The 121,896-nt window shown below is 49.1% G+C and overlaps 3 protein-coding genes across 3 annotated transcripts; 2 read left to right on the forward strand and 1 right to left on the reverse strand.

Annotated features, from left to right (window-relative positions):
* The first annotated feature begins 10,708 nt into the window (after positions 1-10,708).
* Positions 10,709-17,834, forward strand: NKX3-1 (NK3 homeobox 1). The gene is made up of 2 exons (XM_058042305.1): positions 10,709-10,937; positions 17,452-17,834. The coding sequence occupies exons 1-2, from the start codon at positions 10,709-10,711 to the stop codon at positions 17,832-17,834; spliced, it is 612 nt and encodes a 203-aa protein (XP_057898288.1).
* A 33,464-nt stretch (positions 17,835-51,298) lies between these two features.
* Positions 51,299-73,316, reverse strand: SLC25A37 (solute carrier family 25 member 37). The gene is given in 5 exon segments (XM_058042497.1): positions 51,299-51,953; positions 54,785-54,841; positions 59,472-59,700; positions 73,114-73,235; positions 73,238-73,316. Coding segments are annotated over 5 exon segments (1,002 nt in total). The 3' UTR covers positions 51,299-51,438.
* Positions 73,317-92,507: 19,191 nt separating this feature from the next.
* Positions 92,508-119,629, forward strand: ENTPD4 (ectonucleoside triphosphate diphosphohydrolase 4). The gene is given in 13 exon segments (XM_058042307.1): positions 92,508-92,515; positions 93,441-93,457; positions 93,460-93,625; positions 94,842-95,047; positions 96,522-96,672; positions 98,390-98,493; positions 100,786-100,845; positions 102,261-102,385; positions 107,212-107,378; positions 108,854-109,166; positions 112,905-112,990; positions 116,239-116,400; positions 118,379-119,629. Coding segments are annotated over 13 exon segments (1,791 nt in total). The 3' UTR covers positions 118,605-119,629.
* Positions 119,630-121,896: the final 2,267 nt, after the last annotated feature.

Below are 121,896 nucleotides of genomic sequence, written 5' to 3' on the forward strand. Positions count from 1 at the left end.
GGGTTTTTTAGGGTTTTTTTGGGGTTTGGGGTTTTTTTTGTTTTGTATTGTTGGTTTTTCTGTGGGTTTGGTTTGTTTTGTTTTATTTGTTTTGTTTTTTGGGTTTTTTAGGGTTTTTTTGGGGTTTGGGTTTTTTTTTGTTTTGTATTGTTGGTTTTCTTGTGGGTTTGTTTTGTTTTGTTTTGTTTTGTTTTGGGGGTTTTGTTTTGTTTTGTTTTTTAGGGTTTTTTAGGGTTTTTTGGGGGTTTGGGGGGTTTTTTGTTTTGTATTGTTGGTTTTTCTGTGGGTTTGGGGTTTTTTTTGTTTTGCTTTGTTTGATTTTGGGGTTTTGTTTTGTTTTTTGGGTTTTTTGGGGTTTTTTTTATTTTTAGGGTCTTTTTTGTTTTGTTTGGAGTTTTTGTGGGTTTGTTTTTTGTTGTTTGCTTTGGTTGTGGGGTTTTGGTTTGGTTTAGTTTTGGGTTTTTGGTTTTTTTTGTTTTTTGGGTTTTTTTATATTGTTGGTTTTTTTGTGGGTTTGTTTTGTTTTGCTTTGTTTTGTTTTCGTTTGGTTTTGGGGGGGGTTTTGTTTGGGGTTTTTTGGTGTTTTGGGGGTTTTTGGGGTTTTTATTTTGTTTTCCGTTGTTGGTTTTTTTGTGGGTTTGTTTTGTTTTGTTTTGTTTGTTTTTGGGGTTTTGTTTTGGTTTTGGGGGATTTGGGGTTTTTTTGGGGGGGGGGTTTGTTTTGTTTTGTTTGGAGTTTTTGTGAGTTTGTTTTGTTTTGTTGGGGTGTTTTGGGGTTTTGTTTTGGTTTGGTTTTTTGGGTTTTTTGGGATTTTTTTTGTTTTTTTGGTTTTTTGGGGTTTTTTGGGGGTTTTTTTTTTTGTTTGTTTTGTTTTTGTTTTGTTTTTTTTTTTTTTTTGTTTGTTTGGTTGGTTTGGTTTGTTGGGTTTTTTTTCCCGGGAGATCTTTATCCCTGTTTTTTTGTTGTTGTTGGTTTGTTTTTTTTTCCTTTTTTTGTTGGTTTTTTTTCCACTCGTCTTGTGCCACCTGCTGACCACAGCTCGGTGTCCCCGCAGCCCCGGAGCCTCCCCGCTCCCTTTCCAGCATCTCCCGGTTTTTTCCTTCCCACACCCCTCTCCCACCGCCAGAATTATCCACGATGCTTCACCAAAAAAATCCCGTTAAAAACAACTCCGAGCACTTTGAACCCGGCTGGATTTTTTTTTTCCCCCGTGACACCGCAAAGCCCCAAAAATCAACAATTCCCCCTCGCTGCTTTTATCGGGGGCTGGAGGAGCACAGGGGGATTTTCCCACCTTTCCAACCCTCGATTTTGGGGATTTGGAGGAGCAGCAAAGCTGCAGATCCCGGCTGGCCACGCAGAGGGCACTGCTGGCTCACGATTCCAGCCCGGGCTCTGCTCTTCGGGCCCATCCCAAAGTCCTGGCACAGAAATCCTGTGGGATCTCAGCACCTCAGGACTGATGTGCAGAGTGGCCGAGACCACCCTTGGAGGGCTCGGAGGTCCTGGGATGTTGCCAGAAGTGTCTGGTGTCTGGACTTTGATCCTGCACGGGAGACGACACCTGTATGAGGATGGGAGGATCTCATTGGGGTGAATGGTGAAGGGATGGGTTAATTAGAGTGTGAAACACAGGGTTTAGAATTTCTGTACAGGGGGGTCTGGAGAAGTAAGATGGAGGAATTGGGGCGTGTCCTGTCCTTCTTCTTCTTCTTCTTGGCCTCCATCTTCTGTGGTGATGTTGGCACTTTGGGATTGGTTATTACTAGAAGTGCACCGGTTAATAAGGGTAGAAGGTATTGGGGAAAAATGATAAATATTGTATACGTAACTTCGGGTATAAAGATAAGTGACCACCCCGGGGGCTCTCAGTGTGCTCATGGCTGGCTGCTGTGCAGACCTCTGTTGGGCTGAAAGAAAATCTTGTAGATAAACAACTAATAAACACCGAGACCGAGAAAAGATCAGAAGTCTCTCCTCGTCCTTTGGAGCGCCAGACTGTCCAAGGCCACCCTGGGCCTTTCCAGGCCACCTAAACAGCCGAGAAACCGACAAAATCCCAGGAGCAGCAGCTGAGAAACCAAACCTGTGTCCCCTTCATCGCCCTGATTCCAACAGGTCCTAAAAAATCCAGGAATAATAAGTTCAAAAGTGGGAATAACACCCAGTCGAACAGAGCAGTGATGGAGAGCACTGGGCAAGTGCTGAAAATAGGAAAATTGGGGGGGAAAAGAGATTAAATGGGCACAGGAGATGAGAGCCTGGCCCAGTTTGGGGTTCATCGGGACGTCCTGACACCCAGCTCCACCCCAGAGCCACAGAGCGGGTTCCTCACAAAAATCCACTAAACTTTCCTATTTTTATCCCATGGATTCTGAAACATAAGATTTTTTTCTTCTTTTCCCTGCTGATGTTTATTAGAAATCCCTGGGGAGGGAATCTCCTCCCCTCATCCCCCTGCAGCTCCTTCTCACTCCCATCCCCATCCTCTCCACTTTTCCTTTGATTTTGCTGATGGAAAAGGACGGAAAGCAGCCGGGAGGAAGACGAGGATGCAGAAAACCTTTTCAAGTTGGATTTCAGCTGTACCAGAGCATCCCCAAACCCCTCGGAGGTCCCCACAGTCCCCTGTGCGCCACCTCATTACTCCATTTATTCATTCCTAATATTCCCAGTGTCAACATTCCCATTTTTCCCTCACTCCTGACCACTCCAAACCCCAAATGCTGCAGGGCTGAAGCTCTGGGCGGGGGGGGGGGGGGTGTTGGCTGTTCTGAGAGGCAGGTTCAGGTTTCCAGCGCTTCGGATGCTCCCGCAGCTCCCGATGCATCCCAGATATCTCCGAAATCCGATACGCCGGGGACCGCGGTGCTGCGGCTGCCATGGAAACGCGCCGGTGCCATCCCAGAATGGTTTTCTCCCTGTTTCACCTAACCTGGTTAGAGAGAGGAGTAATGGCCCTGGGGAGCCGTAACCGGATCGGCCCCGCGCCGGAGGGAGCCGGGATGGAGGGGAGCCGGCCGTGGATCCTGCAGGGATTCGAGATGGATCCTGCAGGGAGTTCGAGATGGATCCTGCCGGGAGTTCGAGATGGATCCTGTCAGGAATCTGAGATGGATCCTGCAGGGATTTGAGATGGATCCTGCCGGGAATCTGAGATGGATCCTGTCAGGAACCTGAGATGGATCCTGCAGGGATTCGAGATGGATCCTGTCGGGATTCCAGATGGATCCAGCCGGGAGTTTGAGATGGATCCTGCAGGGATTCGAGATGGATCCTGCAGGGAGTTTGAGATGGATCCTGCAGGGATTCGAAATGGATCCTGCAGAGAATTCGAGATGGATCCTGCCGGGAATCTGAGATGGATCCTGCAGGGATTCCAGATGGATCCTGTCAGGAATCTGAGATGGATCCTGCAGGGAATCTGAGATGGATCCTGCAGGGATTCGAGATGGATCCTGCAGGGAGTTTGAGATGGATCCTGCCGGGAATCTGAGATGGATCCTGCAGGGATTCGAGATGGATCCTGCAGGGAGTTTGAGATGGATCCTGCCGGGAGTTCGAGATGGATCCTGCCGGGAGTTCGAGATGGATCCTGCAGGGAGTTCGAGATGGATCCTGCCGGGAATCTGAGATGGATCCTGCAGGGATTCGAGATGGATCCTGCCGGGAATCTGAGATGGATCCTGCCGGGAATCTGAGATGGATCCTGCAGGGAGTTCGAGATGGATCCTGCCGGGAGTTCGAGATGGATCCTGTCAGGAATCTGAGATGGATCCTGCAGGGATTTGAGATGGATCCTGCCGGGAATCTGAGATGGATCCTGCCGGGAATCTGAGATGGATCCTGTCAGGAACCTGAGATGGATCCTGCAGGGATTCCAGATGGATCCTGTCAGGAATCTGAGATGGATCCTGCAGGGATTCGAGATGGATCCTGTCAGGAATCTGAGATGGATCCTGCCGGGATTCGAGATGGATCCTGCAGGGAATCTGAGATGGATCCTGCCAGGAATCTGAGATGGATCCTGCCAGGAATCTGAGATGGATCCTGCAGGGAATCTGAGATGGATCCTGCCGGGATTCGAGATGGATCCTGTCAGGAATCTGAGATGGATCCTGTCGGGAATCTGAGATGGATCCTGCCGGGATTCGAGATGGATCCTGTCAGGAATCTGAGATGGATCCTGCCAGGCTCTCACAGGAACTCCCCGGGGACATCCCTGTCCAGCCCAGAGCTTTGGGAAGCGCTTGGGAAGGCTCTGATCCCCCCTGGATTGCACTTGGGAATGAACTGAGCCCCCTGGGGAGGGCACAATTCCCCCAGATGGCACTTGGGAATGTTCTGTTCCCTCCTGGTGACCCTTGGAAAGGTCTGGTCCCCCTGTGAAGGGTCTGATCCCTCCTGGATGGCACTTGGGAATGGCCTGAGACCCCTAGAAGTGATTTGAACCCCTTGGGAAGGGCATGATCCATCCTGGATGGCACTTGGGAATGCTCTGGTCCTCCCGGGGAAGGGTCTGATCCCTCCTGAACAGCGCCTGGGAAAAGCCTGAGATTCCTGGGAATAGCATGAGCCATTTGGGAAGGGCCTGAGCCCCTTGGGAGAGCATGATCCATCCTGGGTGGCACTTGGGAATGTTCTGATCCTCCCTGGATGGCACTTGGGAAGGACCTGAGACCCCTGGGAAGGGGATGATCCCCCCTGGATGGCACTTGGGAAGGGTCTGGTGTCCCTGGGAATGTTCTGATCCCTCCTGGATGACACTTGGGAAGAGTCTGAGACCCCTGGGAATGGTCTGAGCCCCCCTTGGGAGAGCATGATCCATCCTGGATGCACTTGGGAATGGTCTGATCCCCCTTGGGAAGGGTCTGGTGCCCATGGGAAGGGTCTGATCCTCCAGCCCCAGACAAAGCGGCCGGAGCCGGCCATGGATCCCCAGGCACCGGGAAAGGGCTGGGGAGGCATTGGGAGCAGGGAAACTGAGGCAGGGCTGGCACCGCGGGGAGGATTCAGTCTGAGGAGGGGCTGGGGCAGGGAGCTGCAGCCTCGTTCTTCTGTGGGAATGGGAGTTTTGGGGCTGGGCTGCCGGTATAATGACAAAAAAAAAAGGCAAAAAATGGCACAAAATTTACCAAAAATGGCAACAAAACAAAAAAAGGGAAGGGAAGGGAAGGGAAGGGAAGGGAAGGGAAGGGAAGGGAAGGGAAGGGAAGAGAGGAGAGGAGAGGAGAGGAGAGGAAAAAGGAAAAAGAAAGGAGAGAGGAAAGGAAAGGAAAGGAAAGGAAAGGAAAGGAAAGGAAAGGAAAGGAAAGGAAAGGAAAGGAAAGGAAAGGAAAGGAAAGGAAAGGAAAGGAAAGGAAAGGAAAGGAAAGGAAAAAGGAAAAGGAAAGGAAAAGGGAAAGGAAAGGGAAAAGGAAAGGGAAAAGGAAAGGGAAAAGGAATCTCAGAGGAGAGTGTAAGAGGAAAGAAATCACTGAGCAGGGCCTGGGCTTCCCCCACCAGAGGGGTGCAGGAGATGCTGAGCCCTGAGCCTGGGAAGCTGGGGAGGTGAGCTCGGTGATTCCCGTGGTGTGTCCAGCCAAAATTCCCACTTTAGACTGGAAAATGGGAATGGTGGAATCTCAGAAAGGCCGGGAAATCCCTCGGACAGGACCCCATGAGCAGGGATGTGAAAGCACCCGCAGCCAAATCCAGGGCTGGGAACGAGCCCGGGATCAGAGCGGGCCCGTGGGGGGCTCCGAGCGCTTTTCTCCCCCATCCCCCGGATTTATTTTCCCTCCTGCCGCAGCCTCTCCCTTCCCTGCCCGCTCGGGGCCGTTCATTTCTCCACCCTCCCCTCGGGGCCGCTCTCCCTGGGGCGGGGGCTCTGTCAGGGCTATCAGCGCACACCCGCCCCGAGCCCGGCTGGAATTTTAATTGCAATCGCCGCTCCCTGGGCTCAGATAAGGCGCAGCGTCACCCCCGGCCCGAGGGGACCCCCTCGCTGTCCCACGGGGCACCAGACCCGATTCCATGGAGGCACCCTGACCCCTGTCCATGCTCTGCCGGTGGGACAAACTGGGACAAACTGGGAGGAGCTGGGGCTGCCCCACATCCCTGTGGCAGCGTCCCCTCCCCTCCCGCAGGAGCTTGGTGGTCTGCGCTCCTTATCAGCGCTTATCTGCCGCAGCCGCTCGCTAATGTGACCTTAATGGAGCTCAAATGGACTCGATTTGTTTGATTGCGGCTCAGCCCAGAGCCCGGCACCCCCTGCCCCCCTCCCTCCCTCGGCTGCCTTGGTTTGGAAACACGAAGGGAAGGGAAGGGAAGGGAAGGGAAGGGAAGGGAAGGGAAGGGAAGGGAAGGGAAGGGAAGGGGCTGCTCCTTCCTCGGGCTCAGGGGGCAGCCGGAGCCCCCCGGATGGCAGGGAGAGGAGACCCCCGGCACTGTCCCTGCTGCACCTGATCCTTCTCCTTGCTCTCCTTCTCCTGCTCCTCCTGCGCCCCCGAGCGGGGCTGGCAGTGCCCGGTGCCCCCCCCCCCGTGCCCGGAGATGCTGCCCACGCCCTTCTCGGTGCGGGACATCCTCAAGCTGGATCGCTGGCTCCCGGCGATCCCCGAGCGGCGCAGGACGAGCCGCGACCGCCTGAGTGCTCCGGGACCCCGCAGGACGGGACGGGGAAGCGCCGGGGGGACTCCGCGGAGCCGCTTCCCTTTATCCTCCCTTTTCCCTTTATTCCCCTGTTTTTTACCCCCTGGGTTTTTTGGTGGTTTTTTTTGGTTTCTTTTTTTTGGGGGGGGGGGGGGGGGTTGGGGTTTTTTTTGTTTGTTTTTTGGGGTTTTTTTTGGGTTTTTTTGTTTGGTTTTTTTTTTGGGGGGGGTTGTTTTTGTTTTGGTTTTTTTTGTTTTGTTTTGTTTTATGGGGTTTTTTTGTTTGTTTTTTTGTTTGTTTGTTTATTGTTGGTTCGGTTTGGTTTTTTGGTTTGGGTTTTTTTTTGTTTTTTTAGGGTTTTTTTTTTTTTTACGGTTTTTTTATGGCATTTTCCGGCATCCCGGCGCGCCCTCCGCATATCCCCCCGCGCATCCCCGCAGCTCCCTCAGGGAAACGGGACGGTCCGGCGGTGGATGGAGCTTGGGGTTGGGGCTGGATTTGGGATTTTCAGGGGTTTTTTCCTGCCCGATGTCACCCCCGTGTCGCGCTCCGTGAGTTGGTCCCGCTGGGGACACGCCCGGCCCGGGAGCGCAGAGCATCCCCGAGAGGGATCGGGGCTGTCCCGCTTCTCCCCGCAGCTAAAACCCCAAAAATCCCAAAATTTCCTCTGCTCAGGAGGGGGGCCCGGGAAGGATTCTGTCCCCTCCACACCTTCCAGAGCTTTCCAGCACCCCCTGGAAATCCCAAATTCTGATCCCAGAGCATCCCGGCCGGAGCTGGACCTGATCCCGGCCGCTCCTCTGCCGCACAAATTCCTAAAAAAAATCAGAAATCCCCCCAAAACAGCATCTCCTCTCAGATTTAAGGATTTTTTCTCTCCTCCGCTCCCAGCTCCTTCGGGGGGTTTTGTTTTGCCGAAATTGGGAGAAATGTGGGATTTTCCTTTGCTGGACCGGGTGCAGGGATTGCACAGCGGGATGTGGGAAAGGGGATTTGGGGTCGAACCTGTGCTGTGCCCCCTTAATAAAAAAATGTAAAAAACAAAAAAAAAAGGGAGGGGGAAAAATTAGGAAATTTTATCTAGAATTCGTGTAACACCTTAATAAAATATAATAAAAAAAATTTAAAAGGGAGGGGGGAATTTTATTGAGTTCTCAATGAATATCAAGGGGAAATTCATATTAAATTTACCAAACAGCTTAATAAAAAAAAAATTAAAAATAGAAAAAGGGGGGGGGGAATTAGGAAATTTTATCTAGAATTCGTGTAACACCTTAAAAAATATAATAAAAAATTTTAAAAGGGAGGGGGGAATTTTATTGAGTTCTCAATGAATATCAAGGGAAAATTCATATTAAATTTACCAACTGAATTTACCAATAGAAAAAGGGGGTGGGGGGGAAATTAGGAAATTTTATCCAGAATTCGTGTAACACCTTAATAAAATATAATAAAAAATTTTAAAAGGGAGGGGGGAATTTTATCGAGTTCTCAATAAATATTAAGTTCATATTAAAATTCATATTAAATTTATGAAAATTCACAGGAAAATTCATATTAAATTTACCAACTAAATTTACCAAACAGGAAAATTCATATTAAATTTACCAACTAAATTTACCAAACCGCTTAATAAAAAAAAAATTTAAAAAAAAAAAGGAGGAGGAAAAATTAGGAAATTTTATCTAGAATCCGTGTAACACCTTAATAAAAAATAAAAATCATTTTAAAATTTTAAAAGGGGAAGGGGGAATTTTATCGAGTTCTCAATGAATATCAAGGGAAAATTCCTTTTCCCTGAATTCCACAAGATCTTTTTCCCTGCAGCTCCACACGGAATTCCATTTTCCCCGCAGTTCCACATCGAATTCCATTTTCCCTGAATTCCACAAGATCTTTTTCCCTGCAATCCCACAGGGAATTCCCTTTTCCCTGCCCTGGGAGAAGCCCCTGGCTCGCAGCGCACGGGGCTCACCCGAAATCCCCAACAACACCGGGATTTTCCTTGGAGCTCCAGCCACAAATCCCAGGAATCTCCCCCAGATAAAGGCAGAAATAAGGAAGGAATTATTTTCTTTTTTTTTCCCCCAGGAATAAAAGCCTGGAATTGGGAATGGTGAGAGCTCCGGGCAAAGCCCCCAGGGACGGGCTGGGATTTTTGGGGTCGCCCAGGGCACGATTTGGACTCGATAATGATCCCGTGGGTCCCTCCCAGCTCAGGATATTCCCAATTCCTCCATAATTCTGCCCAAAATTCCCTTTCTCTGCCCAAGCCCAGGCTCAGCCGTTGCAGCCCCTGAGCTTTCCCAAGCTTGGGGGATAATTCCCAAACCAGAGGCTGCAGAAGGGGGGAAAAAAGGGCTGGAAAAGCCAAGTTTGGGGCACGTTTGCACAAACCGGCGGCTGTAACCAAACACCTCCTGTAAAATCAACAAAGCCCGTGGGGGATTTGAGGGAAATCTTTTGTTTCCCTTTTTAAGGGTAAAAAAAAACACCAGGCCGGGATGAAGGGGATGGGTTTTGGGAATTAAAGGAGGCGTCAGGGCTGATATTCCAGCAGGAAAAGGGGTCTGGAGACAGCAGAGGTGGAGGAGTCACTGATAAATTCGTATTTAGAGATTTATTGAAATAGAAACTGCCCGCAATTCTCAGGGATTCTGCTCGTGAGCATCCCCAGGAGATGGATTTGCCTTGGGATGGCACCAGGTGAGTTTTTATTCCCTTTTTTTCCCACACCCGGGGGATCCCGAGGCTGCTGGGGTTGTTTTCCTACAACCGCAAATAAATCAGATCCTCAGGACAGGATCTGCTCCAGCAGGCGGCTCCCTTTGTGTGTTTTTCTTGGATTTTGCTCCTTTTGGGTGGCCAAGACTTTGTTGTTAAAGGTGTTGAGGCTTCTTAAATGAACCCAGGGATTGGTCTGAGGTTCAGACTTGAACTTTCAGCCTTTTCCATGCCAGGATTTGTCTCTGGAGCTGCTCTCCCTGGCTTTTAAATCATCCCCAGGCAGCTTCGCAAAGCTTTGACATTTCCCCGTTTTCCCGAGACGCTCGGAGTCCATCAAAGGGGATGCCTTTGAGGAAAACCCACAAAATAAATTTAAAACCCACCTAACCCTTTTATTTCTCTGCTTTTCCCTGTGGAAGCAGCGTTTTCCCAAAGAGCTCAGGGGTGGAAATCATTCCCATTTGAGGAAAACCCTCAAAATAAATTTTAAAACCACCCAACAATTTTATTTCCGTGCTTTTCCCTGTGGAAGCAGCATTTCCCTGAAGAGCTCAGGAATGGAAACCATTCCCATCACAAATTTAAAAACCACCCAACCCTTTTATTTCTCTGCTTCTCCCCTGGAAGCAGATTTTTCCTAAAGAGCTCAGGGGTGGAAATCATTCCCATTTGAGGAAAACCCTCAAAATAAATTTTAAAACCACTTAACCCTTTTATTTCTCTGCTTCTGCCCTGGAAGCAGCATTTCCCTGAAGAGCTCAGGAATGGAAACCATTCCCATCACAAATTTAAAAACCACCAAATCCTTTTCTTTCTCTGCTTCTCCCCTGGAAGCAGATTTTTCCCGAAGAGCTCAGAGGTGGAAATCATTCCCATTTGAGGAAAACCCTCAAAATAAATTTTAAAACCACCCAACCGTTTATTTCTCTGCTTTCCCCCTGGAAGCAGGGTTTTCCCGAAGAGCTCAGGGGTGGAAACTCTCGTGGGAGCGTTTTCCCAAACAGCTCCCGTGAGCGAGGGGAGCAGAGCCGGGACTGGGCGATGGATGCAGAACCTCCTCCAAGGATGCTCTTCCAGAAAATCCCAGTCTGGACGCATTTGACCCCAAATCCACGTGCTCGTCTTCAGGCCCGGGGGGGATTTGTGAGCAGGGAGAGCGGAGGAGGCGCAGAGGGGCGCCCCAAATCCACGGGAGGGACGCCGGGCGCGGGATGGGGAAGGCAGCGCCCCAAAGCCGAGCCCCGGGCAAGGGCGGGACCGTGCCGGGCGCTCCAATCAGCCCCGGGGGGTTTGGCCCGGGCCGGATAAATGCGGGCAGGGCCGGGCGGGGACGCAGTGAGCCCCGGGCATGAGCTCGGCCCGCACCCCCCCGGCCATGAGCGGCTCCCCCGGGCCCGGCCCCGCACGGCCCCGCAGCTCCTTCCTCATCCAGGACATCCTGCGGGAGCCCGAGCGAGCCCCGGGCAGCGGGAACGAGGAGCGGGGAGCGGCCGGCGAGGGGAGCGCGGCCACGGGAGCGCCCCCCGAGCGTCCCCAGCCCAGCGGAGCCCCCGGGACAGCGCGGGGAGCAGAGCCGGGTAAGCCGGGGGAACGGGAACGGAACGGGAACGGGAACGGGAATGGGAATGGAACGGGAACGGCCGTGCTGGGGCGGGAGGGAGCGGGAATCCATCGGGGATGGAGCGGGAATTGATCGGGAATCGATCGGGGATGGAGCGGGGATGGCTGTGCTTGGGACAGGGAATGGATTGGCAATTGATCGGGAATCGATTGGGGATGGATCGGGAATTGATCGGGAATCGATCGGGGATGGAGCGGGGATGGATTGGGAATGGATCAGGAATGGCTGTGCTTGGGACAGGGAATGGATCGGGAGTGGATCAGAAATGGATCAGGAATGGATAGGGAATGGATCGGGAATGGATCAGGGATGGATCAGGGAATGGATCAGGGATGGATCAGGAATGGATCAGGGGTGGATCAGGAATTGATCAGGGATGGATACGGGGTGGATCAGAAACGGATCAGGGGTGGATCAGGAATGGATCAGGAATGGATAGGGAATGGATCAGGGATGGATCAGGAATGGATCAGAAACGGATCAGGGGTGGACTGGGGATGAATCGGGAATGGATCAGGACATCTGTGCTTGGGACAGGGAATGGATCAGGGATGGAGCAGGAATGGATTGGGAATGGATCAGGAGTGGATTTGGGATGGATCGGGAATGGCTGTGCTTGGGACAGGGAATGGACTGGGAATTGATCTGGAATGGATCAGGAATGGATCAGAGATTGATCAGGAATGGATCAGGGAATGGCTCAGGAATGCTGTGCTTGGGACAGGGAATGGATCAGCAATGGACTGGGAATGGATCAGGAATGGCTGTGCTTGGATCAGGGATGGATCAGGGAATGGATCGGGAATGGATCAGGAATAGATCAGGACAGTCTGTGCTTCGAGGGTGGATTTGGAAAGGATCGTGATTGGATCAGGAATGTCTGAGTCTGGGATAAGGAATGGATCAGGACAGCCTGCGCTTCGGTTGGGGATGGGTTGGGAATTGATCAAGAATTGTCTGAGTCTGGGATAAGGAATGGATTGGGCATGGATTGGGCATGGATCAGGAATGGCTGTGCTTGGATCAGGGATTGATCAGGGATTGATCAGGGATTGATCAGGAATGTCTGAGCATGGATCAGGAATGGATCAGGGGTGTCTGAGCATGGATCAGGAATGGATCAGGGGAGTCGTGGCTGTGCTTGTTGAATCAGGGAATGAATCAGGGATCGATCAGGAATGGATCAGGAATGGATCAGGGATGGATCAGGAATGGATCAGGGATTGATCAGGAATGGATCAGGGATTGATCAGGGATGGATCAGGGGTGTATGAGCACGGATCAGGAATGGATCAGGGATTGATCAGGGATGGATCAGGGGTGTCTGAGCATGGATCAGGAATGGATCAGGGATTGATCAGGAATGGATCAGGGATTGATCAGGGATGGATCAGGGGTGTCTGAGCATGGATCAGGGATTGATCAGGAATGGATCAGGGATTGATCAGGGATGGATCAGGGGTGTCTGAGCATGGATCAGGAATGGATCAGGGATTGATCAGGAATGGATCAGGGATTGATCAGGGATGGATCAGGGGTGTCTGAGCACGGATCAGGAATGGATCAGGATCCAGACCCAGTTGATGAAGCCACTCCTGGATTAAACTCCAGGAATGTCTGAGCTGGAGCGGAGGAGAATAAGGAATTCAGAGACTGAGTGAGAACCTTTCCCCAGTGCCCCAAAGGGCTCCAAGCTCAGAATCTGCCTAAAACCTTGCTTCTAAACCCAGTTTGATGCACTTCTACAAAAGCTTGGGAAAAAAAAATTCCCTTTAATCAGATCCCAGAAAAGGCACCTTGGGAAGGGGCTGCCCAGAGGGGGAGAAGCAGCGTCCCAAAATCCCAGTGGGACACAGGAATTTGGGACAAGATTTTTGGAGAGGGGACTCAGCCTTTCCCTGCCCAAACAGCCCCAAATCCCTTTGGAATTCTCCAGCTCTGGCTCCGACAGCCCTGCTAGGGGAATTTTGGCTTTGCAGCCCAATTCTGTTAACAGGAATTCCTACGTAAAAGCTCTGGGATTCCAGGGACAACCAGGATTCACAAATCGGGAATTCAATCCCTTGGGTTTTTTCTCGAGCTTCTGTTCACGCCTTAAGAAAATAAACGGAGAAATGGCCAAAAGCCAAAAGAATTGGCTGATTTCCATTTGGATAATGCTCAAAAAGGGATTAACTCCGGAAATAAATTTATCTGAGGGGTTTTAGCTGTTGTGGGTGAGATTTCCCTGGAGCTCAGCACCTTTGAATCTGGTGATCCATTGGGAATTTGTTGGAGACCCAAGGCCAGGTGTGAAGTTTGAGATGTAAAGGGTTAAAACTGCCCTAAAATCTCTTGGCATTGCCTTGGAGTTATGGGATGGGATTTATGGCAGGAATTTGTTCCCTGTTCCTACCCCTAACCCTGGGGATTTTATTCCATTCTGTCCTATCCCATTTAATTTGAGGATATTATTCCATCCTCACCTATTTTATCGGGGGATATTGCTCCTATCCCTATCCCTGTTGGCTATTCCTATTCCAGCACTGGAAAATATCCCTTTTTGGGGATTTTATTCTACCCTATCCCTATTTCCACCCCTTGAACACCTGTTCCTAGAGAATTCTGGAAGTTATTAATTAAAACCTGTGATTTAGGAAGACAAAACTCCCCTATATGACTCTCACACCATTAAATTAAAACAAAGGGAATATGGAAAATAGGAATAAAAAAAATAGGAATTATTTTCCTCTCTGTAAGGAGGAAATCCAGGTGATTTTGGTGGGATTTTGTTTCCAAGTGGGGATTTTGTTTCCTGGTGGGATTTTCTGTCCAAGTGGGAATTTTTATCCAAGTGGGAATTTCTGACCAGATGGGGATTTGTGTCCAAGTGGGGATTTTTGTCCAAGTGGGATTTTTCCTGAATGGGAATTTTTGTCCAGGTGTGAATTTTTATCCAAGTGGGAATTTTTTTCAGGTGGGGATATTTATCCAAGTGGGAACTTTATTCCGAGTGGGAATTTTTGTCCAGGTGGAAATTTTTGTCCAAGTGAGAATATTGTGTCCAAGTGGGAAAATCTTATCCACATGGGAATTTTTGTCCAATTGGGATTTTTTTTTTTTCCAAGTGGGAACTTATTTCCGAATGGGAATTTGTGTCCAAGTGGGGATTTTTGTCCAAGTCAGGATTTTTGCCCGGTTGGGAATTTTTATCCAAGTGGGAATTTTTATCCAGGTGGGGATTTGTCCAAGTGGAAATTTTTACCCAAGTGGGAATTTTTTTACTGAATGGGAATTTTCATCCAGGTGGGGATTTTTGTCCAAGTGGGGATCTGTGTCCAAGAGGGGATTTTTGTCCAAGTGAGAATTTTTGTCCAAGTGGGAATTTTTGTCCAAGTGGGGATTGTGTCCAAGTGGAAACTTTTTTCCAAGTGGGAACATTTTTCTGAATGGGAATATTTTGTCCAGCTGGGAATTTTTACCCAGGTGAGATTTTGTGTCCAGGCAGGAATTTGTGTCCAAGTGGGGATTTTTGTCAGGTGGGAATTTGTGTCCAAGTGGGGATTTTCATCCAGGTGGGATTTTTCCTCATGGGAATTCTTGTCCAAGTGAGAATTTTTGTCTAAGTGGGAATTTTTGTCCAAGTGGAAATTTATATCCAACTGGGAATTTTTGTCCAGATGTCCTATCCTATCCCACCCCAGGTGGGAATTTCTCTCCCAGTGGGAATTTTTGTCCAAGTGGAATTTTTATCCGAGTGGGAACTTTTGTCCAGGTGAGAACTTTTGTCCAATTGGCAACTTTTGTCCAAGTGGGAATTTTTGTCCAAGTGGGGATTGTGTCCAAGTGGAAATTTTTATCCAAGTGGGAATTTTTTTACTGAATGGGAATATTTTGTCCAGGTGGGAATTTTTACCCAGGTGAGAATTTGTGTCCAGGTGGGAATTTGTGTCCAAGTGGGGATTTTCATCCAGGTGGGATTTTTCTACATGGGAATTTTTGTCCAAGTGAGAACTTTTGTCCAGGAGGGGAATTTTGTCCAAGTGGGGGTTTGTGTCCAAGTGGAAATTTTTGTCCAGGTGGAAACTTTTGTCCAAGTGGGGATTTTTATCCAAGCGGGGATTTTTGTCCAAGAGGGAACTTTCATCCAAGCCGAAATTTATGAACAAGGGGGAATTTCTGCCCAAGCGGGAATTTCTGTCCAGGTGGGGCTTTGTGTCCAAGTGGGAATTTTTGTCCAGATGTCCTGTCCTGTCCTATCATATCCTATCCTAAGTGGGAATTTCTCTCCCAGTGGGAATTTTTGTCCAGGTGAGAATTTGTGTCCAAGTGAGAATATTTTCTCCAAGTGGAGATTTGTGTCCAAGCGGGAACGTTTTGTCCAGGTGAGGAGTTTTTGTCCAGGTGGGGATTTTGTCCAAGTAGGAATTTCTGTCCAGGTGGGGATTTTTATCCAGGTGGGAACTTTTGTCCAAGTGGGAATTTTGTCCAAGTCAGGATTTGTGTGCAAGTGGGAATTTGTTTCCAAGTGGAATATTTTGTCCAAGTGAGAATTTTTGTCCAAGTTCGGATTTTTGTGCAGGTGGGAATTTTGTGTCCAAGTAGGAATTTTTGTCCAGTTGGGATTTTTATCCAAGCGAGGATTTTTGTCCAAGAGGGAACTTTCATCCAAGAGAGAATTTGTGTCCAAGTGGGAATTTTATCCAAGTGGGAATTTTTGTCCAGATGTCCCATCCTATCCTATCCCAGGTGGGAATTTCTGTCCCAATGGGAATTTGTGTCCAGGTGGGAATTTTTATCCGAGTGGGAATTTTGTGCAAGTTGGGATTTTTGCCCAAGTGGGAATTTTTTTCAGGTGGGGTTTTTTTATCCAAGTGGGAACTTTTTCCTGAATGGGAATATTTTGTCCAGGTGGGAATTTTTACCCAAGTGAGAATTTGTGTCCAGGTGGGGATTTTTGTCAGGTGGGAATATTTGGACAAGTGGGGATTTTCATCCAGGTGGGATTTTTCCGCATGGGAATTTTTGTCCAAGTGAGAACTTTTGTCCAGGAGGGGATTTTTGTCCAAGCAGAAATTTATATCCAACTGGGAATTTTTGTCCAGATGTCCAATCCTATCCCAGGTGGGAATTTCTCTCCCAGTGGGAATTTGTGTCCAAGTGGGAATTTGTGTCCAAGCGGGAACATTTTGTCCAGGTGAGGATTTTTTTCCCAGTTGTGAATTTTGTCCAAGTAGGAATTTTTGTCCAAGTGGGGATTTTTATCCAGGTGGGAACTTTAGTCCAAGTGAGAATTTTTGTCCAAGTGAGAATTTTTGTCCAAGTGTGGATTTTTGTCAGGTGGGAATTTGTGTACAAGTGGGGATTTTTGTCAGGTGGGATTTTTATCCAAACGAGGATTTTTGTCCAAGAGGGAACTTTCGCCCAAGAGAGAATTTGTGTCCAAGTGGGAATTTTTGTCCAGATGTCCTATCCTATCCTATCCCAGGTGGGAATTTCTGTCCCAATGGGAATTTGTGTCCAGGTGGGAATTTTTATCCTAGTGGGAATTTTTGTGCAAGTTGGGATTTTTGCCCAAGTGGGAATTTTTTTCAGGTGGGGTTTTTTGATCCAAGTGGGAACTTTTTTCTGAATTGGAATATTTTGTCCACGTGGGAATTTTTACCCAAGTGAGAATTTGTGTCCAGGTGGGAATTTGTGTCCAAGTGGGGATTTTTGTCAGGTGGGAATTTCTGTCCAAGTGGGGATTTTCGTCCAGGTGGGATTTTTCTGCATGGGAATTTTTGTCCAAGTGAGAACTTTTGCCCAGGAGGGGATTTTTGTCCAAGTGGAAATTTATATCCAACTGGGAATTTTTGTCCAGATGTCCAATCCTATCCCAGGTGGGAATTTCTCTCCCAGTGGGAATTTGTGTCCAAGCGGGAACATTTTGTCCAGGTGAGGATTTTTTTCCAGTTGTGAATTTTGTCCAAGTAGGAATTTCTGTCCAAGTGGGGATTTTTATCCAGGTGGGAACTTTAGTCCAAGTGAGAATTTTTGTCCAGGTGGGAATTTGTGTCCAAGTGGGGATTTTTGTCAGGTGGGAATTTGTGTCCAAGTGGAGATTTTCGTCCAGGTGTGAATTTTTGCCCAAGTAGGAATTTTTTGTCCAGGTGGGATTTTTATCCAAGCGAGGATTTGTGTCCAAGTGGGAATTTGTGTCCAAGTGGGAATTTGTGTCCAAGAGAGACTTTGTGTCCAAGTGGGAATTTTAGTCCAAGTGGGAATTTTAGTCCAAGTGGGAATTTTAGTCCAAGTGGGAATTTGTGTCCAAGTGGGAATTTTATCTAAGTGAGACTTTGTGTCCAAGTGGGAATTTTTATCCCAGTTTTATCCAAGAGAGAATTTTTGTCCCAGTGGGAATTTTATCCCAGTGGGAATTTTTCTCCCAGTGGGAATCTTTCCCCAATGGGGATTTTCCCAAGCATTTCTTCCCCGTTTTTCCCTTCCAGAAGCGCCTCCAGGGCCGTTCCTGCCCGAGCGCGGCCCCTCCGCGGCCCCAGCGCCCCCCAGGCCGGGCAAACGCTCCCGCGCCGCCTTCTCGCACAGCCAGGTGATCGAGCTGGAGCGCAAATTCAGCCACCAGAAATACCTGTCGGCCCCCGAGAGAGCGCACCTGGCCCGGCACCTGCAGCTCACCGAGACCCAGGTGAAGATCTGGTTCCAGAACAGGAGGTACAAGACCAAGAGGAAACAGCTGGTGGCCGGCATGAGCCGCTCGGACTCGCGCCAGGAAGCGCCAGAATTCCCGGGAATGTCGCTGCTGGCGCTCAGGGGCGCCTGGCCCTACCTGCCCTGCCTCTACTACGTCAACTCCTGGAGCCCCTCCTGGTAGAAATGGCTTTTGTAGGTGGGAAGGGTCTGGTTTTCCATAAATCCAGAGAGGAAGGATTGCAGTGACAGCGTTTTGTAGGGGCAGCGTGAAATTGTCTCATCACTAACACTGAAATAATTGAGAAAGAGCCCCAAATTTTCATTGCAGTGCTCTGGGAATTCCCAGGGCAACCCATCCCTGGAAGTGCCCAAATCCAGGCTGGATGAGGTTTGGAGCTCAGGGGCACCTGGCCCTACCTGCCCTGCCTGTTCTGCGTCAACTCCTGGAGCCCCTCCTGGTAGAAATGGCTTTTGAAGGTGGGAAAGGTCTGGTTTTTCATAAATCCAGAGAGGAAGGATTGCAGTGACAACGTTTTGTAGTGGCAGCGTGAAAATGTCTCATCACTAACACTGAAATAATTGAAAAAGAGCCCAAAATCTTCATTGCAGTGCTCTGGGAATTCCCACGGCAGGCCATCCCTGGAAGTGCCCAAATCCAGGCTGGAGCTGAGGGCACCTGGCCCTACCTGCCCTGCCTGTATTGCATCAACTCCTGGAGCCCCTCCTGGTAGAAATGGCTTCTGTAGGTGGGAAAGGTCTGGTTTTCCATGAACCCAGAGAGGAAGGATTGCAGTGACAGCGTTCAGTAGTGGCAGCGTGAAAATTGTCTCATCACTAACACTGAAATAACCAAAGAAACTTTTATATCAGTGTTTGATTGCAGTGCCCTGGGAATTCCCAGGGAATCCGTGGCTGCTCCATCCCTGGAGGTGCCCAAATCCAGGCTGGAGCTGAGGGCATCTGGCCCTACCTGCCCTGATCCTACTACACCAATTCCTGGAGCCCCTCCTGGTAGAAATGGCTTTTTTTAGGTGGAAAATATAATTTTCTCCCTAAATTTGGCGTGTTTTAACTCTGTGTTGCCCCTCCTAGAGCAGGTTAGGGGTGGGATTTTCTGTGGCAGCACTGAAACCTCTCTGGTCACTAACACTGAAATAACCAAAACCAGCCCAAAATGTTGATATCAATTAATTCAGTGTTTGATTGCAGTGCTCTGGGAATTGCCAGGGAATCCGTGGCTGCTCCATCCCTGGAAGTGCCCAAATCTGCCCTGGATGGAGCTTGGAGCCCCTCCTGGTAAAAACTGCATTTTTAGGTGGAAAATGTAAATTTTTTTTTCCCTAAATTTGGGGTGTTCTAACTCTGTGTTGATCAGATTAGGGGGTGGGATTTTCAGTCCCAGCGCAAACCGCCGACACTGAAATAACCAAAGAAATTTTAATTGCATTTAATTCAGCAATTAATTCAGTTTGATTGCAGCGCTCTGGGAATTCCCAGGGCACCCGCGGCTGCCCCGTCCCTGCCCCTGGAGGTGCCCAAATCCCTTCCCCAGCCGGAGGTGCCCCGGGTGCCACCCTGGCGGGGACAATGGGACAATGACAGACGAGCTTTGCATATCCGGGTGTTGGCCCTGCGAGCGCTCCGGGACCTGCAGAGCAGCAGATCCCCGCTGAAAATGCAATTTCGGGGCGGCACTTGTGGCTTTCCAGCCCCAAATCACCCCGGGATTCCACGGACCTGCCCAAATCCCAGCGCTGGGGCACCACAACAGCGACGGGACGATCCCCACACGTCGTTTTTAGGGGGAAATTTCCCGTTTGCACTCAGAGAACAGCAAAAAATTCCAAATTTCAAAAATTAATTATACTTAAAATCTCATCGATTCCACGAGAAAAGGAGATTTCCTTTATCGCTTCCTTTTGTAGATGGAAAACATCCTTAACGTTGGACATTAAGGAATATTTCCTTAAATATTTTCTGAATACTTCCTTGAATGAATTTTAATGGATTTTCTCAGCTGGAAATGCATTTTCTCAGCTGGACTAACTCTGCTGGAGCAGATTTCATCTCCTGCAATTAAAATCCACCGAGGTTTCCTCCCTGGGAAGCTCCAGGAGCGTTCCTGTGATTCCTGCTCTTCCCATGAAAATGAAAATTCCCAAAGTCAACAAAGAAGGGGAAGGAACTGCCCGGGTTTTCCCCTTTTCCACAGGAATTTTTGGGATTTCTCTTTCATCTGCTGAATCCTCTGAGGTCCCAGGCAGAGGAGGCGAAAATTCCGTGGCAAAACTGCGGGGAAGGGAGGGCAGGGAGTGGAGGACACCGAGCTCGGAGCTGGGAATTTTTCCCTCGCTATCAGAATTTCTGTGCGCTGGAGGCCGAGCCGCGCCTGTGGGATTGGTGCTTTCAGGACAAGAATTTCTCAGAAAAGTAACTTTTCCTCTATCTCCAGCTCCGTTCTTGTGCCAGGGCCGGGCAGCCCCCGAGGATCCCGGATTGCCGAGGGAAGGACGGAGGAAAATGTTGCAAAATGTTCCCATCCCTGCTCTCATCCGCTGGCAGCAACAAAAATCCCTTTATTCACCTCAGGAAAAAAAAAATAAAAATCCCTCTGTGCCCCCCCGAGGGCACCGAACCCGCGGGGCCGCTGGAATCCAGCATGGACCGGGCTTAAGCTAAAACCGGCTCGGACACCGAGCTTAAACTAAAACGTGCACGGACACCGAGCTTAAGCTAAAACCAGCTCTGACAAGCACGGACACTGAGTTTAAACTAAAACTGGCTTGGACACCGAGCTTAAGCTAAAACCAGCTCGGACAGGCACAGATACCGAGCTTAAACTAAAACCAGCTCTGACAAGCACGGACACTGAGTTTAAACTAAAACTGGCTTGGACACCGGGCTTAAACTAAAACCAGCTCTGACAAGCACGGACACCGAGTTTAAGCTAAAACCAGCATGGGCAGGCACGGGCCTGTCTTAAGCTGGAACCGGCTTGGAGAACGAGCCTAAATTAAAACCGGCTCGGACACAGAGCTTAAACTAAAACGTGCACGGACACCGAGTTTAAGCTAAAACCAGCTCTGACAAGCACAGACACTGAGTTTAAACTAAACCCATCTCGGACAGGCACGGACACCAAGCTTAAGCTAAAACCAGCTCGGAGGCCGAGTTTAAGCTAAAACCGGCTCGGACACTGAGCTTAAACTAAAACCAGCTCGGACAGGCACGGACACCGAGTTTAAACTAAAACCGGCTCCGACACCGAGCTCAAACTAAAACCAGCTCATGGAACGAGCTTAAACTAAAACCAGCTCGGACAGGCCCCAACACCAAGTCTGAACTAAAACCGGCACGGACACAGAATTTAAACTAAACCCGGCACGGACACAGAGTTTAAGCTAAAACCGGCTCAGACAGGCACAGACACCGAGCTTACATTAAAACCAGCTCTGACAAGCACGGACACTGAGTTTAAGCTAAAACCGGCTCGGACACAGAGTTGAAACTAAAACCAGCACGGACAAGCACGGACTTGGCTTAAGCTAAAACCTGCTCGGACACCGAGTTTAAACTAAAACCAGCGCGGACAGAGTTTAAACTAAAACCGGCACGGATCCCGAGCTTAAGCTAAAACCGGCTCGGATGGACACTGAGTTTAAGCTAAAACCAGCTCGGACACTGAGCTTAAACTAAAACCGGCTCCCACAGGCGCGGACACCGAGTTTAAGCTAAAACCAGCTCGGACAGGCACGGACCCTGAATTTAAACTAAAACCAGCTGGGACACCGAGTTTAAGCTAAAACCGGCTCGGAGCATCCCGCACGATGGGATGGGAACGTTAAACTGGGAGGGACTGGGATGGGAAAAGGGGATTAAACTGGGAATGAAACTGAACTGGAAAATGAATCTAAACTGTAAGTTAAACTGGAATTTAAATCTAAACTGGAAGTGAGACCTAAACTGTAAAATGAGATCTAAACTGGAAAAGAGATCAAAAAATAAAGTTTAGATTTAAACTGAAAATGAAATTGAAACTCAAAATGAAATCTAAACTCGAAATGAAATCTAAACGGAAATTGAGATCTAAACTCAAACGAGATCTGAACCGGAAATGGAAAATAAATCTAAACTGAAAATTAAGTCTAAACTAGGAATGAGATCTGAAGTGAAAATTAGAACTAAGCTGGAAATGAGAGCTAAAATAAAAATGAGGTCTAGATTGAAAAATTCTAAGCTGAAAATCAAATCTAAAATAAAATTGAGATCTAAATTGGAAATGAGACCTAAACTAAAAATGAGATCTAAACCGAAAATAAAATCTGAACTGGAAATAAAATCTGAACTAAAAATGAGACCTGAACTAAAAATGAGACCTGAACTAAAAATGAGATCGAAACTGAAACTGAGACCTGAACTGAGATGAGCTCTGACCTGGATTTATTTGCTGGGTGCTTTTTGGGCAATGTTTCTGTCCCAGCTGATTTTGCTCCTGCTCGGGGTCTCCAAGCCCAAATCTCCTGGTGGTGCTGCAGACCCCAAAAGCTCTGCCCAGACCCCACAGTTCTGGTTTTATCTCGGGTTTATCTCTGGTTTTATCTCTGGTTTATCTCTGGTTTATCCCTGATTTTATCCCTGATTTTATCTCTGGTTTATCTCTGGTTTTATCTCTGGTTTTATCCCTGATTTTATCCCTGATTTTATCTCTGGTTTATCTCTGGTTTTATCCCTGATTTTATCTCTGGTTTTATCTCTGGTTTATCTTTGATTTTATCCCTGATTTTATCTCTGGTTTATCTCTGTTTTTATCCCTGTTTTTATCTCTGGTTTATCTCTGGTTTATCTCTGGTTTTATCCCTGATTTTATCTCTGTTTTTATCTCTGTTTTTATCTCTGGTTTATCTCTGGTTTTATCCCTGATTTTATCTCTGGTTTATCTCTGTTTTTATCCCTGATTTTATCTCTGGTTTATCTCTGGTTTTATCCCTGATTTTATCTCTGGTTTATCTCTGTTTTTATCCTTGTTTTTATCTCTGGTTTATCTCTGATTTTATCCCTGATTTTATCTCTGGTTTTATCCCTGATTTTATCTTGGGTTTTATCTCTGGTTTTATCTCTGGTTTTGGCCCCATTCCTGCCGCTCTGGGACCCTCTGGAATAAAACTGCAGGAGCTGGGCCAGGAACGAGCAGAACCTGCCGAGGGTTTCTGTCCTGCCTTTGGGGTTTTTATCCCAGGTTTGGAAATTTTGTCCTGGGTTTGGGGCTTTAATCCTGTGTTTGGGGCTTTTCTCCTGAATTTGGGGTTTTTATCCTGGGTTTGGAATTTTTATCCCAGGTTTGGAAGTTTTGTCCTGGGTTTGGGGATTTTTGTCCCGGGTTTGGAGGTTTTATCCCAAGGTTGGTTGTTTTTATCCTGGGTTTGGGGTTTTTATCCTGAGGCTAGGGTTTTAGCCCAGGGTTCAGGTTTTTCTGCTGTGTTTGGGGCTTTTCTCCTGAATTTGGGGTTTTTATCCCAGGTTTGGAAATTTTGTCCTGGGTCTGGGGATTTTTATCCTGGGTTTGGGGGTTTTTGTCCCAGGTTTGGGGTTTTTGTCCCGGGTTTGGGGTTTTTGTCCTGTGTTTGTGGCTTTAATCCTGTGTTTGGGGCTTTTGTCCTGAGTTTGGAGTTTTTATTCTGGGTTTGGGGTTTTTATCCTGCCTTCGGGGGTTTTATCATGGATTTGGGGTTTTTATCCCACGTTTGGGAGTTTTATCCCAGGTTTGGGGTTTTATCACAGATTTGGGGGTTTTTATCCTGGGTTTGGGGTTTTTATCCTGGGTTTGGGGGTTTTTATCATGCTTTTGAGGTCTTTATTTTAGGTTTGAAGGCTTTTATCCTGGGTTTGGGGTTTTCATCCCAGCTTTGGGATTTTTATTTCATGTTCGGGATTCTTTCCATCCCTGTTTCTGCTGAGAGTGACCCCGAGTGTCCCAGCAGCACCAAAAACTGGGACACAACTCCGTGGAGTGAGGTTTGAGCGAGGAATCACCCCAAAATCTTCACCCATCCCCATTTCAGGTGCTCAGCACCCAATCCTGCCCCATCCCTCCTCCAGCCAGGCCAAAATCATCCCTGAGCACCCCCGATCCCATTTCCAGCTGATTATTCCCCAAAAGTTGGAATTTATAAGTGAAATCATTTCCTCATCACCCCAAAACCCCACAATTTCAGCACAACATCCCTGATCACCCCCGATCCAATTTCCAGCTAATTATTCCCCAAAATTCAGAGTTTTCAAGTGAAATTATTTCCTCATCACCCCCAAACCCCACAATTTCAGCACAACATCCCCAAGCACTTGCGATCCTATTTCCAGCTGATTATTCCCCAAAATTCAGAGTTTCTAAGTGAAATCTTTTCCTCATCACCCCCAAACCCCACAATTTCAGCACAACATCCCCAAGCACCCCTGATCCCATTTCCAGCTAATTATTCCCCAAAATTCAGAGTTTCTAAGTGAAATCTTTTCCTTATCACCCCAAAATCCATAACTTCAGCACAACATCCCTGATCACCCCCAATCCCATTTCCAGCTAATTATTCCCCAAAATTCAGAGTTTTCAAGTGAAATTCTTTCCTTATCACCCCCAAACCCCACAATTTCAGCACCATCCGGATTTTGGAAGCCCCATCCTGGTTATTTCTGCTCCTGCTTTCCACAGTCCTGGAATCCCAGGCAGGGCCAGGTTTAGGGGTTTTTTTAGGACCAAAAAATTCAGGGATTTGTGCTGGGAATTCCCATTTGTCCTGGCAATTCTCGCTGTGTGTGTGTTCCCCCTCGGAGGGTGGGGAGGGACTGATTTCAATCCCAGTTCTCTCCACGCTCCCCTCCCTCATTCCCAGATGGAAAATCAGCCCCAATCCCTTCCTTATTGCCAAGTTCAATTTCTATCCTGGTAAATAAAAAAAAAAAAAAAAAATAAAAAAAAAAAAAAAAAAAAAAAAATTACCAAAAAACCCAAAATCGGGAATGAAATGGGAAAAAGGAGCTTGGGATGGAGCCCAGCCCAGCAGATCCCATCAGGGGATGGGAAAAGCTCCTCTCCAAGGGATGGTTTATCCCAAAACACCCACAGCCAGCCTGGATTTGGGATTTCCTGCTGGGATAACCCTGCTGGGCACCCCCTGCTCCCTAACCCAGCCCCATCCCAAATTTTCCTGCCAAACAGCCAAATCCAGGTGGGCTCCTGCCAAAATCTTCTGGGATGGAGCAGGGACGAGGCAGCAGCTCCAGATCCAGCCCAGCTCTGTTGGGAGAAGCCCCTCGGGCAGCTCAGCCCTGCCCTCCCCGCTCCCCTCCCGTCCCGTTGGGGTTTTATGGACATTAATCACACTTCCAGCCAGTTTTCCCTTTATTTTCCAAGCACACAACAGCAGGGCAAACAATAAAAAGGGGCCGAGCTGTTTGAGAAGGAAATCCCTGGGGAGTGTGAAGGCATCAATCATCCCCAGGGATAAATATCCCACTGATTAATGGGAACTGGGAAAATCCCACACCTGACCCCGGAGCCAGGGGGTTCCTCCAGCCCCTGGGGGAGCAGAATTCCTGTTTGTGCCCGAGGGAAGGGAAATATCCTTTAAATCCCTCCTGATCCATGGGATTGTCCCAGGGCTGGCGCTGGCACAACGCTGCCCCTGCTCGGGGCCAAGGGCCCTGCTGCCATCCCGCTCTGTGCCAGCCCGGCTGTGGCATTGGTGGCACCGCTGTCCCCTCGGGGCCGGGCATGGCTGGGCCCTGGCAGCTCACGGGACATTGGGAACCAGAACAAATCCACGGGTAAACATCCTTGGAAGGGTTTTTATGGGTTTTGTTCATCCCAGACACCCCAGCAGCTCCTTGGAGCCACAGGATTGCCCAGGGAAGGTCGGGGAGGGGCAGAATTCCTTGAGGGAGGGTCGGGGAGGGGCAGAATTCCCTGAGGGAGGGTCCGGGAGGGGCAGAATTCCCTGAGGGAAGGTCTGGGAGGGGCAGAATTCCATGAGGGAGGGGCAGAATTCCCTGAGGGAGGGGCAGAATTCCCTGAGGGAGGGTCCGGGAGGGGCAGAATTCCTTGAGGGAGGGTCCGGGAGGGGCAGAATTCCCTGAGGGAGGGTCGGGGAGGGGCAGAATTCCATGAGGGAGGGTCGGGGAGGGGCAGAATTCCCTGAGGGAGGGGCAGAATTCCCTGAGGGAGGGTCTGGGAGGGGCAGAATTCCTTGAGGGAGGGTCCGGGAGGGGCAGAATTCCCTGAGGGAGGGGCAGAATTCCCTGAGGGAGGGTCGGGGAGGGGCAGAATTCCCTGAGGGAGGGGCAGAATTCCCTGAGGGAGGGTCGGGGAGGGGCAGAATTCCCTGAGGGAGGGGCAGAATTCCCTGAGGGAGGGTCCAGGAGGGGCAGAATTCCATGAGGGAGGGTCTGGGAAGGGCAGAATTCCCTGAGGGAAGGTCGGGGAGGGGCAGAATTCCCCAGGGCTGCTTCTCCTGTGGGGCTGGAGGGAAACAAGAGGGGAAAATGAAATAATGGCTGAAAGAACTCCAGGCTTGAGGGGTGGATAAAAAACTCCCAAAAAAACACAAGAGGGAGGGAGGGAGGAGGCTCCTGCGGATAATGGAGCTGCTGAGGAACATTTGCATGGCCTGAACCACATCGCTGGCAGAAACCCAGGGATTGCAGCCAAGGAAAGGCCGGGCTGGAGGGGTGGCAGGGCAGGGAACGGGTTTGGAGCTGGGGAGAGGGAGGGTGGGAAGGGCAGGGACAGCCCTGGGGCTGCAGGGAGGCAGGGAAAGCTCCTGGGAATGGGAATAAATCCTCTGGGATGCGGGGATATTCCAGGGGAGAGAGGGAATCTGTCAGGAATGGGGATGTGTCCTTTGGGATGTGGAGGTGTCTCCCAGGAGAAGAAGTGGGAAAACTCTCAGGAATGGGAATGGATCCTTTGGGATGTGGGGATGCTCCAGGGGAGGGAGAGAGAGAAAGCTCTTGGGAATGGGAATGGATCCTTTGGGATGTGGGGAACCTCCAAAAGAGAGAGGGAAATCTCTTGGGAATGGAATGAATCCTTTGGGATGTGGGGGTGTTTCCCCAGAAGAGCAGGAAAGCCCTTGGGGATGAAGATGAATCTGTTGGGATGTGGGGATGTTCTCCCAGGAGAAGAGTGGGAAAGCTCTTGGGAATGGGAATAAATCTTTTGGAATGTGAGGGTGTTTTCCCAGGAGAAGAGCAGCAAAGCTTTCAGGAATGAGGAGGAATCCTTTGGGGTTTTTTTCCCCGGAGAAGAGCAGGAAATCTCTTGGCAATGGGAATGAATCCTCTGGGATGTGGGGATGTTCTCCCAGGAGAGGAGAGGGAAAGCTCTTGGGAATAGGAATGAATCCTTTGGGATGCGGGAATATTTTCCCAGCAGAGCAGGAACAGTCTCAGGAATGAAGAGGAATCCTTTAGGATTTTTTTCCCTGGAGAAGAGCAGGAAAGCCCTCGGGAATGGATCCTTTGGGATGTGGGGAACCTCCAAAGGAGAGAGGGAAATCTCTTGGGAATGGGAATGGATCCTTTGGGATGTGGGGATGTTCTCCAGAAGAGCAGGAAAGCTCTTGGGAATGAGGCGGGAACGTTTGGGATGTGGGGATGTTCTCCCAGGAGAAGAGAGGGAAAGCTCTCAGGAATGGGAATGAATCCTCTGGGATGCAGGAATGTTTTCCCAGCAGAGCAGGAACAGTCTCAGGAATGAAGAGGAGTCCTTTGGGATTTTTTTTTTCCCCGGAGAAGAGCAGGAAAGCTCTCAGGAATGGATCCTTTGGGATGTGGGGAACCTCCAAAGGAGAGAGGGAAATCTCTTGGGAATGGAATGGATCCTTTGGGGATGTGGGGATGTTCTCCAGAAGGGCAGGAAAGCTCTTGGGAATGAGGAGGAATCGTTTGGGATGTGGGGATGTTCTCCCAGGAGAAGAGTGGGAAAGCTCTTGGGAATGGGAATAAATCGTTTGGGATGTGAGGGTGTTTTCCCAGGAGAAGAGCAGCAAAGCTTTCAGGAATGAGGAGGAATCCTTTGGGATTTTTTTCCCTGGAGAAGAGCAGGAAATCTCTTGGCAATGGGAATGAATCCTCTGGGATGTGGGGATGTTCTCCCAGGAGAGGAGAGGGAAAGCTCTCAGGAATGGGAATGAATCCTCTGGGATGCAGGAATGTTTTCCCAGAAGAGCAGGAACAGTCTCAGGAATGAGGAGGAATCCTTTGGGATTTTTTTTTCCCCAGAGAAGAGCAGGAAAGCTCTCAGGAATGGATCCTTTGGGATGTGGGGAACCTCCAAAGGAGAGAGGGAAATCTCTTGGGAATGGGAATGGATCCTTTGGGATGTGGGGAACCTCCAAAGGAGAGAGGGAAATCTCTTGGGAATGGGAATGGATCCTTTGGGATGTGGGGGTGTTTCCCCAGAAGGGCAGGAAAGCCCTTGGGGGTGAAGATGAATCCTTTGGGATGTGGGGATGTTCTCCCAGGAGAAGAGTGGGGAAGATCTCAGGAATGAGGAGGAATCTTTGGGATGTGGGGATGTTCTCCTAGGAGAGCAGGAAAGCTTTCAGGAATGGGAATTCAAGGGAAAGTGGTGGAAATCAGGGAGAGAGGGTGAAAATTAAGGAAAAATTTGGGGAATTAAGGGAAAGGGGTGGAAATTAAGGAAAAAGGGTGGAAATCAAGGAAAGAGGGTGGAAATGAAGGAAAATTGTGGAAATTAAGAAAGAGGGACAGAAATCAAGGGAAAGGGGTGAAAATCCAGGAAAGGGGGTGGAAATTAGGGAAAGAGGTAGAAATAAAGGAAAAGGGTTGAAAATAAGGGGAAAATTTCAGAAATTGAAGAAAAATTGTGGGAATTAAGGAAAAGGGACAGAAATCAAGGGAGAAGGGTGGAAATTAAGGAAAGGGGATGGAAATGAAGGAAAAGGGGTGTAAATGAAGGAAAAGGGGTAGAAATGAAGGAAAAGGGATGGAAATGAAGGAAAGGGGGTGGAAATCAAGGAAAAGGGGTGGAAATGAAGGAAAAGGGATGGAAATGAAGGAAAGGGGGTGGAAATCAAGGAAAAGGGGATGGAAATGAAGAAAAAGGGAGGAAATGAAGGAAAAGGGATGGAAATCAAGGAAAAAGGGTGGAAATTAAGGAAAGGGGATGGAAATGAAGGAAAAGGGGATGGAAATGAAGGAAAAGGGATGGAAATGAAGGAAAAGGGATGGAAATCAAGGAAAAAGGGTGGAAATTAAGGAAAGGGATGGAAATGAAGGAAAAGGGGTGGAAATGAAGGAAAAGGGACACAAATCAAGAAAAAGGTATGAAAATCCAGGAAAATGGAAAGAAATGAAGGAAAAGGGGCAGAAATCAAGGAAAAGGGGTGGAAATGAAGGAAAAGGGGTGGAAATGAAGGAAAAGGGGTGGAAATTAAGGAAGAGTGGTGGGAACCAAGGATGGGACCCAGGCCCTGCCTCCACCACAAACCCCCTGAGCACCAGGGACGTTTCCCAGCCGGATCCCAACCATCCCCTCCGTGCTGGGCATTCCCAACCCAAACACTGCAGCAGAAATTCCCATTTTCCCCCTCTGGAGCCGCCCCGGGCTCCCTTTGCCAGCCAGAGTCGGCTGGTCCCGGGGGAGTTGGGGACAGCAAGGACAGAGCCAGGACACCAAGGACACCGGGGAGGAGTTGGGGACACCAAGGACAGAGCCAGGACACCAAGGACACCGGGGAGGAGTTGGGGACACCAAGGACAGGCCAGGACACCAAGGACACCGGGGAGGTTCCGGGAGTTTCCCGCTGGAGGCGCGGGAGGATCCTCCCGCTCCCGTTCCCACCGAGGGCTTTTCCCAGGGCTGATTCCAGGGTTTCCAAGAGAAGAAAACCCCAGGAATTTGGCCCCACAACCGGGGCTGGATTTGGGGTTTCCTGCCGGGATAATCCTGCCGAGCATCCCCTGCTCCCCAATCCTGCTGCACCCCAAATTTTGCTGCCAAACAGCAAAGGGCAGCCGGGTTGGGTTGTGGCTGTTCCAAAAAAAAACTCATCCAGGGGGTTTGAGACAGATAGATTTAAAAAATAAAGGTGGACAGATAGATTTAAAAATAAAGATTTTAAAACTTCAGAGAGTTTGGGGATTGGCATTCCCTCCAGCCCTGGTTTCCCACGTGGAGATTCCAAAGGGATATTCCCAGATTTTCCAGCACAGTTTGGTTGGCCATGAAGGGTTTGAATGTCCCAGAATTCCTGAGGCTGGAGCAGGAGCTCAGAGGAGGAGAAAAGGGAAAGGAATCCTTTCCAGGGAATGGGATCCAACCCTGGGAATGGGATCCTGTCATAGGAATATGGGATCCTGTCCAGGGAAAAGGAACCTGGCCCTGGGAATGGGTTCTGGTCCCAGGAAAAGGGATCCTGTTCTGGGAATGGGATTCTGTTTGGAGAATGGGATCCTGTCCTGTGTCGGTTTCTTGGCTGTTTCAATGACATGGAAAGGCCCGGGGTGGCCTTGGACAGCCCGCGCTCCAAAGGACGAGAAGAGGCTTCAGGTTTTTTCTCGGTCTTCAGTGTTTATTAATTGTTTATCTAAAAGATTTTCTCTCGGCCCCACAGAGGTCTGCACAGCAGCCAGCCATGAGCACACTGAGAGCCCCCGGGGCGGTCACTTATCTTTATACCCAAAATTACGTATACAATATTTATCAATTTTCCCCAATACCTTTCACCCTTATTGACCAGTGTACTTTTAGTAAGAACCAATCCCAAAGTGCCAACATCACCACAGAAGATGGAGGCCAAGAAGAAGAAGAAGAACAGGACACGCCCCAATTCCTCCATCTTACTTCTCCAGACCCCCCTGTACAGAAATCCTAAACCCTGTGTTTCACACTCTAATTAACCCATCCCTTCACCATTCACCCAGTGAGATCCTCCCATCCTCATACAGGTGTCGTCTCCCGTGCAGGATCAAAGTCCAGCCACCAGACACTTCTGGCAACATCCCAGGACCCCCGAGCCCCGCAAGGGTGATCTCGGTCACTCTGCACATCAGTCCTGAGCTGCTGAGATCCCACAGTCCTGGGAATGAGATCCCATCCTGGAAAAGGGATCTTGCCCTGGGAATGGGATCCTGTCCTGCAGAGCCTGTGGTGCTGTAGGGGTAAAATCAGGGATCTTCCATTCCCAGATTCCAAGATTTCTCTTTCCACCCCTCAAGTCTGAAGTTCTGACAGCCATTATTTCATTTTCCCCTCTTGTTTCCCTCCAGCCCCACAGGAGAAGCAGCCCTGGGGAATTCTGCCCCTCCTGGACCCTCCCTCAGGGAATTCTGCCCCTCCCGGACCCTCCCTCATGGAATTCTGCCCCTCCCTCAGGGAATTCTGCCCCTCCCCGACCTTCCCTGGGCAATCCTGTGGCTCCAAGGAGCTGCTGGGGTGTCTGGGATGAACAAACCCCATAAAAACCCTTCCAAGGATGTTTACCCATGGATTTGTTCTGGTTCCCAATGTCCCGTGAGCTGCCAGGGCCCAGCCATGCCCGGCCCCGAGGGGACAGCGGTGCCACCAACGCCACAGCCGGGCTGGCACAGAGCGGGATGGCAGCAGGGCCCTTCTCCCAGTAAGGGATCCCATTCCCAGTAAGGGATCCCATTCCCAGAACAGGATCCTATTCCCAGGGCCAGATCCCATTACCAGGGCTGGATCCCTTTCTCCAGAGAGGGTTCAATTCTCAGGACAGGATCTCATTCCCCTGACAGGATCCCATTGCCAGGACCAGACCCCATTCCATGGCCTGGATCCCTTTCCCCGACCAGATCCCTTCCCCAGGCCTGGATGCCATTCCCATGACAGGATCCCATTCTCGTGGCAGGATCCCATTCCCTGGGTTGGATCCCATTGCCAGGACAGGATACTTTTCACATGACAGGATCCCATTCCCAGATCAGGATCCCATTCCCAGGACATGATCCCACTCCCGGACAGGATCCCTTTCTCCAGAGAGGGTTCAATTCCCAGGACAGGATCCCATTCCCTGGGTTGGATCCCATTCCCAGGGCTGGATCCCATTCCCCTGACACGATCACATTCCCAGGACAGAATCCCATTCCCAGGGCTGGATCCCATTCCCAGAACAGGATCGCATTCCCAGGACAAGATCCCATTCCAAAGACCAGATCCTTTTCCCAGGACAGGATCCCATTCACCTGACATGATCCCATTCCCAGGACAGGATCCCATTCCTGGGGTTAGATCCCATTCCCAGAACAGGATCCCATTTCCCTGACCAGATCCCATTCCCAGAACAGGATCCCATTCCCAGGACAGGATCCCATTCCTGGGGTTAGATCCCATTCCCAGAACAGGATCCCATTTCCCTGACCAGATCCCATTCCCAGAACAGGATCCCATTCCCAGGACAGGATCCCATTCCTGGGGTTAGATCCCATTCTCAGGGCTGGATCCCTTTCCCATGTCAGGATCCCATTCCCAGATCAGGATCCCATTCCCAGGACAGGATCCCATTCCCAAAACAGGATCCCTTTCTCCAGAGAGGGTTCAATTCCCAGGACAGGATCCCATTCCCTGGGTTGGATCCCATTCCTGGGGTTAGATCCCATTCCCAGGGCTGGATCCCATTCCCCTGACACGATCCCATTCCCAGGACAGAATCCCATTCCAAAGACCAGATCCTTTTCCCTGGGGTTAGACCCCATTCCCAGGGCTGGATCCCATTCCCAGGACAGGATCCCATTCCCATGACATGATCCCATTCCCCTGACATGATCCCATTCCCAGGACAGGATCCCATTCCCAGGACACGATCCCACTCCCCTGACCACATCCCGTTCCCAGGGAGCGCAGGAACTTTCCAGGCCATTTCCAGGCCCCCTTTCCCCCCTCCCCAGGCTGCTCCATCCCCGCTCTGTCCCTCCCGGGCTCCACCCTGGGTTTAATCCAGGATCTGGGCTGGGTTTGCTCTGTTTTTGTTCCCCCATCCGAGGTTAATCCCGGTCTGTGCTCAAACACCGCCGCTCGTTCCGGCTCCTGCCCCGCTCCTGTCCCGTTCCAGCCCCTGTTTGCCTTGCAGGGCTCCGGCAGGGAACACTCGGGAGTTTTTGTTCCGGCCGCTCCTTCCCGGCGGGTTCTGCCCCGCTCGGCCACAAAGGGAACGGGAACTTTCGTGTTTGGCCTCGGATTTGGCTCCTCGCGGCAGCTCCGGGAGTGGAAAGTGTTTGCAGCGGGTGTAAAACCGCTCTGGAGCGGGGCCAGGAATCCTGAGCTGGAATTGCTGATTTCAGCCCAGTCTGGGACCCCAAATCCTGGATTTTAGCCTAGTTTCTGACCCCAAATCCTGGATTTTAGTTCAGTCTGGGACCCAAAAATCCTCAATTTTAGTTCAGTCTGAGACCCCAAATCCTGGATTTTAGTTCAGTCTGGGACCCAAAAATCCTCAATTTTATTTCAGTCTGAGACCCCAAATCCTGGATTTTAGCCCAGTCTGGGACCCAGGTTCTTGATGTTAGCCGGGTCTCTGACCCAAAAATCCTTCATTTTAACCTGGTCTTTGACCCCAAATCTCTCATTTTAGCCTGGTTAGTGGCCCCAAATCCTTGATTTCATCCCAGTCTGTGACCCCAAATCCTTTTAGCTTGGCCTGTGACCCCAAATCCTTTCTTTAGCCCAGTCTCTGACCCAAATTCCTTAATTTTAGTTCAGTCTGTGACCCCAAATCCTTGGTTTTAACCTGGTCTGTGATCCCAAATCTTATTTTAGCTCAGTCTGTGACCCAGATTCTTGATTTTACCCCAGTCTGTGACCCCAAATCCTGGATTTTAGCTCAGTCTGGGACCTAAATTATCCTCAATTTCAGTTCAGTCTGAGACCTCAAATCCTGGATTTTAGTTCAGTCTGGGACCCAAAAATCCTCAATTTCAGTTCAGTCTGAGACCCCAAATCCTTGGTTTTAACCTGGTCTGTGACCCCAAATCCTTGATTTTAGCTCAGTCTGGCACCCCAGATCCTTGATTTTAGCCCAGTCTCTGAGACAAAAATCCTCAATTTTAGTCCAATCTGTGACCCAAAAATCTTTAATTTTAGTCCAATCCGTGACCCCAAATTTTGGATTTTAACCTGGTCTGTGTCCCCAAATCTTTCATTTTATCCCAGTCTGTGACCCCAAATCCTGGATTTTAGCCCAGTCTGTAACCCAGGTTCTTGATGTTAGCCGGTCTCTGACCCAAAAATCCTTTGTTTTAACCTGGTCTGTGACCCCAAATCTCTCATTTTAGCCTGGTTAGTGACCCCAAATCCTTGATTTCATCCCAGTCTGTGACCCCAAATCCTTTTAGCCTGACCTGTGACCCCAAATCCTTTCTTTAGCCCAGTCTCTGATCCAAAATTCCTTAATTTTAGTCCAGTCTGTGACTCCAAATCCTTGGTTTTAACCTGGTCTGTGATCCCAAATCTTATTTTAGTTCAGTCTGTGACCCCAAATCCTGGATTTTAGCCCAGTCTGGGACCCAAAAATCCTCAATTTTAGTTCAGTCTGAGACCCCAAATCCTTGGTTTTAACCTGGCCTGTGACCCCAAATCCTGGATTTTAGCTCAGTCTGGGACCCCAGATCCTGGATTTTAGCCCAGTCTCTGAGACAAAAATCTTTCATTTTAGTCCAATCTGTGACCCCAAATTTTGGATTTTAACCTGGTCTGTGTCCCCAAATATTTCATTTTAGCCCAGTCTGTGACCCCAAATACTGGATTTCATCCCAGTCTGTGACCCCAAATCCTTTTAGCCTGGCCTGTGACCCCAAATCCTTTCTTTAGCCCAGTCTCTGACCCAAATTCCTTAATTTTAGTTCAGTCCGTGACCCCAAACCCTTGGTTTTAACCTGGTCCGTGACCCCAAATCTTATTTTAGCCCAATCTGTGATCCAGATTCTTGATTTTACCCCAGTCTGTGACCCCAAATCCTGGATTTTAGCTCAGTCTGGGACCCCAGATCCTTGATTTTAGCCCAGTCTCTGAGACAAAATCCTCAATTTTAGTCCAATCTGTGACCCAAAAATCTTTTAGTCCAATCCGTGACCCCAAATTTTGGATTTTAACCTGGTCTGTGTCCCCAAATCTTTCATTTTATCCCAGTCTGTGACCCCAAATCCTGGATTTTAGCCCAGTCTATAACCCAGGTTCTTGATGTTAGCCGGTCTCTGACCCAAAAATCCTTTGTTTTAACCTGGTCTGTGACCCCAAATCCTTTCTTTAGCCCAGTCTCTGATCCAAAATTCCTTAATTTTAGTCCAGTCCGTGACCCCAAATCCTGGATTTTAGCCTGGTTTCTGACCCCAAATCCTGGATTTTAAGCCCAGTCTGGGACCCAAAAATCCTCAATTTTAGTTCAGTCCGTGACCCCAAATCCTTGGTTTTGGTCTGTGACCCCAAATCTTATTTTAGCCCAGTCTGTGACCCAGATTCTTGACTTTAACCTGGTCTGGGACCCCAAATCCTTGATTTTAGCCCAGTTAGTGACCCCTAATTCTTGATTTTAGCTCAGTCTGTAACCCCAAATCCTGGATTTTAGCTCTATCTCTGACCCCAAATCTTTGATTTTATCCTGATCTGGGATCCCTAATCGTTGATTTTAGCTCAGTTTCTGACACCAAATCCTTGATTTTAGCTCAGTTTCTGACCCCAAATCCTTGATTTTAGCTCAGTTTCTGACCCCAAATCCTTGATTTTAGCCCTTTCTCTGACCCAACTTCACCTGCCACAAATGCTCAGAGTTATTCAAGGCAGGATGAGGAACTTTTGCAGCTCTTAATCTGTTTTTTGTTTGGTTTTTTTTGTTTGTTTTTTTTTTTTTTTTTTTTTTTTTTTGCCTTGGCCAAATAAAATAAATAATTTTTTTGAAGTGTTTTCTTTACTGCTTACCAACTTGGGATCCAGGTGGGAAATGCTGCTGCAGTTGTCACTGGAACCTGAGGAAATAAAATTATCCTGATGGAATTCCAGCCCTAATTTTGTCAATTTTGGGCTTTTTTTTCGTGCTGGGATTCAGCAGCTCCAACGCCCTCAGAGCATCCCCACCTTTGCCTCGCTCAGCTCCTGCTTTGTTTCCCACCCCAATAATCCCAATTTTGGCTCAGAAGAGGAAAACCAGGATTTCCTGCTCTTTTCTCTTCCACCTGCTCCGAGGTTTGCCAAACAAAAATCAATTTTCTCATCACCTGCAGGAAGCTGAACCCTCCAAAACCTCCCAGCCCAGCCCAATCCAATCCATCCATCACCTTTATTTAAATTTTTATTATCGTTTTATTTGCTTTTGGCCAGGCCCCAGCGAGGTTTGGAGCAGGTGACAAGAGCAAGGTGCAGACTGATGCTCTGCCCAGGAGAAATGGGGGATAAATGTTGGATAAATGTTGGATAAATAGGGAATAATCCCTCCTTTCAGCAGCTCCAAAGGGGCTGAGGAGGGAGAGGTGGCAGGGAAAATTTCCAGAAAAAAATCTTGGAGGGAGAGGGGAAATATTGGACATTTCCTGAAGGATTTGTTGGGAGTGGGAGCAGGGAAAAATGGGGCAAAGGAAATGAGGAAATGGGTGGAAATTGAGATTTTGGTGGTTCAAAGAAATTCTGCTTCCAGATCCTGGGAGCTGCAGGCTCTGGGCAAGGAGAGGAATCGTCAGAAATTCCCAAATTCCTCCTCCAGGATTCTGGCATCGAGATTTTCGCCGTGTTCCATGGGAAAACCTCCAATATTTCCATGGAGTTTTTTCCCCAAATATTCCTGGTTTTTTTACGGAAATCTGCACCAACACCAGCTGTGGCTCTGGGTGAATCCCTGCAGGGCCAGATCCCCACGGAATTCCTGCTTTGGGGTGGGAATGGTTGGAACCTGCCTGGATCTGGGGCCTCTCGGTGCCCGTTTCACCCCAGACACCCCAATTTTGGGAACTGAATCCCCTGGTGGGGTTTTATGGAATTTTGTGGGATTTTGGGAATCTGCTGCAGGAGCAGGGAAGGATTGGTGCCAAATTATCCCCATTTTCTCTTTTATTTTAATGGAATTTTGGGGATTTTTGAGGACCTTCTGCAGGAGCAGGGAAGGATTGGTGCCAGCTTGAGGGTCATCCCCATTTCCTCTATTTTTCCCTGGAATTTTGGGGATTTTGAGGACCTTCTGCAAGATCAGGGATGATTGGTTCCAATTTATCCCCATTTTCTCCTTTTTTTTAATGGAAGTTTGGGATTTCCTGGGAACCTTCTGCAGGAGCAGGGAAGGATTTTTGCCAGTTTATCCCCATTCCCTCCTTTTTTTCCATGGAATTTTGGGACATTTTGAGGACCTTCTGCAAGATCAGGGACGGATTGGTTCCAATTTATCCCCATTTTCTCTTTTTTTTTTTTTTTTAATGGAAGTTTGGGATTTCTTGGGAAGCTGCAGCAGGAGCAGGGAAGGATTGCTGCCAAATTATCCCCATTTTCTCTTTTATTTTAATGGAATTTTGGGGATTTTGAGGACTTTCTGAAGGAACATGGAAGGATTGATGATCATTTGGAACCAATCCTTCCATGCTCCTGCAGAAAGTCCTCAAAATGCCCAAAATTCCATGAAAAAAAGAAGGAATGGGGATAACCCTGAAGCTGGAACCAATCCTTCCGTGATCTTACAGCAGATTCCCAGGAAAGCCCAAATTCCATTAAAAAAAAAAAGAGAAAATGAGGATAAATTGGAACCAATCCGTCCCTGATCTTGCAGAAGGTCCTCAAAATGTCCCAAACTTCCATAAAAAATTGAAGGAACATGGAAGGATTGATGCCAACTTATCCACATTGCCTCAATTTTTTATGGAATTTTGGGACATTTTGAGAACCTTCTGCAAGATCAGGGACAGATTGGTTCCAATTTATCCCCATTTTCTCTTTTTTTTTAATGGAAGTTTGGGATTTCCTGGGAACCTACAGCAGGACCAGGGAAGGATTGAAGCCAAATGATCCTCATTCCCTCCTTTTTTAAATGGAATTTTGGGGATTTTGAGGATTTTCTGCAGGAGCATGGAAGGATTGGTGCCAAATGATCCTCATTCCCTCTTTTTTTAAAATGGAATTTTGGGATTTTCTGGGAACCTTCTGCATGAGCAGGGAAGGATTGATGCCAACTCATCCCCATTCTCTCTTTTTATTTATGGAATTTTGGGGATTTTGAGGACTTTCTGCAGGAGCAGGGACGGATTGATTCCAATTTATCCTCATTTTCTCTTTTTTTTAATGGAAGTTTGGGATTTCCTGGGAACCTGCAGTAGGAGCAGGGAAGGATTTGAGCCAACTCATCCCCATTCTCTCTTTTTTTAAATGGAATTTTGGGGATTTTGAGGACTTTCTGCAGGACCATGGAAGGATTGGTGCAGGGTTGAGGGTCATCCCCATTTCCTCTTTTTTTCCATGGAATTTTGGGGATTTTCAGGACTTTCTGCAGGATCAGGGACGGATTGGTTCCAATGTATCCCCATTTTCTTTTATTTTAATGGAATTTTGGGGATTTTTGAGGACTTTCTGAAGGAACGTGGAAGGATTGATGCCAACTTATCCACATTGCCTCAATTTTTTATGGAAGTTTGGGACATTTTGAGGACTTTCTGCAGGAGCAGGGAAGGATTGGTTCCAATTTATCCCCATTTTCTCTTTTATTTTAATGGAAGTTTGGGATTTCCTGGGAACCTGCAGCAGGAGCAGGGAAGGATTGGAGCCAACTCATCCCCATTCCCTCCTTTTTTAATGGAATTTGGGGGATTTTTGAGGACTTTCTGAAGGAACATGGAAGGATTGATGATCATTTGGAACCAATCCTTCCATGCACCTGCAGAAAGTCCTCAAAATCCCCAAAATTCCATGAAAAAAAGGAGGAATGGGGATAACCCTGAAGCTGGAACCAATCCTTCCGTGCTCTTACAGCAGATTCCCAGGAAAGCCCAAATTCCATTTAAAAAAAAAAAAAAAAAGAGAAAATGGGGATAAATTGGAACCAATCGTCGCTGATCTTGCAGAAGGTCCTCAAAATGTCCCAAACTTCCATAAAAAAATTGAAGGAACATGGAAGGATTGATGCCAACCTGAGGCTCATCCCCATTTCCTCTTTTTTCCCATGGAATTTTGGGACATTTTGAGGACCTTCTGCAAGATCAGGGAAGGATTGATGCCAACTTATCCCCATTCTCTCTTTTTTTAATGGAAGTTTGGGAATTCCTGGGAACCTGCTGCAGGAACAGGGAAGGATTGGTGCAGGGTGGAGGGTTATCGCCATTTCCTCTTTTTTTCATGGAATTTTGGGGATTTTGAGGACTTTCTGCAGCAGCAGCGAAGGATTGGTGCCACCTTAAGACTTATCCCCATTCCCTCTTTTTATGTCTTTTTTTTTAATGGAAGTTTGGGATTTTCTGGGAACTTTCTGCAGAAGCAGGGAAGGATTTTTGCCACTTTATCCTCATTCCCGCTTTTTATTATGGAATTTTGGGGATTTTGAGGACCTTCTGCAGGAGCAGGGAAGGATTGGTTCCAAATTATCCTCATGCCTTCTATTTTTAATAGAAGTTTGGGGATTTTGAGGATCTTCTGCAAGATCAGGGACGGATTGGTTCCAATTTATCCCCATTTTCTCTTTTATTTTAATGGAATTTTGGGGATTTTGAGGACTTTCTGAAGGAACATGGAAGGATTGATGCCAACTCATCCACATTCCCTCAAATTTTTTATGGAAGTTTGGGACATTTTGAGGACCTTCTGCAAGATCAGGGACGGATTGGTTCCAATTTATCCCCATTTTCTCTTTTTTTTAATGGAATTTGGGCTTTCCTGGGAATCTGCTGTAAGATCATGGAAGGATTGGTTCCAACCTGAGGGTTATCCCCATTCCTTCTTTTTTTCATGGAATTTTGGGGATTTTGAGGACTTTCTGCAGGAGCAGGGAAGGATTGGTGCCAACTTATCCACATTCCCTCAATTTTTTATGGAAGTTCGGGACATTTTGAGAACCTTCTGCAAGATCAGGGATGGATTGGTTCCAATTTATCCCCATTTTCTCTTTTTTTTTAATGGAAGTTTGGGATTTCTTGGGAACCTGCAGCAGGAGCAGGGAAGGATTGCTGCCAAATTATCCCCATTTTCTCTTTTATTTTAATGGAATTTTGGGGATTTTGAGGACTTTCTGCAGGAACATGGAAGGATTGATGATAATTTGGAACCAATCCTTCCATGCTCCTGCAGAAAGTCCTCAAAATGCCCAAAATTCCATGAAAAAAAGAAGGAATGGGGATAACCCTCAAGCTGGAACCAATCCTTCCGTGATCTTACAGCATATTCCCAGGAAAGCCCAAATTCCATTAAAAAAAAAAAGAGAAAATGGGGATAAATTGGAACCAATCCGTCCCTGATCTTGCAGAAGGTCCTCAAAATGTCCCAAACTTCCATAAAAAATTGAAGGAACATGGAAGGATTGATGCCAACTTATCCACATTGCCTCAATTTTTTTATGGAAGTTTGGGACATTTTGAGGACCTTCTGCAAGATCAGGGACGATTGGTTCCAATTTATCCCCATTTTCTCTTTTTTTTTAATGGAAATTTGGGATTTCTTGGGAACCTGCAGCAGGAGCAGGGAAGGATTGGAGCCAACTCATCCCCATTCCCTCTTTTTTTAAATGGAATTTTCAGGATTTTGAGGATTTTCTCCAGGAGCAGGGAAGGATTGGTACCAATTTCAATGGAATCTCCATTCCTCCCTTTTGCAGATGGAAGTCTGGGCTTTCCAGGGCAGGGAAATTCCCGGTTATGTGGGAATCTGGGGATTTTGGGGAATGTGGGAATTTTTGGGAATTTTGGGGGGTTTCAGGGAATTTGGGGATTTTTGGGAATGTGGGAATTTGAGGATTTTTGGGAATTTTTGGGAATGTGGGGATTTTTGGGAATGTGGGAATTTGGGGATTTTGGGGAATTTTTGGGAATGTGGGGATTTTTGGGAATGTGGGGATCTTTGGGAATTTTTGGGCATTTTGGGGAATTTTTGGGAATTTGGGGATTTTTTGGGAATGTGGGAATTTTGGGGATTTTTTGGGAATTTTGGGGAATTTGGGGATTTTGGGGAATGTGGGAATGTGGGAGTTTTGGGGAATTTGGGGGAATTTTGGGAATTTTTGGGAATTTGAAGGAATTTGGGGATTTTTGGGAATGTGAGAATTTGGGGATCTTTAGGAATTTTGGGGGATTTGGGGGAATTTGGGGATTTTTGGGAATGTGGGTATGTGGGGATCTTTGGGAATTTTGGGGAATTTGGGTACTTTTGCTGCCGCAGGAGCCGCAGGAGCCGCAGTTCCCGAGTTTGGGTCGGGAATTCCCGGCCAGGAGAGATCAAAAACTCTGCAGCGGCTCCTAGAGGAGGCCAGGAGGAGCTGCAGGCTGGAAAACTCCTCCCAAGACGGATTTTCCCCCTCCCAAAATGGATTTTCCCCCTCCCCAAATGGATTTTTCCCCTCCCCAAATGGATTTTTCCCCTCCCCAAATGGATTTTCCCCTCTCAAAATGGATTTTCCCCCTCCCAAAACGGATTTTCTTCCTCCCAAAACGGATTTTCTTCCTCCCAAAATATATTTTCTTCCTCCCAAAATGGATTTTTCCCCTCCCCAAATGGATTTTTCCCCTCCCAAAACGGATTTTCTTCCTCCCAAAATGGATTTTCTTCCTCCCAAAATGGATTTTCTTCCTCTCAAAATGGATTTTTCCCCTCCCCAAATGGATTTTCTTCCTCCCAAAATGGATTTTTCCCCTCCCAAAACGGATTTTTCTTCTGCCAGGAGAATTTTCCTCCTCCCAGGATACATTTTCCTTTTCCCAGAAGGGATTTTCCCCCACCCAGGATGGATTTTCCTTCTCCCAGAACAGATTTCCTTCCTCCCAGAATTTTCCTCCTCCCAGAATGGATTTCTCTTCTCCCAAAACCAATTTCCCTCCTCTCAAAAGAATTTTCTCCCTCCCAGGAGAATTTTCACTTTTCTCAAAATGGATTTTCCTTCTCCCAAATTGCATTTTCCATTTTCCAAAGTGCATTTCCCTTTTTCCAGAAGGGATCTTCCTCCTCCCAAATTGCATTTTCCTTTTCCAAATTGCATTTTCCATTTCCCAGAATGCATTTTCCTTTTCCCAAAATGGATTTTCCATTTCCCAAAATGCATTTTCCATTTCCCAAAATGGATTTTCCATTTCCCAAATTGCATTTTCCTTTTTCCAGACTGCATTTTCCTTTTCCCAAAATGCATTTTCCTTTTCCCAAATTGCATTTTCCTTTTCCCAAAATGCATTTTCCTTTTCCCAAATTGCATTTTCCTTTTTCCAGAATGCATTTTCCTTTTTCCAAAATGCATTTGCCTTTTCCCAAATTGCATTTTCCTTTTCCCAAAATGCATTTTCCTTTTTCCAGAATGCATTTTCCTTTTTCCAGAATGCATTTTCCATTTCCCAAAATGCATTTTCCTTTTCCCAAAATGGATTTTCCATTTCCCAAAATGCATTTCCCTTTCCCAGAATGCATTTCCCTTTTCCCAAAACACATTTTCCTTTTTCCAGAATGCATTTTCCATTTCCCAGACTGCATTTTCCCTTTCCCAGCAGGATTTCCCGCTCCCAGCCCGATCAGCAGCGCGTTCCCAGCAGGTCCTGGCTGATTTTTGCTTCCATCCCTCGGGATCTCCCCCTGTCCCAGGATCCCAACCCCTTCCCCACATCCCACCCTCAGCATTCCTCTGTCCCTACTCCCAGGTTACTCCAAGGAGCAGCTGAGCTCCCCCCAAGGCACAAACACCCTCGTAGCCCCCACGAGAGGAGGAGGAGTGTTGTGGTGTGCTGTAATGTCCCATTTTGGCCTTCCAGGTCACTTCCTCAGGTATACCTGAAGCCCCAAAACAGATAGCCTTCAAGAAATAATGAGTTAAAACATAGAATGTGAGGCATTTGAAGAAAGCATGGCATTTAGGAAACACATAGAGCAATAAATCAGCTAAAGTATGAAACACAATGACAGGAAAGAGAGATGGGGATAGGGGAACTGATGGGCTGAGCATGTTCAGAGCCAGCAATGTCAAACTGACCCTAAGAACTTTGCCAAGCCATAGGGACCAAGACAAGCACACCATGAATTGGCCAAATTAGGAAAGGAGTTCAAAAGTTTAAAGAGGAAGACTCATCAGGAGACCCCAGCCCATGATGAAGGCAACCGGAACGACCACCAAGATGATCCTCAAAAGAGATGTCCCCGCCCACGCTCCGCCTACACCACGCCCCCTATGAATATTCATGCAAAGATATGATTATGTATATGATCTGATGCAATCTTATATCCAAAAACTGTATAAAAGCTTGCTTTTGTTACGGGAAATTCAGAAATCCATTTTGTGATTTCTCCGACGCGTCGTAATAAAATACCTCCTGCTTATCTGACTTAAGCTGAGTCTCTTAAGCAGTTATTCTCACCTTTTGGGGCAAAATTCGGCATCATGCCTATACCTCTCTCCCTTCCCCCTCGCCCCCATGCTGAGTGAGTCCTGTCAATCAGGCTGAACATTCCAGCAAGGCGTCGTGTGCTTGGTCAAGTTCAAAGGATGCCCCTGTGCCCAGAGGTCATTGGCCTGTCTGGGTGTCATCTTCCCCTGAGACCCTGCCCCTCTCACCTGGTTGGTGCTCACCTGGACCTCCCCTCCCCTGTCCCTGAGCTTAAAGGTGAATCAGACCATGCGGTCTCTATTCTGTTGGAGCAGTTGCTCACGTTCAGACCTCTGTAACCATGGAATGAACCTCTGGACATTAAACCCTCCAGCAGAATCCATCCTTTTTCTCTTCACCATCGTCTGAAGCCATTCCTCCTGAGGTAAACGGGGTCCTAACAAGCCTGGACTTGTTCAGTGCCCAGCTGCAATCTCCAGCAAGCCAAGGTATCTCTGGGGTGATACACCGCAGTTGCTGCCTTTGGCCCAGCAGCGAGGGTCAGACTGGCCCAGGCACAATCTAACTGGGAATATTGGGAGCCTTATTCCAATACCTGAGCTTAAAAGGTGATCAGACCATGCAGTGGGGATTCTGTTGGAGCAGTTGCTCACGTTCAGACCTCTGTAACCATGGAATGAACCTGTGGATATAACCCTCCAGCAGAATCCTCTCCTTTTTCTCTTCACTGTTGTGGTGTGCTGTAATGTCCCATTTTGGCCTTCCAGGTCACTCCCCCAGGTGTGCCTGTACCTCTCTCCCTTCCCCCTCGCCCTCATGCTGAGTGAGTCCTGTCAATCAGGCTGAACATTCCAGCAAGGCGTCGTGTGCTTGGTCAAGTTCAAAGGATGCCCCTGTGCCCAGAGGTCATTGGCCTGTCTGGGTGTCATCTTCCCCTGAGACCCTGCCCCTCTCACCTGGTTGGTGGCTCACCTGTACCTCCCCTCCCCCTGTCCCTGAGCTTAAAAAGGTGATCAGACCATGCGGCCGGGATTGTGTTGGAGCAGTTGCTCACGTTGAGACCTCTGTAACCATGGAATGAACCTCTGGACATTAAACCCTCTATTGGAAAAAATGCTCCCAATATTCCCAGTTAGATTGTGCCTGGGCCAGTCTGACCCTCGCTGCTGGGCCAAAGGCAGCAACTGCGGTGTATCACCCCAGAGATACCTTGGCTTGCTGGAGATTGCAGCTGGGCACTGAACAAGTCCAGGCTTGTTGGGAACCCCGTTCACCTCAGGAGGAATGGCTTCAGGCGATGCTGAAGAGAAAAAGGAGAGGATTCTGTTGCCCAATTGATAAATGACACAAAACTTGGATAAGTTTTGTGGGTGCTTTATTAAGGGCCCGGGGAGCTTGGGGGACTCACGTCCCAAAGTCCGAGCCCCCAAATTCATGTATGGGTGCTTCCCTCTTATACATGCGCTTCACAACAAAGTCTCCAAGAAACAGTTCCCCGTTCCCCTTGCCTGGTCACAGACCCCTTGTGATACATTCCTTGGTTCACAAACAAGATCATTAATCCTCTGCTTATCTTATTCTAAGAGCATTGTATGCTGCCTCTAGACAGGTTAGCATTCTTACTTTCCTGCACTAGTTTAATTATTTATTAAATCCCTAAGACTACCTGCTAGGTTACACACAAAACCCAACACACTTTCAACGGCTACAAAACTACTTTTTAACAAACCAGTTCACACACAATTCACTATAATTAAATATTTTGCTAAGTTTCATTTCTTTTCCAACAATTCTGCTGGAGGGTTTAATGTCCAGAGGTTTATTCCATGGTTACAGAGGTCTGAACGTGAGCAACTGCTCCAACAGAACCCGGCCACATGGTCTGATCACCTTTTTAAGCTCAGGGACAGGGGGAGGGGAGGTACAGGTGAGCCACCAACCAGGTGAGAGGGGCAGGGTCTCAGGGGAAGATGACACCCAGACAGGCCAATGACCCCTGGGCATAGGGGCATCCTTTGAACTTGACCAAGCACACGAGGCCTTGCTGGAATGTTCAGCCTGATTGACAGGACTCACTCAGCATGGGGGCAAGGGGGAAGGGACAGAGGCACAGGCACACCTGGGGGAATGACCTGGAAGGCCAAAATGGGACATTACAGCACACCACAACAACCCTCCAGCAGAATCCTCTCCTTTTTCTCTTCACCATCGCCTGAAGCCATTCCTCCTGAGGTAAACGGGGTTCCTAACAAGCCTGGACTTGTTCAGTGCCCAGCTGCAATCTCCAGCAAGCCAAGGTATCTCTGGGGTGATACACCGCAGTTGCTGCCTTTGGTCCAGCAGCGAGGGTCAGACTGGCCCAGGCACAATCTAACTGGGAATATTGGGAGCCTTTTTTCCAATAGAGGAGGGAGCAGGAGCTCCAGAGGCTGCACCAAAAACTGGAATTATCCCACATTTTCCCACATTAAACCCCCAAATCCCATCTCCAGGGGGTTTTCCAGGCTGCTCTGGCTCTGCGATGACTCTCAAGGAAAAACTTCAGCTCTGAGAGCTCCAACCCCGCCGAGGGCAGGAGGATCCAGAGCCATTTCCCCATTTTAAGGCACAGGGAACTTTTGGTGCAGGGATTTATTGGGTTAAGACACAACAAAAAGGCAGCAAAAAGCAAATTTCACACTGGGATTGCTCCCACAAGGCACACGTGGCACCCCCGAGGGGGATCCTGCATTTTCCTGCTCCTAAAACTGTGGGAAAAGGGTGAAAACTGCTCAGGGTCACCCCAAAAACCACAGGAAAGGGTGAGATGTGTTCGGGGTCACCCCAAAAACCAGAGCTGGGTGATGGGACAGCCCCAGAGATGCCAGGGGACATCCCAAGGAGGGGGGACGTGGATCTGGAACTGCATCCCAAAAATCCCTCCCTGGCTGCTGAAATTCCATGGGAGGAGCTGAACAATGGAATTTGGTTTGGGAAGGATGGAATTGATCCCTGGATTCAAATGGGAAATGGAGCCTGGAACTGGAATTTCCACATCCAGGATCCCAAAAATCCCTCCTGATCATCCATGTAAGAGGTTAAAGCATGGAATTTGGTTTGGAAGAGCCATTCCCAAATGGGAAATGGATCCTGTTGCTCAAATTTGAACATCCAGGATCCCAAAAATCCCTCCCTTGGCTACTGAAATTCCAAGGGAGTGGTTAAATGATGGAATTTGGTTTGGGAAGGATGGAATTGATCCCGGATTCAAATGGGAAATGGAGCCTGGAACTGGAATTTGCACATCCAGGATCCCAAAATTCCCTCCTTGGCTGCTGAATTTCCAAGGGAGGAGCCAAAAGATGGAACTTGGTTTGGGAAGGATGGAATTGATTCCTGGAATTTGAATTTGCACATCCAGGATCCCAGAAACTCCTCCTGATCTCCAAAGGGAGCAGTTAAAGGATGGAATTTGGTTTGGGAAGGATGGAATTGATCCCTGGATTCAAATGGGAAATGGACTCTGGAATTTGAATTTGCACATCCAGAATCCCAAAAAATTCCCTCCTGATCTCCCAAGGGAGCAGCCAAAAGATGGAATTTGGTTTGGGAAGGGAAATTTCCATGGGAACATGGACCCTGGAACTGGAATTTGCACATCCAGGCTCCCAAAAATCCCTCCCTGGCTGCTGAAGTTCCAAGGGAGTGCAAGGTGGAATTTAGAATTTCATCTAAAGGATGGAATTTGGTTTGGGAAGGATGGAATTGATCCCAGATTCAAATGGGAAATGGAGCCTGGAATTTGAATTTGCACATCCAGGATCCCAAAAATCCCTCCTTGGCTGCTGATGTCCCAAGGGAGCAGCTAAAGGATGGAATTTGGTTTGGGAAGGATGGAATTGATCCAGGATTCAAAAGGGAAATGGAGCCTGGAACTGGAATTTGAACATCCAGAATCCCAAAAATCCCTCCTGATCTCCAAAGGGAGCAGTTAAAGCATGGAATTTGGTTTGCAAGAGCCATTCCCAAATGGGAAATGGAGCCTGGAATTTGAATTTGCCCATCCAGGATCCCCAAAATCCCTCCTGATCTCCCAGAGGAGCACCCAAAGGATGGAATTGATTTTGCAAAGCCGTTCCCAGCTGGAGCAGGGAGCTTTCCACCCTTCCCACTCAGCATTGCAGGCAGGAAAACCAAACCCAGGGGATGAGGAGCTTCTCCTGGCGGGGTTTTCCCACTCCAGGTGGGATTTTCCCATTCCAGATGGGATTTTCCCATTCCAGGTGGGATTTTCCCATTCCAGGTGGGGTTTTCGTCCCTCCAGGTCAGGTTTTCCCATTCCAGATTGGATTTTCCCATTCCAGGTCGGGTTTTCCTATTCCAGGTTGGGATTTTCCCATTCCAGGTAGGGTTTTCCCATTCCAGATGGGATTTTCCCATTCCAGATTGGATTTTTCCATTCCAGGTTGGGTTTTCCCATTCCAGATTGGATTTTCCCATTCCAGGTTGGATTTTCCCATTCCAGATTGGATTTTTCCCATTCCAGGTTGGGATTTCCCCATTCCAGATTGGATTTTCCCATTCCAGATGGGATTTTTCCCATTCCAGATGGGACTTTCCCATTCCAGATTGGGTTTTCCCATTCCAAATGGGATTTTTCCCATTCCAAATTGGATTTTCCCATTCCAGATTGGATTTTCCCATTCCAGGTGAGATTTTCCCATTCCAGGTGGGGTTTTTGTCCCTCCAGGTCAAGTTTTCCCATTCCAGATTGGATTTTCCCATTCCAGGTCAGGTTTTCCCATTCCAGGTTGGGATTTTCCCATTCCAGGTTGGATTTTCCCATTCCAGATGGGATTTTTTCCCATTCCAGGTCAGGTTTTCCCATTCCAGACTGGATTTTCCCATTCCAGGTTGGGTTTTCCCATTCCAGGTGGGATTTTTGTCCCTCCAGATTGGCTTTTCCCCCTCCAGGCTGGGTTTTCCCATTCCAGGTCGGGTTTTCCCATTCCAGGTTGGGATTTTCCCATTCCAGGTTGGGTTTTCCCATTCCAGGTGGGATTTTCCCATTCCAGGTTGGGTTTTCCCATTCCAGATGGGATTTTTCCCATTCCAGATGGGATTTTTCCCCCTCCAGGCCAGGGATGAGCAGCAGGCAGGGCCAGGAGGTGCCTCTGAGCTGCCCCTTTGGGATTTTCCCAGGATTTGGGGCTGGTTTGGAGCTGCCAGGGGCTCTGTAAACAGCAGCTCCAGGGGGTGGGAGCAGCTCCAGGCACCCCTGGCATCCCAGGAGAGCTCCTGGAACGGGATCAGGGCTCAGAGAGGAAAAATCAGGAATAAACTCAGCGAGGATGAAGCTGGCCAGCTGTCCCTCCCATAAAAATGTACCTTCAGCAAGTTTCCATTGTAAAATAACAACACTGGTTAAAAATCTGCATTTCGAGAGCTGTAAAAAATGGAATTGAGATTTCACCCTCTGCCCACAAAGGGATTTTGGGGTGCCCCAGGTGTTCCCAAAGTGATGTCCCCATTCCTTGTCCCCTCAAGCGGTTTCCAAGTACCTTGACACCCAGAGGAGAGGCCAGGCCACCACCTGGGGAATTAAAGCCAAAAAAATAAAATTTTTGGCCATAAAATCAGTGATTTTTGGGGTTTCCTTACAGGAGGGAAGAGCTGAGCCCTTTTAAAGCAGCTTTGCACCCAGCTGTAAAAGCATTTTAAAACCACCCAACTGCCTACATAGAAAAATAAAGGATAAACATTATCCAGCTATTTTATATTTATATAAAATTAACTTCTGTGCCAGGACATTTTTGTTTCTCTGCTGTAAAAATAAAAAAATAAAATAAAAATAAAAACCAGCTTAGGTTGGGTAACCTAAACCTTGAGCAAGGAGTAAACTCCATCTTCCATCTTATTTCCAGCAAAAGAGAAGCTTGGGATTTCACTGCTTCAAAATAAAGTTATTAAATAGATATATATTAATATCAAAGTCTGTATAAACTCTTTTTTTGTTGTTGTTGTTTAAGGGAGGGAAAGGGGCACTCAGTGACAGGAATCACAGGGGACACTGAGTGAGGGGAATGCACAGGGACACTTGGTGACAGGGGGACACTGAGTGACCAGGAATGGATCCCTGGGGACACCCAGTGACCAGGAATGCACACAGACACTTGGTGACAGAGGGACACTGAGTGACCAGGAGCCCCTGGGGACACTGAGTGACCAGGAATCCACAGGGACACTTGGTGACAGAGGGACAATGAGTGACCAGGAATCGAGTCCCTGGGGACACCCAATGACAGGGGGACATTGAGTGACCAGGAGTCCCTGGGGACACCCAGTGACCAGGAATCCACACAGCAGACACTTGGTGACAGGGGGACACTGAGTGACCGGGAATGGATCCCTGGGGACATCCAGTGACCAGGAATCCACACAGACACTTGGTGACAGAGGGACAATGAGTGACCAGGAGCCCCTGGGGACACTGAGTGACCAGGAGCCCCTGAGGAGCACCATAGGAACCCCTGAGACACTGAGTGACCGAGAATCCCTGGGGACACTGAGTGACCAGGAATCCACACAGACACTTGGTGACAGAGGGACAATGAGTGACCAGGAATGGAATCCCTGGGGACTCCCAGTGACCAGGAATCCACAGGGACACTTGGTGACAGGGGGACATTGAGTGACCAGGAATCCCCAGGGATACTCAGTGATTGGGAATCCTGGAGGATACTGAGTGACCAGGAGCCCCTGAGGAGCACCACAGGAACCCCTGGGGACACTGAGTGACCAAGAATCCCTGGGGTCACTCAGTGACAGGGGGACATTGAGTGACCAGGAATCCACAGGGACATCCAGTGACCAGGAATCCCTGGGGACACTTGGTGACAGAGTGACCAGGAGTCCCTGAGCACCACAGGAACAAACCCCCTGGGGACACTGAGTGACCAAGAATCCCCGGGGTCACTCAGTGACAGGAGGACATTGAGTGACCAGGAGTCCCTGGGGACACTGAGTGACCAGGAATGGAATCCCTGGGGACACCCAGTGACCAGGAATCCACAGGGACACTTGGTGACAGGGGGACACCCAGTTATCAGGAGCCCCTGAGGAGCAGCACCACAGGAACCCCTGGGGACACTGAGTGACCAGGAATCCCTGGGGACATTCAGTGACAGGGACACACTCAGTGACCAGGAATCCCTGGGGACACCCAGTGACAGGGGGACACACAATGACCAGGAATCCCTGGTACATTCAGTGACAGGGGGACACACACTCAGTGACCAGGGATCCCCAGGGACACCCAGTGACAGGGGGACACACTCAATGACCAGGAATCCCTGGGGACACCCAGTGACAGGGGGACACACACTCAGTGACCAGGGATCCCTGGGGACATCCAGTGACAGGGGGACACACACTCAGTGACCAGGAATCCCTAGGGACACCCAGTGTCATGGGGACACACTCAATGACCAGGAATCCCTGGGGACACCCAGTGTCACGGGGACACACACTCAATGACCAGGGATCCCTGGGGACACCCAGTGACAGGGACACACAATCAGTGACCAGGGATCCCTGGGGACATCCAGTGACAGGGGGACACACTCAGTGACCAGGAATCTCTGGGACATTCAGTGACAGGGACACACTCAGTGACCAGGAACTCCAGGGACACCCAGTGACAGGGGGACACACTCAATCACCAGGAATCCCCAGAACTCCTGGGGGCACTCAGTGACCAGGGATCCCCAGGGACAATCAGTGACCAGGAATCCCTGGGGACACCCAGTGTCATGGGGACACACTCAATGACCAAGAATCGCTGGGGACACCCAGTGACAGGGGGACACACAATCAGTGACCAGGAATCCCTGGGGACACACTCAATGACCAGGAATCCCCAGAACCCCTGGGGCACTCAGTGACCAGGGATCTCTGGGGACACCCAGTGACAGGGGGACACGCTCAATGACCAGGGGATCCCTGGGGACACCCAGTGACAGGGGGACACACTCAGTGACCAGGGGATCCCTGGGGACACCCAGTGACAGGGGGACACACACTCAGTGATCAGGGATCCCTGGGGACACACTCAATGACCAAGAATCCCTGGGGACACCCAGTGACAGCGGGACACACACTCAGTGACCAGGAATCCCCAGCACCCCTGGGGCACTCAGTGGCCGAGCACCACAGGGAGATAGATGTGTTGATGTGAATCCAGCACAATTCCAGCAGGGCTGCCCGTGAGGAGCCCACAGAAGCTCGCACTCCCTTTCCCAGGAGGATTTTTATGTTTTTTTCTCCAGCGCGCGCTTGGTCAGGAAGTACTTGAAGAACTCGTACACGGACCAGGCGATGGCCGTGGAGGGCATCTGGTAAATGACCCTGGCCTGGACGCCCTTGAAGAAGCCGGGCAGCCCCCCGAGCTGGTACACGGTGCTGAAGGCGTTGGCCATGCCCGACAGGTGCCCCCTGATCTTGAGGGAGCTCAGGGCCGTGTTCTCCTGCGTGTTCAGCAGCGTCTTGCACACGTCCAGCGGCGTGGTGGCGGCGGCGGCCACGGCCCCGGCCACGGCGCCGGCCACGATGTGGGACTGGGGGTGGTACTGGCGGTGCGGGTTCAGGTGCTCCTGCACCAGCTCGTAGGTGATGAAGTGGAGGGCCTGGAAGGGCACGTTCATGGTCAGCTGCGTGGTGTAGCTGCGGTAGAAGGCGCCCAAGCCCTCGGTCCTGTGCACCGTCCGCACGCAGCCCAGCACCGACGTGTACGGCGAGTTGAACATCTGCAGCCTCTGCTTCACCACTGCCAGGGGACATGGGGGGACAGGGACACTGCTCAGCTGGGGCCAGGCCTGGCTGGCACAGCCCCCAGTGACCCTTCCCCACCCAAACTGACAGCCCTGAGCTGCCCAGACCTCAGGACAGGGACACTGCTCAGCTGGGGGCTGGCACAGCCCTGAGCTCCCCTTCCCCACCCAAACTGACAGCCCTGAGCTGCCCAATGCCCCCAGAACTGGGACAGGGACACGGCCCAGCTGGGGCCAGGCCTGCCTGGCACAGTCCCCAGAGTGACCCTTCCCCACCCAAACTGACCCCTCTGAGCTGACCAGTGCTCCCAGAACTCAGAACAGAAATGGGGCACTACTCAGCTGCGGGGTCAGGCCTGGCTGGCACAGCCCCAAGCTCCCCTTCCCCCCCCAAACCAAACCCCCCGAGCTGCCCAATGCCCCCAGAACTGGGACAGGGACACTGCTCAGATGGGGCCAGGCCTGGCTGGCACAGCCCCCAGAGTGACCCCAGACCCATCCCCAATCTCCTTTTCCCCACCCAAACCAAAGCCCCCGAGCTGCCCAGTGCCCCCAGAGTTAAGGACAGGGGCAGTGCTCAGCTGCAGCCAGTCCTGCCTGGCACAGCTCCAAGCTCCCATTCCCCACCCAAATTGATCCCCCCAAGCTGCCCAGTGCCCCCAGAGCTCGGGACAGATGTGAGGACAGGACACTGCTCAGCTGGGGGGCTGGCCTGCATGGCACAGCCCGGAGCTCCCTTTCCCCACCCAAACTGATCTTCCTGATCAACCTGACCTCCTCGAGCTCCCCTTCCGCACCCAAACCAAACCCCCGAGCTGCCCAGTGCCCCCAGAGCTCAGGACAGGGACACTGCTCAGATGGGGCCAGGCCTGCCTGGCACAGCCCCCAGAATGACCCTTCCCCACCAAAACTGATCTCCCCAATCAAACTGGCCTCCCCAAGATCCCCTTCCCCACCCAAAACGATCCTCCCAAGCTGCCCAGTACCCCCACCCAAAACAAACCCCCTGAGCTGCCCGGTGCCCCCAGAGTCTGGGACAGGAATGCAGTCAGGGGCACTGCTCAACTGTGGGGCCAGGACTGCCTGGCACAGACCCACCCAAACCAAATCCCCAAGCTGCCCAGTGCCCCCAGAGCTGGGGACAGACAGACATGGGGACAGTGACACGGCTCAGCTGTGAGGTCAGGCCAGCCTGGCACAGCCCCCAGGGTAACCCCAGGCACAGCCCTGAGCTCTCCATCCCCACCCAAACCCACCCCCGAGCTGCCCAGTGCCCCCAGGGCTCAGCACAGCGAGGGGACAGCTCAGAGCTCACTTCCTAATGATCCCCTCACCTCAGGTTTAATTAATGACCCTTTAGTACTAATGAACCCCTCCCCTCAGGTTTAATTAATGACCCTTTAGTACTAATGAACCCCTCCCCTCAGGTTTAATTAATGACCCTTTAGTTCTAATGGACCCTTCTCCTCAGGTTTAATTAATGACCCTTTAGTTCTAATGAACTCCTCAGGGTTAATTAATGACCCACCAGTTCTAATGAACCCCTCAGGGTTAATTACTCACCCCTCAGCCAGGATGCACAAGCACGAGGGCAGAAGGTGAGGTCCCACCTGACATCCCCAGTGTCACCCACCCCTCCAGCCCCACTGGCTGCAGTGCCTCCCACTGACTAATGAGGCTAATTAATGTAATGATTTAATCAGGGTGTGATTAACAGCATTTGATACACTGGAGAATTCTCCTTCAGAGATTCCCAACTCTGGGCCCACTCAGGAGCATAGCCAGTGACACCGAGGAGCTGGCAGGTGGCAGCATTGTCATTTCAGCTGCATTTCCTGCCAATCCTCATTTCCCTGCCAATCCTCCTTTTCCTGAAGCCTTCTCCTGCCACTCCACTCCCCAGCAATCTCTGTGTGCTCACCCAACCCCCTGAGCTCAGCCTGGTTGGTCCAAAGCTTCAGGAACAGCAGAGCCCCTGCCCCAAGGAGCAGCAGAGTGGTGACAGTAAAGGTGGCACCAATAAAGGGGACACCTCCCCTCAAAGTCCCCCTGCACCTCACGGATCCAGGGATAATAAAATAAATCCCTCCTGGCTGCTCTCCTCTCCTCCCCAGGGCAAAGGAATGAGGTCCCTGGGTTGGTGGGTTTGGTGAGTTTGGAGGTCTCCCAGCAGCCCTGGATTTCCTCCTGCTTGTGCCAAGGGGCAGAGGGAGAAGATCCAGGAGGGATTTGGGCCTGGATTCAGGGCACTGAGGGTGTCCTGAGGGAGCAGCACTGCCAGGGTGGAACTGGGGGGTTTGGAGCTCTCCCAGCTGGGGCAGCCCTGGATTTCCTCCTGCTTGTGCCAAGGGGCAGAGGGAGAAGATCCAGGGGGAATTTGGGCCTGGATTCAGGGCACTGGGGGCCTGGGTTGGTGGGTTTGGTGAGTTTGGAGATCTCCCAGCAGCCCTGGATTTCCTCCTGCTCGTGCCAAGGGACAGAGGGAGAAGATCCAGGAGGGATTTGTGCCTGGATTCAGGGCACTGAGGGCATCCTGAGGAGGCAGCACTGCCAGGGTGGAACTGGTGGGGTTGGAGCTCTCCCAGCTGGGGCAGCCTTGGATTTCCTCCTGCTCTTGCCAAGGACAGAGGCAGAAGATCCAGGGGGAATTTGAGCCTGGATTCAGGGCACTGAGGGCCTGGGTCGGTGAGTTTGGAGATCTCCCAGCAGCCCTGGATTTCCTCCTGCTCGTGCCAAGGACAGAGGGAGAAGATCCAGGGGGAATTTGGGCCTGGATTCAGGGCACTGGGGGCTGGGTGTCCTGAGGGAGCAGCACTGCCAGGGTTACCTTCAGCTGGGTTCATCACGGCGTCGTGGAGCAGCGTGGCCGCACTCCCAGCGATGCCTGCAAGGAAGAGCAGCCCTGAGAAAACAAATCCTGCCTCAAAAGGGATCCCTGCCACCCAGGGGGGTCCATCCAGGGGATCCCATCCATGGGGATCCACCCATGGGGATCCCATCAAGGGGGATTCCATCCATGGGGATCTATGCAGGAATCCATCCAGGGGATCCCATCCATGGGAATCCACCCAGAGGATCCCATCCAGGGGGATCCCATCCAGGGGGATCTATGCAGGAATCCATCCAGGGGGATCTCACCCACGGGGATCCCAAATATGGGAATTCACCCATGGAGATCCCATCCAGGGGGGCTCCATCTAGGGGGGAATCCAGCCATGGGGGAGCTCCATCCATAGGGATCCCATCCATGGGACAATCCATCCATGGGGACCCCATCCAAGGTGGATCCCATCCACGGAGGGGTTCCTATCTGTGGGGACCCCATCCATTGGGGAGCTCCATACATGAAGAGGTTCCTATCCATGGGGATCCCATCCATGGGAGAATCCATCCATTGTGGAGCTCCATCCATGAGGGGTCTCCTATCCATGGGGAATCCATCCATGGGACAATCCATCCATGGGGACCCCATCCATGGGACAATCCATCCATGGGGACCCCATCCATGGGGACGCCATCCAAGGTGGATCCCATCCATGGGGGAGCTCCTATCCATGGGGAATCCATCCATTGGGGAACTCCATCCATTGTGGAGCTCCATTCCTGGTGGATCCATCCATGGGGAATCCATCCATGGAGGATCCCACCCATGGAGAACCCATTTGGGGGGGCTTCATCCATGGGGACCTCTTCCATGGGAACCCATCCATGGAGATCCCACCCAGGGAGGGCACCATCCATGGGGGGAATACCATCCATAGGGGCTCCATACATGGTGGAATACCATCCATGGGGGATCCATCCATGCAGGGTTCCCATCCATGGGGGATCCATCCAGGGGATCCATCCATGGGAATCCATGCAGGGGGATCCATCCATGGCAATCCCACCCAGGGGAGCTTCATCTCTGGTGGATCTGATCCATGGAGGATTCCATCCATGGGGAATCCATTTGGCGGAGCTTCATCCATGGAGATCCCATCTATGGGAATCCATCCATGGGGGAATTCCATCCATGGGGGGTGGGGTTCCTATCCATGGGGATCCCATCCATGGTGGATCCCATCCATGGGGGAATTCCATTCTTGGGGGCCCTCCATCCATGGGGAATCCATCCATTGGGGAACTCCATCCAAGGGGAGCTTCAACCATGGTGGATCCCATCCATGGAGAGGTTCCTATCCATCTGGATCTCATCCATGGGAGAATCCATCCATGGAGATCTCATGCAGGGGGGCCCCATCCATGGGGGGAATACCACCCATGGGGGATCCATACATGGTGGAATCCCATCCATGGGGGATCCATCCATGGCAATCCCACCCATGGGAATCCCACCCGGGGGAGCTTCATCCCTGGTGGATCCGATCCATGGAGGATCCCATCCATGGGGAATCCATTTGGCGGGGCTTCATCCATGGAGATCCCATCTATGGGAATCCATCCATGGGGGAATTCCATCCATGGGGGGATGGGGGGGGGGGGGGGTCCTATCCATGGGGAATCCATCCATGGAAATCCCACCCATGGAGATCCCATCTATGGGAATCCACCCATGGGGGAATTCCATCCATGGGATGGGGGGTTCCTATCCATGGGGAATCCATCCATGGGGATGCCATCCATGGAAATCCCATCCATGGAAATCCCATCCACAGGAATCCATCCATGGGGGAATTCCATCCATGGGGGTGGGGGGTTCCTATCCATGGGGAATCCATCCATGGAAATCCCATCCATGGGGATCCCATCCACGGGATCCCATCCATTGGGGAGCTCCATCCCTGGTGGATCCCATGCTGAAGGAGCCCCCAGGTCCCACCCCTCAGGGCCCCAGCCCAGATTCCCAGGGCAGCAACCCCAGCCCCACTCCCAGCCCCACCTCTGCTCTTCCCACACCACTCCCCAGGTTCCACCCTCCCAGACACCCGCGGCGCCGGCGCCAGCCGTGAGCAATGCTCACCCTGCCCTCAGCACGGCCCTCATTAGGGATTTTCATCCTTTACTCAGCCTGGCTCCAGTGCCCGGGCTGTGCCAAGCCCAGCCAGCCCTGACCCATCCCTGCCCCGCTCTGCATGAGGCTCTGCAGCCACTCCTTCCCTTTGATGCTGGCTCCAGCTCCAATTCCCTCTGGCCCAAATCATTTTGGTCATTTGGTGAATCCACAGCTCTGATTTTCCTGCCGGCACCTCAGGCCTGTAGCTACTTGAAAGGCAAACGCAGGAATGTGTTTGAGGAGAAGGGATTTTATCCCTTCCCTGAGCTCAGTCACCCCATGGCAGATGAAACCAGGGGAATTCTCCAGAGATTTTACAAACCCTCTGGTAAAGCCCTGACTCCTCAATTCCAGGCTCCCTGCTGGCTTTAAAAGTGAAATATTCCTGCTAAAAACAAAAGCACACAGAGGATGGAGGGCACTCAGTGCTCCCAGGGAATTCCAACCTCCAGAGGTTGAGGTGATGCCTTCAACACAAGATCACACCCTCGGGTGATACCTTCAAAGGTGGGACCTGATCCAAGATCTTTCCCAACTTTAAGGATTCCATGGCAATATAGGAACAGCACAGCTGCACCTGAACAGCTTTTGCCCATTAAATTGATGATTTGTGCTGGAAAAATTTGGGATTCAATAAGAATTGATGATTTGTGCTGGAAAAATTTGGGATTAAATAAGAATTGATGATTTGTGCTGGAAAAATCTGAGATTCAATAAGAATTTAGATTTGGAGGTGCACTAGGCTGAGTGAGAAGCAAGGAATAGGTTGATAACCACAAATGGGTTTTTTTAGGGCAAATCCCAAAAACAACATTGGCCAAGTGGCTGTTTCCCCCTCTAAATCGATTATTTGTGCTGGAAAATTTGACATTAACTAAGAATTGATTATTTGTGCTGAAAAAATTTGAGATTAAATAAGAATTTAGATTTAGAGGTGCACTAGGCTGAGTGAAAAGCAAGGAATAGGTTGATAACCACAAATGGGTTTTTTTTAGGGCAAACCCCAAAAATACCATTGACCAAGGGGCCAATGGTATTTTGATTACTTGTGCTGGAAAATTTGAGATTAAATAAGAATTAATTATTTGTGCTGAAAAAATTTGAGAATAAAGAAGAATTTAGATATGGAGGTGCACTAGGCTGAGTGAAAAGCAAGCAAGGAATATTGATAACCACAAATGGGGTTTTTTTTAGGGCAAACCTCAAAAACACCATTGGCCAATGGCTGTTTCCTCCTCTAAATCAATTATTTGTGCTGGAAAAATTTGAGATTAACTAAGAATTGATAATTTGTGCTGGAAAAAATTGAGATTCAATAAGAATTTAGATTTGGAGGTGCACTAGGCTGACTGAGAAGCAAGGAATAGGTTGACAAACACAAACGGGTTTTGGTTTTTTTTTTAGGGCAAACCCCAAAAATACCATTGGCCAAGTGGCTGTTTCCTTCACTAAACTGGTCATTTGTGCTGGAAAAGTTTGAGATTAAATAAGAATTTAGATCAGGAGGGGCACTAGGCTGAGTGAAAAGCAAGCGAGGTATAGGTTGATAAGCAAGGAATAGGTTGATAAGCAAGGAATAGATCGATATCCACAAATAGGATTTTTTTAGGGCAAACCCCAAAAATACCATTGGCCAAGTGGCTGTTTCCTCCTCTAAATCGATTATTTGTGCTGGAAAATTTGAGATTTAATAGGAATTTAGATGGGGAAGGGCACTAGGTTGAGTGAGAAGCAGGTAAGGAATAGGTTGATAACCACAAATGGTTTTTTTTTTTAGGGCAAAAACAAATAGATTTTTTTTTTTAGGGCAAACTCCAAAAATACCATTGGCCAAGTGATGATTTGTGCTGGAAAATTTGAGATTAAATCAGAATTGAGACCCGGACGGGCACTTGGCTGAGCGAGAAGCAAGCAAGGAATAGGTTGATAAGCAATAATAGGTTGATAAGCAAGGAACAGGTTGATATCCACAAATAGAATTTTCTTTGGGCAAACCCCAGCAATACCATTGGCCAAGTGGCTGTTTCCTGTTCTAAATCGATTATTTGTGCTGTAAAAATTTGAGATTAAATAAGAATTTAGACGGGATGGGGCACCAGGCTGAGCGAAAAGCAAGGAACAGGTTGATAAGCAAGGAATATTGATAACCACAAATAGGGATTTTTTAGGGCAAACCCCAGCAATACCATTGGCCAAGTTGCTGTTTCCTCCTCTAAATCGATTATTTGTGCTGGAGAAATTTGAGATTAAATGAGAATTTAGACTGGGACGGGCACGAGGCTGAGCGAGAAGCAGGTAAGGAACAGGTTGATAACCACAAATAGGGCTTTTTTTTTTTGGGCAAACCCCAAAAATACCATTGGCCAAGTGGCTGTTTCCTCCACTAAATTGGTCATTTGTGCTGGAAAATTTGAGATTAAGTAAGAATTTAGACTGGGAGGTGCACTAGGCTGAAGGAGAAGAAAGAATAGGGTGATAACCACAAATAGAAGTTTTTTAGGGTGAAGCCCAGCAATACCATTGGCCAAGTGGCTGTTCCCTCCTGGCTGCAGAAGGTCGCTGAGGGACTTTTTGGTGCTCTCGTAGCAGGCGAAGTAGAGGGCGTGGGCAGGGCCAGCGCCCAGCATGGTGACGTCGATGCCGCGCAGGGGCCGCCACAGGCCCTCGGTGCTGACCATCCTGCGCAGCGCCTGGAACACGCCCCGGTACTGCGCCCTGGGGTGGGGCTGCAGGCTCTGCATGCGCGTCTGCAACAGAGAACAGCGGGGACGGGCCTGGTTACCTCTGCAAACACAGCAGTGCTTATTGAAAACATTTTGGTCACCATTTCCCGTTTATCCAACCGCCAAACCCTCCGACCCCGCCAGATATCGGCGTTGCCAAGCCGGAGCCATCTTGTAAACCCATTCTTTTTGTCACCAGATATCGGCGTTGCCAAGCAGGAGCCATCTTTTACACCCTTTATTTTTGTCACCATTTCCCATTTTTCCAACCACTGACCCCGTCAGATATCAGCACTGCCAAGCAGGTGCCATCTTCTAAACCCATTCTTTTTGTCACCATTTACCATTTTTCCAACCACTGACCCTGTCAGATATCGGCGTTGCCAAGCAGGTGCCATCTTCTAAACCCATTCTTTTTGTCACCATTTACCATTTTTCCAACCACTGACCCTGTCAGATACCAGCACTGCCAAGCAGGAGCCAATATCTTTTAAATCCATTATTTTTGTCACCATTTCCCATTTTTCCAACCACTGACCCCATCAGATGTCAGCATTGCCAAGCAGGAGCCATCTTTTAAACCCATTCTTAAAATTTCCCATTTTTCCAACCACCAACCCTGTCAGATATCGGCGTTGCCAAGTAGGAGCCAATATCTTCTAAACCCATTATTTTTGTCACCATTTCCCATTTTTCCAACCACCGACCCCGTCAGATACCAGCACTGCCAAGCAGAAGCCAATATCTTTTAAATCCATTATTTTTGTCACCATTTCCCACTTTTCCAACCACTGACCCCATCAGATATCGGCGTTGCCAAGCAGAAGCCAATGTATTTTAAACCCATTCATTTTGTCATCATTTCCCATTTTTCCAACCACTGACCCCCTTCAGATATCAGCATTGCCAAGCAGGAGCCATCTTTTAAACCCATTATTTTTGTCACCAGATATCAGCATTGCCAAGCAGAAGCCAATATCTTTTAAATCCATTATTTTTGTCACCATTTCCCATTTTTCCAACCACCAACCACGTCAGATATCAGCATTGCCAAGCAGGAGCCATCTTCTAAACCCATTATTTTTGTCACCAGATATCGGCGTTGCCAAGCAGGAGCCATCTTGTAAACCCATTCTTTTTGTCACCATTTCCCATTTTTCCAACCACCAAACCCTTCTGATCCCTTCTCCCCACCCAAGATCTCTTTCAGGTTTCACTTCCATTCCAAACTTCCAGGTTTGGCATTCCAAGCAGGAGTGGGGTGCCCTGACCCCCAGGGATGCCCTGAGCTGCCAAGGGAGCTCTGACTTTGTCCCTCATCCATGGAGAAAGTTTCCTGGAGTTCAAGATAGACCAGAATGCACAAAATTGTGAAATAAATTATAGAGAGCGGTGTGGGTGTGTCACTGGGTGAGAAATTGAGGTTTTGGGGTTTTTGGTGTGTAGTGGGTGGAAGCAAGATGGGGAGCACAGGGTGCTGTCCTGGGTTTCTCCTTGGTGTTCACAGGGGTCCCAGGACGAGGGAAGAGATGAGGGAAGAGATGAGAATGTTGACTTCATGCTTCAGAAGGCTGATTTATTATTTTATTATATTAAAAGAAAATTATATATTGAAACTATACTAAAAGAAGAGGGAAGAGAAGAGAAGAGAAGAGAAGAGAAGAGAAGAGAAGAGAAGAGAAGAGAAGAGAAGAGAAGAGAAGAGAAGAGAAGAGAAGAGAAGAGAAGAGAAGAGAAGAGAAGAGAAGAGAAGAGAAGAGAAGAGAAGAGAAGAGAAGAGAAGAGAAGAGAAGAGAAGAGAAGAGAAGAGAGAAGGAGAAGAGAAATCTTGTAATGACCAGAGAGTCTGAGCCAGCTGACTGTGATTGGCCATTAATTAAAAACAACCCCATGAGACCAATCACAGATGAACCTGTTCCATCCCACAGCAGCAGAAAATTATTGTTTACATTTCATTTCTGAGGCCTCTCAGCTTCTCAAGAGAAAAGATCTGAGCAAAAATATTTTTCATAAAACATGTCTGTGACATTCATGCTGCTTCTTCCTCCTTCTCCATGGGTTTGGGGGCATTTTGTAACTGGGCAGAAATTCCCCATTGCAGCTCTTTGGGATCAGTTATTGGGTTAAAAGGGAAAATAATCCAGGTGTCAGCTCTTAATTGGATAGTTTAGTCTTAAAGACCTCGGAACAAGAGATTGTTGGGCATTTTGTGCCTTCTGATGAAAAGCTGCTGAACTCCTGGTTGTGAGGCTGTTGTACTGATAAGAAACAATAAACATCTGAGTCCAAACACGAACTGGAGTCCCAGGCACCTTCAATCCAGACCCAGAGGAGCCCACAGCTGGTACCCCCAGTTACCCACCCCAGAGACCAGAGCCACCAGAACCCCAACATCACTGGGGGCTCATTCAGCCCCTGGATGTCCCTTATTGACCCTCATTGTTTATTGACCCTGCTGGATGGAGCCCACATTCCATCCAACAGGATCAATCAGCTCTGAACCCAATTCTGGGCGAGTTCAGCTGGAATAGAGAAGGCACAAGCCAGGCTCAAGGCCTGAATCCCAATTTTGGGGTTCAGCTGAAATAGGACAAGGCTCAAGCCCTGAATCTCAATTTGGGGTTCAGCTGAAATAGGACAAGACTCAAGCTCTGAACCCCCAATTTTGGGGGGTTCAGCTGAAATAGGACAAGACTCAAGCTCTGAACCCCAATTTTGGGGGAGTTCAGCTGAAATAGGACAAGACTCAAGCTCTGAACCCCAATTTTGGGGGGGTTCAGTGGGAACAGGACAAGGCTCAAGCTCTGAATCTCAATTTTGGGGTTCAGCTGAAATAGGACAAAGCACAAGCCAAGCTCAAGCTCTGAACCCCAATTTTGGGGGAGTTCAGCTGGAATAGAGAAGGCACAAGCCAGGCTCAAGCTCTGAACCCAGTTTTGGTGGAGCTCAGCTGGAACAGGACAAGGCTCAAGCTCTGAACCCCAATTTTGGGGGAGTTCAGCTGGAACAGGACAAGGCTCAAGCCAGGCTCAAGCTCTGAACCCCAGTTTTGAGGGAGTTCAGCTGGAACAGGACAAGGCTCAAGCCCTGAACCCCAATTTTGGAGGAGTTCAGATGGAATAGAAAAGGCACAAGCCAGGCTCAAGCCCTGAATCTCAATTTTGGGGGAGTTCAGTGGGAACAGGACAAGGCTCAAGCCCTGAATCTCAATTTTGGGTTCAGCTGAAATGGGACAAAGCACAAGCCAAGCTCAAGCTCTGAATCCCAATTTTGGGGGAGTTCAGATGGAACATGACAAGGCTCAAGTCCTGAATCCAAATTTTGAAGGGAGTTCAGCTGGAATAGGACAAGGCTCCAGCTCTGAACCCCAATTTTGGGGGGGTTCAGCTGGAACAGGACAAGACTCAAGCCCTGAACCCCGATCTTTGGGGGTTCAGCTGGAACAGAACAAGGTTCCAGCCAGGCTGTGACCCCCAGGCTGCTCCTGCAGGGAAGTGCGACCTCTGCTCTGCTTTACCCACGGAAATCCCGAGGGCTGAGGTGAAGAAATCCAGGCAGGGCTGTAATTTTCTCCTGCTTTCAACAGCCTGACTCTGCCCCAGCCTGTCCCTCCTGCAGCTGCCCAGCAGCTTGGACAGTTCCTAGAAGGGCAAACTGGGAACACTTGGGAATAGTCAGGAAAGGAGAAATGCAGGGCCAGCGTCCCCCAGAAGCTCTGAGAGGTTCCTTGGCCCCGTTTTCCCCTCAGCTCCTGATGGTTTTCTGCCCTGAGGGCCTGGCAGGGAATTCCAGCTGCATTTCTGTCCCTTGGGGGTTTTTTCTGTCACAGATTTTAAACCAGCTGAGCTCTTGGCACCCAAAGCTGCTCCAAAGCTCGCTGCCGACCACTCCATTACACAACTTTCCCCCTCAGGAAAATTCCCTGGAGCTCCTTCAGGGCTCAAAGGCCTGGAGGTGACAATGACAACAAGGGAGGGGTCCCAGGACCCCAATCAGCACTGGGTAAAAACATCGAATATCCACAGCCATCCCTGGAAATCCTGAGCCTCAAATCCCCACAGATCACTGAGTATAAACCCCAAACCTCCACAGGCATCCCTGGAAATCCTGAGCAGTGAAATCCCCGCATGTCCCTGGGTAAAACCTCAAAAGTCCACAGCCATGCTGGAAATCCTGAGCCCAAAATGCCCACAGATCACTGGGTACAAACCCCAAACCTCCACAGGAATGCTGGAAATCCTGAGCCCCAAAATGCCCACAGATCCCTGGGTACAAACCCCAAACCTCCACAGGCATGTCAAGAAATCCTGAGCCCCAAAATCCCCACAGATCCCTGGGTAAAAACCTCAAAACTCCACAGGATCCCAGGAAATCCTGAGCCCCAAAATCCCCACAGACCCCTGGGTAAAACCCCAAACCTCCACAGCCATGCATGAAATCCTGAGCCCCAAAATCCCCACAGATCCCTGGGTAAAACATCAAAGTTCCACAGCCATCCCTGGAAATCCTGAGCTCCAAAATCCCCACAGATCACTGGGTAAAACCCCCAAACTTCTACAGCAACTCCTGAGCCCCAAAATCCCCACAGATCACTGAGTATAAACCCCAAACCTCCACAGGCATGCTGGAAATCCTGAGCAGTGAAATCCCCACAGACCCCTCCTGTTTTCCCTGTGGAAAAGGTTCAAAACTGAGACAGGCCATGGAGGTGGCCAAGGAAGGCCTGAAATTCCAGCCTTGAAATTGCACCTTTCCCATGCTGTGGAGGCTGCTCAGGATTTCAGGATGCCCTGGAGAAAATCCCAGTGTGGTTTTTTGGGGAGAAAAGCCAAATAATCCATTATTGATGATCCAGTTTGTTCCACTTTCACCCCAGCAGCTCCATGAAGGACCAGAACCTCCTGAAGCTGTCAGGGGCCACACAAAGCCCAGAAAAAATCAATTTAGAGCAGCTTCTCGTGGCAAAGGGGTGTAAGGTGGGCACAGCTCTCAAATGAGAGTTAATAAATGGGATTTGTTTGGATTTGTGTGGATCTGAGCTGCTCTGAAGGGGTTCAGGACTCAGCCCAGAGCCCAGAGGAGCCCACCCAGGCTGCAGTTTGCACCAGGCACCCACCACTCATAGACAGAACAGGACAAACAGCACAAGGAGGAGACAAAACCAGGACAAACTGCCCAAGGAATAACCAAAACCCAGGTTCAACAGGACAAACAGCTCAAGGAATAACCAAAAGCAGGATTTAACAGGACAAGCAGCCCAAGGAGGAGATAAAACCAGGACAAACAGCCCAAGGAATAACCAAAAGCAGGATTTAACATGACTAACAGCTCAAGGAGCAGATAAAACCAGGACTAGCTGACCAAGAAATAACCAAAACAGGGATTCAACAAGACTAACAGCCCAAAGAATAACCAGAATCTGGGTAGAACAGGACTAACAGCCAAGGAGCAGATAAAACCAGGACTAACAGCCCTTAAAACCAGGACTAAATGCCCAAGCAATAACCAAAAACAGGATTTAACAGGACAAGCAGCCCAAGGAGGAAATAAAACCAGGACAAACAGCCCAAGGAATAACCAAAAGCAGGATTAACAGGACAAGCACCCCAAGGAGCAGATAAAACCAGGACTAACAGCCCTTAAAACCAGGACTAAATGCCCAAGCAATAACCAAAAACAGGACAAACAGCTCAAGGAATAACAAAAGCAGGATTTAACATGACTAACAGCTCAAGGAGGAGATAAAAACCAGGACTAACAGCCCAAGGAATAACCAAACCCTCAGTAGAACAGGACTAACAGTCCAAGGAGCAGATAAAACCAGGACTAGCTGACCAAGGGAATAACCAAAAGCAGGATTTAACATGACTAACAGCTAAAGGAGGAGATAAAATCAGGATTCAGCAAGGCAAGGAGTAGCCAAAAGCAGGAATCAAAAGGACAAATACCCAAAGAATAACCAAGATCAAGAAAAAACATTCCAAGGAATAACCAAAATCTGCATTCAACAGGACAAACTGCCCAAGGAATTACCAAAATCCAGATTTAGGAGAACATACAAGCCAGAGAAATAACCAAAATCAGGATTGAACAGAACTAGAAGCACAAGGAATAACCAAAACTTGGATTGAACAGGACAAACAGCCCAAAGAGCAGATAAAATCAGGATTCAGCAAGGCAAGGAGTAGCCAAAAGCAGGATTCAAGAGGACAAATACCCAAAGAATAACCAAAATCAAGAAAAACATTCCAAGGAATAACCAAAATCCAGATTTAGGAGAACATACAGCCAGAGAAATAACCAAAATCGGGATTGAATGGAACTAGAAGCACAAGGAATAATGGAAACTTGGATTTAACAGGACAAACAGCCCAAGGAGCAGATAAAACCAGCACTAAATGTCCATAAAACCAGCACTAAATGCCCAAGGAATAACCAAGACCCAGGTTCAACAGGACAAACTGCCCAAGGAATAACCAAAAACAGGATTTAACATGACTAACAGCTCAAGGAGGAGATAAAATCAGGACTCAGCAAGGCAAGGAGTAGCCAAAAGCAGGAATCAAGAGGACAAATAAGCAAAGAATAACCAAAATCAAGAAAAATATTCCAAGGAATTACCAAAATCTGGATTGAGCTGAACAAAAAGCACAAGGAATTACCAAAACCTGGATTGAATAGAATAAAACTACAAGGTATAACCAAAACCTGGGTTTAGGAGAACAAACAGCTCAGGGAATAATAAAATCCAGATTTAGGAGAACAAACTGCTCAAGGAATAATCAAAATCAGGATTTAGGATGGCAAAGTGCCCAAGGAATAACCAAAATCTGGATTTAACAGGACAAACTGCCCAAGGAATAACCAAAATCCAGATTTAGAAGAACATACAGCCAGAGAAATAACCAAAATTGGGAATTTGGAGAACAAACAGTGAGACAAACAACCAAATCCAGATTTAGGACAACAAACAGCCCAAGCAATAACCAAAATCAGGATTTTAGAGAACAAACAGCCCAAGGAATAACCACATCCAGGATTTTGGGGAACAAGCAGCCCAGGCAATAACCCAAATCAGGATTTTAGAGAACAAACAGCCCAGGCAATAACCACATCCAGGATTTTGGGGAACAAGCAGCCCAGGCAATAACCCAAATCAGGATTTTAGAGAACAAACAGCCCAGGCAATAACCACATCCAGGATTTTGGGGAACAAGCAGCCCAGGCAATAACCCAAATCAGGATTTTAGAGAACAAACAGCCCAGGCAATAACCACATCCAGGATTTTGGAGAACAAACAGCCTGAGAAATAAACAAAATCAGGATTTAGGAGGATCAAAGAGTAACCAAAACAGGGTTTAGCAGGACCAAAGAATAACCAAAATCAGGATTTTAGAGAACAAACAGCCAGAGGAATAACCAAAATCAGGAATTAGGAGGACCAAGGAATAACCAAAATCAGGATTTTAGGGAATCAAACAGCCCAGGCAATAACCAAACCCAGGATTTTGGAGAACAAACAGCCCAGGCAATAACCCAAACCCAGATTTTGGAGAACAAACACCCCAACAATAACCAAACCCAGGATTTTGGAGAACAAACAGCCCAGGCAATAACCAAACCCAGATTTTGGAGAACAAACAGCCCAGGCAATAACCAAACCCAGGATCCCCGCTGCCCAGCCCAAGGCCCAGCCCTGAGGGAGGGAGCTGAGTTTCAGTGAGATGATTTCAGTCTGGGCAGTGCCCCCAGCCCCTCTCCCCTATCTGCAGCCACCCAGCAGCTCCTGCAGCCTCACCCCTGATAAGCAGCCAAGAAATTCCTCTCCACCTACTGCAATTAATCCCCGTTGCATAAGGCAGCAGTGCAGGGCCTGCCACGGGCACCCTGGGCAGGAAAAAACAAAAAACCACCCCCGAGTGCCAGGGTCAGGCTGGGGCAGCTCCTGCTCCCGGGCACAGCTGGGTCCTGCTGGATGGAACTGGGGAAGAGCCCCAGTGCTGTTTGCTGGTTGGGTTTTAGCCAGGATTGTTTGTCCAGGTCTCTGTTTTGCACATGCTGGCAGAGGTTTGACACCCTACAAACACCCTCAGATCTCATTTGATACCCTACAAACACCCTCAGACCTTGTCTGACACCCTACAAACACCCCCAGACCTTGTTTGACACCCTACAAACACCCTCAGACCCCATTTGCCACCCCACAACCACCCCCAGACCCCATTTGCCTTTTGTTTGGGGGTTTTTTTATTGATTTTCTCTGAGCACAACCTGCTTAACCCAGGTTCATGTGACAGAGGGGCACAAAAGGAACACAAAATGCTTTTCCAGCTGAACCCAAATTTTGGGGGGAGTTCAGCTGGAGCAGAACAAGTCAGCCAAAGCTCTGAACCCCAATTTGGGGCAGTTCAGCTGGAGCAGAACAAGGCTCAAGTTCTGAACCCCACTTTGGGAAGAGCCCCCAGCACCCCTCCAGTGCTGTTTTCTGGTTGGGTTTTAGCCAGAATTGTTTTCCCAGGTCTCTGTTTTGCACATTCTGCAGAGGTTTGACACCCCACAAACACCCCCAGACCCCATTTGCCACCCCACAAACACCCCCAGACCTTGTCTGCCACCCCACAAACACCCTCAGACCTCATTTGCCTTTTGTTTGGGGTTTTTTTATTTCTTTTCTCTGAGCACAACCTGCTTAACCCAGGTTCTTGTGACAGAGGGGCACAAAGGGAACACAAAATGCTTTTCCAGCTGAACCCAATTTTGGGGGAGTTCAGCTGGAGCAGAACAAGGCTCAAGTTCTGAACCCCACGTTGGGAAGAGCCCCAGCCACCCCTCCAGTGCTGTTTGCTGGTTTTTAGCCAGGATTGTTTTTTCCAGGTCTCTGTTTTGTACATGCTGGCAGAGGTTTGACCCCCTACAAACACCCTCAGATCTCATTTGATACCCTACAAACACCCCCCAGACCTTGTTTGACACCCCACAAACACCCCCAGACCCCATCTGCCACCCCACAAACACCCTCAGACCCCATTTGCCACCCCACAAACACCCCCAGACCTTGTCTGCCACCCCACAAACACCCTCAGATCTCCTTTACCTTTTGTTTGGGTTTTTTTTTTTATTGATTTTCTCTGAGCACAACCTGCTTAACCCAGGTTCTTGTGACAGAGGGGCACAAAGGGAGCACAAAATGCTTTTCCAGCTGAACCCCAGTTTTTGGGGGAGTTCGGGTGGAATAGGACAAAGCACAAGCCAGGTTCAAGCTCTGAACCCCATTTTTGGGGGAATTCAGCTGGAACAGCCCCCAAAATGAGCAGCACACCCGTGGGAGGGGAGCAGAGGGTCAGCCCAGCAGCTCATCCAGGAATTCCCAACATCCCAAAACTGCCCCTCAGCTGGAACGTGAGGGAATGGGGGGATGCAGAATCTCCCACACCAACCCCACAGAATCCACAGCCCTGCCTCCCTCAGATGTCCTGCTGGCCTTCAGGAGCTTTGTGACCGCAGTGAAACTCCAAGCCAGGCCAGGTCTTCATGGAAAAGGATTTATTTTGTCTCTAGAACCATTGGCACCCTCTGCCAGAAGGGAGGTGCCAGCCCTGCACACCTCCAGTTTCTGCCCCCAGCAATTAATGAATCCCCAAGGGAGCAAAACTGTTCCTCACATCCCAAGGGGAACTAAACTGTTCCTACATCCCCATCCTTTGTTTTCACAGCCTTTGGGAAACCAGCTCCAGCAGAAAAGTCACCAAATGGGTCAGGGCAGGAGGAGGAGGTTCCAGGGGAGCCCTCCAGGAGCTCCTTTTGTGCTGCCTTCAGGAGTCCTTGACACGCTGATCCTTGCAGATCACTTGGGGATGGATCAGGGCTCCCAGCTCAGCTGGTTTTGCAGCAGCCACAAACAAAAACAAGCCTGAGAAGTGTGAGAAACACCCTCAGCACCAGCAAAAACCCAGCCCAGGGTGTCCAAACAAGCAGAGCTGAGGGGGAGAGGCAGAGGAACAGTGCAGGTGAGGCTGCAGCTCAAGGCGTAAAAAAATAAATTATTATTTATTATTTGGAAAATAATGGGGAGGAAAAGAGTGCAGATTGGAGCTGGGTATTGGGAAGGAATTCTTCCCTGTGAGGGAGGAAGGAGGGATGGAATTCCCAGAGGGGCTGTGGCAGGTTGGAGCACCCCCTGGGACAGCGGGAGGCGTCCCTGGCCTGGGGGGGGCCCAGGGGGATTTTGAGGTCCCTTCCCACACAAACCATGCTGGGATTCCGTGACCCCATCAAGCTCAGGGGTTGTGCAAGTGTGTGCAGCAAACATTTCCCCAAATTACGACATTTTCAGTTTCTCTTTGGGAGGAAATGACTGGCTGGAGGCAGCCAGGAGGAACCTCAGGGCAGGAGCTGCTCCTCCTGCACCTGCAGAAAACCCGACCTGGCCTAGGCTGGAACTGCGCCACGAAGTGCCACGGAGGGAAAGCTTTGCTCCTTGTCAAAGAGCTGAGTTGTTACTGGATTACAGCTCCACAAGAAAACAAAACCTCTTTAGGGATCAAACCTCCCATTTTGGGTCAGCTGTCCCCTTGCCCACAGCAGCCAGGTGGGGCAGGGTGAGTGCCCGGGCAGGAGCAGATCCCGGCGGGGTTTTGCTGTGCCCCAGCACACAGAGGGGCCCTGCAGCGTTTCCCGTAGCAGCCGGAGGGATTTCTCCGCTCCCGAGTTGGGGATTTGGGATTGGGGACCGGGAATTGGGGATTGGGATTGCCCCGGCCCGGCCCCGCCGCCGCTCCCGGAGCTTTTCCCTCAGAGCGCCTCCCCCTCCAGGAAACCGGCGCCGCTTTCATTTCTGCTCCGCTCGGCTCTCCCGCCGAGGAAAGCGCTGCACAATTCTGAGGGACAACACCCACAGCTGGGCCAGGAGCGGGCACAACCCCCGGAGCTGCCTGTGCCACCCTCGGGGTGGGCACCAGCCCCGCAGCCACGGGGACATCCCCGATCTGAGGGCGAGCCGGGTGCTGCAGGGACAGACCCTGAGGGAAAACGGCGAGAAAATCGGGAATGTTCCCTTTGAGCGCTCGTAACGCTGGCAGGAGCTGCACAAGCCAAAGCATTTCCTCTCTTCTGCCCTTTCTACTCTTTCAGGGAGCCCTGGACGAAAGGAGAAGGGATTGCAACATCTCATGATTCATCGAGGCACTTCGGCTTTTCCCGGCTTTCCCTCTTCTTTTGAAGGCCCCACAGCAACAAAGCGGCAGGGCAGAGCCAGGAATTATCCTTCAGGATGATTCCCACACTCTGCAGACACTGGGAAGCCTTTTCTGAGTGAGCTGGAGCATCAGCAGCTCCAAAATCCACCTCAAACACCTCCTCCTCAAACACCCTACCCCACCAAAGGCATTTACCCATCCCAGTGTGGCCTCATCCCAGCGGCTCTTCCCTCCTGAGCTGGGATCCCAAAGCTCCGGGAGGGAAAAGCTGCGCAAGGAGCCCCTGATCCCAAAGCTCTGTAAGGGAAAAGCTCCCAGGGAGCCCCTGATCCCAAAGCTCTGTAAGGGAAAAGCTCCCAGGGAGCCCCTGATCCCAGATACTGAGCTGGGATCCCAAAGCTCTGTAAGGGAAAAGCTCCCAGGGAGCTCCTGATCCCAAAGCTCTGGGAGGGAAAAGCTGCCCAAGGAACCCCCGATCCCAGTTCCTGAGCTGGGATCCCAAAGATCCAGGAGGGAAAAGCTCACAGCGAGCTCCTGATCGCAGTTCCTGAGCTGGGATCCCAAAGCTCTGTAAGGGAAAAGCTCACAGGGAGCCCCTGATTGCAGTTCCTGAGCTGGGATCCCAAAGATCCAGGAGGGACAAGCTGCCCAGGGAGCCCCTGATCCCAGTCCCAGGGATGCCAGTAGGGCTCTGGTGGCACCGGGCTGGCATCTCCCAGTCCAGGGAGCAGCACCGGGGCTGTCACCTCTGCCCCAGCGCTGTGCAAATCTCCCGGAGCTGCAGGACAGCCCCAGAGCCAGCGGGGATTTGGGGGTGACACCTCAGGGACTGCCCAGTGCCTTCCTTGCCCTGGGAACCTTGGGCACCCCAACATTCCATAGACACTTCCCTCACATGTGAGCCCAAACATTCCATGGACACTTCCCCCAACATTCCATGGACACTTTCCTTCACGTGTACCCCAACATTCCATGGACACTTTGCCCATCTGCACCCCAACATTCCATAGACACTTCCCTCACATGTGAGCCCAAACATTCCATGGACACTTCCCCCCACATTCCATGGACACTTTCCTTCACGTGTACCCCAACATTCCATGGACACTTTGCCCATCTGCACCCCAACATTCCACGGACACTTCACCCGCCTGCACCCCAAGATCCCTTACACATCCCCACCTCTCCTGCACCCCAACATCCCCTCCACGCTCTCCCCCCTTGCACCCCAATTTCTTGCAGATTTTCCTCCCTTGCACCCAAAAACTCTTACACGTCCCTTAGACCCCAACAACCCCTTGAACCCCCAGCACTCCTTTCACCCCAACAACTCCTTACACCCTTCCCTTGCACCCCAACAGCTCCTTGCACACCCTTTACACCTCCTCTCTTCTTGCACCCCAAAACCTCTTGCACAGCTTCCTTGCACCCCCAGCACATCTTGCACCCCAACATCCTCTTGCACACCTCCTACGCTCCCCCTCTTGCACCCCAATAAACGCTTGCACACTCCCCTCTTGCACACCAAAGAAACCTCGCACCCCAAAACCCCTCACACTTCCTCTCCCTGCACCCCAGCACTTCTTGCCCCCCAATAACGACTGCACACCTCTCACATTCCCCCTTGCACCCCAATAACCGCTCACACTCTCCCTTCTTGCACCCCAAAGACACACCCCCAGCACTTCTTGCACCCCAAAATCCATCACATACCTCTCCCTGCACCCCAATAACCGCTTGCACACCTCTTACACTCCCCTCTCCTTGCACCCCAATGACACTTACACACTCCCCTCTTGCACCCCAGGAAGTTCCTGCACCCCAAAACCCCTCGCACGCCTCTCTCACTCCCCTTTCCCTGCACCCCAATAACGCTTGCACACCTCTAACACTCCCTCTCCCTGCACCCCCACAAGTTCTTGGATCCCCAAAATCCCTCGCGTTCCTTCTTCCTGCACCCCAATAACGCTCGCAACACCTCTAACACTCCCCTCTCTCCACACCCCACAAGTCCCTGCACCCCAATAACGCTCGCACACCTCTCACACTCCCTTTCCCTGCACCCCAATAACGCTCGCAGCCTCCCCTCTCCCCGTCCCCCCGAACACTCCGCTCCCCCTCGCCGCTGTCCCGCTCCCCTCAGCATCCCCGGCCGCCCCTCCCGTGACCCCCCGGCCCATCCCGGACCTGCCGCCCCCCCCGTGCCCGCCTCCCCCGGCGCTCGCCGCGTTCCCCGCGCACCTTGACCGAGTCCACGGGGTACATGATCGTGTGCTCCATGATCCCCGCCACGGCTCCGGCCACCATGTGCGTGCCGAGCGCGACGCTGCTGGGCAGGCTCTCGTAGTCCTCGCTGTCCGCCAGCCCGGCCCCGGCGGCGGCGGGGGGGCCCGGGGCCCCGGCGGGGCGGCGGCGCTGCCCGCCATGGCACAGCCCAGCTCCATCCGCCGGCACCGGGGCCGCGGGCCGGGCTGGGACACCGGTACCGGGCTGGGGGGGCGCTGAGGGGGGCACTGGGACCGCGCGCCGCCCAACCGCCTTTAAAGCCGTGCTCGCCACGCCCATCCCCGCCTCGCCAATCAGCGCGGCGCGCATTCGTGACATCGCTGGGCGGGAAAGTGATTGGCAGGAATATTAACCAATAGAAGGTGAGAAGCGAGAAGCAAAGAGCTGTGATTGGCTGTAGTACTGGAGGATGGGCGGGGCGTAGCCCTGAGGGCGGGTGCGTTGTGGCGGCGCCGTGAGGGGGACGCGGCCGTGGAGGTGTAACTGTCACCTGCAGCGGCCGGCGCGGTGTCACAGCGAGCCACGGGCGGCGGTTTGGGTCTGCCTGAGGGGGAAAGTGTGCTAACCCCGCGGTGCTGCCATGGGGAAAGCTGGGGGCGAGTAAAGGGAAAGGTGTGCTAACCCCGCGGTGCTGCCACGGGGAAAGCTGGGGGCGAGTAAAGGGAAAGGTGTGCTAACCCCGCGGTGCTGCCACGGGGAAAGCTGGGGGCGAGCAAAAGGAGATGGAGCCCTCCTGTTGTCGGAGGGGTTTTAGTCGCTGCCGGACGGTGCCTGGATGGTGGCACGGCTGGGACTGCCGGCGTGTCACCTCTGCACGTCCCCCGGCAGAGCCCCTCAAAGCTGGCACCGAGCCCTTGTGCCGGGACGGGCACCCTCGTGCCAGGGTCCCCCTGCAGTCACCCCCGGTGGAGCCGGGCAAGGTGCAGTCAGACCTGGGGATGGAGATTCCATGGGCAAAGGGGCTGTGCTCCGTGCAGGGGCACCAAAGCAGCCCCAAATTGCCCCCAAATCAGCCCAAATTTGTGCCCAAAGTAGCCCCAAAGAAGCCCTAGATTGTGTCCAAAGCAGCCCCAAATTGTGCCCAAAGCAGCCCCAAAGAAGCCCTAAATTGTGCCCAAAGCAGCCCTAAATTGTGCCTAAAGCAGCCCCAAAATAGCCCCAAATTGTGCCCATAGCAGCCCTAAATTGTGCCCAAAGCAGTCCCAAAGTGTCCCCAAAGCAGCCCCAGATTGTCCCAAAACAGCCCCAAAGTGTCCCCAAAGCAGCCCTAAATTGTGCCCAAAGTGGCCCCAAATTGTGCCCAAAACAGCCCCAAACTGTCCCCAAAGCAGCCCCAAAGTGTCCCCAAAGCAGTCACAAATTGTCTCAAAACAGCCCCAAAGTGTCCCCAAAATAGCCCCAAATTGTGCCCATCGCAGCCCTAAATTGTCCCAAAACAGCCCCAAATCGGCCCCAAACTGTGCCCAAAGCAGCCCCAGTGTCCACAAAGCAGCCGTAAATTGTCCCCAAAGCAGCCCCAAAGTGTCCCAAAAGCAGCCCCAAATTGTGCTCAAAGCAGTCCTAAAGTGTCCCCCAAAGCTGTCCCAAACTGTCCCCAAAACAGCCCCAAACTGTCCCCAAAGCAGCCCCAAACTGTCCCCAAATCAGCCCCAAACTGTGCCCAAAGCAGCCCCAGAGTGTTCCTAAAGTAGCCCCAGTGTCCCCAAAGCAGCCCCAAATTGTGCTCAAAGTGTCCCCAAAGCAGCCCCAAAGTGTCCCCAAAGCTGTCCCAAATTGTGCTCAAAGCAGCCCTAAAGTGTCCCCCAAAGCTGTCCCAAACTGTCCCCAAAGCAGCCCCAAACTGTCCCCAAAGCAGCCCCAAACTGTCCCCAAAGCAGCCCCAAAGTGTCCCAAAAGCTCCCACTCCGAGCTCCCCTCATGTCCCTGCTCCCCAAAACCCTTCTCTTCCTTCCCATTTTCCATGATTTCCTCGTTCCACCACCAAGCCACCCACAGCCAGGTGAATTTGGTGCTCCCCAGGAGGAGGAGGAGGCAAAGTCTCTGTGGCCCAGGGAGCAGCCCTGACTTTTATTTCATCCCTCCCCAAAGGAAAATTTGGAATTCGACCTCGCAGGGAAGGAGGTGCTGCATGAACTCAAATCAAGGTTAACCATTCCTGTGACACTGCCAGGGCAATTTATTGCTGTGTGAGCCTTGGGAAGGAGGAAAAACCCTCTCAGAGGCTGGAAGAAGCAGGAAAATGAAGTGTTGGGTTTGGGAATGAGGTGAGAAAATCCAGGTGTGGTCACATCCTGGGTACCTGGAGTCCCTGTGGGAACACGGAGCTGCTGCAGAAAATAACAATAAATGGCATTGTCACGCATGGCACTCGCTCCTGATTGATTCTGGGGACCTGGCAGCGTTTCCTGCACTTGGCAAAAAACCTCTCCAGGATGTGGGTGTTGCAGAATGAGCCATTTGTGGGGTGCAGGGAAAACTTGGGACACTCAATATGAGATCAGCAAGCTCCGTTTATTGAAGGGAGCCTCAGACAAGTAATTAGCTCATGAATATTCTGTAATTTACACCATTGTCCATTGGCCACACCACAGCATCAACTCTTCCCCATTCCTTAAGAGTTACATCTCTCTTCTCTCGTGTCTCTTTCACTATTTGTTATCGTACTACAGCTAAACCCAAAGACACGCTATCTTGCAAGTGCAAGACTTAAAATGAACCACAGCCTTGTACTTTTCCAATTCTTTGTCGCTGTCTCGGCTGTTTAGGTGGCCTGGAAAGGCTTGGGATGGCCTTGGGACAGCCTGCGCTCCAAAGGACGAAAAGATCTTCAGGTTTTTTCTCGGTCTTCAGTGTTTATTAGTTTTTATCTAAAAGATTTTCTCTCCGCCCGACAGAGGTCTGCACAGCAGCCAGCCATGAGCACACTGAGAGCCCCCAGGGCGGTCACTTATCTTTATACCCAAAACTACGTATACAATATTTACCTATTTTCCCCAATACCTTTTACCCTTATTGACAAGTGTGTGGGATCTCAGCACCTCAGGACTGATGTGCAGAGTGACCGAGACCACCCTTGGGGGGCTCGGAGGTCCTGGGATGTTGCCAGAAGTGTCTGGTGGCTGCACTTTGATCCTGCACGGGAGACAACACCTGTATGAGGATGGGAGGATCTCACTGGGATAAATGGTGAAGGGATGGGTTAATTAGAGTGTGAAACACAGGGTTTAGGATTTCTGTACAGGGGGGTCTGGAGAAGTAAGATGGAGGAATTGGGGCGTGTCCTGTCCTTCTTCTTCTTCTTCTTGGCCTCCATCTTCTGTGGTGATGGCGGCACTTTGGGATTGGTCATTACTAAAAGTGCACTGGTCAATAAGGGTGAAAGGTATTGGGGAAAATTGATAAATATTGTATACGTAACTTCGGGTATAAAGATAAGTGACCACCCCGGGGGCTCTCAGTGTGCTCATGGCTGGCTGCTGTGCAGACCTCTGTCGGGCCGAGAGAAAATCTTGTAGATAAACAACTAATAAGCACTGAAGATCGAGAAAAAACCTGAAGCCTCTTCTCGTCCTTTGGAGCGCAGGCTGTCCAAAGCCATCCCCGGGCCTTTCCAGGCCATAAATCAGCCGGGAGAAATCCGGCACAAGTGCACTTTTAGTAAGAACCAGTCCCAAAGTGCCACCACCACCACAGAAGATGGAGGCCAAGAAGAAGAAGAAGAAGGACAGGACACGCCCCAATTCCTCCATCTTACTTCTCCAGACCCCCCTGTACAGAAATCCTAAACCCTGTGTTTCACACTCTAATTAACCCATCCCTTCACCATTCACCCAGTGAGATCCTCCCATCCTCATACAGGTGTCGTCTCCCGTGCAGGATCAAAGTCCAGCCACCAGACACTTCTGGCAACATCCCAGGACCTCCGAGCCCCCCAAGGGTGGTCTCGGTCACTCTGCACATCAGTCCTGAGGCACTGAGATCCCACAATTCTTTACTACTCTCCCAACATGTGGCAGAGCTGGAGGTGACAGCCAGCTGCTGTCCCAGCCATCCCCATCCCCATCCCCGTGCAAAGCCGAGAGTGTCAAACCCTTCAGGAACACAACATTTAACCCAGCAATTGCTCCAACCTCCCCTTTTTAGCCTCTGGGAGCAGCCATGGGATCATCACACCTTTCTTTCCTTGGGGAGATACCAGAGCTGTGCTGCTGGCAGGGCTTGGCACCGTGTTTTCCTCATGAAATTACGTTTAAATTTCATGTCTTCCTCATGAAATTACATTTAAATTTCACGTTTTCCACATGAAATTACATTTAAATTTCACGCTTTCCTCATGAAATTACATTTAAATTTCACGTTTTCCTCATGAAATTACATTTAAATTTCTCGTTTTCCACATGAAATTACATTTAAATTCAACAGAGAACCACAGTCCCCAGAGCAAAGCAGGCACAGGAACCTCCCTTACTGAGACCCAAGGAAACAAAACGGGCAGGGACACATTTCCCAGCATTGCTCCACAGCCTTTATCGAGGTTTTCCTCTCCCTGAGCAAGAACTTTAATCTCCTTCCCGTGGAATTAGAGGTGCCTTAATGAGCCCTTTCTCCTGCACTCTCAGGTGGAGCTCCCTGCTAATGACCTGGATCGGGCTGCAATTCTATTTCCAGGTTACATTTTAACCCTGGAGCGGTGCCATGGAGAATCCTCTGCTCCAAAGCTCAGCCTGAGGGGTTCCCCCTGTTCCTGGGGATGGGGTTATCCGTGATTTCTGCCAGGGAAACGGGGCAGACAGGTGTGGGAAATCAATCTTTAAAGTTGGATAGAAAATTCCTATAATATTCACAGGTTAAGGAGTTAAGGTCCCTTCCCACCCAAACCATTGCAGGACTTTGTTTCCCCAGCAAGAACATCCCTGGACGCTGGGAGTGTGCTGGGCAGGAGAGCCTGAGGGACAGGAGCCAGGGAATGCCAGAGAGCAGAGTTGGGGGGATTTTGGGAAGGAATTCCTGCCTGGCATGGAATTCCCAGAGCAGCTGGGGCTGGCAATGGGTCCCTGGAAGTGCCCAAGGCCAGGGACATCAAATAAGCCCCAAATTGTGCCCAAAAGAGCCCCAAATTGTGCCCAAAATCAGCCCCAAATTGTGCCCAAAATCAGCCCCAAATTGTGCCCAAAAGCGGCCCCAAATTGTGCCCAAAAGCGGCCCCAAATTGTGCCAAAAACTGCCCCAAAATGTGCCCGAATGAGTCCAAATTGTGCCCAAAAGGGGCCCCAAATTGTCCCCAAAGCCGCCCCAAATTGTGCCCAAAACCAGCCCCAAATTGTCCCAAAACTGCCCCTAATTGTGCCCACAGCAGCCCTTTCCTTGTTCCTTTTCTTTTTCCTTTCCTTATTCCTTTCCCCTTTCTCTCTTCACCTTTCCTTTCCCCTTTTCTTTTTCCTTTCCTTATTCCATTCCCTTTTTTCCCCTTCTCTTTTTCCTTTCCTTATTCCTTTCCCCTTTCCCTTCTCTTTTCAACTTTCCTTTCTGCTTTCCTCTTCCCTTTTTCCTTTCCTTATTCCATCCCTTTCTCCTTTTCCCTTCATCCTATTCCTTCCCTCCTTCCAACCCAAACCATTCCATGAACCCACAACCTCACCATCCACACCCCAGCAAGTCCCAAAAAGCAGAGTTCCCAAAAGTTCACCCTCATCCCCAAACAAATCCAGGAATTTTCCAGCCCCAAACCTTCCAGGAATCAGCCACAGCTCAGGGCTGGGGCAGAGCTCCCTCCTACACCCTCATTCCCAAATAAATCCAGGAATTTTCCAGCCCCAAACCTTCCAGGAATCAGCCACAGCCCCAAGGATGGGGCAGAGCTCCTTCCTACACCCTCATTCCCAAACAAATCCAGGAATTTTCCAGCCCCAAGGATGGGGCAGAGCTCCCTCCTGCACCCTCATTCCCAAACAAATCCAGGAATTTTCCAGCCCCAAATCATCCAGGAACCAGCCACAGCTCAGGGCTGGGGCAGCAGCTCCCTCCTACACCCTCATTCCCAAATAAATCCAGGAATTTTCCAGCCCCAATAATGGGACAGCAGCTCCTTCTTACACCCTCATTCCCAAATAAATCCAGGAATTTTCCAGCCCCAAGGCTGGGGCAGAGTTCCCTCCTGCACCCTCATTCCCAAATAAATCCAGGAATTTTCCAGCCCCAAACCTTCCAGGAATCAGCCACAGCCCTGAGGATGGGGCAGCAGCTCCACCCTACACCCTCATTCCCAAATAAATCCAGGAATTTTCCAGCCCCGAGGCTGGGGCAGCAGCTTTGTCCTACACCCTCATTCCCAAACAAATCCAGGAATTTTCCAGCCCCAAGGATGGAGCAGCAGCTCCTTCCTACACCCTCATTCCCAAACAAATCCAGGAATTTTCCAGCCCCAAACCTTCCAGGAATCAGCCACAGCCCCAAGGCTGGGACAGCAGCTCCTTCTTACACCCTCATTCCCAAACAAATCCAGGAATTTTCCAGCCCCAAGGATGGGGCAGCAGCTCCTTCCTACACCCTCATTCCCAGATAAATCCAGGAATCTTCAAGCCCCAAACCTTCCAGGAATCAGCCCCAGGCCCAAGGATGGGGCAGAGCTCCCTCCTACACCCTCATTCCCAAATAAATCCAGGAATTTTCCAGCCTCAAATCATCCAGGAATTTTTCAGCCCCGAGGATGGGGCAGCAGCTCCTTCCTGCACCCTCATTCCCAAATAAATCCAGGAATTTTCCAGCCCCAAACCATCCAGGAATCAGCCACAGCCCTGAGGATGGGGCAGCAACTTTGTCCTAGACCCTCATTCCCAAACCATCCAGGAATTTTCCAGCCCCAAGGATGGGGCAGAGCTCCCTCCTGCACCCTCATTCCCAAATAAATCCAGGAATTTTCCAGCCCCGAGGATGGGACAGCAGCTGTGGGGCAGCAGGAACAGAACCAGAGCCAGGAATTCCAGGAGAAAGGAGAACCCAAACAGGGGGAAGAAGGCTCAGAGGAGGAACCCCGGCAGGGGGAGAGAGGAAGGTTCAGCAGGGCTGGGGCAGCACCCGCAGCCCCTGAGCACCTCCCAGCTGATAAGAAGCACCTGCAGCTCCTTATCTCAGCCCCCACAGAGGCTGCAGCCAGCTCGATAAGGCAGCAGTGCCCAGCTGCGAGGTGGGCACCCAGACTGGGCGTTATCTGCTGCACCCAGGGGTTTGTATTTACATCTTTGGCACTTTGCAAATCTCCAGCTTCTCTAACAGCTGAGCCCCACCTGCCTCGGGGGGTTTATCCTCCCCACCAGCAGCGAATTCAAAGTTGTTTTGTTTTAAAAAAAATAAATTTAAAAATTGGTGTTTTCGGCATCAGATATTGGGTGGTTTTCTTTCCTGGGCATGGAATTGCCAGAGGAGCTGTGGAAGTGTCCAAGGCCAGCCTGGAACGTCCTGGGGTTGTGGAACCAACCCAAAGCATTCCAGGATTTTTAATGTGGAAAGGAAAATTCCCTGGTTTGTGGCATTCTAGAAAGGTTTTAGAAGAGGGATCACAGCAAATAAAAATGGTGGATTTGATTTTAATCTAATTTGCAGCACAGCCAGCTGGAATTTGATGTCCTCACTGCTTTTTTTTTGGCAAGTTTGGGTGCCAGATCCTCATAGGAAAGACAGACTCCATGTGGGAATAAATTCATTATTCCAGGGAAACAGCCCAGCCCATTCCAGCACATCCTTCCTTAAAAACACCCAAAATGCCCCAAAATTACAAATTTAACCCCAAGTCTGGAGCTCCTTCCCTGCCCCAAAATTACAAATTTAACCCCAAATCTGGAGCTCTTTCTCAGCCCCAAAATACAAATTTAAGCCCAAATCTGCACCTCTTTCCCAGCCCCAAAATACAAATTTACCTCCAAGTCTGGAGATCTTTCCCTGCCCCAAAATACAAATTTACCTCCAAGTCTGGAGCTCTTTCTCAGCCCCAAAATACAAATTTAACACCAAGTCTGGAGCTCTTTCCCTGCCCCAAAATTACAAATTTAACACCAAGTCTGGAGCTCTTTCCCTGCCCCAAAATTACAAATTTAACCCCAAGTCTGGAGCTCTTTCCCTGCCCCAAAATTACAAATTTAACCCCAAGTCTGGAGCTCTTTCCCAGCCCCAAAATTACAAATTTAACCCCAAGTCTGGAGATCTTTCCCAGCCCCAAAATTACAAATTTAACCCCAAGTCTGGAGCTCTTTCCCAGCCCCAAAATACAAATTTACCTCCAATTCCCAGCCCCAAAATTACAAATTTAACCCCAGGTCTGCACCTCTTTCTCAGCCCCAAAATACAAATTTACCTCCAAGTCTGGAGCTCCTTCCCAACCCCAAAATTACAAATTTAACCCCAAGTCTGGAGCTCCTTCCCTGTCCCAAAATACAAATTTAACCCCAAGTCTGCCCCTCTTTCCCAGCCCCCCCCCCAAAAAAAAAAATCCTGAATCTTCAGCTCTTTCCCAGCCCCAAAATACAAATTTCACCCCAAATCTGGAGCTCTTTCCCTTCCCCAAAATTACAAATTAAACCCCAAGTCTGCACCTCTTTCCCTGCCCCAAAATACAAATTTAACCCCAAGTCTGGAGCTCTGTCCCAGCCCCAAAATACAAATTTAACCACAAATCTGCCCCTCTTTCCCAGCCCCAAAATACAAATTTCACCCCAAGTCTGGAGCTCTGTCCCAGCCCCATCCTGAGCTCCATCCCTGGAAAAGGATCCAGCCTGGATTTTCTACGGAATGGAGATCCAGGGAGATTCATCTGCTTGGAAACCTGACGTGTCCCAGTTATTATTTTTTTTTTTTATCTTTACATTTGCAAACTCCAGGAATAAAAACAAACAATTCTGTTTTGTCTTCGGGGTGGCCTGACCCACTTTGGGAGCAGCAGCTCCTGCTCTGACGCCTCAGCGAGGAGCAGCTGTTGGGATTGGTGCTGGAAAATCCCAAAAACCAGAAATTCCTGCTCTGGGTAGGGATTAATGCACATTTTATCCTCCTAAAAAGTGGTGGAGCCCATCAGAATGAAACAATTTGATGTTTGGAATGTAGGCAGAGCAGGATCATTCCCAGCTTTAACCATTCCCTGAAATTTCCCTGACATTCCCAGAATTCCAGCCCCTCTGACTTTGTGCAGCTTTGAGGGAAAGGGGTGGAATCCAGGAATGGTGTTGGAATGGGATTGGGGCTGGGAAATCATGGAAAACAGAAATTCCTGCTCTGACACAAGCTCAGGGTTAGGGAATAATGCATTTGAGGTGCTGCTGTTGGGATTAGGGCTGTAAAATCATGGAAAACCAGGAATTCCTGCTCTGCTACAAGCTCAGGATAAGGATTAATGCACTTGGGGTGCTGCTGTTGGGATTGGTGCTGGAAAATCATGGAAAACAGGAATTCCTGCTCTGCTATAAACTCAGGGTAGGGATTAATCTATTTGAGGTGCTGCTGTTGGGATCGGTGATGGAAAATCCCAGAAAACAGAAATTCCTGCTCTGAGTAGGGATTAATGCACATTTTATCCCCCTAAAAAGTGATGGAGCCCATCAGAATGAAACAATTTGATGTTTGGAATGTAGGCAGAGCAGGATCGCTCCCAGCTTCAACCATTCCCTGAACTTTCCCTGACATTCCCAGAATTCCAGCCCCTCTGACTTTGTGCAGCTTTGAGGGAAAGGGGTGGAATCCAGGAATGGTGTTGGAATGGGATTGGGGCTGGGAAATCATGGAAAACTGGAATTCCTGCTCTGCCACAAGCTCAGGGTTGGGGATTAATGAGCTTGAGGTGCTGCTGTTGGGATTAGGGCTGGAAAATCATGAAAAAACAGGAATTCCTGCTCTGCTACAAGCTCAGGGCAGGGAATAATGCTGGTGTTGGGATCAGTGGTGGGAAATCACAGAAAACTGGAATTCCTGCTCTGCTACAAGCTCAGGATGAGGATTAATGCACTTGGGGTGCTGCTGTTGGGATTGGTGCTGGAAAATCATGGAAAACAGGAATTCCTGCTCTGCTATAAACTCAGGGTAGGGATTAATCTATTTGAGGTGCTGCTGTTGGGATCGGTGCTGGAAAATCCCAGAAAACAGAAATTCCTGCTCTGGGTAGGGATTAATGCACATTTTATCCCCCTAAAAAGTCATGGAGCCCATCAGAATGAAACAATTTGATGTTTGGAATGTAGGCAGAGCAGGATCGCTCCCAGCTTCAACCATTCCCTGAACTTTCCCTGACATTCCCAGAATTCCAGCCCCTCTGACTTTGTGCAGCTTTGAGGGAAAGGGGTGGAATCCAGGAATGGTGTTGGAATGGGATTGGGGCTGGGAAATCACGGAAAACAGAAAATCCTGCTGTGCAACAAGCTCAGGGTTAGGGAATAATGGTGGTGTTGGGATTAGGGCTGGAAAATCATGGAAAACAGGAATTCCTGCATTCCTGCTCTGCCACAAGCTCAGGACAGGGAATAATGCTGGTGTTGGGATCAGTGGTGGGAAATCACAGAAAACAGAAATTCCTGCTCTGACACAAGCTCAGGGTTAGGGATTGATGCACTTGGGGTGCTGCTGTTGGGATTGGTGCTGGAAAATCATGGAAAACAGAATTCCCTGCTCTGCTATAAACTCAGAGTAGGGATTAATCTATTTTGAGGTGCTGCTGTTGGGATCGGTGCTGGAAAATCCCAGAAAACAGAAATTCCTGCTCTGGGTAGGGATTAATGCACATTTTATCCCCCTAAAAAGCGGTGGATGCCATCAGAATGAAACAATTTTGATGTTTGGAATGTAGGCAGAGCAGGATCGCTCCCAGCTTCAACCATTCCCTGAACTTTCCCTGACATTCCCAGAATTCCAGCCCCCTCTGACTTTGTGCAGCTTTGAGGGAAAGGGGTGGAATCCAGGAATGGTGTTGGGAATGGGATTGGGGCTGGGGAAATCACGGAAAACAGAAATTCCTGCTCTGACACAAGCTCAGAGTTAGGGATTAATGGTGGTGTTGGGATCAGTGGTGTGGAAATAACAGAAAACAGAAAATTCCTGCTCTGACACAAGCTCAGGGTTAGGGATTAATGCACTTGGGGTGCTGCTGTTGGGATTGGTGCTGGGAAAATCATGGAAAACAGGAATTCCTGCTCTGCTATAAACTCAGGGTAGGGATTAATGTATTTGAGGAGCTGCTGTTGGGATCGGTTCTGGGAAAATCCCAGAAAACAGAAATTCCTGCTCTGGGTAGGGATTAATGCACATTTTAATCCCCCTAAAAAGTCATGGAGCCCATCAGAATGAAACAATTTCATGTTTGGAATGTAGGCAGAGCAGGATCCGCTCCCAGCTTTAACCATTCCCCTGAAATTTCCCTGACATTCCCAGAATTCCAGCCCCTCTGACTTTGTGCAGCTTTGAGGGAAAGGTGTGGGAATCCAGGAATGGTGTTGGAATGGGATTGGGGCTGGGAAATCATGGAAAACAGAAATTCCTGCTGTGCAACAAGCTCAGGGCAGGGAATAATGGTGGTGTTGGGATTGGTGCTGGAAAATCCCAGAAAACAGAAATTCCTGCTCTGGGTAGGGATTAATGCACATTTTATCCCCCTAAAAAGCGATGGAGCCCATCAGAATGAAATAATTTGATGTCCTGGAATGTAGGCAGAGCAGAATCGCTCCCAGCTTCAACCATTCCCCTGAACTTTCTCAGCACCCATGAGCGGATGCCCAGCAATGAAAATTGGAGAGAATTGAGCCCTGACGTTCTCCAGGGGTTTTTCCAGCCCCAAACCATCCCAAAATGGGAAGGGGCAGCGCTGGAGCTCCAGCAGATCCAGGCAGGGAGCTCCAATCCCTCTGACTTTGTGCAGCTTGGAGGGAAAGGTGTGGAATCCAGGAATGGTGTTGGAATGGGATTGGGGCTGAGAAATCACAGAAAACAGAAATTCCTGCTCTGCCACAAGCTCAGGGGTTAGGGATTAATGAGTTTGAGGTGCTGCTGTTGGGATTAGGGCTGGAAAATCATGGAAAACCAGGAATTCCTGCTCTGCTACAAGCTCAGGATAAGGATTAATGCACTTGGGGTGCTGCTGTTGGGATTGGTGCTGGGAAATCATGGAAAACTGGAATTCCTGCTCTGCCACAAGCTCAGGGCAGGGAATAATGCTGGTGTTGGGATCAGTGCTGGAAAATCACAGAAAAACAGAAATTCCTGCTCTGACACAAGCCCAGGGTTAGGGATTAATGCACTTGGGGTGCTGCTGTTGGGATTGGTGCTGGAAAATCATGGAAAACAGGAATTCCTGCTCTGCTATAAACTCAGGGTAGGGATTAATCTATTTGAGGTGCTGCTGTTGGGATCGGTGCTGGAAAATCCCAGAAAACAGAAATTCCTGCTCTGGGTAGGGATTAATGCACATTTTATCCCCCTAAAAAGCGGTGGAGCCCATCAGAATGAAATAATTTGATGTTTGGAATGTAGGCAGAGCAGGATCGCTCCCAGCTTCAACCATTCCCTGAAACTTTCCCTGACATTCCCAGAATTCCAGCCCCTCTGACTTTGTGCAGCTTTGAGGGGAAAGGGGTGGAATCCAGGAATGGTGTTGGAATGGGATTGGGGCTGGGAAATCACAGAAAACTGGAATTCCTGCTCTGCTGCAAGCTCAGGGTTAGGGATTAATGGTGGTGTTGGGATTGGTGCTGGAAAATCCCAAAAACCAGAAATTCCTGCTCTGGGTAGGGATTAATGCACATTTTATCCCCCTAAAAAGTGGTGGATGCCATCAGAATGAAACAATTTGGTTGTTTGGAATGTAGGCAGAGCAGGATCGCTCCCAGCTTCAACCATTCCCTGAACTTTCTCAGCAGCCATGAGGGGATGCCCAGCAATGAAAATTGCAGGGGATTGAGCCCTGATGTTCTCCAGGGGTTTTTCCAGCCCCAAACCATCCCAAAATGGGAAGGGGCAGCGCTGGAGCTCCAGCAGATCCAGGCAGGGGAGCTCCAATCCCTCTGACTTTGTGCAGCTTTGAGGGAAAGGTGTGGAATCCAGGAATGGTGTTGGAATGGGATTAGGGGCTGGAAAATCATGGAAAACAGAAATTCCTGCTCTGCCACAAGCTCAGGACAGGGAATAATGCTGGTGTTGGGATCAGTGGTGGGGAAATCACAGAAAACTGGAATTCCTGCTCTGCTACAAGCTCAGAGTTAGGGATTAATGCATTTGAGGTGCTGGTGCTGGGATTGGTGCTGGAAAATCATGGAAAACAGGAATTCCTGCTCTGCCACAAGCTCAGGGCAGGGATTCGTGGGGTTCTTTGCCCCCTGAAGTGCTGGAGCTCATCAGAACCAAACAACTGGGGCATGTAGGCAGAGCAGGATCGTTCCCAGCTTTACCCACATTCCTGAACTTTCTCCTTCGTGCCTGAGTCACCCAGGGATCGCTTCTCACCGCCGGGATTTTGTGCAGCGTCACCGCAGCGTCACCAGCAAAGAAAGAAATGGCAAAGAACCGAGCCCTGATGCTCTCCAGGGGGTTTTCCAGCCCCAAACCATCCCAGGATGGGAAAAGGCAGCGCTGGAGCTCAGCCCCACCGAGTTCAAGGCGCGACTGCCGGAATTTCCGAATTTCCCTTCAGCGCTCACATAACCTGACCTCGTTCCCCTCCCGAGCAGGGCACAGGGAGAGGCAGAGCCGCCGTGTGTAATTAAAGCTGCTTTGGGATTATTTCCCGCACCTAAATTGTTTTGGTTTGGTTTGGTTTTATTTTCCCAACTCGTCTTTCTGGTTTGGAACCCCGGGGGAACAATGGGGAGGCGCAGCTGGAGGTGATTCTGGGAGGGGTTGGTGGCACCGGGCAGAGGTGGAGCTCTCCTGGGCTTGTTCCTGGGTTTGTCCTGGGTTTATATCCAGAAATCAGCACAATTAGAGGCAGAAAGGAGGGGAAAAAAGCTGGTTTTGGGATGGAGGGAAGGGGAAGGGAAGGGAAGGAGGGAAGGGAAGGGGAAGGGAAGGGAAGGGAAGGGAAAGGGAAGGGAAGGGAAGGAAGGGAAGGGAAGGGAAGGGAAGGGGAAGGGAAGGAAGGGAAGGGAAGGAAGGGAAGGGAAGGGAAGGGAAGGGAAGGGAAGGGAAAGGAAGGGGAAAGGAAAGAGGAGAGGAGAGGAGAGGAGAGGAGAGGAGAGGAGAGGAGAGGAGAGGAGAGGAGAGGAGAGGAGAGGAGAGGAGAGGAGAGGAGAGGAGAGGAGAGGAGAGGAGAGGAGAGAGAGGAGAGGAGAGAGAGGAGAGGAGAGGAGAGGAGAGGAGAGGGAAAAAGAAAGGAAAATGAAAAAGAAAGGAAAAGAAAAGGAAAGGAAAGGAAAGGAAAAGGAAAGGAAAGGAAAGGAAAGGAAAAGGAAAGGAAAGGAAAGGAAAGGAAAGGAAAGGAAAGGAAAGGAAAGGAAAGGAAAGGAAAGGAAAGGAAAGGAAAGGAAAGGAAAGGAAAGGGGAAAAAGAAAGGAAAAGGAAAACGAAAGGGTCTGGGGAGATTTCAGAGCAGTTCCCCCGGAGCCTAAAAGGGGTTCCCGGAGAGCTGGACAGGGGACTTGGGACAAAGGATGGGAGGGATGGGCACACATTCCAGGATACAAGAATATAAACATCAGAAGGCTTAGAAAACCTCAAAAAATCAGGGCGACAGTCTATCAAGTATTTTACAGCAGTTTCTGACCTGTTTGTAACAGGGAACCCTTCCAGCCCCCTCCCCTGCTCTCGCACACCCCGGCTGCTCCCACGGGATCCCCGGATCCCCGCAGGGGAGCAGCGGCCCCCCGGCAGGGACAGGGAGCCCGTGAGGGCACAGCGGTGGCCTGGCCGTGTCCCCAGGGAGCCCGTGAGGGCACAGCGGTGGCCTGGCCGTGTCCCAGGGAGCCCGTGAGGGCACAGCAATGGCCTGGCCGTGTCCTGGGGAGCCCGTGAGGGCACAGGCAGTGGCCTGGCCGTGTCCTGGGGAGCCCGTGAGGGCACAGCGGTGGCCCTGGCCGTGTCCCAGGGGAGCCCGTGAGGGCACAGCAGTGGCCTGGCCGTGTCCTGGGGGAGGCCCGTGAGGGCACAGCGGTGGCCTGGCCGTGTCCCAGGGGAGCCCGTGAGGGCTCAGCAGTGGCCTGGCCGTGTCCCAGGGAGCCCGTGAGGGCACAGCAATGGCCTGGCCATGTCCCCGGGGAGCCTGTGAGGGGCTCAGCGGTGCCCTGGCCGTGTCCAGGGAGCCCGTGAGGGCACAGCAGTTGCCCTGGCCGTGTCCCAGGGGAAGGCCCGTGAGGGCTCAGCAGTGGCCTGGCCGTTGTCCCAGGGGGTGATTCCCCCTTGCAGAAGCCCCAGACTCTGCTCCCGCACCCCGCTCTGCCCAGCCCGGGCTGTCCCGCATTGCCCCAGCGGGGTTGGGCAAACTCCTCCTGCCACACCTGGGCAGCGCCACTGGGGACTGAGAGGCCTTGGCCTTGATCGGTTCCACTCCTTCCCTTTTCCCTTCCTTCCCCTTCCCTTATTCCTTCTCCTCTCCTTATTCCTTTCCCCCTTCCCTTTTATTTTCCTTATTCCTTTCCCCCTTTCCCTTCTCTTTTCGGCTTTCCTTTCTCCTTTCCTTATTCCTTTCCCCTTCACTTTTTCCTTTCCTATTCCTTCCCTTTTTCCTTCCCCCTTTCCTTATTTCTTTTCCCTTTCCTTTCCTTATTCCATTCCCCTTTTTCCCCCCTTATCTTTTTCCTTTCCCCTTCCCTTTTCTTTTTCCTTATTCCATTCCCCTTTTCCTTCTCTTTTCAACTTTCCTTTTTCCTTTCCCTTCCCCTTTTTCCTTCTCTTTTTCCTTTGCCCTTCCCTTTTCCTTATTCCTTATTCCTTTTCCCCTTTCCCTTCTCTTTTCAACTTTCATTTCTCCTTTCCTTATTCCTTTCCCCTTCATTTTTTCCTTTCCTTATTCCATCCCTTTTTCCTTTCCCCTTCACTTTTTCCTTTCCTATCTTTTCCTTATTCCTTTCCCCTTTCCTTATTCCTTTTATTTCCTTTTCCTTATTCCTTTCCTTTTTCCTTATTCCTTATTCCTTTCCTTTTTCCTTATTCCTTATTCCTTTCCTTTTTCCTTTCCTTTATTCCATTCCCCTTTTTTGTCTTCTTTTTTTTCCTTTCCTCTTCCCTTTTCTTTTCCTTATTCCATTCCCCTTTCCTTTCTCTTTTCAACTTTCCTTTCTCCTTTCCTTATTCCCTCCCTTTCCTTTTCCTTATTCCTTCCCTTTTTCCTTTCCCCTTCTCTTTTATTTTCCTTATTCAATTCCCCTTTCCTTTCTCTTTTCAACTTTCCTTTCTCCTTTCCTTTTCCTTATTCTTTCCCTTATTCCATTCCCCATTCCTTTATCTTTTAAACTTTCCCCTTTCCTTAGTCCTTCAATTTTTCCTTCCCCTTATTCCTTTTTCTTTCCCTTATTCCCTTTTCCCCTTCCCCTTTCCCTCATTCCCTCCCCTCCCGGGATAATTTCCCACCCCAAATTCCTCTCCTGCCCCTCCTGGGATGGATCCCACCCCCAGCCCCGCTTTCCCTGCAAATCCCCGATTTTATTCCCATTTTTTCCACCTCATCCTGCCCAGGAGAAACTTTTCCATTTTCTCCGGAGGATCCCGCAGCGGGCACAGGCGGTGCTGCCGCTCAGTGGCAAAATGCAGAATTCCCCTTTTCCCCATGGAATTTCTTCCCCTTCCTTGTTTTTTTCAAAAATAAAATTAATGTATTTATTCGTTAGATCCTAAATATTGAGATATTTATTACAGCTGCTACAACCATTGGATATATATAACAATATAATTCAAAATATTTTGCATAGTGATAGATATAAATTGAATTTACTACAAAATATTGACACACGAATAAGTTTCTTTCAAAACATTGACACTTTGATCGCTATAAATTTAAAATATTTTCAAAATATTGGCACATTTATAGCTATAAATTTTATTGACACATTTACAAGTATAAATTTTATATAATTCAAAATATTGATACATTTATGAGTACAAATGTAATATATTTCAAAATATTGACACATTTACAGCTATAAACTTTATATATTTCAAAGTATTGACACATAAGTGTAAATTTTATATATTTCAAAATATTGGACACGTGTAATAAGTATAAATTTTATATATTTCAAAATAGTGACACAGTTATAACTATGAATTTTATAAATTTCAAAATATTGACACATTTATAAGTATAATTTTTATATATTTCAAAATAGTAACACATATCTATAATATAATTTATATATTTCAAAATATTGGCACCGTTATAGCTATGAACTTTATATATTTCAAAATATTGACACATTTTTAGCTATAAATTTAATATATTTCAAAATATTGACACGTTTTTTAGCTATGAACTTTATATATTTTCAAAATATTAACACAGTTATAGCTAGGAATTTTATATGTTTCTCAATTTTGGCATATTTTTTACCCACAGATTCCTGTTTGTGCCGTTAACTGTTTTTATAGCGATTTCTGCCCGGTTTTACCGGCAGGGCACCCAGCTCCTCCTGGCCACGCCCCCTTAGCCGTGACCCACGCCCCCAAAGCCACGCCCCCGGGGGAATCCCCTCTCGGCCCTACCGTGACGTCAGCGCGCTCTGCGTCACGTCCGGCGGCGCACCCGGAAGTGGCGTGGGGCGGTTGCCATGGGGCGGCCCGGGAGGTGAAGTTGGGGGGAGAGAGCGTGGGGGGGGGAAGGGGGAACCCACCGGGAATGGGGACGGGAATGGGAACGGGAATGGGGATGGGGATGGGAATGGGGATGGGAATGGGAACGGGAATGGGAACGGGGATGGGAATGGGGAATGGGGACGCGGATGGGAAGCGGGAATGGAAACGGGGATGGGGATGGGAATGGAAACGGGGATGGGGATGGGAATGGGAATGGGAACGGGAACGGGAACGGGGATGGGAATGGGAAGGGGAATGGGAACGGGAATGGGAATGGGAAATGGGGACGGGGATGGGGATGGGGGATGGGAATGGGGATGTGGATGGGGATGGGGGATGGGAATGGGGACGGGAATGGGAATGGGGGACGGGAATGGGGATGGGGACGGGAATGGGGATGGGAACGGGGATGGGAATGGGGAAGGGAACGGGAGCAGGAATAGGATCGGGAATGGGAACGGGATTGGGAACGGCAACTGGGATCAGGAGTGGCACAGGGATCGGGAACGGGAATGGGACTGGGAATGAAAATGGGATCGATAATGGGATCGGGATCGGGAATGGGAATGGGATCGGGACCAGGACCGCCGCGGGGTTCAGGGGGCAGCCCGGGCCGAGCCCTGCGCGATGGTGGCGGCCCGTGGGGAGCTGCTCCAGCTCGTTCTGCTCCACGTCCCTTCCCCGTCCCTTCCTCGTCCTTGCCTCCATCCCATTCTCTCATCCCTTTCCCTCACCCTGTTCTCTCCATCCCAATCCCCCCATCCCATTCCTGATCCCGTTCTCTCATCCTGTTTCCCTCATCCCATTCCCCCATCCCATTATTCCCTCACTTGTTTCCTCACCCCTGTTGTTCCCCATGCCGGTGTTCCCCATCCCGTTGTTTCCTCCTCCATCCGGATCCCTCCATCCCATTCTCTCATCCCGTTCCCCACATCCATTTCCCTCATCCGCTGTTCCCTCCTCCCGTTCCCCTGTCCCGTTGTTCCCCCATCCCTTTCCCTCACCCCACTGTTCCCCATCCCAGTGTTCTCTGTCCCCCCGGCTCCGCTCCCTGGCTCGGGATCTCCCCTCGGGCGGGGGAAGGAGGGACAGCCCCAGCTGTGTCCCTCAGCTGAATTCCCGCATTTCCTTGCTCCTGTGGAGTTCTGCTGGTGCTTGGGGTCCCGGAATCCCGGGATGCTTTGGGTGGGAAGGACCTGAAACAGGACCTGAAACAGGACCTGAAACAGGACCTGGAATCCCATCGAGCCCCAAGCCCGGCACCTCCCAGGATCCAGGGGCAGCCCCGGCTCCTCTGGGAATCCCAGCCCAGCCTGGGGGCATTCAGTGCTTCCATCCCCTCTGGATCCCTGTTTTCCTTTGGATTCCTGAATTCCTTACCCGGGGAAGGGAAGGGAAGGGTAAGGGAAGGGAAGGGAAGGGAAGGGAAGGGAAGGGAAGGGAAGGGAAGGGAAGGGAAGGGAAGGGATGGGATGTCCCAGGGAATCAGCTGCCTTGCTTTTCCCTCAGGAGCAGAGCAGGGATGGCCCAGGGGTGCTCAGCTGTTCCTGGTCCCTCCGAGGTCACTGGCTGAGGCTCCACAGCTCCTGCTGCTGCCCCATCCCAAAATGGGCAGGTAAGGATCCCAGAGGAACTGTGGGAAGGACAGGGAACCTAATCAGGAATTCCAGCGTGGGAATGGTGTCCTGAGTGCTCTCAATCCACAGCAAAAGGGGCAGCCACAGCTCCCTGGGAATTCCATCCCAGCCCCTCCCCACTCTCCCAGGCAGGAATTCCTTCCTAATATCCCATCCATCCCTGCTCTCTGGCAGTGGAAGCCATTCCCAGTGTCCCATCCCTCCATCCTTTGTCCCCTTTCCAGCTCTCCTGGAGCCCCTTCAGGCCCTGGGGAACTGCCCTGAGGTTCTCCAGGATCAGATTTCTCCAGGATCATTCCCAGATTTCCATTCCCTGAATCACAAGCCAGGCTTTTCCCTCTTTTCTGCCCATAATTTTTCCTGAGACTTCGAAAGAAAGCCAGGAGATAAAAAGGAGCTGCAGCTCCAAAGCCAGCAAAATCCCAGGGGATCCTTCCATCCTCCTCAGCCCCAAACCAGCAAATCCCAGGGGATCCTTCCATCCTCCTCAGCCCCAAACCCAGCAAATCCCAGGGGATCCTTCCATCCTCCTTAGCCCCAAACCCAGCAAATCCCAGGGGATCCTTCCATCCTCCTCAGCCCCAAAGCCAGCAAATCCCATGGATCCTCCTCAGCCCCAAAGCCAGCAAATCCCATGGGATCCTCCTCAGCCCCAAACCCAGCAAATCCCATGGGATCCTCCTCAGCCCCAAACCCAGCAAATCCCATGGGATCCTTCCATCCTCCTCAGCCCCAAAGTCAGCAAATCCCATGGGATCCTTCCATCCCCCTCAGCCTCACTCCCAGGCACTCCCACACTTCAGAATCCCATCCCAGCCCCTCCCCACCCTCCAGGCAGAATTTTCCCTGCTTTTAGCACCAAACCCATCCCTCAATCCGCTCGTTTCTCCCTTGGCGTTCCAGGATCAGCATCTCGTGCCTGCTCCCGCCTCGTGGCACTTCAGCCTCTCCCCCGTGGGCTGTCCCCGCGTCCTGAACGCGTCCCTGCGGCAGCTGCTGCTCCTGGGGGCGGCCGCGGCCGCGGCGGCGCTGCTGCTCTGCTCCCTGCTGGTGGTGCGGGGGAAGCACCGCGACGGGAAATTCCACAGGTGAGGGAATCCTCGGGAATGGGGAATTGCTGCTCTGCTCCCTGCTGGTGGTGCGGGGGAAGCACCGGGACGGGAAATTCCGCAGGTGAGGAGAGGGAATTCCATGGGAATGGGGAAATGCTGCTCTGCTCCCTGCTGGTGATCCGGGATAGGAACCGGGATGGGAAATTCCACAGGTGAGGAGAGGGAATTCCATGGGAATGGGGAAATGCTGCTCTGCTCCCTGCTGGTGGTGCGGGGCAAGCTCTGGGACAGGAAATTCCAGAGGTGAGAGAGGAGGGAATTCCATGGAAAACAGGGAATAGGGAGTGGGGAAATGCTGCTCTGCTACCTGCTCCTGATCTGTGGCTGGGAAGGAAAATTCCACACGTGAGAGGGCACAGAATTCCACGGGAAACAAGGAATGGGGAAAGGCTGCTCTGCTCCTGATCCGTGGCAAGCACCGTACCCCGGAAGGGAAATTCCACAGGTGAGAGGGGAGGGAATTCCATGGGAAAAGAGGGAAAGTATTCCCTGGAAAAAAGGGAAAGAATTTCATAGAAAAGAATGAAATGGAGCTTTTGAGGAAAGGGGAAACGCTGCTCTGCTCCTGTTTCACAGCAAGTCCAGCTCCTGGGACCGGAGCTTCCACAGGAGCTTGGCTCTCATTCTCAAGGTTGTTTATTTTCTCTTATCTGTTCCATTCTGTCTCTGACCTGCTGAGATCTGTCCAGCAGGTCGGGTTGTGGCACAGTCCCTGCCCTTGGGGTGGTGTTGCCTTTTTATACTGAGAACTACCTGTGCTTTATTTACAATAATTTTCCAGTACCTATCCCCTGTGTTAGACAGTCTGTCTCTGGTCTAAACCAATCCAGAAGTGTCACCATCACAGCAGAGGATGGAGGACGAGAAGAAGAAAAAGGAGAAAGGCTGGACATGCCCAGATTCCTCCATCTTGCCTCTTGAACCCCCATTATAAAAACCCCAAAATACTACTTTTTCACCCAGTGCCAAATTCACTGTCATTCTACTCAAACCCTTGTGGCTTGTAACTCCTCACCCAAAGTTGGGAATTGTTTCCATGGGCTGAAATCAAAGGCTCAGGTGTTTGTGACTCCGTGCCAAGGTCTCTGAGCCCCCTGCCAGGGTCTGGAATCACCCGGGGCAGCCAGAGGAATTTCCTGGGTTCTGACATACAGGGAGCCAAATTCCCTGCAGCAATTCCCATTTTGCCCAGGTACCTGGCCAGGGTGAGGGACACGGAGGCCACGGACACCGGGAACCCCAACCTGAGCTACGGCATCGTGGTGGATTGTGGCAGCAGCGGCTCCAGGGTGTTCGTGTACTGCTGGCCCCGGCACAACGGCAACCCCAAGGACCTGCTGGACATCCAGCAGATGAGGGACAGCTCCAGGAAACCCGTGGTGATGAAAATCAAACCAGGTACTGGCAAAAACGTGGAATTTCTCCATGATTTTTTTTCTCCTAACTTTGATTCCTGTGCTGCAAAGTGGCTGGATAAAGGATATTTCCATGTTGTGAGGGTGGAAGAGAGTTCAAGGTGTCTTTGGGATTGGTTTGTAGGGATATTTGTAGAGCTCAAATCTGAAATGGGGCAGGAGGGAGAGGTTTGTCCATGGGACAGGAACAGGAAAAGGTGCTATTGATATATAGTATGAATAGTATACTATATATATATATATATAATATATATAAAATATATATAACATATATAATAGTATGCTATATATATAGTATATGGTATATATATACTGTATACTATAGTATATATATGAGTATAATATATATATTATATACTATAGTATATATATAACATATATAATAGTATGCTATATATATAGTATATATATATACTGTATACTATAGTATATATATAAAAGTATAATATATATATTTTATACTATAGTATATATATAATATATAATAGTATACTATATACTATTTATACTATATATAATATAATAGATGAATAGTATACTATTCTTTAGTATAGTTTAGTGTAGCATTCTATAACATAACATAACATAACATAACATAACATAACATAACATAACATAACATAACATAACATAACAGCTTTTGTTATTATCTTTTTAACATTCTGTAAGTATCCTTTCTGTAGATAGTATATAGTATGAATAGTATGCTATATATATATTATATATACATAATATATTCTATAATTGTATGCTATATATACTATATATATCATATAATATATATTATGATTAGTATGCTATATATACTATATATATCATATAATATATGAATATAGTGTTTTTTAGTATAATTTAGTACAGCATAATATGATATTATATACAATATGATATTATATGATATAATATGATATTATAGATAATGTGATATATAACACAATATAATATAGGGTAGTATAATGCAATGCAATATAATATAACGTAATATAATATAATATAATATGATATATGATATGATATGATATGATATGATATGATATGATATGATATTATATATAATATGATATATAATGTGATATAATATAGGGTAGTATAATGCAATGCAATATAATATAATATAATATAATATAATATAATATAATATAATATAATATAATATAATATAATATAATATAATATAATATAATATAATATAATATAATATAATATAATATATAATATGTCAATCATATAGTGTCATCTGATATAATGTCATATGATACGATACAATATAAATGTAATATAATATAATGTAATATAGTGTAATATAATACAACAATGAATCAGCCTTCTGAGGGCATGGCTCAGGTTCGTCATTCCTGCCTTCATTGGGGCACCCCACACACTCACCACCCCTGCTCAGCGTGTCCCAGGCAGTGCTGCAGCTGCAGCTGTTCCTCTCCCCCCTTTGTGTTCTGCAGGAATTTCGGAGTTTGCCGGCTCTCCCGACAAGGTCAGTGATTACATCTCGCCCCTGCTGAGCTTCGCTGCCGAGCACGTGCCCCGCTCCAAGCACAAGGAGACTCCTCTGTACATCCTGTGCACTGCTGGCATGAGGATCCTGCCCGAGAGGTGAGCGATTCCCTGCTTTGCTTTTTGGGAATTCCAGCTGGATCCCAGCTCTGCTTCCTGCACTCCAGAGTGGCTGGGTAAAGGGTATTTCCCTGTCGTGAGTGTGGAAGAACTCCAGGGGTTTTTTGGGACTGGTTTGCAGGAGTTTGAGTCACAAATGGGGCAGGAGGGAGAGGATTTTCCATGGGACAGCAACAGGAAAATCATTGTGGTGAAAATCAAGCCTGGTGCTGGGAGAAACATGGAATTTCTCCATGATCTCCTCTCCTGACTCTGGTTCCTGCACTGAAACGTGGCTGGATAAAGGATATTTCCCTGTTGTGAGTGTGGAAGAAGTCGAGGGATTTTTGGGATTGGTTTGCTGGAGTGTAAGTCACAAATGGGGCAGGAAGGAGAGGATTTTCCATGGGACAGCAACAGGAAAAGGTGGTGATGAAAATCAAGCCAGACACTGGGAAAAGTCAGCTCCATGTGGGAATTCCTCCATGGTTTCTTCTCCTAACTCTGTGCCCCATGAGTAGCTGGTTAAAGGATATTTCCAGCATGGAACAGCTCCAGGGATTTTTGGGGTTGGTTTGCAGGAGTTTGAGTCACAAATGGGACAGGAGGGAGAGGATTTTCCATGGGACAGCAGCAGGAAATTCATTGTGGTGAAAATCAAGCCTGGTGCTGGGAGAAACATGGAATTTCTTCAGGCTTTCTCCTAACCTTGCTTCTTGCACTGAAACGTGGCTGGATAAAGGATATTTCCCTGTTGTGAGTGTGGAAGAACTCCAGGGGATTTTTGGGATCAGTTTGCAGGAGTTTGAGTCACAAATGGGACAGGAGGGAGAGGATTTTCCATGGGACAGCAACAGGAAAATCATTGTGATGAAAATCAAGCCAGGTGCTGGGAGAAACATGGAATTTCTCCATGATCTCCTCTCCTGACTGTGCTCCTCCTCTCCTGACTGTGCTTCCTGCACTCCAAAGGGTGTGAATAAAGGACGTTTCCACCTTGTGAGTGTGGAAGAACTTCAGTTTTCTTTGGGATTGGTTTGTTGGGATATTTGTAGAGCTCACATCTGAAATGGGGCAGGAGAGAGAGGTTTGTCCATGGGACAGGAACAGGAAAAGGTGGTGATGAAAAACAAACCAGGTGCTGGGAGAAACATGGAATTTCTCCATGATTTCCTCTCCTAACTCTGCACTCCAAAGTGGCTGGATAAGGGATATTTCCATGTTGTGAGTGTGGAAGAACTCGAGGGGATTTTTGGGATTGGTTTGCAGGAGTGTAAGTCACAAATGGGACAGGAAGGAGAGGATTTTCCACAGGACAGCAACAGGAAAAGGTGGTGATCTAAGTCAAACAAGGTGCTGGCACAAACTTGGATTTTCTCCATGATTTCCTCTCCAAACTGTGCTTCCTGCACTTCAAAGTGGCTGGATAAGGGAAATTTCCAGGTGGAAGAGCTCCAGGTTTCTTTGGGATTGGTTTGCAGGAGTTGAAGTCTGGAATGGGGCAGGAGGGAGAGGATTTTCCTTGGGACAGCAGCAGGAAAAGGTCATGATGGAAATCAAGCCAGGTACTGGCACAAACATGGAATTTCTCCATGATTTCCTCTCCTGACTCTGCTTCCTGCACTCCAGAGGCTCTGGATAAAGGATATTTCCAGCATGGAACAGCTCCAGGTTTTTTGGGATTGCTTTAATCCAATTTTTTTGTGGAATTTTGCAGCCAGCAGAAAGCCATCCTGGAGGATCTGCTCACAGACATCCCCGTGCACTTTGATTTCCTCTTCTCTGACTCCCACGCTGAGGTGATTTCTGGCAAGCAGGAAGGTAGGGGAGCCTTGGGAGAGTGACTGGGAAATATTTGGGATTTCCAAGGGATGATTTGGGGTATTTTTATTGGTTATTCAAACCCTGCTTTGCTTGAGAGCCTTTATTCCTCAGGAGAGGAATATTCCTTTGTTCCTTCCTCTGGAATATTCCTTTGTTCCTCTGGAATATTCCTTTGTTCCTCTGGAGCTCCTGATGGGTCAGATATTTGCTGATTATCCCTGAAAATTTACTGGAATTCAATCTGGAAAATATTTAGGAATTCCAGGGGATTATTTGGGGTATTTTTATTGGTTTTTCAAATCCTGCCTTGCTTGAGAGCCTTTGTTCCTCAGGAGCTCTGGAGTTCCTGAGGGGCCAAATCTTTGCTGATTGTCCCTGAAAATTTACAATTTACTGGAATTCAATGTGGAAAATATTTAGGATTTCCTCTAATGGAACTGAATCTGTAAAATATATAGGAATTTCAAGGGAAGATTTGGGGTGTTTTTGTTGCTTTTTCAAATCCTGATTGGCCAAATCTTTGCTGATTATTCCTGAAAATTTACTGGAATTCAATCTGGAAAATATTTGGGATTTCCAAGGGATTATTTGGGGCATTTTTATTGGTTTTTCAAATCCTGCTTTTCTTGAGAGCCTTTGTTCCTCAGGAAAGGAATATTTCTTTGTTCCTCCGGAATATTCCTTTGTTCCTCTGGCCTCATGATGGGCCAAATCTTTGCTGATTATCCCTGAAAATTTACTGGAATTCAGTCTGTGAAATATTTAGGATTTCTTCTAATGGAACTGATTCTGGAGAATATTTGGGGTTTCCAAGGGAAGATTTGGGGTGTTTTTGTTGCTTTTTCAAATCCTGATGGGCCAAATCTTTGCTGATTATCCCTGAAAATTTACTGGACTTCAATCTGGAAAATATTTAGGATTTCCTCTAATGGAATTGAGTCTAGAAAATATTGGGGATTTCCAAGAGATTATTTAGGGAATTTTGGTTGCTTTTTCAAATCCTGCTGTGCTTGAGAGCCTTCATTCCTCAGGAAAAGAATATTTCTTTGTTCTTCTGGAATATTCCTTTGTTCCTCTGGCCTCATGATGGGCCAAATCTTTGCTGATTATCCCTGAAAATTTACTGGAATTCAATCTGTGAAATATTTAGGATTTCTTCTAATGGAACTGAATCTGGAGAATATTTGGGGTTTCCAAGGGAAGATTTGGGGTGTTTTTGTTGCTTTTTCAAATCCTGATTGGCCAAATGTTTGCTGATTATCCCTGAAGAATTACTGGAATTGAATCTGGAAAATATTTAGGATTTCTTCTAATGGAATTGAATCTGGAAAATATTGGGGAATTCCAAGAGATTATTTAGGGAATTTTGGTTGCTTTTTCAAATCCTGCTTTGCTTGAGAACCTTCATTCCTCAGGAAAAGAATATTTCGTTGTTCTTCTGGAATATTCCTTTGTTCCTCTGGCCTCCTGATGGGCCAAATATTTCCTGATTATCCGTGAAAATTTACTGGAATTCAATCTGGGAAATATTTAGGATTTCTTCTAATGGAACTGAATCTGGAGAATATTTGGGGTTTCCAAGGGAAGATTTGGGGTGTTTTTGTTGCTTTTTCAAATCCTGATTGGCCAAATGTTTGCTGATTATCCCTGAAGAATTACTGGAATTCAATCTGGAAAATATTTAGGATTTCTTCTAATGGAATTGAATCTGGAAAATATTTCGGCTTTCAAAGGGATGCTTTGGGATATTTTTATTACTGGAAAATATTTAGGAATTTCAAGGGAAGATTTGGGGTGGTTTTGTTGCATTTTCAGATCCTGATTGGCCAAATCTTTGCTGATTCTCCCTGAGAATTGAATGGCACTGAATCCATTTCCTCTCAAGGGAGGGAAGGATAAATCCCAACATTCCTGGTGGAAGGAACTTTGCAGGATGAGATGATTTAAAAGCAGAGATGTTTTGGTTTGATCACCAGAACCTTCAAATCCCTTTCAAATTTCATTCCCTTCAATTCTTCCCTGGATTTCACACATCAAAGTGTGTTTCATTCATTCAGCCAGGAATTCCAGGAATTTTGTCATGGCATTGACCTGGCAGAGGGGAAAATCATCAGGAATCCCTGATTAATTAATGATTTCCCAGGAATGATTCTCAGCAATGAAGGATTTCCCAGGAATGTTTAACTTGTATGACTTTATAAAATAAAAATGAGCAATAAATTAAATGTTTCAATCTGCTTTGGAGTTTATCATCCTGCAATTCCAGATGTGTTTCATTTCCCCCTGCAGGAGTCTATGCATGGATTGGGATCAACTTTGTCCTGGGGAGATTCGAGCACACGGACGATGGTGAGGACCTGAGGGGGGCTGGGGGCTCCAGGGGGTGCAATTCCAGATGTTGGGATGGGAATTGCATCTCCAGATGTTGGGAAGCAGTTCCAGCCATGGGAATTTAATTTCCAGATGTTGGGGTGCAGTTCCAGCCATGGCAAACGTTGCGTTTCCAGATGTTGGGATGCAATTCCAGCCAGATGTTGGGAAGCAGTTCCAGCCATGGGAATTTAATTTCCAGATGTTGGGAAGCAATTCCAGCCATGGGAGTTCCACTTCCAGATGTTGGCATCCAATTCCAGCCAGATGTTGGGAAGCAGTTCCAGCCATGGGAGTTGCGTTTCCAGATGTTGGGATGCAGTTCCAGCCAGATGTTGGGATTAAATTCCAGCCATGGGAATTGAATTTCCAGGTGTTGGGATGCAATTCCAGCCATGGGAGTTGCACTGCCAGATGTTGGGAAGCAGTTCCAGCCATGGGAATTGAATTTCCAGATGTTGGAATGTAATTCCAGCCAGATATTGGAAAGCAATTCCAGCCATGGGACTTCCACTTCCAGATGTTGGGATGCAATTCCAGCCAGATGTTAGGAAGCAGTTCCAGCCATGGGAATTGCACTTCCAGATGTTAGGATGTAATTCCAGCCATAGGAGCTGCACTTCCAGAGGTTGGAATGTAATTCCAGCCAGATGTTGGGATCCAATTCCAGCCATGGGAGTTCCACTTCCAGATGTTGGGATGCAATTCCACCCATGGGAGTTGCACTTCCAGATGTTGGGATCCAGTTCCAGCAATGGGAATTGCACTTCCAGATGTTGGGAAGCAGTTCCAGCCAGATGTTGGCAGCTGCTGCAGGGTTGGGTTGGCTCCACTCCCACCTGGAGCTTTGACAGCCACAGGCAGCAGCTCCTCCCTGCCTGGATCCCCAGGAGTTTTCCCTGTGGCCCACTGATTTTTCCCTTTTCCCCAGTGATTTTTCCCATTTTCCCATGGATTTTTCCCATTTTTCCCATTGACTTTTCCCATTTTCCCAGAGGACGAGGCAGTGGTAGAGGTGCAGGTCCTGGGCAGCGAGCAAAGGGATTTTTCCCAGTTTCCCATTGATTTTTCCCAGTTTCCCACTAATTGTTGCCCTGTGGAAATGGAAATCAGTGGAAAAATGGAAATTGATTTTCCCCAATGGAAAATAATTTTAACCTATTCCCATGGATTTTTCTGTGTTTCACATTGATTTTAACCTATTTTCCATGGATTTTTCTGTTTCCCATTGATTTTAACTTAATTCCCATGGATTTTTCTGTGTTTCCCATTGATTTTAACCTATTTCCCATGAATTTTTCCCAGAGGATGAAGCTGTGCTGGAGGTGCAGGTCCCTGGCAGCAAACACAGGGATTTTAACCTATTTCCCATCAATTTTTCCCATTTTTTCCAGAGGATGAAGCTGTGGTGGAGGTCCCTGGCAGCGAGCACCACGATCCCATTTTCCGCAAGAGAACCGTGGGGATCCTGGACATGGGCGGGGTCTCCACACAGATCGCCTACGAGGTGCCCCAAAGTGTAAGCCTTGCCTGGCCTCCCCCTTCCAGGGCTCATTTCAGCTCCTTTTCCTTACTTTCCCATCCTTTGGAGTCCTCCATCCCATCCCATCCCATCCCATCCCATCCCATCCCATCCCATCCCATCCCATCCCATCCCATCCCATCCCATCCCATCCCATCCCATCCCATCCCATCCCATCCCATGGATTCCATCCCATCCCATGGATTTCATCCCATCCCATCAGTCCCATGGATCCCATCCTGTCCCATCTTATGGATCCCATCCCATCCCATGGATCCCATCTCATGAGTCCTATGGATCCCATCCCATCCCATCCCCTCCCATCCCATGGATCCCATCCCATCTCAAAGATCCCATCCCATCCCATTCCATTTCATGGGTCCAATGGATTCCATCCCCTCCCATGGATCCCATCCCATCTCATCCCATCCCATCGGTCCCATGGATCCCTTCCTGTCCCATCCCATGGATCCCATCCCATGGATCCCATCCCATCCCATGGATCCCATCCCATCAGTCCCATGGATCCCTTCCTGTCCCATCTCATGGATCCCATCCCACCCCATCCCATCCCACGGATCCCATCTCCACACCATCCCATCCCATCCCATCCCATCCCATCCCATCCCATCCCATCTCCACACCATCCCATCCCATCCCATCCCATCCCATCCCATCCCATCCCATCCCATCCCATCCCATCCCATCCCATCCCATCCCATCCCATGAATCCTATCCTGTCTCATGGATCCCATCCCATCCCATTCCATCTCATGGGTCCCATGGATTCCATCCCATCCCCTGGATCCCATCCCATGGATCCCATCCTATCCCACTGATCCCATCCCATTCCATGGATGCCATCCCATCCCATCCCATCCCATGGATCCCATGATCCCATCCCATGGATCCCATCCCATCCCATCCCATGGATTCCATCCCATCCCATCCCACCCCATCCCCATCCCCACCCCATCCCATTCCCAATAGAATTTGTTTTTTTTCATTCCCGTCACTCAAATCCTGCATCAATCCTTCGTTTTTAATCTTCCTGGACAGTTTAAAATCCCTTAAATGCCAAAATTCGCATCCTGGAGCTTAAAACCCAAAAATTCTTGGTGGTTCCCATAAAAAGCCTTCCATAAAAATGGCTTTTTCCTTTAATTTTTGGGAGAAATGGAATTATATCATAGCATTGCTTTGTCCCAAACTGATCATAAATTGCTCCAGTTTCACTGAGTTCTGGAGAAATTCTTGAATTTTTCAAGCTGAAATTAATTGAGAATAATCTAAAGGAAAAACAGCATCAAATCCCCACGTTTGGCTCTGTTCTAATAATGGATAAATTGAGTTTTTAAATCCTGTGGGATGATGTTTCCCTAATTAATTCCCCAATTCCTCCGTTTTAATTAACAGAAATTATTTGGAATGGAATGGAATTATTAATTTGGAATGGAATTATTGATTTGGAATGGAATTAATTGATTTGGAATGGAATTATTAAAATCTGGACATTCAGCTCCAGAGCAGATCCAGTCAAATATCAGCTGGGAAAACGGGGATGAAAATTCCTGCCTGTGGGGTGGTTTTATCTGAGCATAAATGGTAATAAAATGGGAATTTTGGTCATGGAATTCTGTCCTGGGAATCAAGAATGAGAGGGGAGGAAGTGAAGCACTGAATTCAGCAGCCACAATCCACATTTTTCCATGGGGGAGGAAAATTCCAGGCTCCTCAGAAGCAATTCCTGGGCTTTGCAGGGCCAGGGATCTGAAATTCCAGATTTTGCTGTCCCTGTGAAGTGATCTTTGTCAAAATGATGTGGGAAGTGATCCTTCCCAAAAAAACCACTTTTTTTATTTTGTTCCCTCTCTGAAATAATCTTGGATTTTCCAAATAAAATGGGAAATATGATAATTCCCAAGGAAAACTCCTCAATTTTGCTCTCCTTATGAAATAATCTTGGATTCCACAAATAAAATGGGAAAGATGATAATTCCCAAGGAAAAATCCTTTTTATTTTTTTTTTGCTCTTCCTATGGAGTAATTCTATTTCTTAACAAAAAATATGAGAGAGATGATAATTCCCAAGGAAAACTCCTCAATTTTGCTCTCCTTATGAAATAATCTTGGATTCCACAAATAAAATGGGAAAGATGATAATTCCCAAGGAAAAATCCTTTTTTTTTTTTTTTTTGCTCTTCCTATGGAGTAATTCTATTTCTTAACAAAAAATATGAGAGAGATGATAATTCCCAAGGAAAATTTTGCTCTCCCTCTGAAATAATCTTGGGTTTTCCAAATAATGTGGGAGATGATCATCCCTGAGGAAAACTCCTGAAATATCTGGATTATAAAGGGCTGGAAAACATTGGGAAATCTGCCCAGGGCAGAGTGGAGTTCTGATTCCTGGGAATATCCCAAAACCATGGATGTGGCTCCTCAGGAATGTTGGATTGACGATCTTCAAGATCTTTTCCAAGCAGATCACATCCATGATGGGGAAGAGATGGGTGAAATTAGAGATGTCCAAGATATCAAAAAAAAATTCATTTTTGGATCAGGATCATCGCAGTGATTCCTGATTTTGCAGTTGGATTGATGATCTTTAAGATCTTCAAGATCTTTTCCAAGCAGGTCACCTCCACGATCCCATGGGAATATCTGTGCAGGAAGCACAGACAGGAGAGGAGAGCGCTAAAGAGATGGATGAGGGGTGAACTTAAGGTGTCCAAAATGTCCCAAAAAATTCATTTTCAGATCAGGACCATCCCAATGATTCCTGATTTTGCAGTTGGATTGATGATCTTTAAGATCTTTTCCAATGAGAACACCTCCACAATCCCATGGGAATATCCAGATATCCTGGGAATATCCCAAAACCATGGATGTGGCTCTTCAGGACTGTTGGATTGATGATCTTTATGATCTTCAAGATCTTTTCCAACCACATCACCTCCATGATCCCGTGGGAATATCCTTCATCCAGAGTGCAGGAAGCCCAGACAGGAGAGGAAAGCACAGAAGAGATGGGTGAGGGGTGAAATTAGAAATGTCCAAGACATCCAGAAAAATTCATTTTAGGATCAGAACCATCCCAATGATTCCTGATTTTGCAGTTGGATTGATGATCTTTAAGATCTTCAAGATCTTTTCCAAGCAGGTCACCTCCATGATCCCATGGGAATATCTGTGCAGGAAGCACAGACAGGAGAGGAAAACACTAAAGAGATGGATGAGGGGTGAACTTAAGGTGTCCAAAATGTCCCAAAAAATTCATTTTCAGATCGGGACCATCCCAGTGATTCCTGATTTTGCTGTTGGATTGACGATCTTCAAGAGCTTTTCCAAGCAGAACACATCCATGATGGGGAAGAGATGGGTGAAATTACAGGTGTCCAAGATATCAAAAAAAATTCATTTTTGGATCAGGATCATGGCAATGATTGCTGATTTTGCAGTTGGATTGATGATCTTTAAGATCTTCAAGATCTTTTCCAAGCAGGTCACCTCCACGATCCCATGGGAATATCTGTGCAGGAAGCACAGACAGGAGAGGAAAGCACTAAATAGATGGATGAGGGGTGAACTTAAGGTGTCCAAAATGTCCCAAAAAATTCATTTTCAGATCAGGACCATCCCAGTGATTCCTGATTTTGCTGTTGGATTGATGATCTTCAAGGTCTTTTCCAACCAATAACCTCCATAATCCTGTGGGAATATCCTTTATCCGAATGCAGGAAGCACAGATAGTAGAGGAAAACACTAAAGAGATGGGTGAAATTAGAAATCTCCAAGATAGCCCAGAAAAGTTCATTTCTGGGTCAGGATCATCCCAGTAATTTCTGATTTTGCTGGATCAGGCAGGAGGCACAGACAGGAAAGCACTAAACAGATGGGTGAAATGAGAGGTGTCCAAGACATCCCAAAAATTCATTTTTGGGTCAGGACCATCCCAGTGATTCCTGGTTTTGCTGTTGGATTGATGATCTTCAAGATCTTCAGGATCTTTTCCAAGCAGATCAGCTCCACTATCCTGTGGGAATATCCAGATATCCTGGGAACATCCTAAAACCACAGATGTGGCTCTTCAGGACTGTTGGATTGATGGATCTTCAAGATCTTCCAGATCTTTTCCAACCAATAACCTCCACAATCCTGTGGGAATATCCATTATCCAGAGCACAGGACACACAGACAGGAGAGGAAAGCACTAAAGAAATGGGTGAACTTAAAGGTGTCCAAGACATCAAAAAAAATTCATTTTCAGATCAGGACCATCCCAGTGATTCCTGATTCTGCTGTTGGATTGATGATCTTCAAGATCCTTTCCAGCCAATAAACTCCATGATCCTGTGGGAATATCCTTTATCCAGAGTACAGGAAGCACAGAGTTGGGTGAGGGGTGAGCTTAAAGGTGTCCAAAATATCCCAAAAAATTCATTTTAGGATCAGAACCATCCCAATAATTCCGATTTTGCTGTTGGATTGATGATCTTCAAGATCTTTTCCTCCACAATCCTGTGGGAATATCCTTTGTCCAGAGTACAGGAAGCACAGAGTTGGGTGAGGGGTGAAATTAGAGGTGTCCAAGACATCCCAAAAATTGCTTTTAGGGTCAGAACCATCCCGATAATTCCTGATTTTGCTGTTGGATTGATGATCTTCAAGATCTTTTCCTCCACCATGCCACGGTAATATTCTTTATCCAGAGTGCTGGAAGCAGAGTTGGGTGAGGGGTGAAATTAGAGGTGTCCAAGGCATCCCAAAAACTCATTTTGGGTTCAGGAGCACGGCAGTGATCCCCAGTTCTGCCGCTGCAGGAGGAGGTGGCCAAGAGCCTGCTGGCCGAGGTGAACCTGGGCTGCGACGCGCACCAGACGGAGCACGTGTACCGCGTGTACGTGGCCACCTTCCTGGGCTTCGGCGGCAACGCCGCGCGCCGGCGCTACGAGGAGAGCCTGTTCTCCAGCAGCCTGCTCAGGAACAGGTACGGGGAGCCGTGCAAGGAGGAGTGCTCCAGCCCTGGGAGGGACTGCCTGGAGCTGGAAAGGGGGGAATGGTCCTGGGTGTTGGGTGGGGAGGGAAGATCTGGGAAATGGAGATGGATTCCCCCTCAGGAATTGGAGTATGGGGTCAAACTGAGGTTTAGGTTGGATTTCAGGAAGGAATTCCCAATGTGAGGGTGGTGAAAGGCTGGGATGGAATTCCCAGAGGAGCTGAGACTGCTCCATCCCTGGGAGTGTCCAAGGCCAGGTTGGAGCAGCCTGGGGTCATGGTCCTGGAAAGACAGGAATGATCCTGGATGTTGTGTGGAGAGATCACTGCATGTCTGGTGTGGGATGGGAAAATCTGGGAGGTGGAGAGGGATTCCTCCTCAGGAGCTGGAGTAATGGAGTCAAACTGAAGTTTAGGTTGGATTTCAGGCAGGAATTCCCAATGTGAGGGTGGTGAGGGGCTGGGATGGAATACCCAGAGGAGCTGTGGCCACTCCATCCCTGGGAGGGTCACCTTGGAGCAGCCTGGGGTGGTGGATGGTGGTCCTGGAATGGTGGGAAGGGTCCTGGGTGTTGTGTGGAGAGATCACAGCACTTCCAGTGTGGGAAGGGAAAATCTGGGAAGTGGGGAGGAGTTGGAGTCAGCTGAAAAAGTGGAAATCTAGGTTGGATTTATGGAAGAATTCCCAATATGAGGGTGGTGAGGGCTGGGATGGAATTCCAAGAGCAGCTGTGGCTGCTCCATCCCTGGGAGTGCCTGAGGCCAGCTGAGCTCAGTCTGTCCCCCAGGCTGCTGGGCAGGCAGGCTGGGCCTGGCTGATCTCTCTCCCTGTCCCAGGCAGACCAGGCTGAGCTAGGCCTTGCTGAGCTGGGCTTAGCTGATCTCTTTGCCTATCCCAGGGTGGGCAGGCTGAGCTGGGCCTAGCTGATCTCTCTCCCTGTCCCAGGCAGGCCTTGCTGAGCCAGGCTTTGCTGAGCTGGGCTTTACCGATCTCTCTTCCTAGGCAGGCCAGGCTGAACTGAGCCAGGCCTTGCTGAGCCAGACTTTGCTGATCTCTCTCCCCAGGCAGGTTGGGCTGAGCTGTGCCTAGCTGATCTCTCTCCCTGTCCTAGGCAGGCTGGGCTGAGCTGAGCCAGGCCTTGCTGAGCCAGGCCTTGCCGATCTTGCCGCAGGCAGAGCCCTCAGGCCCCCATCCCAGACCTGTGCCTGCTGCGGGACATGCAGGACGAGCTGCGGCACCGGGCTGAGCTGATCCAGGCCTTGCTGAGCCAGGCCTTGCTGAGCCAGGCTTTGCCAATCTCTCTGCAGGCAGGCTGGGCTGAGCCCTCAGGCCCCCATCCCGGACCCGTGCCTGCCGCGGGACATGCAGGATGAGCTGTGGCACTGGGCTGAGCTAGGCAGGCCTTGCTGAGCCAGGCTTTGCTGAGCCAGGCCTTGCTGAGCCAGGCTTTGCCGATCTCTCTGCAGGCAGGCCGGGCTGAGCCCTCAGGCCCCCATCCCAGACCCGTGCCTGCCGCGGGACGCGCAGGACGAGCTGCGGCACCGGGGGCTGCGGCTGCAGCTGCGCGGCACCGGCGACTTCCAGCTGTGCCGGGAGCGGCTGCGGCCGCTGCTGAACCGAACCAACGGCACCGGGAGCTCCCTGAACGGCGTCTCGCAGCCCCCCCTGCACCTGCAGAGCAGCGAGTTCTACGGCTTCTCCGAGTTCTACTACTGCACCGAGGACGTGCTGCGCATGGGCGGCGACTACAGCGCGGCCCGGTTCACCAAGGCTGCACAGGTGGGGAGATGGGGACAGGGCTGACTCAGAGTGGCCTCCATGAGGGTTTGAGTCCCACAGTCCTGCAGGAAAACATTGCCTTAAGAGACCCTAAATTGATAAATTCTCTAGGGCTGCACAGGTGGGGAAATGGGGACAGGGCTGACTCAGAGTGGCCTCCATGAGGGTTTGAGTCCCACAGTCCTGCAGGAAAGCATTGCCTTAAGAGACCCTAAATTGATAAATTCACCGAAGCTGCACAAGTGTAAAAGGGGATCAGTTCCTAATTTAGAACAGCTCTCCATGAGGGTTTGATTCCCTAAATCCTGCAGAAAAACTTTGCTGTAAGAGATCCCAAATTCATAAATTCACTGAAGCTGCGCAGGTGGGGAAACGGGGTCAGGTCTAACTCAGAACAGCTCTCATGAGGGACTGATCCCCCAAGTTCTGCAGGAAAACTCTTCCTTAAGAGATCTCACATTCATGAATTCACCAGAGCTGCACAGGTGGGGAAATGGGATCGGGTCGAACTCAGAATGGCTTCCATGAGGGTTTGATTCCCACAGTCCTGCAGAAGAACATTGGCTTAAGAGATCCTAAATTCATAATTTCACTAAAGTTTCACAGGTGAAAAAACAGGCACAAATTTGTAATTAATGACATCTCTCCATAAGGATTTTGTTCCCAAAGTCTTGCAGAAAACCATCGCCTTAAGAGATCCCAAATTCATAAATTCACTGAAGCTGCACAGGTGGGGAAACGGGGTCGGGTCTGACTCAGAACAGCTCCCATGAGGGTTTGATTCCCACAGTCCTGCAGGAAAACATTGCCTTAAGAGACCCTAAATTGATAAATTCTCTAGGGCTGCACGGGTGGGGAAATGGGATCAGGTCTGACTCAGAATGGCCTCCATGAGGGTTTGAGTCCCACAGTCCTGCAGGAAAACTCTTCCTTAAGAAATCCCAAATTCATAAATTCACCAAAGCTGCTCAAGTGAAAAAGGGGATCAATTCCTAATTTAGAACATCTCTCCATAAGGGTTTGATTCCCTAAGTCCTGCAGAAAAACTTTGCTTTAAGAGATCCCACATTCATAAATTCACTGAAGCTGCACAGGTGAAAAAAGAGGCATAAATTTCTAAATAATAACATCTCTCCATAAGGATTTTGTTCCCAAAGTCTTGCAGAAAACCATCGCCTTAAGAGATCCCACATTCATAAATTCACTGAAGCTGCACAGGTGGGGAAATGGGATCAGGTCTGACTCAGAACAGCTCCCATGAGGGTTTGATTCCCACAGTCCTGCAGGAAAACTCTTCCTTAAGAAATCCCAAATTCATAAATTCACCAAAGCTGCACAAGTGAAAAAGGGGATCAATTCCTAATTTAGAACAGCTCTCCATAAGGATTTGATTCCCTAAGTCCTGCAGAAAAACATTGCTTTAAGAGATCCCACATTCATAAATTCACTGGAGCTGCACAGGTGAAAAAAGAGGCATAAATTTCTAATTAATAACATCTCTCCATAAGGATTTTGTTCCCAAAGTCTTGCAGAAAACCATCGCCTTAAGAGATCCCAAATTCATAAATTCACTGGAGCTGCACAGGTGGGGAAACGGGGTCGGGTCTGACTCAGAACAGCTCCCATGAGGGTTTGATTCCCACAGTCCTGCAGGAAAACATTGCCTTAAGAGACCTAAATTGGTAAATTCTCTAGGGCTGCACGGGTGGGGAAATGGGATCAGGCCTGACTCAGAGTGGCCTCCATGAGGGTTTGATTCCCACAGTCCTGCAGGAAAACTCTTCCTTAAGAAATCCCAAATTCATAAATTCACCAAAGCTGCACAAGTGAAAAAGGGGATCAATTCCTAATTTAGAACAGCTCTCCATAAGGATTTGATTCCCTAAGTCCTGCAGAAAAGCATTGCTTTAAGAGATCCCACATTCATAAATTCACTGAAGCTGCACAGGTGAAAAAAGAGGCATCAATTTCTAAATAATAACATCTCTCCATAAGGATTTTGTTCCCAAAGTCTTGCAGAAAACCATCACCTTAAGAGATCCCAAATTCGTAAATTCACTGAAGCTGCACAGGTGGGGAAATGGGATCAGGTCTGACTCAGAACAGCTCCCATGAGGGTTTGATTCCCACAGTCCTGCAGGAAAACTCTTCCTTAAGAAATCCCAAATTCATAAATTCACCAAAGCTGCACAAGTGTAAAAGGGGATCAATTCCTAATTTAGAACATCTCTCCATAAGGATTTTGTTCCCAAAGTCTTGCAGAGAAACATTGCCTTAAGAGACCCTAAATTCATAAATTTGCTGAAGCTGCACAGGTGAAAAAACATGCATAAATTTCTAATTTAGAACATCTCTCCATAAGGATTTTATTCCCAAAGTCATGAAGCAAAGCATTGCTTAAAGAGATCCTAAATTCATAAATTCACTAAAGCTGCGCAGGGGAAAAAAGGGATCAATTCCTAATCTATAACATCCTCAAGGATTTTGTTCCCAAAGTCCTGCAGCAAATATCTTTGTGTGGATCAAAATATTCCCACAAAATTTGAGATTTGCCTGACTGCATATTCCCAGAGAGTTTAATGTTAATTCCACCCCAGATTCCAAATGTGGATCAAAATATTCCCATGAAATTTGAGATTTGCCTTACTGGATATTCCCAAAGAGTTTAACATTAACTCCATCCCAAATCCCAAGAGTTGAGCATTAATTCCACCCAAAATTTCAAATGTGGATCAAAACATTCCCATAAAATTTGGGATTTGCCTGACTGGATATTCCCAGAGTTGAACATTAATTCCACCCCAACTTCCAAGAGTTGAACATTAATTCTGCCCCAAATTCCATGTGTGGATTAAAATATTCCTGTGAAATTTGGGATCTTGGATATTCCCAGAGAGTTGAACATTAATTCCACCCCAAATTCCAAATGTGGATCAAAATATTCCCACAGAATTTGGGATTTTCCTTGCTGGATATTCCCAAAGAGTTTCACATGAATTCCACCTCAGATTCCAAGAGTTGAACATTAATTCCACCCCAAAATCTAAGAATTGAACATTAATTCCCAAATTTCAAATGTGAATCAAAATATTCCCATGAAATTTGAAATTTGCCTTACTGGATATTCCCTGAGAGTTGAACATTAGTTCCAGCCCAAATTCCAAATGTGGATCAAAATATTCCCTGAAAATTTGAGATCCTGGATATTCCCAAAGAGTTGAACATCAATTCCACCCCAAATTCCAAGAGTTGAGCATTAATTCCACCCAAAATTTCAAATGTGGATCAAAACATTCCCATAAAATTTGGGATTTTCCTTGCTGGATATTCCCAGAGTTTAACATTAATTCCACCCCAGCTTCCAAGAGTTGAACATTAATTCTGCCCCAAATTCCAAGTGTGCATCAAAATATTCCCATGAAATTTGGGATCCTGGATATTCCCAGAGAGTTCAACATTAATTCCACCCCAAATTCCAAATGTGAATTAAAATATTCCCATGAAATTTGGGATCCTGGATATTCCCAGAGAGTTTAACATTAATTCCACCCCAAATTCCAAATGTCGATCAAAACATTCCCACAAAATTTGCGATTTTCCTCGCTGGCACTGCAATCTGCTGTTACTTTTTGGTTTTTTGGCGTTTCAGATGAATTTTTTTCAGGTGGGATTTTCCTCCTCCAGGCGGGAGGAGCGCTGGGATCATTCCCTTTTCCCCGTTTTTTTGATTCCCTGCAGGATTATTGTGCCACCCGCTGGTCGGTGCTGCGGGAACGCTTCGAGCGCGGCCTCTACGCGCCCCACGCGGATCTGCACCGGCTCAAGTGAGCGGGGTGGGCTTGGGCTGGGCCTTGGGTTTTGGGCTGGGCCTTGGGTTTTGGGCTTTGGGCTTTGGGCTGGGCTTTGGGCTTTGGGCTTTGGGCTGGGCTTTGGGCTTTGGGCTTTGGGCTTTGGGCTTTGGGCTTTGGCTTTGGGCCTTGGGCTGGGCTTTGGGCTTTGGCTTTGGGCTTTGGGCTTTGGGCTGGGCTTTGGGCTTTGGGCTTGGCTTTGGGCTGAGCTTTGGGCTTTGGGCTGGGCTTTGGGCTTTGGGCTGGGCTTTGGGCTTTGGGCTTTGGGCTTGGGCTTTGGGCTTTGGGCTTTGGGCTTTGGGCTTGGGCTTTGGGCTTTGGGCTTGGGCTTTGGGCTTTGGGCTTTGGGCTTTGGGCTTTGGGTTTTGGGGTTTGGGCTGGGCTTTGGGCTTTGGGCTGGGCTTTGGGCTTTGGGCTTTGGGCTTTGGGCTGGGCTTTGGGCTGGGCTTTGGGCTTTGGGCTTTGGGCTTTGGGCTTTGGGCTTTGGGCTTTGGGCTTTGGGCTTTGGGCTTTGGGGTTTGGGCTGGGCTTTGGGCTTTGGGCTTTGGGCTTTGGGCTGGGCTTTGGGCTGGGCTTTGGGCTTTGGGCTTTGGGCTTTGGGCTTTGGGCTTTGGGCTGAGCTTTGGGCTTGGCTTTGGGCTTTGGTCTTTGGGCTTTGGGCTTTGGGCTGAGCTTGGCTTTGGGCTTTGGGCTTTGGGCTTGGCTTTGGGCTGGGCTTTGGGCATTGGGCATTGGGCTTTGGGCTGGGCTTTGGGCTGGGCTTTGGGCTTTGGGCTTTGGGCTGGGCTTTGGGCTGGGCTTTGGGCTTTGGGCTTTGGGCTTTGGGCTTTGGGCTTGGCTTTGGGCTGGGCTTTGGGCTTTGGGCTTTGGGCTTTGGGCTTTGGGCTGGGCTTTGGGCTTTGGGCTTTGGGCATTGGGCTTTGGGCTTTGGGCTGGGCTTTGGGCTTTGGGCTTTGGGTTTTGGGGTTTGGGCTGGGCTTTGGGCTGGGCTTTGGGCTTTGGGCTTTGGGCTTTGGGCTTTGGGCTTTGGGCTTGGCTTTGGGCTTTGGGCATTGGGCTTTGGGCTTTGGGCTGGGCTTTGGGCTTTGGGCATTGGGCTTTGGGCTTTGGGCTGGGCTTTGGGCATTGGGCTTTGGGCCTTGGGCTGGGCTTTGGGCTTTGGGCTTTGGGCTTTGGGCTTTGGGCTTTGGGCTGGGCTTTGGGCTGGGCTTTGGGCTTTGGGTTTTGGGCTTTGGGCTTTGGGCTTGCCTTTGGCCAGGAACTTCCTCCTGCCAGGCCTGTCCATTTGGTGGATCACTGAGAATGGGAAAAAAACTTGGGAAAGGCCTGAGGATTGCGAAAAAAATCCCTTGGAAAAGCTGAGAATTCCAGATTTAATTGTGCCCCGCGGACGCTGGGATGCTGAGCTGAGCTTATCCCATTCTCCCTGACTGATTGCCCATTCCTGACTTAATCCCACCCAGAACTGCCAGGGCCTTTCCATTTCATGGGACCACTGGAAGTGGGAAAAACCCATGGAAAAGCTGAGAATTCCATGTTTCATTCTGCCCTGCAATTGCTGTAATACTGAGCTGAGCTCATCCCGTTCTCCTTCACTGATCCCACTGTCCCCGATCCCGTTTTCTGCCTGATCCCACATTTCCTGCCTGATCCCATTTTTCCTGCATAATCCCACTCTCCCTGATCCCATTTTTTCCTGGCTGATCCCACTGTTCCTGCCTGATCCCACTGTCCTTGAGTGATCCCATGTTTCCTGGCTGGTCCCACTTTTCCTGTCTGATCTTGTTGTCCCTCATCCCATTTCTCCTGGCTGATCCCACTGTCCCTGATCCCATTTTCCTGGGCTGATCCCACATTTCCTGGCTGATCCCACTGTTCCTGATCCCACTGTTCCTGATCCCACTTTTCCCGACTGACCCCACTGTCCCTGATCCCATCTTTCTGGGCTGATCCCATTTTTCCTGGCTGATCCCATTTTTCCTGGCTGATCCCACTGACCTTGATGACTGATCCCATGTTTCCTGACTGACCCCACTGTCCCTGAACCCATTTTTCCTGGCTGATCCTACATTTCCTGCCTGATCCTATTGTCCTTGATCCTTTGTTTCCTGGTTGATTCCACGTTTCCTGGCTGATCCCACTTTCCCTGCTTGATCTCACTGTCCCTTATCCCATTTTTCCTGGCTGATCCCACTGTCCCAGATCCCATTTCTCCTGGCTGACCCCACGTTTCCTGCCCGATCCCACTATCGTTGACAGATCCCACATTTCCAGGCTGACCCCACATTTCCTGACTGATCCCACTGTCCTTGGCTGATCCCGCTTTTCAGGGCTCATCCCACATTTCCCTGACCCCACTGTCCCTCATCCCATTTCTCCTGACTGACCCCACATTTCCTGGCTGATCCCACTGTCCCTGATCCCATTTCTCCTGGCTCAGTCCACATTTCCAGGCTCACCCCACATTTCCAGGCTGACCCTACATTTTCTGGCTGATCCCATGTTTCCTGACTGATCTCACTGTCCCTGACCCCACATTTCCTGACTGACCCCACATTTCCAGGCTGACCCCACTGTCCCTCATCCCATTTTTCCTGGCTGATCCCACTGTCCCTCATCCCATTTCTCCTGGCTGACCCCACATTTCCTGACTGATCCCACTGTCCTTGGCTGATCCCACTTTTCAGGGCTCATCCCACATTTCCCTGACCCCACTGTCCCTCATCCCATTTCTCCTGACTGACCCCACATTTCCTGGCTGATCCCACTGTTCCTGATCCCATTTCTCCTGGCTCAGTCCACATTTCCAGGCTCACCCCACATTTCCAGGCTCACCCCACATTTCCAGGCTCACCCTACATTTTCTGGCTGATCCCATGTTTCCTGACTGATCCCACTGTCCCTGACCCCACATTTCCTGGCTGATCCCACATTTCCCTGACCCCACATTTCCTGACTGACCCCACATTTCCTGGCTGACCCCACATTTCCCTGACCCCACATTTCCTGGCTGATCCCACTGTCCCTGATCCCATTTCTCCTGGCTCAGTCCACATTTCCAGGCTCACCCCACATTTCCAGGCTCACCCCACATTTCCTGGCTGACCCCACATTTCCAGGCTGACCCTACATTTCCTGGCTGATCCCACTGTCCCTGATCCCATTTCTCCTGTCTCAGTCCACATTTCCTGGCTGACCCCACATTTCCTGGCTGCTCTCCCCAGGTTCCAGTGCTTTAAGTCTGCCTGGATGTTCGAGGTTTTCCACCGGGGCTTTTCCTTCCCGGAGAGCTACGGCAGCCTGAAGACGGCGCTGCAGGTCTACGACAAGGAGGTGCAGTGGACGCTGGGGGCCATCCTCTACCGCACCCGCTTCCTGCCCCTCAGGTACCCCAGGGACCCGGGAGAGCTCTGGGAAGGGGAATTGTGGGCTGGGGAAGAGGTGGTGATCCCTGAAATTGGGGTTTTTAGAGCCTCCTCCCCAAAACGGGTTTGGATTCCTGCCCAGAGCCACGTTGGAAGTGGGATTTGGTGTCCAAAGTGTGGCTGTTGTCCCTCTGCTCTTTTCCAGGGATATCCTCTCGTAAATCTGGGAAAAGCCTTTGGGAGAGGATTTTGAGAATGGGAATTTGTGGCTTTTAGAGCCTCAGCTTGTGGGTTTAGAGCTTATTCCACCCAAACGAGCTGTGATTCCCACCAATCTGGCAGTAGACTTTTGCCTCTAAGACATGCCCGTTGTCCCTCTGCTGTTTTCCAGGGACATTCTCTCAAAAATCTGGGAAAAGCCTTTGGGAGAGGATATTGGGGATGGGAACTTGTGGTTTTACAGCTTCAACTTGTGCTTTTTTAGAGCTTATTCCACCCAATGAGCTCTGATTCCCACCAGGTTGGAAGCAGAACTTTCCCTCTAAGTCGTGCCCGTTGTCCCTCTGCTCTCTTCCAGGGACATCCTCTCAAAAATCTGGGAAAAGCCTTTGAGAGAGTAACTTGTGGTTTTTGGAACCTCAACTTTTACTTTTTTGAGCCTCAACTTGTGCTTTTTATAGATTATTCCACCCAACGAGCTCTGATTCCCACCAGGTTGGAAGCAGAACTTCCCCTCTAAGCCGTGCCCGTTGTCCCTCTGCTCTTTTCCATGGACATCCTCTCAGAAATCTGGGAAAAGCCTTTGGGAGAGGATTTTGAGGATGGGAATTTGTGCTTTTTAGAGCGTCAACATGTGGATTTTAAAACCTCAACTTGTGCTTTTTTTCTTATTCCACCCAATGAGCTCTGATTCCCACCAGGTTGGAAGAGGAACTTTGCCTCTCAGACATGCCCGTTGTCCCTCTGCTCTTTTCCAGGGACATCCTCTCAAAAGTCTGGGAAAAGCCTTTGGGAGAGGATTTTGGGGTTGGGAGCTTGTGCTTTTTAGATCCTCAGCTTGTGGTTTTTAGAGCCTCAACTTCTGCTTTTTATATCCTGTTCCTCAAAATGGGCCTTGATTCCTGCCCTGAGGCCAGCTGGAAGTGGAATTATGCCTCGAAAGCGTGCCTGCTCTTTTCCAGGGACATCCTTGCAAGAATCTGGGAAAAGCCTTTGGGAGAATAATTTTTGGGATGGGAATTTGTGATTTTTAGAGCCTCAACTTGTGCTTTTTTGGGGTCTCAACTTGTGCTTTTTTGGGGCCTCAACTTGTGCTCTTTGGAGCGTATTCCACCTAATGGGCTCTGATTCCCACTGGGTTGGAAGCAGAATTTTGCCTCTAAGACATGGCCGTTGTTATTCTGCTCTTTTCCAGGGAAATTCTGTCCAAAATCTGGGGAAAGCCTTTGGGAGAGGACTTTGGGAATGGGAACTTGTGGTTTTTAGAGCCTCAACTTGTGGTTTGTAGAGCTTTTTAGATCCTGTTCCTCAAAATGGGCTCTGATTCCTACAGTGAGCCCAGTTGGAATTGGAATTTTGCCTCCAGAGCATTTCTGCTCTTTTCCATGGACATCCTCCCAAAAATCTGGGAAAAACCTTTGGGAGAGGATTTTGGGGATGGGAACTTGTGGCTTTTAGAGCCTCAGCTTGTGCTTTTTTAGAGCTTATTCTACTCAATAGGCTCTGATTCCTGCCATGTTGGAAGCGAAACTTTGCCTCTAAGCTGTGCCCATTGTCCCTCTGCTCTTTTCCAGGGACATCCAATCAAAAATCTGGGAAAAGCCTTTGGGAGAGGATTTTGAGGATGGGAATTTGTGCTTTTTAGAGTGTCAACATGTGGATTTTAAGACCTCAACTTGTGCTTTTTTTCTTATTCCACCCAATGAGCTCTGATTCCCACCAGGTTGGAAGAGGAACTTTGCCTCTCAGACATGCCCGCTGTCCCTCTGCTCTCTTGCAGGGACATCCAGCAGGAGAATTTCCGTGGCATCCACTCCCACTGGAGGAGCTTCTCCTTCGTCTACAACCACTACCTGTTCCTGGCCTGCTTCCTGGTGGTGCTGCTCTCCATCCTGCTCTACCTGCTCCGCCTGCGCCGCATCCACCGCCGGCTGCTCCCGCCCGGCGCCGCCTCCCCGCCCCTGTGGCTGCCCGAGGGGCTCCCCCCACAGAAAATCCCAGCCTAGGGCTCCAGGTGCAGCCTTCACCCACACACACTCGCTGAAAAAAAAGCCATTTTTGCCTCAGGGTTCCTCCTTTTTTTTGCCCCCTTTTTGGAGAAGCGGGAGTTGGGAATTCCGGGCAGGCTTGGGAGTTCCAGGGGAGTGGGGCGATGAGGGAAAAATGCCAAAAAAAAAAGAGTTTGTTGGGAATGTTGCACTTGAGGATGTGCAGAGTTGAGTTCCCACCTTTGGGAGAGGTTGAAATCCCAGAATGAGTTTGGATTTTCTCAATTGGAAATGGGAAAATGGGATTGGAATGAGCTTGGGTTTTCCTTGCTGGATTCCAGCATTGCCATCCCTGCTCTCACTTGGGAGTCTCAACAAGAAGAAGTTCCAAAAGCAGGGAAAAAATAAACAAAAAACCCCTTTTAGGATATTTTGTGTGATTTTTCCCTTCTGGAATCACTCCTGGGATGGAGTGAGTTCCCATGTTTGGGAGAGGCTGAAATCCCTTAACTGAGATTGGATTTTCCCAATTGGAAATGGGAAAATGGGATTGGAATGAGCTTGGGTTTTCCTTGCTGGATTCCATCCCTGCTCTCACTTTGGAGTTTCAGACAACAAAAAGTTCCAAAAGCAGGAGAAAAAATAAACAAAAAAACCCCGTTTTAGGATATTTTATGTGATTTTCCCTTTCTGGAATCACTCCTGGGATGGAGAAGGAAAATCCCTCACATCCACTGCTGTGCTTCCATAAAAAACTGCTTCCATCACTTCTGCTCCCTCCTTTTTTTCCTTGGAAAAGGGAGAAGGATTTCCTCCTTTTTCACCCTCCCAATGGCACCAGTCGCTGCTTTTAATCCCAAATTTCTGTTCCATAATGGTGGAGAGACCTCCCAGAAACTCCAGGAATGTGAAGAGAACTGGAAAAGCAGAGGAGAACGTGCACAGGGTCTTTCCAGGTCCTCTGGTAATTTATATTTTATTTAAAACTGTTGATTTTACTTGAAAGTCAGTTTGTCCATGATTAAAAGTGGGATTTCTATGAACCTTTGGGGTGTGGCTGTTTTATTTGTTCATTTTATTTGTTAATTTATTTGTTAACTTTATTTGTTGATCCTCCAGCTGGAAAACTTCCAAAAGGGTGGGAAAACGCAGGAAAATTGGATTGTTTTATTATTGGAGAATTGGATACATTTTTTATCATAATTAATCAGGGGGAAAAAATCAGGGGGAAAATCAGAAAAAAATGAAATCAGGGAAAAATTGGAAAAAATAAAATAGGGGGAAAAAAGGGAATATCGGGAGAAAATAAAGTCAGGAAATAAATAAAACCAGAGAAAAAAATTGGGGAAAAGTTAAAATCAGAGGAAAAACTGGAAAAAATAAAATCAGGAAAAAAGTCAGGAAAAAAACTGGGAAAAAATCAGAAAAAAAATAAAATTGAGGATAAAAACCAGGAAAAAATCAGGGAAAAATGAAATCAGGGAAAAGTAAAATTGAGGAAAAAACTAAAGTCATGGGGAAAATTGGGAAAAAATAAAATCAGGGAAAAAAATTCAGGAAAAATTAAAATAATGAAAAAATTAGGAAAAATAATTAAATCAAGGAAAAAATAAATGAGCTTTTAAAAAGTTGAAGGGGCAATTGTTCGTAAAATAAAATTTCCTTTCAGTGGAGGGAGGATCAGAGAATTCCAGGCTGGTTTGGGTTGGAAGGGCCCCAAAATCCAGATTTAAAATGCAGATTTAATCCCCAATCCGTGGCCAGGCCATTCCTGCTGTCCCAGGGATTCCTTGGTGCCACCTCGGTGTCACAAAGGGATGTGACAATAATTGCCATTAATTGTGCCTCGGGGCAGGGGGAGATTTTCCACATTTCTCACACTGAAATCCCAGGTTTGGTTTTTCGGGGCTGTTCCTTGGGAAGGTTTCACATCCAGCTCGTCCCTCCTGGAATTCTGCTGGAAGGGAGCCGAGGTTTGGGATTCTGGGGGATTCTGTGGCTTTGTCTTCCTTCATCACACCCACATCCCAGAGATCCCAAATCCCAGAGATTCAGAATCCCACAGATCTCCCATCCTGGGGATCCCAGAGATCTCCCATCCCAGAGATGCCAAATCCCACAGATCCCACATTTCAGAGATCCTAAATCCTGGAGATCCCACATCCCAGAGATCTCAAATCCCAGAGATTCAAAATCCCAGAGATTCAGAATCCCAGAGATCTCCCATCCTGGGGGTCCCAGAGATCTCCCATCCCAGAGATCCCACATTTCAGAGATCCTAAATCCTGGAGATCCCACATCCCAGGGATCCCAAATCCCAGAGATTCAAAATCCCACAGATCTCCCATCCTGGGGATCCCAGAGATTTCCCATCCCACAGATCCCACATTTCAGAGATCCTAAATCCTGGAGATCCCACATCCCAGAGATCCCAAATCCCAGAGATTCAAAATCCCACAGATCTCCCATCCTGGGGATCCCAGAGATCTCCCATCCCAGAGATCCCACATTTCAGAGATCCTAAATCCTGGAGATCCCACATCCCAGGGATCCCAAATCCCACAGAGCAAAAATCCCCAAGATCCCAGAGATCTCCCATCCTAGAGATCCCAGAGATTCCACATCCCAGGGATCACAGATCCACAAATCCCACATCCCAGAGATCCCAAATCCCACAGATCCCGCACTTCAGAGATCCCAAATCCTGGAGATCCAGCATGCCAGAGATCCCAAATCCCAGAGATCTCCCATCCCAGAGATCCCAAATCCCAGACATCCCAAATCCCACAGATTCCACATTCTAGAGATCCCAAATCCCAGAGATCTCCCATCCTAGAGATCCCAGAGATCCCAAATCCCAGACATCCCAAATCCCACAGATTCCACATTCTAGAGATCCTAAATCCCAGAGATTCCAAATCCCACAGATCCCGCACTTCAGAGATCCTAAATCCTGGAGATCCAGCATGCCAGACATCCCAAATCCCACAGGTTCCACATTCTAGAGATCCCACATTCTAGAGATCCCAAATCCTACAGATCCCTCATCTCGGAGATCCCAAATCCCATGGATCCCCCATCCCAGAGATCCCATATCAGGGATCCCAAATCCCAGGGATCCAGATCCCACATTTCAGAGATCCTAAATCCTGGAGATCCCAAATCACATGGATCCCATGTTCCAGGGATCCCAAATTCCACAGATCCCACATTTCAGAGATACTAAATCCCACAGATCCCAAATCCCATGGATCCCCCATCCCAGGGATCCCAGAGATCCCAAATCCCAGGGATCCAGATCCCACATTGC

Source organism: Melospiza georgiana, chromosome 31 (assembly GCF_028018845.1).
Source record: "Melospiza georgiana isolate bMelGeo1 chromosome 31, bMelGeo1.pri, whole genome shotgun sequence".
NCBI classification, from domain to species: Eukaryota; Metazoa; Chordata; class Aves; order Passeriformes; family Passerellidae; genus Melospiza; species Melospiza georgiana.

Bases quoted from the DNA above. Each gene is read 5' to 3' on its own strand.
- NKX3-1 (XM_058042305.1), top strand. From the start codon at position 10,709: ATGAGCTCGGCCCGCACCCCCCCGGCCATGAGCGGCTCCCCCGGGCCC. The intron at 10,938-17,451 runs GTAAGCCGGGGG...TTTCCCTTCCAG, and splicing joins AGCGCGGGGAGCAGAGCCGG to AAGCGCCTCCAGGGCCGTTC.